General features: G+C 53.2%; 4 protein-coding genes and 1 long non-coding RNA gene across 10 annotated transcripts; 1 reads left to right on the forward strand and 4 right to left on the reverse strand.

The window, feature by feature from the left end:
• The first annotated feature begins 6992 nt into the window (after positions 1-6992).
• On the forward strand, positions 6993-17612 carry SLC29A4 (solute carrier family 29 member 4). 3 transcript variants are annotated; one of them, XM_082064786.1, is made up of 11 exons: positions 9514-9604; positions 11641-11810; positions 12466-12597; positions 12701-12814; positions 12895-13023; positions 13617-13691; positions 14063-14328; positions 14415-14550; positions 14785-14972; positions 15245-15485; positions 15561-17612. In XM_082064786.1, exons 1-11 carry the CDS (start codon positions 9576-9578, stop codon positions 15701-15703), a joined length of 1623 nt encoding a protein of 540 aa, XP_081920912.1. In that variant the 5' UTR covers positions 9514-9575; the 3' UTR covers positions 15704-17612. The 3 variants fall into 3 exon arrangements, with proteins under 3 accessions (XP_081920913.1, XP_081920912.1, XP_081920911.1); XM_082064785.1 differs by having other exon boundaries at positions 14785-15485; positions 15561-15697; XM_082064787.1 differs by lacking the exons at positions 9514-9604; positions 11641-11810 and adding an exon at positions 6993-7016 and having other exon boundaries at positions 14785-15485; positions 15561-15697.
• On the reverse strand, positions 17551-73183 carry TNRC18 (trinucleotide repeat containing 18). Of its 4 annotated transcripts, none has more exons than XM_082064782.1 (28): positions 72929-73183; positions 56324-56449; positions 54095-55897; positions 50834-50936; positions 50237-50442; positions 49888-50034; positions 49244-49428; positions 47629-48052; positions 46196-47143; positions 45391-45563; positions 44539-44675; positions 43941-44069; positions 41913-42087; positions 40499-40862; positions 37572-37850; positions 30601-30840; positions 27947-28389; positions 26984-27148; positions 26019-26160; positions 25444-25561; positions 25104-25179; positions 24709-24817; positions 23648-23764; positions 23201-23365; positions 21593-22887; positions 21029-21265; positions 20483-20557; positions 17551-19931 (listed from the first exon to the last, which is right to left on the reverse strand). In XM_082064782.1, the coding sequence occupies exons 1-28, from the start codon at positions 73128-73130 to the stop codon at positions 19725-19727; spliced, it is 8790 nt and encodes a 2929-aa protein (XP_081920908.1). In that variant the 5' UTR covers positions 73131-73183; the 3' UTR covers positions 17551-19724. The 4 variants fall into 4 exon arrangements, with proteins under 4 accessions (XP_081920908.1, XP_081920907.1, XP_081920909.1 ...); XM_082064781.1 differs by having other exon boundaries at positions 40499-40865; XM_082064783.1 differs by lacking the exon at positions 43941-44069 and having other exon boundaries at positions 40499-40865.
• Positions 73184-73234: 51 nt separating this feature from the next.
• Positions 73235-75355, reverse strand: LOC309445757. The gene is made up of 3 exons (XR_014185333.1): positions 75072-75355; positions 74634-74859; positions 73235-73333 (listed from the first exon to the last, which is right to left on the reverse strand). It is a non-coding gene; the product is annotated as an uncharacterized lncRNA (long non-coding RNA).
• A 26666-nt stretch (positions 75356-102021) lies between these two features.
• Positions 102022-126717, reverse strand: FBXL18 (F-box and leucine rich repeat protein 18; the record flags this gene model as incomplete). The annotated part of the gene is given in 6 exon segments (XM_082064626.1): positions 102022-107917; positions 119504-119722; positions 122534-124074; positions 124979-125179; positions 126411-126657; positions 126659-126717. Coding segments are annotated over 6 exon segments (2424 nt in total). The 3' UTR covers positions 102022-107760.
• Positions 126718-131181: 4464 nt separating this feature from the next.
• Positions 131182-135833, reverse strand: ACTB (actin beta). Its single transcript, XM_082064837.1, has 6 exons — positions 135695-135833; positions 134336-134464; positions 133791-134030; positions 132820-133258; positions 132313-132494; positions 131182-131949 (listed from the first exon to the last, which is right to left on the reverse strand). Exons 2-6 carry the CDS (start codon positions 134456-134458, stop codon positions 131806-131808), a joined length of 1128 nt encoding a protein of 375 aa, XP_081920963.1. The 5' UTR covers positions 134459-134464; positions 135695-135833; the 3' UTR covers positions 131182-131805.
• Between the last annotated feature and the right edge of the window lie 666 nt (positions 135834-136499).

A 136499-nucleotide genomic window follows, 5' to 3' on the forward strand; every position in this document is an offset into this window, starting at 1 on the left:
ATATCTCAGAAGCCCCTTAATATAGGGACAACTGTCTCCACAGAGGAAACGTGCATCTGACCTGCGTGTGAGTAAAAAAGGAGGAATGAACTGAGGAGCCACCAGCTCGGTGAGCAGGTCAGCATGGAGCCCTGAGAAGCTGATCTGCAGAGCACTCGTTACAGCCCATGCTGGGCTTTCTTGGCTCGAATAATGGCATTAGCACCAAGGCAACATGCAGTAAGACAGTAGAAGTTCTTCCCTTGTGGGTCACTGAGCTATTCAGTGTATCGCTTGTGTGCGCAGATGCTCTGCTGCTCTTTGCAGAGCAACGGGAGTCTGTCCAAAGCATTGGTGGGAATTAATCACTGCAGAGGTTTGGGAAGTTTTCTTTGTGCTCTGTCTCTCCCGGTTAACAGTTGCCTTGATTTTTAACCGGCTAACATCTAGGAGCAAGGCAGAGTGTCTTCCCCACATGTGCAGAGCAGGCCTTTGTTTTTCTGGAATCTGCTGCACCATGAAAGGCTTGCAATGAAGAAAGCATCGCTCTGACTGTAAATAAATCCTCTCCAATTCCAGCTGCACAACCAAAGGAATTCAGCAGATTCCTATTTTTCTAACCATACCACGCCTTCATTTTAACACACTTCAAACTAGCAAATCTCATCTTACACTGCCTTGAGAATAACGGAGAAGAAGTTTCTACTCTGGCTTGCAAATAGCTGCGGTTGCGCTCGTTACACGTCTCGGTGCTGTGGCTTTGACCCCCGGCTGCAGCGATCCGTAGCCGGACTTCGCTGCGCTGCCCTTGCATGTGTCCAACTCATTTCTCTGGAGCGGTGAGTTGTTCCCGAGCCTGTACTTCTGGGTTTCGTTGGGGCATCGGCTCAACCCTTTCTCTCCTTGGATCTATTTGCTCTTGCATTTGCTTCCTCACTGGGACAAAACTTGCATCCCGCCGTGCTCACTGTTTGATATCTTGTCTCGATAAGTGGAAAAATCTGTCTAACATTCCACCTCACCAAGTGTCCGGCTCTCACTGCTAGCCCGTTGCTCTTTGTAATTTTATAACTGCCTAAGAAATTAAATCTGTGTTGTGATAAGTATCCTGTGTCTTCTTTCCTTCTGTTTGCTGCATGGAGATGGGGCTGGGTAAGATGAGGGTGACGTGAGGTGTGTTCTGTGCTCTGTGCCCCAAACCAGAACACTGGCAGTGATGGTCCTCGCTGTGCTTTGTAACCTCTCTAAAGACACCGTCAGCTTGGGGTTTGCAGGGATGGATGGGGAAAGGACAAGCCGAGTTCCTCCTGGCGCATTTTGCTTGCAAATGTAATCTTCCCTCTTGTTCCTCCTGAAAGCTCTTCTCAAGGGACTCACGCTTGTGTGTTTCTCCTGCTCCTCAGTTGAGCTCAGATAACTTCCTTTCCTGTCTCTTTTATGGGTTGCACCTGAGGCAGAGCTTCCAAACCCCGCGCTCACTGTCGCTCCAAGCTTGTTCCTTCTCACCCTCAAGCCCAGGAGGAAGATCTGGAGTGAGCCCATGTGGAGGGGCGCGAGGAGGCATCTGCTCTGTGTGCATCCTTCCTTTTGCAAAGCCACAGAAACCACTCTGATCGGGGTGGACGAGAGGAGAAAAAGCCTTTCTGCTCTCACTAGCAGCGATGGAGCATGTGATGAGTCTCCTTGTCCTCCTGCATGACCATCCCATTGCAAGGCCTCGGATGTGAAGCTAAAGGCGTCTCCTCTCCTGTTGTAGCTCTGGAGGACAATGTTGTCCTGCTGCTGCCGTTCATGCGCCTCCATTTGCTCCAGGCGAGATCAGCTGTGTTAGCTCAGCTGAGCGTTTCTAAACTGTTCGTTCAGCTGCTGGTGACGTTTCCCACCTTCTGCCTGGAGCAAAGAGCTGAGAGAAGCTGCTGGTGGATTCGGTAAGTGGCAACAACTTCCAGCTGCGGTGGTGATGCCAACATCGCACATGGCCCTGATAGTTGTGGCCATCCAGACCCACCGATGTTCTGGGAGGTCTGACTGCCCCTCTGCTCCTGCCCTAGGAGAGCAAAGCAGAATATCCTCCAGGAAGTGTGGGGAGAGGCTGAGGGAGCTGGGCTTGTTTAGTCTGGACAAGAGGAGGCTTAGAGGTGAGCTCAGCACTCTCTAGAACTACCCGAAGGGCAGTTCTAGCCAGGTGGGGATTGGGCTCTTCTCCCAGGCATCAGCAATAGGACAAGGGGCCATGGGCTTCAACTCTGCCAGGGGAAACTGAGGCTGGAGATTAGAAAGAAATTCTTTACAGAGAGAGTGGTCAGGCATTGGAATGGCTGCCCAGGGAGGTGCTGGACTCACTGGCCCTGGAGGTTTTTAAACTGAGATTGGACATGGCACTTAGTGCCATGATCTAGTAAACGGACTGGAGTTGGACCAAGGGCTGGACTCGATGATCTCTGAGGTCTTTTCCAACCCAGTCGATTCTGTGATTCTGATTCTGTGAAAATAGCAAATAACGGGTGAAACCCACGAACTAGGCAGCTGGGGTTGTGTTTGGATGGGCAGTCTCGTTTCTGCTGTTTCTGAGTCTGGCCCGTTAAGCCGGTGTTTGCGCTCCCCAAGCGTTGAGGCAAAGCTCCTGGGAAGGCGAAGGGCTCTTGGCTGCTGCGTGTGCCACAAGCCTCGTGTGTGGGGAAGTGCTGGGAGGCTGGAGAAGTGCTGGGCTGGGGGTGGTTTTAGCTGTGTCTTTAAGCTGGGGGGATTCCTGCCTCTGTACCACTACACTACCGTGTTCTCCTGAGCAAACTGTATTGCAGCTTTTGAAATCTGGCCTGCAAATGGAGTCTTGGTAGGAAAGGGCAAAGGTCTGGGCTTCACCTGACCCCACCGCCTCTGCTGTTGCTGGATTGTGGATCTGGTCTGGTTTGTAGGTAAATACGTTGGGTCTCTGCTCCAGGAGCCTCAGGGGGTCCCCCAGCCCTTCAGCCCCCCCATACTTGCTCTGTACGGGCAACAAGCACAGTGAAACCACAGAGAGCTGCTCTTCTCACCCTAAAACAATTTTGGAAAATGAAAGCAGGGAGGCAGAGCCGGGAGCCGTTATCTCGCTCCTTTTTAAGGTGTCAGATAGGAAACAGCCTTTCATCTCTCCCAGGGCGAGAAGCAATTTGCATTTCAAGAGGTCAGGACGGAGCTACTTCCTTTTGCCATCTGAAACGAGTTAATACAGTCTGTTTGCAAACAAAACAATGCGGGCATGGAAAGGTGGCCTCGCAGGCTCAGATGAACTGACTGCTCCTGTCACCCCTCATTTCCCTGGTTGCTGCTGGAGGATGCTGAATCGAGGCGGTACCAGCACCACAAGAGATGCAACCAGCACAAAACTGGCTGGGATAAGGGGGACGGAGGGAATTGGGGGGTGGGCTTAGCACTCGCTGCCGTGCCCCAGCTTGGCTCCTGAAATAACTCAATAACCATCTCCCCGCTGCTGCCAGCTCCCGCGCCCGCCCAGGAGCATCAGCCCAGCCCCGCGAATCCAATTCTGCTTAATAAAAAGCCTCTGGCTTGGCCGGGGTTCGCCGGCTGCTCGCTTTGTTTTCTCAGCTGCCGCCTCTGCCCTCCCCGAGCTCACCGCTGCCGCTTATTTATATTGGAGTTTGCATTAGCAGATGCACTCTGGGATATTCAATTACCTATAAAGAGCTGTAGCCACGCAAACCTTTGCTGGAGCAATCAAGGGGTTGGGTTTTGTTTGGTTCTGGGTCCTGTTTGTGTGTTGTTTTTTTTGTTTGTTTTTTAACTTGCTTTTAGGAGATGTAGGGGCGGGTAAAGTGGTGACATTGAGTAAAAAAGAAGTGGAGTAAAAAGGGTAATAAAGAAAAAAATAACCCTGTTTATGAAATGGCTGGGTAGAAAAAATGATCTCCGGGAAGAAAGCGGCTCCCAGGGCTATTTTTAGCTCTTCTGTTTCTTCTCCTCATCCCCCCTGTTCCCCGGCGCAGACTGTGGGTTTGCTGCGCGCCAGCCCTGCTGCTCTCCCTCACCTCCCGAGTGCCAGATGACGCTTTTCATTTATTTTATTGTATTTTTGCATCTTATTTATAGCATGGAGGCAGGGGAGGGAGCGGGAGAGGCTGTGCGGGCATCGCCCTCGGACCCGGCTGGGAAACCTCCCCCTGCCCCAGGCATCCCTCCCTACCCCCATCCTCCCATCTCATTCCATCCCATCCCTCCTGGATGGTGCTGCTGCCCCAGGACCATCTCCCACCAGCCCCTGCTCCGAGCAAACATCCACGTGGACTCCCATCTTTATGCTTTTATGGAAGAAATACATAATTCTTTTATTATTCAATTAGGAATTTAACACGCAATCAGGTGATCGCTTTAAGAGGATTTCCTATAAGGCAGGATTTGAATAACTGGGCTACGAGTAATATATTCCCTTAACTGGTTTATTCCTTTATCAGATTTTTTTTTCCCCCTAAGCACTTTAATGCATTTACTTTCCCATTGTCAACACTTTTCTCTGCGCTCTTCCTCCCTTCCCAAGCTTATGCAAATCCCCCGTAAGGCGTTTAACGCGCCGTGTGTGTCAATAGCGCTGAAATCCTGGCGACAGCATTAGGCTCCGTGCATGCCCCGACTGATTAAGAGGGGCGGTGGGGCCAGCCTGGCCCCCCAGGTCCCCTTTCAGCCCTCGCCATGGGGCTGGGGAAGGGGAGCTGCATTTTTCTAGAGAAAAGGCTGGAGCTGAAAGTGGCTCTTTTCTTTCTGCAGGGTGAAACGTGAATGGGGAGCGGGGGGCCTACCTGTCTGCCGCTGTTTGCTGCCTTGTCAGTCAGCTTTGGGGGTGCTGGGGGGTGCGTGGAGGTGATAAACTGGTGGGGGGAAGTGTCTGTGGGTGGAATGTGAGCAGAGAAGGAAGCAGAGAGTGGCAAAATAACCCACGAGCCAGTATCAGCATCACTTTGCTTGCACACATCCCTTGCCCACATGCGCAGGGTGCATCACCCCTGGGTGCTCACTCATCCCCCGGAGCCCTGTGGGGACAGCTTTGTGCATCACCCCTGGGTGCTCACTCATCCCCCGGAGCCCTGTGGGAACAGCTTTGTGCATCACCCCTGGGTGCTCACCCGTCCCCTGGAGCCCTGTGGGAACAGCTTTGTGCATCACCCCTGGGTGCTCACCCGTCCCCTGGAGCCCTGTGGGAACAGCTTTGTGCGTCACTGGTAGGAAGAGCAAATTGTGCCACCGAGGGCTCAGCCGGTGGCTCTGCCCATTGTCACGGTGCTGGGCGATCCTGCCCGTGCATGCAGGTTTGCTTTCCGAGGAGGCAGCACCTTGCTGTCCTCTGCGGCTTGTTTTGGGGGGGCTTTAACAGCCTTTGTGGCCACAGGGTCTGTTGTACCCGCTGGGTAAGGGAGAAGCCTGGGGCATTGGCTCTGGGGGATGCAGGTACCCTGCTCGCCTTGGTGGAGTGTTCACTCTGGAACCTACAGACGACCATGTGGACACTGGAAAAATGAGCGTGGGGAGGAGGGCAGGATGTGGTAGCATGAGGGGAACTAGTAAAGGGTTGTGTTGCCTGTAACTCATGGTTTTCCCATCACAAGAGGGACTCAGGCTTCATGGCCCTTTCTGAGCTCAGTATGGGGTGGGGGGGATAAAAAAATAAGGGTGGCTGTCACCATTTTCTCATTCTAGACAAAAATCTCTCAACCTGGGTCTTTAAATATCCTGGTGAGTGGGAACAAGCTGAACCAGCCCTTGTTTCCTCTGTGCCCACCGCTGATTGTCTCCTTTTTTATCCTACCCTGCCTGTGAGTGCAGCAATTATGCAAAGTTGCAATCAAGGAGCTGAATTAGCAGCTCATCTTGGATTAATTAGTGATGGATGCAAATCTATTCCAACAAAGAAGGAGGGGGTGAAGAATGCAAAGGCTGTGGGTATCCTCTCTGGGTTTCTCCAGCTCTCCCAGGCTGGTTTAGCTGATTCGGGGGTGGGAGAGATGCACAGAGTCACCCTTGCGGGAAAATTGGGTCATCCATGTGGAAGAAGTTGGTCCTTGGCGTCAGGATGAGAGCTGGGCACCCCAAAGCTGATGTCCTCATCCCTACCTCAGCCCCTGCATCTCCCCAGAGCCCTTAAACCCAGTTAATCCCTGTGGCCTCCAGTGCTGAGCTCCTGCCAGCACCGGGGGCTTCTGTTCGCCTGCAATAGGATTGTGACAAACCACTTGCATAGACCGAATTCCCCAGCTACTCCCTGTTTCTTGCAGGCCCCGATAATCCCCCAAGTGTGACTCCAGCCAAGCAACAACCTCCCTGTTTAATCCCCATGGTCTCTATGCAAAGCCAGCGTTTCAGAGGATGCTCCTGGTGCCGGCACGGGATGTTTGGGCAGCATTGTGAGCAGACTCTGGGGAAGGATGTGAAGGCTGCGATGCTGTTTAAAGGAGTTTTCCAAGAGAGAATTGCAGGCTTGGGAACAGCTTCCCCTTCCCGTGTAGTATAGAGGTGGATGCACAGTGCTCCCAGGCGCACTGAGCACCAGGGTTGGGGGGACCCAGGCGTTTCATCCCATTGCTGGGTCCCCAAAGCTCGGTGATGCCAGGCACAGCATCACCCACTGCAGCTGGTGCGCAGGGGACTGGTATTGGGCACAGAAAGCACAGGGAGCTCTGGCAGGGTGAGCACGGTTTGGTTAAGGAGCTGAGTTGTGCTGCTCCTTAACCAAGGGACAGCTCGTGGCTCTGCCCACTGGGATGGGGACAGCAGGGACAGTCTCTTCCTGGGGTCCCCAAGGGTTTAAAACTGTGGTTTTTTGGCAGTGTGGTGGGATACAAACACCTGAAAAGTCTCTCCTTCCTCTCACCTCTGCAACAGCAATGATTGGAAAAACGTGACTCCACTGGAAGGGCGAGAACAAACCCACGATACGGGAGATTTCTGGACACCATCCTAATCCGACATCTCCGAGCTAAATGAATCAGCAGCGTCTTATTCCAGCCGGCGGGATTAATCAGTGCTCGACCAGGCTCCGGGAAAGTGAGGTAAGGCTCTGAGCAGCGCGGAGCCGTGGCGACGCAGCCGCGGGTGTTAGCTGGCTCAGGGAGCCGAGCAAATCCCCCCTTGTAATCCAGCAAACGCTGCCGGGATGCACCCGCTTGTGCCGGGAGCTGTGGGACGGCAGGAAAAGGGGAGAAGGCAAAAATACCTCCAAAAAGCTGTGGTTTGGGCGAGGGATGCTCTGTGGTCCATGGTGTTGGATGTGAGGGTGCAGGGAGAGAGCCAGGGATGGGGCTGTGCGTGCGGGATGTCCCTCCTGCCGTGGGGACCGGGGTATCTGGACCAGCTTCACCCCATCGCACCCAGAGCATTGTGCCTGGCAGGTTTTCCTGGCTGGTAAAGTGGGTCAAGCAGAAACCCAAGGAGCATCCGAGCTCAACAACCGTGAGCCAGCTGCATCAAAGCTGAATTATTCAGGGCTGGCTTAAAAAATTGAAGAGCCCAGCAAGATTCAGGGAGAGCCCAGCTCATGGAACTTCCCCCATGTCCCTGTTGGGCAGAGGCCGCTCAGCCTGCCCATGCTTGGGGGCACCTAAACCCCATCGCCAACACGTGGGTCTGGCTCTTTGGGAGGATGGATGGTGTTTCCTACATTTGGCATGGGGGAAGCCCTGGGAGAAGTTGACCCTGACGGATTAATCTCCCCGTGGTCAGCTATAGCCTCCCCAAACCGTAGCAGTGTCCTCTGGTACCCCAGCATGGGCCCCTTGCACCAATAGCAGAAATAGCTGAAAGGGACCCCTTTGTCCCCCAAAATTGGGATCAAGAGATCATGTGATTTTTAAACAGGATGGTAAAAGTCAGCAGCTTTGCTACGAGGTGTTTGGTCGCAGCTCAAGGAGCACCAAGTGCGCTTGGGAGCTGAGATGCCCCCCTGAGCTCGGTGACTTTTTTACAGGACACCCCCCCGGCTCTGTAGCCGGGACTTCGAGATGGGGAGAACCGGCTCCTGAGGAGAATCCCTGCAGAAGGCGGTGAGTAACGCTGCCTGGCAAGTGCCAAGACAGCGGAGCCTGGGAAAAGGCAAGCGCATGTGTGCTTCAGCTCATCCTGCTGCTTTATAAAACACTTGCAGTGTCTGGGTGCCAACCCGGGGATTCCTGCCACAGCCACCCTATTTTCTTAAATTTCCAAGGTACCTGGAAAGGGGTGATGGGGTCTGGTGTAGGGTGAGGGGACGTACCCCAGGAGGAGTGCGGTGTTCTGTGATTTCACGCAGCACCTTGTTGTAAACCTGGCCAAAAAATCCCCCCCTTGCACTAGTGCACTGAGCTTTGTGGGTGCTCAGCTAAGGGGGAGCGGGGAGCTGAGCCCCTGGCTCTGGGCAGAGCTCAGCGCAGCAGTCTGCTTTGCTCCGAGCCAAATTCTGGCTATTTCAGCCAAGGAGAAAAGATGGAAATTTCCACCTGGCCTGTTTTCCTGCCTGCAATGAATTTGTGGGAGCCCCTGTGCTCAACCCGGCAGAAGGGCGGCTGAGGGGGGGCACAGCCGTTTTTGTCTCTGATTTCCTCTGGTGTGAGCAGCAGCAGCAGCGCATCCCCCAGCCCCGCACGCTGATTTATCCAAGGCAGCATTTATTGACTGCAAGGAGATTGTAATTCCCAGCCTGGCGCGCTGCAGCCGGGGTGGTACCTCTCCCCTTCCCCCGCCATCGCCATCCTCCCACCCCCGGGGGGAAAAGCCCAGAAAGGCTGGTCCCCCAGGGCTGTCACCTGGCTTGGTGGGGGGGGGGGGGCACCTGCTGTGTGTCTCCTGTTCATGCTTTGATGCTCCTGTGAGAAAACCTGACAGTGTCAGCTCCCTGTTATATCTCCTGCAGCCTTGGCCAGCTCACCCAGCTTGGGAGGTGCCTGGAGCACCCTCCTTGGGGACAAACATCCCCTCCCAGGACAGATGTCCCCACTGCCCCATGCTGTTGGTTCTCTTCCTTTTCTGCTTCCAACCCCTGGTTATGTTGGGGAGCAGAGAATCCCTCCATTTGCTTCTCTGGGGGGATTGCTGCATTCTGTTAGCTGGAGCTGTCATCCATCCTTCTGTCCATCCATCTATTCTTCTGTCTGTCCATCCATGGGACAGCTCATGCTGACCCCATTGGCCTCGTTTGCAGGATGGGCAGGACCCTGTCCCTGCAAAGCTCATGTCCCCAGTGACATTCCCAGGGATTTCATCTTAATTAATATCTCTTTGCAATTAGCTCCAGGCCTTTGAAACCCCTCCTAGGCGGTGCCTATAGGCAGCACCTATAGACAGGGCTCTACATGTGCTCTGTTCATTGGAAAAACCTTCCCTGCGGCCCCCGGGGGAGGCTCGGGGAGCCCCATCTCCCGGTGCGCACCCCCGGGAGGGGGCGGAGGAGGAGTGAAGGGAGGCGGGAGGACGCGGGGGGGCGGGCGGCAGCGCCGGGGCCGCCTCTGCTCGTCGCTCGCAGCCGCCGCACTCGCTCCGGCCTCCCCCCGGCTCCGTGTCCCCCCGCTCCCCGGCGGACGCTCCGCCATGGCGGGGCCGGGGCCCGGCGGGCGCTGAGCGGGGCGGGCGCAGCGCGGATGCCGCAGAACGGCCGCGGCGGAGCCAGGTAAGAGCCGCCGCCGACCTGTTGGGCACGGCCGGGACCGCGGGGGGCGAGGTGGCTCCCGCGACCCCCCCACTGCCCTCCCCGGCTCCCCAGCGTCCTCCCCCGGGCGCGGCCGGGCTGGGTTTCCTCCTCCCTCCCTCCTGCAAGATGCTTCTCCTTCACCCCCAGGACCGGGGTTATTAAATTGCCCGTTGTTTATTGCAACTTCGCTGCTCGCAAGATGTCGGGGGACCCTTTTGCCAGAGCAAAAATCGTTTCTTCGCGCTGAGCGGGGGGGTCTGCGGTGCGCGGGGGTCACTCGGCACTGGGGTGCAGAGGGGATGGGGTCCCCTGCTCTGCCCAGCCCTGCGGGTGCCCTGTCCCCAGGTGAGACCTCCCAGCCCTGGCCATGATGGAGGACACCCCCCCCCCCCCCCCCCAGTTTCCACCCTGTGGCCACAGGGACAGCAAGGCCTGAGTCCCCTCCCGCATAGACAGGTGTAAATCCAAAGGGAGGGGAAAAATCTGATTTACTGTGGCTCAGGGATGCGCGGAGCAGGCGAGACGGCTGGGTGCTGGAGCACTGGTCCAGCACCGGAGCCGTGCAGAACATCTCGCTCTGCTCCCAGCTCCACAGCATCAAGAAGTTTGGGCCACAGCAGGTACGGGGTGTTTCCAGACAGCATGTTCTCCAACTGGGATCTCTGCTGGGGAAAAAAACCTGCAACAGGCTTTCCCAGCATCCTGAGAGATGCTTCTCACTGGGTTTTATTGCCTGGAGTAGCATCAGGCACAGGAGGATGCTCGGTGGAGGGGATCACAGCCAGCTCCTCCATGACTGATGGGGTGGAGCGGTGTCTGCAGCCAAAACGTGTTCCGCTGGGTTGTTTTGCCTGATCTGGGATGAGGGGTCGTGGTGTGGGACCCCAGCCTGGTCCTGTCCAGGCCTCTGCACAACCTCGGTGCTGTGGCAGCGCTGCTCAGTGCCCCCGGTCCCTGCAGCGAGCAGATACGTTTTAGGCTCTAGGGTTGTGTTTGCAGGGGCCACGGGCACCACATTTGCCCCCCACCCAGGGGTCCCCCAGCATCCCACCCATCCTGGCAGCCAGGGAGATGCTGGGAAACCTCTCTGCTCCTACAAATGCTACATCTGGCAGGGAGACCAGAGAAATCACTGTAATTGATTTTTCTTCCCTTGGCTGCCTCCACCTGCTGCCTTGGAGGTGATTTCCCCCCCCAGGCCGGTTGGGTGGTGGGCACAGGGGCAGGCTGGCATCTAGCGACTGGTGCCGGTAATACTGAGTGACCCCTCCCCATGGCCCTAGGGGGTTAAACCATGTTTTGGGTGGCTCTGGTAGGGTCACTGGAGGATGCCAGGTGTTTTGGGAGCTCAGTTTGGGATGCATTTGGTGTGGAACCTCTTGGCTGCGCTGCTGGGGTCTCTCTGGCAGCTCTTTGAGCATCTCCCTGCTGTGCCATGGCCCCTTGGAGAAGCAGATCCAAAATGTTTGCCTTAAAAGCTGGGTAGCATCCCATCCTCTCCCAAAAAGGCTGCAGGAGTGTGTCTGCACAGGCCGGTGGTTTTGTCCCAGCTCCAGGCAGCAGGGATGCTGAAAAAAGGGCATAAACCAGAGTAAGTGTGTGCTGCCTATGGAGAGCAAGGGCTTCCCGAGGCAGATGGGATCTTCCCCAGCAGCTGTCCTCCATCAGTGGTTTTTACCCATTAATTTCTCTAATTGCTTTTGGAAAGCGCGATGGCATTTGGCATTGGAAGCATCGCGGTGAGGTGTTGAGCGGGGCTGGGGTCAGTGCTGTGCCATGGGGGAGGTTTCCACAGACCCCCTGATCACCATTCACCACCCCAAACTCCTGCCCAGTGTGTCAGGGGATCCCACTCTGCTCCAGGAAAACGTCTTTCCAGGTGGAAACACAGGAGCTGCAGTGGTGTGGTGGGGTGACTAAGGCTCAGGGCCAACCACATGCCATCCATCCCTTGCAGACGCCTGGCATCACCCCCAGGGGACAATCCCCAGGGGTGTCACCGCTCTCCCTCCCAGGCCGACCACGATGGGCTCAGTGGGAGCCGAGCGCTTCAAGGAGCTGAGCCCGGCGGGGACGCCGGAGGGGAACGTGGTGATGAGCTTCAGCTTCGACAGCTACCAGCTGGAGGAGGACGAGCTGCAGCGGGGCAGCCAGGCCAAGGGCGTCCTCACCTTCATGGAGCCGGGTGAGAGCAGACGCCACCCCAGCCACAGCCAGGACCTGCGTTCCTGCTGCTTTCCCACCCATTTAGGAGCTTCCTGGGATGGGTTTAATAGCCACAAATGGCCTGAAATGCCATTAAAATGCCTAATGCCTTTTTTTTTAGAGCTGTTCGTACCCACGTGAGGTGCACAGCATCCCATGGCAGCAGGCTCTGCAGCTTGGAAAGGAGCTGAGGGTTCATGCCCTGCTCTCCTGCCCAGCTCACCCCAATCCTGCAGCTTCACCATGCAGGGCTCAGGGATACTCCCAGGATTTCCCCCAGCCCTGTTCTGCATCCTGGGGCATTCTTGTCCCTCTCCAGCCCCTCCTGTGCCTTGGCTTTGCTGGTTACTTGCACTGCTTGGCTTTCAGGTTGTTTGGCTGCTGTCAAAACTCATCAGCACCCGAATCCCGTGTGTTTTCCTGCTTCCTGCATCTTGTTGAAATGGTTTTATGTAGGGAAGGAGTTTCTTGGTGGTGGGGCTATTTATCTGTGAGAGCTGTGGGGTGTTGGTGACCCCCTTCATTTGCCATGAAGGATGTGGGACCACCACGCATCGCCTCACAGCTGGGGTCTGCTGCGGGGCCCATGCGCCACTGTCATGACTTTTTCCATTTTCTTTCCCCTTTTGGGGCAGTTTCTGAGGATCCTGAGCCCCAGGATCGCTACCATGGGATTTACTTCGCCATGCTGCTGGCCGGGGTGGGATTTCTTCTGCCGTACAACAGCTTTATCACCGACGTGGACTATCTGCACCACAAATACCCAGGTAGGTCTCCAGCAGCTGCAGCACCTCCCAGCCACCCCAAACCTGGAGAGACCTTGGCCACGCTTCCAGGGGAGCCGATCCCCCATCACCTGCCTCTCCGCAGGGACCTCCATTGTCTTTGACATGAGCCTCACCTACATCCTGGTGGCCTTGGTGGCCGTCATCCTCAACAACGCGCTGGTGGAGCTGCTGAGCTTGCACACCCGGATCTCCGTGGGTGAGTGGGGGTCCCCACGCCCATTGACAGTGCTGGCCCCACGCTGGGCCCCCCTCCCCACCTCCACCTCCCACCCGCAGGTTATCTCTTCGCCCTGGGGCCTCTGCTCTTCGTCAGCATCTGCGATGTCTGGCTGGAGCTCTTCACCCGCAGGCAAGCCTACGCCATCAACCTGGTGGCTGTTGGGGTGGTGGCCTTCGGCTGCACAGGTATGTGGGATGGTGGCTACGCTGGGACAAGCACAACCCTCAGATAGGGGCGGGAAAACAGCCCCATCCCCAGGAGCTGCAGTCTCTTGGGTCAACCTCCTCTTCCCACCACTATATAAGATGAGGTTCTTGGGGACATGGGTTAGCACCAGCGTTGGATTAATGGTTGAACTCCACGATCTTGAGGGTGTCTTCCAACCAAAATGATTTAATGATTTTATAAACTGACCCTCATGTCCCTGCTCCATGCCCTCCACCTCCATCCAGGCATCGTGGGATTGACCAGGGCCACCAGCACCAAACTGTGCATTGATCCCTAACACCACCGATCTGGGCCACCATGATGGCTTTGCTGTCTGGGCCACCATGGTGGCTTCCCAGACCCCTGCACTGGTGGGAACAGCCATGGTGGGGCATCCAGGGAGGGCAAAAAGCCCCCCAGCTTTTGGGGCAAGAAGGCTTTGGGCACTGCGTTGGCTGTTCGGGAAGGGTGCAGCTCCAGGGTGGGTCCACACCAGGGTTTATTCCCCCCGCCCGGCATTTCGGCTGCAGCAATAATCCCTCCTTCTCCCCTTGGCGCGTCTCTCCTGAAGTGCAGCAATCCAGCTTCTACGGCTACACGGGGCTGCTGCCCAAGCGCTACACACAGGGCGTGATGACGGGCGAGAGTAAGTACCTGCATCTGCATCCACGTTCATCTGTGTGGGACCCCCGGGGGACCCTCCTCTAGTGTCACCCATGGCCCTGGTGAGTCACACCCAGGGCCCTGCTGTCTTGGTAGATCAGGGACACCCCCAGGTGCTGCCCAGCAAACCAGCGTGTTTAATGGTTTGTAAATCACTTGTGAGACCTAGCGGGACACATCAAGCTGGGGGTGGGGGTGTCTGCCAGGAGCTGGCTCCGCTGCCCCCCCCAAAAAAATCCCTGTTTGTAGCTACTCCACAGCTGGAGGCATCACCATATGGTGGGGGGCTGCTGGGGGTCCCCAGGCCATGGGGCTCAGCAGGACCCGGTGCCAACAGCTCTCTTGCGCCACCAGGCACCGCTGGGGTCATCATCTCCCTCAGCCGCATCTTCACCAAGCTGCTGCTGTCAGACGAGAAGGAGAACACGGTCATCTTCTTCTTCATCTCCATCAGCATGGAGCTGACGTGCTTCATCCTCCACCTCCTGGTGAAGCGCACCCGCTTCGTCCGCTACCACACCGCCTGCTCCCGCAAGGGGGACCCCGAGACCCGGGGGGCCGGTGACCGCGGGACGGGTTACCGCGTCCACCACGATGTCACTGCCGAGGATGTCCACTTTGTAAGCCAGGGGTGGGTTTCCTTGTTGCCTCCTGGGGTCTCTCTCCCCACTGGAGCTCAGTGCTGGTGTCCCCGCTGCTCCACCAGGAGAACCGGTCCCGGGGACAGCCCGGCTCCCCGCGGGGCAGCCCAGGCCCCGAAGCCGAGCTGGCTGGCAGTGGCACCTACATGCGCTTCGATGTCCCTCGGCCCAAAATCAAGAGGAGCTGGCCCAGCTTCAGAGGTGCGTGGTGGGCTCAGGGAAGGGGGTGGGGTGAGGCAATTTTGCAGCATTTTATGGGGCAAAGGGAGCAATTGGTGACCTGGGGCTTTGAGGAAGGGTCATTCCCTTCTCAACACACCTAAAACGTGGGGCAGTCACATCTTTGGAAGCCACCCTTGGGGTGCAGGCAAGACTTTGGGGCTCTGCAAGGGTGGGCTCTGGTTTTGGCTAAACCATGCTGCCTGTCCCCACCAGACATGCTGCTCCACCGCTACGTCGTGTCCCGGCTCATCTGGGCCTACATGCTCTCCATCGCCATGACCTACTTCATCACGCTGTGCCTCTTTCCCGGCCTGGAGTCGGAGATCCACAACTGCACACTGGGGGAATGGCTCCCCATCCTCATCATGGCCATCTTCAACCTCTCTGACTTTGTCGGCAAGGTAGGAGGGAGGCCAAGGGGTAACGTGTCCCCTCCACCCCTGCCTCCTGGTTTTGTGTCCTCTTTCAAAGCCACTTGGCTTTGCAAAGGGTCATCTCCACCCCATGGGTATCTAACCAGCGTGAGGTTGCTCACTGGCATGGCCAAACCTGAGCTCCTGCAGCAGATGGTCTTTCCGCCATCTCGTCTTCTGCTTTCTGCCGCATTTTGGGCACTGTGTTCCCCTCCCCAGCCTCCTCACTTCTCCAGCACAGTCTCTGCCCCTCGCTGCAGATCCTGGCTGCCCTGCCCTACGACTGGAGGGGGACCCACCTTCTCATCTACTCCTGCCTCCGCGTGGTCTTCATCCCCCTCTTCATCATGTGCGTCTACCCCAACGGGAAGCCCACCTTCGGCCACCCTGCCTGGCCCTGCATCTTCTCCCTCCTCATGGGCATCACCAACGGCTACTTCGGCAGTGTCCCCATGATCCTGGCCGCCGGCAAAGTGAGCCCCGAGCAGCGGGAGCTGGCAGGTAGGACCAAGCCCTCTCATGGACCCAAACGTGGGGTGGCCAGAGCACCCTAACGCCCCTTGTCCCTTCCCGCAGGGAACACCATGACTGTGTCCTACATGACGGGCTTAACGCTGGGCTCGGCCGTGGCGTATTTTGCCTACAGCCTCACCAGTACGTCCCACAGTACCTGTTTCTACACAGAGATCTCCAACGGCTCCTTTACGTCGGGGTACTGAGTCCCGGGGCGGGGTGATGGGGACAAGATGGGACCTGCTTCCCACCATGGTCCCCATCACCCCACTTGGCCCATGTCCCTCCTTGGGGGCGGGGGCCTGGAGCCAGGAAGCTGCCCCAGGATGGATAAGGACTGGTATCCCAATGGCTGGGACATTCCCAAACAGCCTGTACTGCCTAGCCAGGGCCACTTCTTGGGGTGACATTCCTCCCCGCCCCAGGGACAGACCCTTTGCCCTTGGGGGGCTTGCCCATCAGTGATGTGCAGCTCTCCAGTGGAGGCAAGGGACAGGTCTTCTGTTTGAGTCAAGCCATTGCCAGGAGGAAGAAAATACTGCCAAACCCCAAAGGGAATGGGAGCAGCGCTGGGGAGGAGGGTGAGGAAGAGCTGGTGAGGAAGAGGAGGAGCAAGAGCCAAAGGAAATGCTCCTTCAGACTCTGGTGGCTTTCAGAAGGTGGGTCTTGGCTTTCACTGATGGTGCTGCAGGATTGAAATCATGTGGCCTCCCCAAACATGCCGATTGCTGTGTAAAATACCCAATTCACTTCGGCTAGTTGGAAAAGGTTGGTTTTGTGGGTTTTTTATTTTCGGTTGTGTCTTTGCTTTGCCCGTCCCCAGCTGTGAGAGGGGCAGGGTCTTACTTCTCCCACCCCGCGCTGTGGGTCTGCCCCATAGCAACAGGGCAGAGGCCACTGCTGAGCTGCAGGATTTCTTGCAAGGGACTTAAAAGTACTTTACATGTGGACTTTTGAGGACTTAAAAGGGGCACGTAAGAAAGATGGGGACAGACTTTTTTTGCAGGGCCTGTTGCAATAGGACAAGGGGTGATCGTTTTAAAATAAAAGAGGGGAGATTCAGGCTAAACAGCAGGAAGAGATTTTTTACAATGGTGGTGAGAGCCTGGCCCATGTTGGCCAGAGAGGTGGTGGATGAACCATCCCTGGAGACATCCCAGGCCAGGTTACGGGGCTCTGAGCAACCTGAGCTGGTGAAGATGTCCCTGCTTATGGCAGGGGGGGCACTGGATGCCTGTGAAGGTCCCTTGAACCCAAACTACTCTATGATTCTGTGATTCTAAATGAAGGTGATGCCAGATTCAGTGTCTTTGCCCGATCGTGAGCTGTGCCACAGGCTGGGCTGGCGAACACCGGGCGCTGCCTGCCCCGTGGGGCTCGGGGTGCCTCTTGTGCTGCTCCCCTTCTCCAGGGTCCCCTCTGTCACCTGGGGCAGCCGGACTTGCCCCCGGGTCACACCAGACCCCTGCCAGCCTGCTGCCAAAACAAGACCTGCGCTGGATGAACGGACTGAGCAGAGCAGCATCTCCAGACGGTGCCACCACCAAAGGCTGCTGCTTTTCTTTACTTCTGGGACCGGTGGCACCCCGCTGTGCCAGGAGTCTGCGACCGTCCCCTCCCAAGGATGTGAAGCCCAATGGCAGGATGCAGGAGCTCCAGGCTCAGCACCCCCACCAGCGCCGCAGATCTCACCCAGCCAAGCCCCAGCCTGGGTGAGGCGCAGCTCATAGCAAAATGAGCAAATCCAGCGTTTCAAGCCCCAAAATGTCACCCTGGGAGGGGTACAAGAGTCGCTGTGACTGTGGCTGCAGGGGAAGAACTCACAGCTCCTGCCCCACGTGAGTGGACAGTCCCCTGCTCCAGGGTCCCAGCCTGTCCCTTGGTGCCACCTCGCAGGGGGACAGACAGACGGACGCTTCCCAGAGAGTGATACAGCGCCTGGGTCGGGTCTTTTCCCGAACACGAGGTGGGCGCTGAGCCAAAAACTGGTCATTGCCACCGAGGGGAGCAGAACCTCGCAGTCAGGACAAGCGAGACAAAGAAAGATGCATCGTTGAGTTGAGCTTTTTTTTTTTTTTTCAATTAATTTTCTTTTTTTTTTTTATGAAAAAAGATCACACGGAGTTCTCCAACAAACAGAATGCCAAAAAAATTGTCTTAAACAAAACAGAAACAAAACAAAACAAACAAAAAAAAAAGACAAAAACCTGGCTCTCCTTTCCTCTCGATTGTCTGAAATATCCTTGTGTTCCATAGAAGGCAGTGGGTTTTAAGTGCTTTCTATTTAACATTAGCATAAAATCTCTCTCTCGCGCGCTCTCTCTCGCTCTTTAAAATATGCTCACACAATTTGCTTCTAGACGTACAGTACACTTTGAGCGTGGGGGGTGTGCCTGTTCCCAGATCATTTACAATCACAATCCAACAGGAAATAAAAAATAATATTCTAAACGTCAGACTGTGTTAATTTCTGTCTGTTTTTTTTTTTCTTTTTTTTTTTTATAATTTCATAATTTTTTTTTCACAGTTTTAAAAAGTTTATATTTATATATATATATTTATATTTATATTTATAATTAAAAAGTTGAATCCATTTAAAGACTTATAATACAGGAGGGCTAAAGAGTCTTTTGGTACATTAAAACTGTACAGGCTAGAACCGTCACTGTCCGAGGCGGCGGTGGCCCGCGGTGGAGATGGTACGAGCTCAGCACCATGTGGTTCATTTAAAGGACGAGTGGATAACTTCATGAGGGAGGGAAATTCTCCCCCAAGCCCCGTCCTCCAGCCCCTTCTAAGCAGCCGGTACCAGGGCGGATAGTTCCCAATCTGTCCTTGTCACAAGTGTGTCCCCACCGGAGCCCGGGCCGAGCTCTGTCCCAGCGATCTGTAGTGCGAGTCGGTAGCTGTGACGATCAGTGCGTCTCTTGGAGGTTGTTTTTTTTCATTTATTTTTTATTTTAAGTGCAAGGATGGTGCATTGCTGCGTGGTTCTCCTCCGGTGTCCCCTCCAGCCCGCTGTACCCCTGGTGGTGACGCCACGGCTCCGGCGTGGGCCCGGGGAGCGAGACGGTGGGTCAGCGCCGCAGGGGGATGGGGAGGCGATGGTGGCGGCTCTCCGGGAGCCACGGGGAGGCTGGACGGCTGGATGGAGCACGCTGGACGCTCCCCTCCCCAAGGGGGCAGCGGGGCTCTCGCTGTGGCAACGCCACCGGCAGGCATGGCCGCGCTTCACACTCTGTCCCTGGTTCCTTCAGACGAGGGGCAAGGGCGTCCCAGCAGCTCCGCACCTCTGCTCAGGGATGGAGGGTAAAGCTGGGCAAGGGATGGCAAAATCCAACGGGCTGTGGTCTCCTCTGCTCCAAGCACCCAGCAGCAGCTTTTCCCAGTCACTTCCTTCCCCTCTTCACTGCACGCTCCAAGATGAGCTCTTTGCCACCTTGCTCCCCCCAGCACCTTTGCAGGGCAGAGGGATGGGGAAGGTGGGTTCAGACTGTTTGTTAGAGGCAGTGGGAAGGCAGCATTCCAGACTGGATGTTGGCTTGTCTTTCACCCGGCTCCTCCCAGCACAGACGGCCTCTTCTGCCACCTTGGTGCTGGGGTCATCTCTGCCCCTCCATGCTCCACCGCCCAGCCAGGGGCCTCCAGGGAAAAGGAACCGCAAAAAGGCGCTGAGAGGATCGAGACGAGACGCTGAGAGAGACTCATCTCCTTTCTCTTTCACCCTGTCCTTCCTAAAGGGTCATGCGAAACTAAGCAGGAAAGGGAATATAAGGACGGAGAGGAGCGTATGCAGAAGGCTAGCGGGTGTCCCTCCACGTACAGGCGGCTTCCGAGTTACTGATGGGGACAAATGACACAAAAGGGATCCCTCCTGCCGGGGGGGGTCCCGCTGGTGAAATGATCACGAGACCCATGTGCTTTCCTGGACCAAAAGGAGGAAGGGAGAAGTTGATCAAGTGTCACCTTACTTAAAGCCACTTCCAGAGGAGCCTTGGGGTTCAAGCAGCAGCAGCACCACCACTCAACGGCGTCTTCAAGTCCTGTAGCTGCTTCCCCAACCCCTTCTTCAGCTCTCTCCCTCCTCCTCATGTCTCTCGCTCTCTCCTGTCTGTAGTGTGACACAGAAGTCATGAGCATTGAAAGAAACAATCATGTCGTCTGAACAGGCACGTCCTCAGGTTTGTCCCGTCCCTTCCCAGGGGGTGGCATGTGTCCCCTGGGCAGTCAGCAGATGACAGGGACCCCGTCGGTGTTGAAGATCATGCCCGTAGTGGGCTCGTAGGTCCCTGCAAGGTAGTAGAGGTCCTCACTGTCTTGGTATTTCTTCGTCTTTAGCATCTGCTCATATTGATCCAGACCAACGACAAGACACTTATGTGAGATGGTCTGGACATCGTTTTCATCCACATGAGAGGACTGGTAGAGGGCTCGCTGCGTTACAGAACAGGAGGAGGGAGATGGAAAGAGAAGGAGCAATTAGATCTCACAGCATTTACAGCATCAGCTTCAATATACAGGAAAAACATCTACCGCAACTGGCCAGGGCTTGTGCTCACACTCGAGCAGAACTCCCCACTCATCCCCACCACCAGCCCCAGGGAGGGACACTGCGAATCTGCGTGGACACAGCGTGGACAGAGCGCTAAACCTGAGACCTTGTGCCTGCTCAGCTCTTGCTGATGGGAACGCCACAGCCACCGAACACAAGGGCAGGGGAATATGGCAGCTGAGAGTCCGTCATCCTCACATCAAGGATGCAAATGCAAAGATGGGTGCTGGATACCGGCCTCTCTGTTCCTCCCAACACCCAGCACCTGTCGCTACTCCCACCCTCACGAAAAATACCCATCCAAAGTCCTGGGCACTGCAGACTCAGCAGCTGAGGCAAAATACAAGAGCCAGAGAAGCTCAGGGGGCATTTCCCCAGCAGCATTTGTTATGGTGTCCCCAGCATCCCCGCCCAGCCCTCCAACCTCACCAACCTCCATAAAGTCCTTCCTCTGGCTGGATGCCTGCAAAGCTGTGGACAGACTCCTGCCCGATTTCTGATCCCAGCGCTGTGCCCAAGCGGAAAAGAGAAAACAGAAATGAAAAGCAGGTGAAACAGTTGTTTTTCCATGCTATCCCTTCCACACGTGCCTTTACAACTTCAGCTGCTGTCCAGTCATTGGTAATAAACACTAAGGCCCTACTGTAACCCACACTGCACATGTGTGCAAAATTCAGTGTTTCTGAGCACCAGGCCAATTATTCTTACATTGTAAAAAGACTTGATCTGGCTCTTGACTCTGTTTTTGGGCCACCACAGAAGTCTTTATTTCCTAATGCGATAAAACCCACCCTTCCCCTGCTCAAGGGGTTGTCCACCAGGCTTGTCCACACCACAGGCAGCCCCCACAACATGAAATGATGGGGCCACCCCCATTATGGTACCAGGAAGAAACCAGGCCATAGGTGTTATCCTCATCCTTGGAAACAAAAGGGAGCAAGCAGCTTTGCAACCCTCTCGGCAAAGGAGACCAGCCTACCTTGCCTTCGTTGAGTTTCTTCCCAGGGTTGGTTTCTTCTGGGTGATAAAACCATTTGACTCGGACCACCATGTTGTTTCCCCATGACTCCCACATGCTCTGGATCCGGCCAATGTAGGGCAGGTTGGGGCGGCCGGCTGAGAGGAAAACTGCGCAGTCTCCGATGCGGATGATCTCCTTGCCCCGGACGATGGCCTTGTAGAAGAGCTTCCTGGCCTTCCCTTTCATCCCTCGTCTCTGCCAAGAGAAGATCACCCAGGTGAGCAGCCAGAGATCACCCAGGTTTTCCCCACCCACCATTCGCCCTGTCCCACACCCCACCCTTCGGGGTCAGCAGAGCCACAGCATCCACAGGTGTTCCCAGAGGACCTGGGGCAGAGGGACACGCCATGCGGGATGGCTCCCCCAGACCTCTCCTAGCAAACTGGAGACCTTGGCTGGGGTCGCACGCCACGCCAGCAGAGTTTCACCACCCCAGGAGAAGGGAAAGGACACGGGTCAGGGGCACCACAAAGCAAACATCAGCGCCAAGCACTACGGAGCAGTGGGAGAGGCCCTGTTTACCTGTGTGGGTTTCCCAAACCACTTCCACAGCTGCCGTGCAGGAAGGAAAGCGGCGATTTTGGGCCTGTTCTCCACCGACGGCAGCCGCTGGCGCTTGGCCAGCTCCTTGGTGGTGGGCAGGTGGATGCCCTCGCGTTTTTTGGGCCTGCTCTTGTTGCCACTCTGCTGTGGCGCCGGCTGTTGCACCGGCTGCTGCGCCGGCTGTTTCTGGCTCTGAGGGTGGGAGGACGCACGGGATTTCCCTGCCTGCTTGGTTTGCTTGGGTGGGAGGGTTTGCTGCACCGAGGAACTTGGCTGGGCCTCAGCTACTTCGTCATCAGAGCTACAGGAGGAGTCTTCATCTGTAGTGGAGGAGGAAGAAGAGCTGGAGCTCGATGAAGAAGAGGTCGATGAGGCCGAGGAAGAGGAAGAAGAGGAGGATGAAGAGGAGCTGCTGCTAGAAGAGGAAGAGGAGGAGGAGTTGGAGGAAGAGAGAGGGGTGGATGCTCTCGAGCTGGCTGAGCTGCTGTCCTGGGCTTCCCCTCGGTTCTTCTCAGCCTCCTCTTCTCCCTCTGACTCTGAGCTGCTGTCACTGCTGTTGCTCTCAGACTCATCAACGGCTGCTGGAGCTGCTGCCTTTTCCTCCTGGTCCTTTGAAGCCGTGAGGGTCTCCGTGGAGCCATCAAACTTTCCTCCAAAGCTGGCAGGGGAAGGGTCTCCCTCAGCTGCTTTGACTCGGGAAGACTTCTGCTTCCCTTCTGCACCCACTGCAGGGGAATAGCCCAGCCCCAAGAGACTCTTGCTGTCTCGGCGACTGGCCAGGTTCGAGTCCTCCAGCATCCTCATCGCCTCCTTCATCTTCTTTGTCTTTGGAGACATCACGCCCTCATGGTCCAGCTTGATCAGGATTTCATTGTCATGCTTCCTCTGAGCCTTGACCATGGTGCCAAACTCCTGCGTCTCTTCTGTGGGACGCCCTTTCTTGGCCTTGCCTTTTGATGCCGAAGCATCGCTGGAGCCAAAGGCCGCCAGTGTTCCCGGGAGATCGCTGTAGGGTTCTGTGCCAAGGATGCTGCTGAACACAGCAGGCTGGTAAGCGGGTTGCGGGGGGCTATGCAGCTTAGCGGAGATCTTCATTTTGCTGGCTTTTGACCGCTTTTCCTCTGTGGGGGCAGGAGAGCCTCCAGTCGGCAGCGGTTGCGATTTTCGTGACCCCTTCATGCTTGGCTTGCCCAAGCAGGCTGGCTTCTCTGGGACTGAAGAGGTTACAGGTGAAGATTCAACCTGATCCTTCTCTTCGGGCAAAGCAGCCTCTTCTGCAGAGGGAAGAAACACAAAGGCATGACGGTATCCATCCAGACAGGCTTCATTAGCTCAGATACAACCAGACACCAGTGCTGACTGGTTTCTGGCCAGGGGTGGGTTGTTTCTGACTGCTCAGGCAGCTGAGCCAACCTCCTGCAAACTGTAACCACAGCAGTGTGAGCTGATGCATGGATGCTCTGCATCAAGCAGTGCATCCCTTCCCCTCCAAATCTTGCCCCAGGCAACAGCTCTAACTCGGGGAGAGCAGTAGGGAACTGTGCAAGGACCCTCCCAGCTCCAGATCTGGCAGTGGTGACAACCTACCAGCTTTCGCTTTGACACTTGGCTTTCTCCCTCGGCCTTTGCCTTTTGACACGGGCTCCTCTGACCCCAGCGCAGCTCCCTCTTTCCCTTCTCCAGTGTCTTTGCTGGATTTACGGCTACGGCGCTTGGTGCTGGGCACCAAAAGGGCCGGGGAAGGTTCAGCACCTGGAACAGGTCAAAGAGATTGTCAAATGCAGTCAAATAAAACACATAAAACAGAGATGCGATCCAGGGAATGTATCCCTACCATTTCTGCAACAGGGACTGGGCCTTTTTCCATATGGGTTACATCCCACCCCAGCCTTCACGTCCATAACTGATGGTGCAATCTTTTGTGACTGAAAGCCTGTGAACTCATCCCCAAATCTCAGAAGCAGGTGGCAAGAAACTCCCTACATTTCTTTTTGGGAAGTGTCATGCAAAAAACAAAGGAACAGCAAAACTCACACTGGATCTTGTAGTCAGGTGGGAGAAGCCGAATGTGAGACAGCGGGATACGTCCCGTGTCCCCATCATCAAACTCTACTGTGATGAGATCAGCATCTTCCTCCAGATCCAGGGCTCCTGTGGGTTGGGGGAGCAGGAGATGGGATCAGGGACAGAGATCAGAGCACAAACCCCTTGTCAGGGAAGTGGGGATGTGGGGGAGGACAGGGATCCCGCACCAGCTCCAAATCATCCTGTCCCCACCTTTCCCAGGTTGCACACGGACAGCACAGAAGGCTCACTCTGCAGCACAAAGTCCCTGATAACACCAAACCAGCTCAGCCAGCATAAAATTTCCCAGTCACCAGCCCTGATCCAGAACGTAACAACCACTCCAGTTTGACTTCCCACCTCTCTCTCCTATTTCCCTATATTCTTGTAGTAATTCACTTGCCTGTTTTCACCGCAGGATCCTTAGGGGTTTTTTTGACATGCATTTTGTAACTACTCTCAGCAATCACAATTTGCTGCTTTTCAATTTCTCTCCAAGAGAAGCAAGATGTGTTCCCACCCTCCCTTCTTGCACTAACATCACTGGTCTGTAACTCTTCCCTTTAGTGTAATTCTTCCCTTATACACCTGTTGTGCAAACAAGAGCCCAAAAGCAATGCCGGCGATGGCAGAATTATCCAGAGCTCTTTAATGGGCTTTCTAATGGGGCCAGATGGGGGTGTATCTGAGGCAAAGCTGTGACTGTGGAGGTGACTTAGAAACCTCCACAACCTCAGAAATCTTTGGTGCCTGGAGTTAATTCTGCCTTTTTGAAGCGTGTTGAATTTCCCTGATATTTTAAGCTCCTAAATTGCTCAGAACATCTCCTACAAGAGTTCTGGACCAACAGGATGTTACTAAACCAGCATCATGACTGAGTTGGGCATGACCTGGAGAAGGTCAGAGGCTCTGACCTCCAGGACACCCACAGCAGACCTCAGGGCTTCCCCAGACAAGCCTGAAATCCCTCGGGACATGTAGGACTGAGATAATCCCTGGTTCACAGCACGGAGCAGCCAGGATGGACTCACCTCGGACAACTGTCCCTGGGTAGAGGCAGCGGTACTGCTGGCTCCAGTAGGCTGCAATCCGTGTGCCCTCGGGCAGGAACCGCACTGAAGGTGGTTTCACGTCGATGATCTGCTCAAGGCAAGAGGAAGGCAATTATTGATGTTCCTGGTACCAGCACAGACCAGCCATCCACACCTGGTGTGGAGCAAAGCAGCTCTACAAAAGGCGAGGGACAGTTTCCCTGCTGGCACTTAGGCCCAGTGCCCACTGTCAGTGGGGGAGCTCAGCTGTGGGGCAGTGACCCACACCAAGGGGAGCTCTGCACAGACTGGCCACCAAGGCAGGAGCAGGACATCCCTGCAGCCCCAGATCAGGGCTCAGGCACCAAGCACAGGCACCCGTTGGCCTCACATACCGCTTCCTGCAAGAGCTGCTCCAGGCAGTAAATGTGGGGACGGTTTCCCCTCTCGCCTTCCACCACCACACGGTATCTGAAACACAAAGGCCTGGTCAGACACAGCACATGGAAGGTATCATCCCAATCAGCTAGCACCTCCCTCTGAGCCCTACTACCAGTTTATTCGAGAGCATTTCATGAGAGATAATTGGATTTTCTTCAGTGTTGATAAACCAGAGTGAACATCCTTCCCTCCCTGCCAGATTCTGTCAGACTCTATCCAGCCAGCCCTACATAACCCCAAACCAATCCCTGCACCAGCGACGTCCCCGTTCACCCGCAGAGCCCCTCAACTCACATGTCTGGTGAATGCACTGTCTTGACATGCCCGGCATAGAGCAGCTTGTCATCCATGGGGATGAGGACACGCAAACCGTCTTTCAGCTCATCCTTGTCAATGATGCAGGAGCGGGGAGCTGTGAGGTGTCGGAGCAGGATGGGGATTAGAGAGCACCATACATGAAAAAGCAACCGCAACGGGGGAATGAAACCTCACATTCCCAGCATCGCCCTCACCCAGGAAAAGGCCAGTAAGCCTCCTGCAGAAAGGGCACTCTCTGGCTAGCTCCTGCCAGAGGGAAATTTTGCTCTCTTGGTAATAATAAAAAGTCCCCCCTCTTGGTAATAATAATATACCAGTAAAATAGGGCAGCTCAGAGACTGGGCTTCAGCTAGAAGGCACAGTGGGCCACGCTGATAAGGCTTGTTTTTGGCAAGCCAAATTAACTAGAAAAGTGGTATCTCCACCCCAAGGACTCATGGCTTAGGATGAGTAATGTGTGAAAGCAGCACAGTCCTCGCTCTGAGCAGCCCTGGGAAACCTGCCCAGCTCCCCCACCTGTACAATTAGCGCCCGGCCGCTCCTGCCCTCACCTGGGGTGGCCGGTCGCTCGACCAGCATGCTCAGTGGGATGTTCTCATCCTCTGAGAAGCTGCTGTCTTGGTTGGGTTCGAAATCCTCCTCTGCTGCCATGCTCTCCATGAGCTTGCTGACGGCTCCTCCCTTCCCGCGGTTCTGCAGGGGAACAAGCAGCACGTCAGCCGGATGACAACAGGCGACAGTCTGAGCCCATCTCACCTTCCCCCAGCAACAAATAACCTGATATTGGGACAAACTTATATCCATCCTCAGCAACACTAATCACACAGAGAGTTAAGTGGGTGGACCCAAGTTGAAAAAAACCCTTTGTGTTTCTGGGTTTATCCCCAGCCATCCTTGAGAGCTGATCAAAAGCTACTTCACACATCGTAGACACATCTCACGCCCGGAGGTCGGGAGAGATGCTGTGGAGCAGACAGCTGTGGCTTTGCTCTGCAGTCACCATCTCTGTGCACAGTGTCCCTGAGACTCTGCCTGCACTGAACAGACAGTAAGCACTGCTCTCAAAACCCCACAATCCATTTTTTTGCTGTTACACTCGCACCACAAGCATTACACTCAGAAATCACGCGAGATAACACAGAAATATGTGTTATGAGAGAAGACAGGCTACAGCAACGGAGCGGAAACCAGCGGGGACCTGCTCACCCTGTGCTGAGCAGGGCAACTCCATCACCATTTCCTTGCTCCTTGCTATTCCTCCACCCCGTGGCAGCCTCAGAGAAAATCCTGCTCATCAATTTGAGGTATGAAATCAAATGAACACCAGATGGTAGCAGCAGGTACTAGCTGACACTTTTCCTCGGATTTTAGGCTACTTAAACCACAATTTTGCCTGTAACATGCCCAGCAAAACCTGCATGTCTGTTTTCTCCCCCTCACACTGCAACAGCCCAGGAAAAGAGCAGAGATCTGCCAGCAACCCTCCAGTTCCCCCAGACTAGAAGCAGCCTCTCACCTCTTTTTTCACATCCTTGGCTTTCACTTTAGCTTTGCTCTTCTTGGTGGAGCCCAGGGCATTTGCCAGGCTGACACGAACATCAGATGGGGAGCTAGGGATGCCAGGAGGAGACATGGACGAGGAGGAGGAGCAGCAGGGTGTTTCTTTACCCTTCTTCCGCTGCTAAAAATAAAAATAAAACACTCTCATCAGTGAACAGAGAACTGGTAAAGAGCTGGGAAAGGTGGAGAAGAGCAGGCTGTGCACAGGTAGGATGACATTCAGACAGCAGTGAGTTCACTGACCGTACCACATCCTACATCTCCCAGCTCTGCCTTCAGACTTCACACATTTTGGGAAGAGGTTTTCATTACACTGGAGAGCAATTCCTGCCCATCAAATCTTCCCGCACAGAGCTCCAAGCAGATCCCAGCTGGCCTCCTGTCACAACTAACTTGTCCAACTCTCCCCACAATCAGTGTTCCTCCAGAACATTGCCATGAACTGAACCAGAGCCGGAGGGAGGTGAGCTTTCGGCCAAGATGAATGAAGAGATTGCTGCCACCAGCAGCCAGGGGCAGCCCTCAGAGGACACCACGTAAAAGGTGAACAGCCTTAAAGGCCAGTGTGGGGGCCACAGCTCAGCAAGTAGATAAGGTTGTGCAGAGAGTGGGAGAGAGATTTCACAGATGTTTTAATGCGGGATGTCCACTCTGGCCAACCCGAGCAGGATGGATGTGGGACATGGAGGGTGACACAAGTAAGCTGCCCTGTTCAAAAACAACGGACTTTTACTCCCTGTGATTCAGATTCAAGCCTGACAGCTCCTCCAGGTGTACATAGGGCTGGTGGGGGTGACAAGTGACAGCCCAACAGCCCTGGGGCAACCGCTGAGACAGGACTTAACTCCCCTCTGCCCTAGCAGAGTGAATCGCCCTTCCCTCGCCCTCACCTCTCAAGGGTCCCACACCAATTCCTCACCTTGCTTAGCTCCTTCCTCTCCTTCCCCTTGCTGCCCTCCTTTTTGGGGCTCATGGGAGCCCCCTTGCCACAGCGCCCAGGCTTGGAGACAGGAGTGGAGCTGGCAGGCGCTGCGGGGCTCAGCATGGCCGAGGACATGGTGGCATCATGGAGGAAGATCCGCTCGCTCCGGCGCCGGTTCCACAGGTCATCATCGCTGGCCTCCAGCCCAAACTCAAAGCTCAAGTCCTTGGGGGATTTGAATTTTTTCAGCTTGCGGCCTTTCTCAGACCCAAGCTTGGCCTTGTCAGCGCTCCCAGATCCGGAGTCGAGGCTGCTGGGGGTCTGGCTTGGTGGGATGCTGCTTGCCTCCAGTGGCCCCTTCTTCCCCCGCAGCAGCCCTGACGGAGACTTCTTCCTGATCTTGATCTCGCTCTCCGAGTCGGTGTATTCAAACTCCGTCCCTAGGTGCAAAGGATTTAAATATCAGTCAAAGCCACATCCCACTGGAAGCCTCTGGGCTCTGCGGAAGATGCCGTGTCAGCTCAACAGAGCCCTTGGTGCTCCCCTTTCCAATCCTCACCAAATCAGAGTCCACCCATTCAGGCAGTATTGGTCCATGTGTTCCCTGCCTCCCTTTTCTCCCTTCTCCCACAACCAAAACCCTGCAGGGAAGCTCCTAAGACAAAAAAAATCATCTAACATCTCTACAAAAAGGAGTGCCTCAGCTGAAGCAAAGCACGAACCCCACACACTGAGGCTTCCTCCCCTCCTGGTGGGACTCCTCTCCAGTATCACCTTCATTTCAGAAGAACAATCTCTTTAATGAGTTGAATAAACCCAGTTTGCAAGCTTATTTTTCCCATTGGCCATTGGACACCACAGATCTTCTTATTGGCTCAGGTAATCGCCTTGAAGTCAAGAGGTAAATGATCTTTTGTCTGCGGCAAATGGAAATCCCCTCACATTGGCCTCTGCTCAGCATCATGGGCACAGCAGTACCCAGAGACCTGAAATATTGTAGTACTGCCAAGATGTTCCACACCTTCAGTGTGTTCCCCAGAACCAGATAAAGGAGAGCAAGATCATACATTTCCAGGGGCAGAAGGGAAACTGAGGCAGCACCTAAACACCAAGCAACATAGGCAGGAGGGCAGGCAAAGCACTGTGGCTGCACAGTCAGAGGGACACAAACAGCAGGAAGAAACTTGCCCAAGGTCATGCAGTAAAGTCTGTGTTGCAACAAGAGACTCAGCTCAGATTTTCTAAATCCATTTATTTCCCAGGGCATTGGACCTCATAGGATGGCCCAGCACATCTGAAAATGTGTAGAAACAGCAGCAGAACCTGGTTCTCCCTCTCCAAAAAAGAGCTTTAGCCAAAGGTCTCTCTTGTATCCCACTCCAACCTGCTGTAGATCTGTCCCCTCTGCATTCTCATTTGCGTGACTCTTGCCTTCAGACCAACAAGGTCTGAAATCAGGCCTCGCTTGACAGAATCTCTTCTCAAACCCAACAGTGATGGCCCCTGCTTGCAGAAGACCCTTGAGAAAGGACATAAAGGACCAGACGTTCACGTGGGTAAATGAAAACGTACAAGGCACAAGCATGGAGAGCATCATCTCTTAGTCTTCCTCTCCCAAATATACTCACTTTCCTGGGTAAATTCAGTTTGACCCAAACCTCTTTCCCTGAGACAGCCCCAGCAAAGAGCAAGCCTGTCAAAACCAAAGCTGGCAAGGCTCAAAATGAAAAGCCCACTGGAAATTACAACACCCCTTCTCCTCTCTTACTGCCGCATGAGACGATTTCTACATGCTTCCAGTTTCAAGGAGGGCAGGTTACAGGATGATGTAAATCCTTAACAGAGGCTGTCAGAACAAGTCAGCAAAGCCAAATATAGCATGGAAACCGTGCTAAAACAAGCTGGGCTCCCAATGAAGACATCATTTTCCATTCTGAAGCATGCTATAAATTCCATTATCGCTTAATAAATATTAATAGAGAATTTATAAATGGAGCCCATATAGAGCTGTCTGACCAGGAACGATGTCACCAACGGGCACTTGTGCATCAGGGCATGGGGAGGGGAAGAAATGAAACTGCCCATTATGTGTAACACACTGAAACTGAGTCAGAGACAGGGACAGAAACACAGGGTTTGGCACTGCAAACACACAAGCAGAGGAAGGAATGCTTGTTTCAAGTCTTGCTGGTTGGTTTCTGTGAGGAAGCTGATGGGATGGATTGACTGAAGGGGTTTTTCTTCTGCTCAGGTGTCTCTGCTTCTCTTGGGTATCCAAGATCAGCTGCATCTAGCACATTCCTTCCCTAAAATGTAACAGCACTTCGCCTCCAGCGCTCTAAGGGGGACAGTGTCCCTTTGCAGCACGACTGTTCAGGATTCACCAGGTAGGGAAAGAGGAAACTCTTGAGGAAGCCACAGGCCAGCTGCCCATAGGGAACCCACGTCTGCAGCTGCTAAACCTGCCATACCCATAACTGGTTCTTCTTGCCAGGTGATTCTTCCCACTTTCAGCATCAGGACTGAGCAGACAAAAGCACAGAAAGGCCGAGACAGCGTCTGGGGAACAACCTGCTCTCTGGCAGCACGGCGGGGACCCTCTGAACCTTCCACCTTGCTCCCACGGCATCAGCCCTCACCACGCAACTCACCCATCAGGCTCTGCCGCTCCTCCTTCTTCTTCGCCTTCTGCTTGGCCTCCAGCTGGATGATGGAGAGCGGAGGGGGAACGATGGGGCTGGGCATCGCACTGGCGGCAAACCTCGCTAGAAGGCCCAGGCCGCTCTCATCAAGGGCAGGCGACGAAAGCCTGTCGGTGTTGTCCATCCCGTAGTCCTCTGCTTCTTCCTCTTCCTCTTCATCTTCCTCCTCTTCCTCCTCTGAGCTAGAATCTAGCACGCAGAAAAAAAGAGAACCCGTTACAAATCTCAGGGAGTTGTGCATCAGCCACATTTCCACCCCGAACTGTACATTCTCCTGCTGCTCCGTGCTCACCTAAGTAGCACTGAGCCACCCCAGGGCTGAGCCAGAAGATGTTGGCCAGGGACACACTTGTGTCTTTGCAGCCACATGAGTAGTATCACCCTGTCTACCACCACCCTTGAAGGACACAGCAAAACAGAGGACGGCAAAAAGGACCCACATTCAAGGCGAGGGAGGGAGGGAAGAGCAGGGTGTTGGCAGAGATTTGAACAAGATGCCACGCACCCCTTCCCTGCAGCTTTCAGGAGGAATTAGAAGCTTAATTCCTTTGAAAATCCCAACCTCGGAGCTGCGGGATTCCCCCTCCCGCCCACCACCTCGTCCTCCGTAACAAAATGCATCAGTATCATCAGAATCAAGAGATCAGCATGGAAGGGGAATACCAGAGATCAGCCTGCGCCCTGGCGGGAGGCGAGGAGGACACAGAGAGGAGACGGGGCAGGAGGCAAAAATGCAAAGGGGGGAGAGAAAGAGTAATTCGAAAGCAATGGATTTAGAATGCATCAGGGGGGAAAGGTAGGTAGTGTTGGAGACGAGGAGGAGTGTTTCAACGCTCTGCCTCAAAACTCTCTGTGCCTCTCATATCCCTCTCTACAGCTCAGCCTAGGGAAGCCCAGCCCAAAATCTAATTCTGGCCAAGAAATCACCTCGCTGACACCCGCAGAGAGCAGGAGGCTGGGGTTTTCCTTTACAATGTGTATATACAGCAGGTATTCTGGGGGAAGATGCTCTGAGAGTGGCACATCTCCCTCCCTACGGCACTTCCCAAGGGTCTGTCATGACTCAAAGGCAATTAATTCTAACAGCATCTCATCCGGTTAGTGCTGGTGAGCGAGAGTCACTGCACATATAACACACACATACATATACACACACATATATGAGCACAGAGAAATATATATATATGTATCTAACTGCAAAAAGTGGGTCTGGGAAAGTTATTTCATTTCTCTTGAAATTGAAGGCTTAAGGAGGATCATCAGGTTCTCCCGGTCGCTGGAAAATCTCGGCGGTGAGCGAGAGCCCGGCTGTCCCCGCCAGCCGCTGTCCCCGCGCCGGAAAGCCAGCCAGATGAGAAACCAGATCCCTTCAAAATGAGCTGGAACGAACAGGAAAATCCCTTTCTTTTCATGTATGCCCTCTGGGAGAGATAAAAATGTCCTCAACACTTGGTTATTCAAAAAAGCCCAAAAAACAATCACACAAGTGCTCTTTTCCCACTTTGGATTCTTCTTCCGTGACATTAGAAATAACAGGAGTATCAGAAAATAGTGTTCTCATCCTTGTGTTTTAGCAACAAAAGTAATAGCCGGCAATTGCGTTTTATTTTTTAACAAGATCTTTTCTCTGTAGTTTACAGCAGAGAATAGCAGAACACTGATTTTTAACTGCATAAAAATCCCTTCCCCATTTCAGTGGCTCAGGCTGGTTCCTCGTGATATAAAAATGCTACTAAACCTACAGTCCCACAGCAACTACCAAGAAACCAACAGCCCTGCTTATTCCTTGCATAAAAATCACACGCATAAAAAGAAATCCACAATAAATTGTGATCGGATTCCTTCCCGTACCAGAAAAGGGGGCACAACTGCTGTTTTTCTACCAAAAAGAAAACAAATCCAGATGAACCCGGCTATTGTGAGAGGCGGAAACCACCTGCCCGAAAAGCAGCAAAACTGTGAGTTGAGTGACACGCAATGAAATATCGAGACCGCTCCACGCATCCCATTTGACTCTGAAATTCAGTAATGCTCAGGAAAAAAAGATTTAAAAATCAATTTGTACAACCCCCTCACGCCAGCCCTAGAGGAACCGCTGAGCAGCCAGCGAGGAAAAGAGGCAAAAAGGGGGAAAGATTGCAGGACAATTCCCCCGTGATCTGTCCCATGCGAGTTCTCCACAGCTCCTCTCCATCAGTACTTCAAAGACTCGGCACTTTCGAGGGCACACGGGTGCTGCGGCATTTCAAACGCACCAAGGTAAAACAGCTTTAAGAGCCACGATGAAAGCGGCTGTTGCTCAAGCTACAGAAAACATACGCTATAATAACGTACCTGGCAGTTATTCTAACCTCTTTCAAATATACGGTGTCACGCTACAGAAAGGCAACAGAAGACAGGCTCTTGTCAGCATTTTTACCCCAACACCTATATTTTTATCTGCATGAGACACAATTTTCAGCCTGAAAATAAACCCGTTCTAACACATTCACAGCACAGATCTCTCCGCCGCCGCCTCTTGCTAACTCTGCGTGCACAGCACAATCCCCGCTCCTCTTCCTCCTGATCTTCCAAGGGACAAAAACCAACACATGAAACAAAAAGAACGCATTAGAGACTCTGCTCTAGACCCACGTTTCTAAACTAAGTCTCCAAATATACGGTCCCGGTGCCCTGTGCCCACCTGCACAGCTTCTTGGAGATACTCCCGATGTATTTAATGTGAAGCAGGGGTTTTACTCCCACTCTACCCAAACTACGTTTGGGTTTAAAACGAAGCATGCACAGAGGCTTTTACACAATTGAAGCCTCAATTTTTATATTTTTCTCCTGAAAAGGTGGTTTCTGGTTAACAATGGGGAAAAAGACATTTCAAAAAATCATTTTTTAGCATTCAACGGTAATTCTTTTAACACTGAGCAAGGCTAGGGGGAAAAATACTCAAAAATATCCTTTCTAACTGACATTTTTAAGCGCATGTATATGTGTGTATAAACCCACACACGCAGCCACACGTGTACATACAACTCTACATCCAAAACAAACAATCAATTCATATTTAAATGCTACTGATGCCAGATAAGCTGGAGCCAAAGAAGTCATCTTTTTTTTTCTACAATTTTTACCTGCATTAAATTAACAACCAAACCGAATTAAAAATACTAAATTTTCTCATTGCTTTTAACAGCTAAGCTGCCGTGGTATTTTACTGTAGGAGAGCAGTAAATGAAGATCTGTTAATGATGAACAGAAGTGGGTTAAGCAGTTTGGTTTCTTAAAGACTGATGTAGCAAGATGGGTTGAGGGGGGTGAGGAGAGGAAAGGTTTGGGAAGGAGGGAGTGAAAACACACACTTAAAAGAGTCATTTCACATTGTAAACAAAGTAGCATGATTTTCTCATAACACCAAGCAGGCCTACATAGCATACAAAGCAGGCTAAGTACAGGCAGACTTTAGACAGCTCCTGGGTCATTGACATCTCATTTCTGTGATCTGTCCAAATTCTGGAGGTTACTGCGTTTTGAATGTCCAATTTAAGACTGTACCTTTATTTTTTCAGACAAACAAGCCAATTCTTATCACTGGAAGATTTTTTTCTCCCCCCGTATGCGCTGTGCTGCTGACTCCAGAAGTACTTATAAAAAATTAAAGATATTACAACTATCACATGGGAATGACTGTGTAGGGAAGTGGTTACCCCTTACTGCTGTGGTTTTTCTTGTTCTTTTTGGTTTTTTTATTGGGATAAAATCATCCTCCAAGTCAAGGAAAGGATTGCGGAGAAGAAGGTACTGATTTCTTAAGGAAAACAGAGCACGGAGGAGGAGGAAGCGTGGGTCTTCGTTCTTGGAAAGCTCAAGGTATTACCTATCCAGATGTTTTTCCAAAGTCCCATGTGGCTTTAGCCCACGTTAGCAGTTTCCTCTGGATGAAAAACCACAAGCTTTGCCCGTCATCAGAATGGCAACGTGGTTTAGTCTGCAAGTGTGTCCCTACCTCTTTGGTCTCAAACCTGGTGAAAATAGGTCTTCCTGCAGCTACTCCCACCTCCAACATGGATATTGGGAGGGCCATGGTGACACCTGACACTAGGACAGTCTGCATCGTGGCACAGGAACCTTTAAGGACAGTGGCTTCTCCTCCTGGACCCATCTGCAAACCTTTTTCTTGCCAAAAGCAGCTCTGCAAATAGTGAAGCATTTCTGGAGTCCTCAAACACACACACATATGAGCGAACCTTCCATGCGAGACTCTTCGTGGACAGAGCAAAGCCAAAAGCGGACAGCGATCATCTTCAAAATTAAAATAACCAAGAGAATGCAAAGAGCTACGTGTCATTAATCACGGAGGCAACACCAAAACATCTGAGGCTGACAGATGACATAAAGAAAAGTGATTTTTGCCTACCTACATAACAATGGTCAAGGTTCAGGTTCATGGCTAGTGACCCTCGCTGAGAAGTGTCTGCCCTACAACCAGCCAACCACTTTGCTTCTTTAGTGCAGCGTGAGAGCAAATGCAAGAGACCGACACAGACATTCAAAGCATCATGGATAGGGGCAGGGGTGAAAGGGTTGGTCAAGCAGCTGCAAGGAGAAAGCGAGCACTTCTAGAAAAGCTGAGGTTATTAATCGGTTTAGTATCAGGGAAAGCCATTAGAAACCCTATTACCCAAATATCCCTTCGAGTAATGCTTCGGAGAGAGAACAACCGAAAAAAAAAAACAAACCAACGAAAAAAAATCATTTGCAGAAAAAAGCAAAACTGTAGCCAATCATCCCTCCCCGCCGCCCCCTCCGTGCCCACCTCCCACCCCAGGAGGTTTTGCATCTTTGGTTTCCCCACCGTTAAATAACACCCCAGAGGGATTTACAATGCATTTCCCCATTTGTTTCAGACTCCCCAACCTCCTCCCATACCCATTTCCCCTCCCTAGACTTTATCCCACAAAATTGGGATTTATTATTTTTTTTAAAGCAGACAGGTGACTTGAAAAATAGACAAAGCCAATTAGGGACAAGTTACCTATCTGCTTACCTGGAGCAAAACCAAAAAGCAAACTCAAAAAGCCCTCAAGAATTTGGCACCTAAAAGGGATTGATATCCTCAAAATTTCCAACAGCAGCAAAATAAACAAGGAAAAGATGCGGGAAGGAACGGGGAAGGGAAGAACGGAAGTTAACGCAGACTCTTCATGGAAATGTGGCAATCTCACCCTTTCAGAAAATCCACAATTCTTAGAAGTTTTTTGGTTCTCTAAAGAAAAAATATGTCTTCTTTTTAAAATATATTTTTCTCTTTCAGGTTTTCTCTGAAATGCAATGGTGGGTCCAGCCCAGAGCCATATCAAACCAAATCAGCATTCTGTGCCTTTCTGCTGTGTTTGGTAATTTTGAGTTTAAATTCTCAATCTTTGGAGGTTGGGTGGGGAGGGAAGAAAAAACAAACAGGTGCATGGAGGAAATTAACATCAAAACACTAAGAAAAATAACAAAACAAAAGCGAAACTATCCAGCCCCGTTTTCAGTTAACAGCCGTATGAGCAGTGTGAAACACTAAGAGGCTTTTGCTGCGCCACATTCAGATCTGCCGTGTAACTTAGATGATAACAACTGGGGATGCTCTTGCTTAGCATTCAGTCCAGACGAGCTACTTTCTTTTGGGAGCTGAGGGCTCATTAAAATGACCTTTCCCCATGATTATTATTTAATGAGTGCGCTCTAAAACAGAAACCCCTTGTGTCTCTGGAGGAAAAGTCTCAAGTAATCTCTTTTCCCACTCAAGTACTAATGACGGGCCGACAAAAAACAAGAGCTGCAAGAGAAAAATTGGGGCGAGGGAGGGAAACGGCGGAGAATTTAATGCAGTAATTGCCACATCCTTGAACACCGTAGGTTACGTCTGGGCATGTGAAAAAAATTACCACCTAAAAAGAGATGTAAAAACTCGCCGTATACATTTTTAAAAGTGAAAAAGAAAACTTTGCGGCTGTTAAATAACGGGGACTTTGCACCCAGCAGCTTCTTACAGCAGCAACAAGGAGCAAGCACCTCCACCTTTTATCTGTCAACAGAGGAAACAAACTGAAAACGGAAAACACAAAACTGTGTGAACAAAATCAAAATGAAATTAAAAGGTGTGGGGAGGGAAAAGCCTAGGCTTTATGTGGACAAAGGCAGCAGGGATATTTGAATAATAGAGAGTACCCCAGACTAGGTTAATTCCAGTTCTACTCATGGGGAGTGGGAGCAGGAGGGGGATGCAGAGCAGGATGAAGTGAAGCGGCAACCTAATCGCCTGATAAGAGACACAGCAAGAGAGACAAGGTACACAGGTTTAGTTAAAAATGAACTCAATATGTTTAATAAAGCTTGGTATACCAAATCGCAGTACAAACATCAAGTCACACGGCCACACAACAGTATCCCGGTATTAAAAAAAAAGAATGGAAAAAGAAAAAAAAAACAAGGGAAAGTAATTTAAAAAGAAAGAAGAAAAAAAAAGCTCCTTCCAAACCTCAATAAGGCACATGCCAAAATAAAGTAGTAAGAAATAAAATAATAATGATAATAATAATATAATGATGGTGGTGGCAGCAAGGAAGGAAGTGAGGGAAAAACTGAAGGAAGGAAGGGAACAGGAAAGCAGGGAGAGGTGGACACTAAAACCCAGTTGATATAAAAGCTCTAAAAGAGCCAGACAGTAATAATATCACAATGATACAGGTACAAAAAAGGATAAAAAATAAACGTCAGACTGATAAAAGCAGGCTACGCTGCCAAGAACAAAGATGGCCGCCCTGGCTCCGACCATCAAAATGGCTGACCCCCTCGCTTGCCCTCGCCCCCCGGCCCGCCCGCCCCCACACAGCCATGGCGGAGGGGTGCGTTTGGGGTTGCGTTTGCTATAAACTAGTAACCTTGATCGAACGAGTCCTCCGAGGAGTCGCTGAAGGAAGATCCTGCCTCAGCCTCCCGCAGCAGCAGGCAGAAGGGCTGCTTTCGGCCCGCCGCCGCCTTCGGCTTCAGCGGCCGCCCGGCCGCCGCGCTGCGGGGAGCCGCCTTGGGGCCGCCGGCCGCCCGGCCGCCCTTCCTGGCCGCGCTGTAGAAACCGGGTGGCCGCGGCTTGGGGGCTGACGGGGGCTGTGCCGGCCACTCGTCCCTCAGGGATCCCTCCTCCTCCTCCTCCGAGTCCGTATCTACGGTCAAAGCAGGAGGGAAGAGCGTTACATCGGAGAACGGGGGTTTGGGTTTTTTTTGGGTGGGTGTTTTTGGAGCGTGCTTCCATGCGTTTCTTTGTGAAGAGGCTGCAAAGCACGAGGGTGAAGTGGCTGCAGGAGGGGCTGCGTGCTGCCACGTCCCCCACCGCCAGCTCCTTCCATCACCACAAGTCTCGGGCTCAGCAAGTAGGAGCCAAATAAACACAGAAACATGTATTTCCTTCTTTCGGTTGGAAATAGATACTTCTCCACCTAGGCCAAATGACTCCTGTCCTCCCTTAAGGTAAGATCCGAGGAGTATTTTTAGCTCAGGAACAGAAAACTGAGGTAGACATTTCCATTATGAAGATCTCCACCAAAGGTGCAGCGATGCCAGGGACCAGGCCATCGACATGAATTACAGTTGTCTTCAACACTCTGACCTAAATCTCCTTTTCTACACGAACCAGCTCTCCCAGAGGATTTTCAACATGGGCAGCAGGAGCAAGACCAGCTGCCGAGCACGCAACACATCTCATTCCAAATGTCTAACTCCAAATGTGCCACCCCAGACACTCTGCAGCGTGCAATATAAAGTACGCTGAAATGGAGCAGGGACCAAGCCGCTCTCGGTCTGCGAACTCCGGCTTTACAAAGCTGCCAAGCCCCGCAGGAGGTGAGAAGTTAACCAGTGGTCCCCTGATGAGTGGAACAAGAAGTATACAGTACCCCTGGACGCAATAAAAAGGGGTACGAATTGCCACCTCCTGGCTCGTGAACACACCATCAGTGTTATGAACACACATCCACAGTGTTACGGACATTGCAGTGGGGACCATTCCAGCCTGTGAGCAGCAACAGATGCTCTGCAGTGCCAGCCCAGCTCGGGCATTTCCCTCTATCCTCCATTGCACTGGTTGTGGAGAGGAAGGAACGAGGGGTGGACGTTTACGAGGTCCAAAACACAGACACGCAAATGATGTTGGGCATCTGACTTCTGTTAAAATTGGTGGGAATAGGATGCTCATCTTGCCTTTTGGATCTAAGCCTAAGGTTTTCAGGACTCCAGCTAGAAAATCATGAGGTTACGAGGCAGAAGGACTTGGCAGCAGTCCCGCTTCTCCTCCTCCACAAGAGCAGCCCACCAGTCATGGGAGGTGCTGCCATATGCTCAACCTGCCTCCCCAAATCCATCACGCTTGAGTGACCAAACAACAGGCTAAAGCCCCTTCCTTGAATCTGCACACAGCTGAAAAACAACACACCAAAGCTGAGCCATTTCAGCATCAGTTCCTCAGGGACAACAATCCTGCATAGATTCATGTTGAGAAGGGGCACATTTCTACACCAGGAGACTCGCTGGAGAGGAGGGGTCAGACAGAAGCTTTCTTACATCTAGCAGGGAGGTTTTCTCCATGAAACCACAGTACCAAGTGCCAGGGCGCTGCAAAAGCTCCCTCTGCCACAAGCCAAGGCTTTTAGCTCCAGCAACAGCCTCTCCCCTCCTCTCCCCATTAGCTCCAGCGCTCCCAGTTCAGGAGCCACGTGTCTGTCCCTGGGAACGAAGCACATTCAAGAGCAGAACCGCTGGGTGCTGTGTACAGCACGACCAGCCGCAGGCTGTGTTCAAGTCCAGTGGACACAATGGCTCCTATTTCACCACGTAAATGGCTAATTTCATGCCAAACATTTGTTCAGGTGGAAAAACCACTACCTCATCATCTTTCCCATTAGTGAAATTTCTAAACCGGTGCTGCACCGAGAGATACATTTGTTATGCATACAAACAGCCCATAAGGGTTTTAACATGGGACTGAAATAGCTGCAAGCGAAGGAAAAGATGCGTACGCAAGTGAGCTAAGACAATTACACAACCAGTCCTCAGACCATAAACTCTAACTCCCTCACGTGCTCTCTGCCCCATTGTCTGCCCAAAACACTGAAGACTCTTCTACCTCTTACACTATCTGCAATTCAGACTTTTCCTTCTGCAACAGGGGTCCCTACCTCTGCTCGGTTGCAGGATCCTTTGCCCCGGGTGCACTTTGGGTTCAGAAACGGCAATCAGAACACGAGATGCCAGAGTGCAGATGAACACTGATGAGACAGATGGGAAGGCTGAGCACAGTCAGCCAGGAACTAAGCCATAACACTGAAGGGAAGGAAGATGCTTACAACACCAGTGCCCGCTGGCAGGTTTTGCCTTCTCCAACTGACTCCCATTGCAAAATACTAAAGGCAACCCCATCCAACTCAACAAGGACTTCAGAAGTCAACTGTTAAGCTCCTCCTGGAGCAGAGGCTATGGCTACTCATCTGACAGGTAGAAGGAGAGTGTCTGCTCCCAGCAAAAGCAAGAACGCGGGTCAACTTCTTTTTTAAAGCATTTTTCCCCGTTGACGATCAGTGTCACACTGGCCACAAAGAAACACACTGCTATCGGCTACCTCTTGGATGGCACATTGGGTGGACAACTCACGCTCACCCCAAAGACACAGCAGCACTGACAGGCCAGGGAGGAGGTCGCCTTCCACTCAGGAGCAAACCCAGACCCATCTCCAAGGCCCCTTCCAAGAGGCCAGAAATCCCCACCACAAACCCCACAACAGATTACACTCTAAGAAAAAAATAAATGAGGGGTTACTTACTATAGGAGTAGCTGCTAATTTCAGATACTGGTGGTGAATGGGAAACCTTGAGCTGATTTTTGACTTTTAACCCCACCTCCATCTTCTTCATTTTGGCAGTCACTTTGTTTTTACCTTCCTTGGTGGTTTTCAGTGACAGGCCCAGGTTCTTGGCCAGGCTCTTCTTCTCCTCCTTGCTCGGCAGAGCCTCGTGGGGTGGGAGGTACCTGCTCCCACCTCCACCAGTTTTCGGTTTTCCCCCTGAGCTGTCGGCAAACTTGAAGGGGGATTTGAGTTTGTCTTGTCTGGTGAGCGACAGGGCCTTGTCAAGCTTGCTGGCCAGCTGCTCCTGATCCGATGGTACCTTCTTCTTCTTGAGCTTTAACTGCTGAGGTGAAAGGAAGAGACACAGGTGAATACAGGGCAGGTACCATGGCAGACCTGAGGGATTTTACTAGCGCTCATAACTGTCTCTTACGCACACTAGTTAATAAAGCCTCAAAAAAATGGTCTTAAGGCCCTGCTGTCATAACCCACCATTATGCTAGAAAGGAAGAAGACATCAGCAAACAGAACAGCTTTACCTTTACCGAGCACTACAAAAATCCCAAGTTTAACTTAGAAAAATTGTATTTTCTTCCAAAAAAAAATACATTCTTAGAGCAACATGTTTTGGAGTTCCTTTTTCTCAGCACCTTCTGGTTTTTAGGATATGTTAGGGTTAGTTTTACAAGCTTTTCGCTAAATGGCAAGGATTAAAAATCTTCTTTACCCAAAAGCCCAGCCAAATAAATTTGGATTTCCACATAATCAACGAGCTCCAGATGCTGGGATGCCAAAAAGACCCAAATACCTCTTAGTAAGAGCATCAGCACCACTGCATTACAGCCAGGGCTGTTACACCCTTTTCAGTATTTCCTTGCTTCTTGAAAAAGTAAATCTACTTTACATGTGCTACAGCTAGATAACAGCAACTGTAACTCAGCACTTTGCCTGAATGCATTTTGGATTTCATCTGCAACTTAAAGCTCCAGTAAATATCTCATTGCCTGGGCAGGAGCAGAAGAAAACCCTGCATTTAAATTAGCAACGTTGCGTTCCCTTTCCTCCCTCGCTTCGGGAAGTCCGTTCCCCTCTGTTATCTCAACAGGCAAAGGGGTAAGACAAGCACTGCTCTGGGTTCAGGGCTGGTGAAACACCATAATGCTCTGCCTGGCTTGAAGGCACTTGCCTCTCTGCTGCCTACCAAAGAGGTCCAACCTCCCGAAACCAACGTTAGCCTTTGCAAACACCGCTCTACACAGTCCTCTCATGAAGAGTTTCTAAACCCAACTCTAAGATCAGGAGGAGTTACCCAGTGCAAGCCAACACCAGCAAAGCAAGAAAAAGATCTGTTTTTGGCCCGTGGCTCCTTGGTCCCCATGAGGGCACTGACCTCGTTTGAGAAGCTGGGAGCCGCATCATGCTCTTCCCAGCTCTGGTTCCTTCCTTTCATCTTGCCACTGCCGCTCTCCACATCCTCGTCCTCCTCCGGGAGGGCCCCTTTGTGCCTCTTCTTCATGCCCTCGCCAGTCTCAGAGTCTTCGGAGAGTAGCAAGGACTTGCTTAGTCTGCAAGCCAAGCACAGGATGGGTCAAGGTGATGGGGTTTTCCTCCCTGTGATCCCCACCAAGCTCAAAAGTGAGGTTAAATGCCTCCTAGGACAGCAGGGATCCTCACTGGGAGCCAAGTCCACTATGAAGTGACAGCAGTTTGGACAAGGTTTTCCACCAAACAGGAGAGCCAAGGAGCCCTTCTTGCACACTTTTGGCCACCAGTACAGATGAAGTTGCCTAAAATCAGAGACCTGCCAGGTGGTCTCTGAAAGGAAGGAAATGGTGTCTTCAGTAACAGCCACCAAAAAGTGCCTGATGTGGTACAGAGCAGCAGAGGGAAGGAGAAACAGCTGAGCTGGCCTTGGAGGTCTTCTCCCACCTCTACTGTGATGGACTCTGTAGGTGCTGAGAGACTCTCCAGGCCCAGGGAGGTGCTCATGAGATATGAGCATTCATCAGGAACTGCCACGCAGGGTGACACAGAGGGACAAAGGCACTGCAGGGGCTGGCTTGCTCAAAGGATGGACAATCTGCTTTACAAGCCTGGCCCCTCTGCGAGAGGCATTTGTGATTTGCATCTTCAGTCTCGCTTTGGGATTTGGGGGGCAAAGGAGAAGGCAAATAAATAATTTCAAGGAAAAAAAAAAAAAGTAGGTGAGACTATGAGCACATCTTTCACTGCTCCCCAACTGCCTCCGGTAACTGCCTGACGATGATGAGTCAACACCTCAAGACCTCTACCAAGCCTCCACTAGAATCTCTCATACGCCGCCTCCTTCACACTATGCCTGCTGGCCCAGGTGATGCCACCATCACAAAGCCACGGACACGGGCAATCTCCTCAGTTTCCAGGCATCTCCCCTCCCTTCTGTCCTCTCTGCTGACCTCCACAGACACTAATCCAACACCTCAGGCCCTGGACGTTGCCTCAGGGCGTTGCCTCCATCTCCCCCGGCACACTGAGCGTTCCTGCGATGCGGGGACACGCACACGCAACGCGCTCACGCACGCACACATGCACGACTCCAGCCACCTCTGGATGCCTCCGGGCTGTCCAGCCATCCAAACACAAAGAGCCAAAACACAGAGCCACCGAGAGGACAGGTTTTCAGAAGCACGTGGTCAGTGGGAGCTGGACACCTGAAGCTAATTTGGAGTGTTCAAAGGATATTTGTAAAAATTCACAGTACGCAGGGAGGCAGCTCAGAGGTGCCTTCCCATTGGAGGGACTTGGCCATCTCTGGAGGGTTAGATGCGCAATGGTGGTGAGATCCAGGCGTCCAAAAAAGAGCAGCTGGATTTGCAAATGAGAAGAAAGCAGGAGACAGAATGATCCAGACCCTTGAAAGACAAAGGTCAGGCGAAACCAACTCCCACTGATTAAGGGATCAGCAGATGAAGACAGCAGAAAAACAGCAGAAAGGCCCTATAAAGCAGACAACCTGGAATAAGTCTGTCCTTCCAGCTTTTGACATCAGCATCCCTCCAAGTAGCTCTACAGCACCCGCTTCCACCGTCCGCTCTCCTGAAAGCACACGAGGACACACTCCCCGACACCAAGAGCTCACCTACGGCTCCCTGCTGCTCCGTGTCACCTCAGTGCCGCTCGGCTCAGCCTGTCCTACCCCTGCCCAACGCCACCGACACGTGTTCTACCAGCGGGGAGGGAGGAGGCTGGCACGGTATTCCCACCGCAAGGACACGCTCATGTTAAACGCATACGCTTCCACAACACCTCTGCTGCCAGAGCCCGGCCTGCCAACACAACACCACGGCGAGCCCCCGCTGCATCCGAGATTGTCTCCCCAAGAAAGACCCTGGTGCGGTGACCCTGCCATTTTCCCGTCTTCCCCAAATTCCAGCCTTACTTTCCACTCTTGCTGTCACTCTTCCCTCTCTCCTTAACGGGTGACAGAGCGCTTGATCCAAGTTTCCTCTTCCTGGGCCTTCCAGGGCCTCTTCTCGCCAAGCTTCTACTTTTCTCGTCATGCTTTTCCCTTTAAAAAAACCACACGCTTCACTGTTAACCAAGGCAACAAAAAGCAAAGGAAAAAAAAAAAGGCAAAAGCAAATGTTGCAACCAAAAAGCAAAACAAACAGGGGAAAAAAAAAAAAAAGTAAATAAATCCAAAAAAAAAAAAAAAGAAGAAAAAGTGAAAAAAAATTAAAAGAAAGCAAGCAAGAATGGGAGCCAACCCAGAACCTTCGCCTGTCACCAAACTGCTAAACTGAGCTGCTGAAGCCAAGGTTGTCTCTAACACGGTCTCCCAGCTGCATTCACCAGTGACCAGGCTGCCGTGTCACATAGCCTAGGAGTGTGTTGTGCAAAGCTCTGGCGGGCCACACCAGGAGGAGAGGAGGAGAGACAGGGAGGGATGGAGGGCTGCTTCCTCTCCCGGACCGAGAGGCAGTGAAAGTGCCCAGCTGGAAGAAGTAAAAAGACCGAGTGAGCAGCCTGTGACTTACTCGGAGTCCCTGCGGCGCTGCAGCTTCACCAGCTCCCGCTGCTTCTCCTTGTAGCGCCGCTGCAGCTCCGCCAGCCTCATCCTGTAGTCCAGCTCCATCGCATCCATGTTCTCGATGGCTGATTTGATGGAGTACATCTAGAGTGGGGAGGCAAGAGAGGGATGAGAAGGTAAAGACATGTCCAAGCCCCCACTAGACTGGGGTGCTGCACACTGGGGTGCTCTTGCAATGGCCAAAATCTGCAGCCTGGCAGGGAAGCCCTCCAGAGCACCCTCACCCACAGCAAACACAGCCCTGGAGCAGCACCTGAGCAAAACCAGCCACGTCAAGATGTTCTGTGGCTTACGCACAGGATGGTATCAGCTCTGAGGGAGAGCAACCCTGGGAAAGAACCTGTAGGATTAAATACACCAGTGGAGTCTCTTTTCCCCTATTTAAAAAGACAGATAAAAATACTCCCTGTCTCAGAACGCATACTTGCAGGGTACAAAATAATCTGTCTGTCTCTCCCATGGGGAAGAGTCAGCAAAGAAAAAAATCAGGAAAAACCCTCCTGCCACTATCTTTATTTATCCCCCCCTGCCAAAGCAGCAACGTTCAAGTTCCTGCTGGCTTTGTATTACAAATGGCACTTCTGGCGCTGCCGAGGGTCCTGCTGAGATCAATGATGTTGATTCACAAACAAGAGAGGAACCTAAATCGCACCACAAACTATGAAGGGAAGCACCGGCTTGTTTTGTGGAACACAGAAGTGCAGCACAAGCTGGGCAGCAAACTGCAGCTGGAATATCAAGCTGTGGCAAGTGGCTGCGCTGTGGCTTTTCAGGCTCAGCCACACTTGGAGCTACTTACGGGTTCATCTTTCTTCTGCATCCAGCTGTACTTTTTGTTGGGATTCAGCTCTCGAGGCAGCCGGATGGTTTTCAGACTTTCCATAAAGGGGGTGGAAAGTACTTCCATGAGCATGTGGGTGCTGGCAGCCAGCAAACTCTCCAGTGTTGGCCGGACAGGGAAACTCTCTGGACCTGGGGAAGGACAGAAAAAAAAGCTATAGAAGTTCACCTTCCAAGGCTGCTCCTCCAGCAGGCACAAGGAGAAGCTGATGTCCCTTCCTGGACCATGGCAGCTCAAGGAGCCTCTGAGCCACCCTGGCCCCCACTTGAGGTCTCCTGTTTGTACCCGGCCATGGTGCAACTGGCAGTTCCCATCACGTCTCACCTCAGGAAGTTACTAGAAGGTGAGATCTTTTCAGGACCTGCCAAGCTCTTGGAAAGCATCATCTGAAGCTACTGGGGCCTCTTGTGCCAAACCCCGACAGACTGCAGACTCGGTGCCTGCCAGACGGGTGTTACCCTGGCAGCTCTCGGCAAGTGGGGCTCCCTTTCCGTTGTACATACCGCAAACTGTCTAGACATGGCGAGGGCCTTTGGAAGGGGAGAGCAGTACAAAAGCCACACGTAGCTCCAGCCTACTGCGACAAAAACCCTGCTCCAACCCCATCCAAAGTACCAACCGCTCCCGCAACTCAGGGCAACACTCTCCTTTCTGCCTGGTTGAGGCTGTAAGAGATCCTACCTCTGCTTCTCTGCCCGCACAGAGAGCACGCACAGACACCCAACCTGGCCCAAGGTGGCCAGACTGCACACACACAACTTACTTTGCATTTCTTGCTTCCTTTTCTCCAGCTCCATCTCTGCGATTTCACTCAGCAAAGTGATCCCTTGCAGGAAGGAGTGCTCCAAGGCCTGGTCAGGTAACACCTCCACCTTCATCTGCGATGGGGTGACACTAGCCGTGGCCAACAAGGAACAAGCCTGAGGCATTTCTGTGGCAGCCACCAAAGCGTTCATCCCAGCCAGCGGGTCGCCCGGTTTGATGTCCAGAGCTGGGATTTGGCAAGAGATTGCCTCTTCAGTGTACGAAGGGATGTCTGGCCCCTGCTCCCCCTCCTCGGGGGGCAGGTTGGGAAACTCCCTCCCCCGGGCCACATCAGCGCTCTGCAGATCCACGCCTACAGAGGCCTCCTCCCGCTGGGGCGTCAAGTCCATCTCAGGCGGCTCGTTCTCCGCGTGCACGAGTGAACCATCGTAGTCCATGTGCACGGGGCAGGTTTCTGCTCCACTCCCGGTCTCTGCCTGAGCCTCTGTTTCTGCAGGGCAGGGCACAACCTGGTATGGAGGTGGGCAGCTCTGGAGGTCTTCCTGGTCCTGCTCCATATCACCCAGGGTTTCACCTTGATGCAACAGGAGATTGCAATTGTCCACGTTCTGCACTGGGACGGCTGTGGAGGCGGCGATGTTGAGAGTCCCCATGTCCTGCTCACAGATGCCTTCTTGGCTTTCCTCCATTTGCACCTCTGATTTCACCCTCTCTTCCAAGGACTCCTCTTCTGCTGCTGCTTGGATGGGCTCAAGCATTTTGGACGGAGACAGGTGGATGGGCTTAACCTCTGGGGAAAGCTCCATGTGCTCAGAGCCTTCAGCAGGCAGCGGGACGTCAGGAGCCAGGCCATCCGCGTCGGATGCTGCGGTGGGCTGGAGGAGGTAGGGATAGTGTCTTCCAAAGGAGGGAGGCAGGGACTGGAATGGATATCCTGGGGGAATCTCTGCAAGATATCAGAAGAGACAAGCTGTGTAATGGCTGGGTCTCCAAAGCACCTTTTCTTCTGCTTCCATCATCTCTCGTCTCTTCCTATTCTCAAGCAGTGGCTGCTTTGGGCATCTCTCTCCTACCCAAGTTGCCACCAGGCACCAGGACCCCAGAGGCCCCTTCTGTACCTTTTCAGCACTCCTGGGTGACTGGAGAAAGATCTACCTCCTCCAACCTTCTCTCACTGAGACTTCAGCCCTGGAGGAACCAACCCAGGCTTGACCCAAGGGAAGATGACAGCCCCACAGCCCCAGGTGCTCCTGCAACCCAGACATGGATCCAAGTCACCCACACCACTCCTGGTCCTCACCTCCCCCCTGCCTTTTAGAGGAGCTACGTGGTTTTCTCTAGGGGAATGGGGTGGAAGCAGGAAAGAGCCGAGGAGAAAAAGGGAGGCAGGTACAAACACAACGGGACTCTGCCAAAGCAGGGCTCTCTTACCTGGGAACAAGGCCTGATAGGGACCGGCAGCCTCTTTTTCCAGCTCCAGGTCTTTCTTCTCCACGGTCTCGGGTGCCTCTTCCTTTGGAGGGATGGCAGGGGCAGGGGGTGGAGAGGCGGGGGGCGGGCTGGAAGGATGGGAGCTGGGGGTGGCGGGGTAGGAGTAGGCTGGTTGCGAAGGTGGCTCCTCCATCTTTTGGATCACCTCAGCTTTGAGCACAGACACGGGTGAGGCCCTGGGAGAGAGGGGAGGTGGACTCACAGCCTTGCTGTAGGATGTGGAGGCGCTGGGAGACAGCACAGGCGGTTTGCGATGCACCAGTCCCGGGGCAGAGGAGGAAAGGCCTGATTTGGCACTGTCCAGGCTCCGTTTTGTCACCTTCTCTTCCATATCCGCACGCTGTTCGTTCGCCTTCAACCTCTCCTGCGACAAGAACAGAGAAAAACTCAGTACAACGTCTCTACCAAACAAGAGCAAACACGATCTTATCAAACACCAACTGGAATAAAACACACGATCTGCACTGCAACACCATTTTAAGGCCAATCTGATGGAGGGTGACACTGATCTGCAACAGCTTTCTTTACAAATTCCCAGCTCCAGGAGTCATGTGAAGCGTGTCCCAGCTTTCATTTGCAACTAAAGCAAATCATTTCTATTTCTAAGCCTCCAGCCAAGCAAACACACATGTAAAATGAAGGTCGAAAACCAGATGACCACTAGAAAAATTAAATGGGTGTAAAACAACCAAATGAAAGCTTCCGATTTCCAAAATTATTTGGTGAAATGGAGTTGGCTGCAGGACTCGGTGCGATTGCTGCCAGTACTGCAGCCGCTTCTCTAAGCTGCTCAGGAGGTTTGTTTGGAAGTGAGCAGGGTTGAAACCGCTCAACTGAACAGAGACATCCCTAGGGAAGGAATCGAAGTCCCGCTGCTGCTGGGCAGCTCTGACAGCACTGCTCAGCAGCTCTTCACCAAACCCCTGCAAAACCCACCCCAACTGTGCAGAACGCACTGAATGCCTTGTATCCCAGGGACCAGCGCAGGATGACAGAATCACAGAATCAAGTTTGGTTGGAAAAGACCCTCAAGATCATCAAGTCCAACCATTAACCCACCCCGGCACTGCCCCATGTCCCTGAGAAGCTCATCTCTGTGTCTGTTCAACCCCTCCAGGGACGGTGACTCCAGCACTGCCCTGGGCAGCCTGTTCCAATGCCCAACAGCCCTTTGGGGAAGAAATTGTTCCCAAGATCCAACCTCAACCTCCCCTGGCACAACTTGAGGCTGTTTCCTCTGGTCCTGGCGCTTGTTCCTGGGGAGCAGAGCCCGACCCCCCCGGCTCCAAGCTCCTTTCAGGCAGTTCAGAGATCAGAAGGTCTCCCCTCAGCTCCTGTTCTCCAGCTGAACCCCCCAGGTCCCTCAGCCGCTCCCATCACACTTGTGCTCCAGCCCCTCACCAGCTCCGTTCCCTTCTCTCAACTCTCTCCTGATCGCTCAATGCATCTATAGCCTTGACACACACTTGCAACACCAGCACAGCTGCTTTTCCCTTCCGGACACCCCAACTTCAGGCTCATCTCACAGCCAAACAAAAAGCTCTTGCAAACGTACCACGAGCTGGGCGCTCCTCTGCAGCTCCATGGCGTGGGCCGCTTGCTGCTGCAGGATGTAGAGCTCGTGCTGCCGCAGCAGCTGCTGATGGGAGAGGAGCTGGAGCTGGTGAGCGTGCTGGAGGGAGCTCCTGGTTGGGGGGTACATGGCGGGCCACAGCGGGGGTGCCCGGTCCATCAGCTCCGCTGGAGAACGAGCAGAGATGCAGTCAGGGAGGCAGGAGGATGGGGATGGCTAAAGGATTTAGGATGGCTCAGGGTAAGTGTCTCTACCCCAGTCCCAGGGTGTGGGGGACACGAAACATCAAGTTATGCAGAAATGCAGCGGAGAAAGTGTGCTGTCTTCTCCTCAGCAGCTCCACTGCCACCACCCCGTGGGTCCTGGGACCACCTGCCTCACTTTGCTCTCTGGATACCCTTGGTTTGACCGTCCCTGGCTGAGCCCACATGTATGTTCTTGAACCAAGGACCCAAACGCTACATGGTCCTGCAGGGCATGAGGAGCCAGTGCTGATTACACATTTCCATCTCCAAAACAAACCTAACATAGGTCAGCTCACACCTAGCCTAGAGTTCTATCCAGCCCCCTCCAAAGCCTGTGTCCTCCCCAGCTGGTACCGTGGTCCTCAGGGCTCACATCCTTACCGAAGTGTGGCAAGTGCTCGCTGGGGATCACAACAAGCTGCCCTGACTGTGGGTCTCTGGCAAACTGGTAGGCGGAAGGGAGAGCTCCCCCCATGGCAGGGGGAAAGCCTGGGGTCATGCCCTGGTGCAGGGAAGGGTGACCAAGTCCTGGAAGAAGAAACACCACAGTCACAACTCAGGGGATGCAGGCAGCTCCCACCCACGCGAGAAGTCCTCTTTGCTCCAAAATACCTCCTTTCCTTTCCCCTTTGATCAGACAGCAGCCTCACCGGGCACTTAGCAACACTCTCCCCGCATTGCATCGCTGTCAACACCACGCGGACACATCGCTCCCTTGCAGGGCACTCACCGTAGGGATGGCCGGCCAGCCACATGGAGGGGCTGCCCGTCCTGGGCAGCCAGGGGTGGGCTGCCAAGTGCGAAGCTGGGTCTGCAGACCAGCGCCCGGAGCCCGCCAAGGCTGGGCCTCCCGTCACCATGAGGTTGGAGTTCAAACCGTTTGTGGCGCAGCCGGACGGGTGTATCCGGGCAAAATCTGCCAGCTCCTTGCTCTCTCTGGTTGTGGGGGAGGCAAGAGAGAGAGAGAAGGTCCAAGTGTTACTGCGTGGCTGGAGGAGCCCAGGGGTATGGACCAGTCTGCAGAACAAGTGTATTTGCCATGATGGAGGTGGTTAACATCACATCCAGAATAAAACATCCCATCTCTCCATCCTTTTGGAGCAGCCACAGATTTGCAGCCATCCATCAGAATTGCTCTGCTGTGAACTCAGGATGTGCCCATCAACCCATGGTACCCAACTCAGCGCTCCTCACTGCACCAGCAAGGCTGGTGCCAGCCAGCAGCTACACTGGGTTGGATGTGACCCTGTCCCTCCTCCAGACAGGCTGTCCCCAAGCATGGCCTGAGGCACCGCAGCAAGAGATCCCATCCCCCTCCGACCCTCACCTGAGCAGCTTCTCCTGATCCCGCTCCAAGCGCCCGGCCAGGAGGTGGCTGTCCCGGTGGCGGCTCCTCTCGTCCCCACAGTCATCCTCTGAGCGTCCATGCCCTAAGGACAACCCAGTACCATCAAACATGAGAAACAGTCTGGGGAAAGCTGTCCTGTCTCCTCTGGGCACGGAGAGGCAATACCCTGGGAGCCAGAACATCCAAATGCCACTGTCCCCAAGACTGTATCAGGTTCAAGCCCTAAATGACAAGACAAGGTAAATATATTCTAAGGCAGCTCCTGGTAGCACCCAGGTACATGTGGCTTGAGGTCTCCAAGCCATCAAAGGACCCACTCGCCAGGTCAGGCCGGTCTCCCAGGACAGGGCAGTCACCAGCTTGGCAGCAGAAGGACCAACAGGACCATTTTTGCTGAAGGACAGTGCCAGATTTCCCATCTCAGAAGGAGACAAGGCTCAACTAAATCCCTGCATCAAACCACACAGTCCTGCTTAGCACATCTTGCAGGAGGGGGATTTTATCTCTGCACCTTCTACAGCACCTTCTGCTCTTGTAAACCAGTCTGAGAGCACTGGGTATGCTCTGCAGCCCTGTCCTTCTGCAACAGGCAGAACCAACACTACAGATCCCCACAAAACCAGCGTGCTCCGCTTTGTAACTCAACCTGTGAGCGGGAATCCACATCCCCTCCCCAAGCCATGCAGCAAGAAAGGGTCTGCTGAGGCAGGGGCACATATGGCAGATGAGGGCAAGAGTCCAAAAAGGGGGGCTGGATGTTTGGCTCAAGAAATGGTTCTTCCAGAATCAGAACAGCTCTTGCAAATGCAGCTTGGCATGGTAGCAGACACAGCAGTCTGCGAGAGGCTGGGAAGCACCTGCAATACCTGGTCCTGGCAGGGCCAACAAGGTGCTGCTGTTTGCTCCCGTGAAGGTGCTTATATATCTCGCATATGCCTTTTTCCCACAGTTCCCTGTTGCCCCCCTGCACGTTATGCTTTGGCGGCATGATCCGCTCCTGAATCCCAGCCCTGCTTGCAGCGAGCAGCTGGCCAGCCTAACGGGGTCAGGAGGAAGGTGTTTGCTGCCCCCCCAGCTCTCGGTGCACCCTGTCAGCACGTCCCCTGCCCGGGCGATGCTCTGCACCCCGCAGGGCTCAGCACGGCCTCGCACGGCTGCACCCCAGCTCCCAACAGCCCTTTCCAGGGTCCTCGCTCTCCCGTCTGGATAAAGTTCGGCACAGGGGAAAGCATCTCAGAACATCAAGTCTATTCTGCTGACAGGCAGTCTTTTCAAGGAGGGTTCCATTGTGTATTTCCACAAACCTGGACAGCCCATGGGTTTTTTTCGCTGTCAAGTCTCCAATTCCCTCAGCCTTTACTGTCAGAAGGAATCCAGGAATGAGACAACATCTCTCCTGACTCCTCTCCCCAGGGGTCCTTCCATGGGCTTCAGGCAGAAAGCAAAGATGCTTTAAAACCTGGCACACACCTCTCCCTCCCGAGGGACTTCCCAGGGTCACCACATTTCCCTCGCAGGCTGCCAGGACACTTCATGGGGTGGCTGTCCCCAACCAGTCCCTCCTCAACTCGATAAACGATGCTCTGTGGAGCCTCCAAGGCTCACGAATCCACCCGGAGCCCCAGCATCCCTCCTTGCCTCTCCACCAGCATCTCCACTTGCACACAAATACCCTTCCACCTCCTAGTCCAGTTTTTCCCCTCTTGGAGCCCCTGTTCCTATTTATTTTCCCCAATCCATGCCAAATTGCCTCTTCAGTGGCAGTAATATGGAGCAAGACCTTGGTTAACTTGCAGTCTCCTTCCCCTCCTTGGTACAAACCGAGCTGACCCCTCCTCCCCACCAGCCTTTTATTAGAAACATACTATTTTGTTATTTTACCTCCACTCCTCCCTCTCCCATCTACATTACTTGTGCTCCATTATTGATAGACACATTTATCGTCTTTTTCTCATCCCCCATCCAAACACACGCACTTTCTGGGTCTTCTAATTCCCGCCTCGTCCCCACCCCGCCGGCAGGACGGTCCCTTTTCTGTACAGACCGATGATTGTCCGGACAGTGAATGATCATTTTGTCTATATATACGAACATGACGCACGGACCGCATAGAAAAATTCAATCAGTTATGCACAGAGGAAAAGGCTTAGGCCCGTTTCCTTGACAACCAATGCCAGGCACTAAATACTTGCATTTTACTTGCCAAATACTACAGATTAGCCAACTAAAGCCTGCTTTCTCCTTCTTAAAAGGTCTAAACATTCAAGCACTGTCCACTCAGCGCAAGCAAGCTAATGTTATTAGACTAGTATCTCCTGGCACACAAAGGGAGGGGGGCAGCATTTGGGGGGGGACAGGAGGAGAAAAGCCGTCTTGTTTTCTGTCTGAAAGCCAACTGCATCACTTAGCAACGACCCCGGAGGCCTGCCAGAATTCAACCCTTGTTTGCAGCCTTTTAGTTCAGCTCAGTATATTACATTTAACGCAAGCTGGGAGGGTCTGCGACGACTGAACGGCTGAACAAACAGCTCCCTGTGCTGCCCACGAGGTTCCTCGGTCGGCTCCTGCCTGGCCGTGGGGAGGGCAACGGGAGGCGATGGGAACGGGGAGACAGGCTGCTGGCCGGGAGAAAGCGCCTCTCGCCACCGAGGTGCAGGAGAAGGCAGGAAAATGTGGAAAGTGAAGGTTAAAAATGGAAATCAAACCTCACCAGGCACTCGCTGTGGCATCGCTCCTCGGCACGCCAGAGCAGAGCACTTGCCACACCAGGCAGCCCTCGAGTGTCATGGTGCTAACCAAGCCAGGCCAGAGCACCAAAACACCCGCCTGAGTCATCCCCCTCCTGCCAGCACCACGGCTTAAAACAAAACCATGAGACTAAAACACCAGCACAAAGATGGATTAAGGGGTTTCTCTGTCACTCCCTTTGCTAACGGGGATCGAACAGGTGGAGAAGGGTTGTGCTCAGAGGTGGACAGAGGGGATGGGATGGGATGGGATGGGATGGGATGGGATGGGATGGGATGGGATGGGATGGGATGGGATGGGATGGGATGGGATGGGGGAAAGGGGAGTCCTGCTCCCCGCTGTGCTCTACAACGTGCCCTCGGCTGGGCACAGGAGGCACAGAGAGTCGAGGATGCCCAACGCAGCTCCTGCCACACCTCCTGCACTGGGCAGCTGCTCCCCCCAGGGAACAGATCCAACTGGGAAGCCCCAGGACAGCTCTGAGGAACCCACCTTTGATGCTGCTGAGGGACAGCGAGCGATCCCGGTCAGCCAAGCTGGGCCCCAGTTTGCTGCTGCTGCTGCTGCTGTTGTCTTTCTGTCGGGCCACGGCCACGGCAATGCCGACGGGCAAGTGCCTCACCTCCACCTCGCCCTGGGAGCCAATGCTCTCACGGCCAAAGGATTTGGCACTCTCAGGTCTCTCGGGGTCCCTCTTCAGCTGCTTCGCCGGCTGCTGCGACAGCAGCTGCTGCACTTTGGAGGCACCCAGCTGCGAAGAGTCCAACTTCATGTTGCCCAAGCCACCAAAGGGGCTCTTCTTGCCGCAGCTCTGCCGGGACGAGGTCTCCTTGGCAAAGCTGCCGCTGTACTTGATGAGGCTCTGCATGGCCGAGCCTTCACCGTGGGATGCGGGGTGGAGGACGTCGGCAGCGCCACGTGAACCCACCACCGAGGAGCGTGGCAAGCCGCTGGGGTCCAGGTAGACCTTCTTGGCTTCCTCCTCCACCCGGGTGACGTGGTTGTGCTGCGCGGCCAGCACTGCCATCTGTGTGGTGGCGAAGTTGCCCATCTCAAAGGGCTTCCACTTCTGCTCAGGCGGTTTTAACTGACCGTGGTCCAGGTGTTGCCGAGAGGAGTCCAAAGTGCCATAGACCTTCACCGCTTCTTTGGAGCTGGATCGCTGGAAGCGGTCCCGCTCGCAGGAGCGATGCTCTGCCTCCGGACTGGGCTTCAGCAAGTCCTTGGAGGCCAGGAACTCCCTGCTCTCCGGGGAGCCCAGCCCCGGCCTGTTGAGGAAGGGTTCTGATGTGACCTGTCTCTTCAGCGCCATGGAGTTCGCCCTGATCACCGAGCCCTTCTCCCTCAGAGCCTCCATCCTTTTGGCATCGCTGTGGCAAGAAAAGTCCTGGGACAAGAGCGTGCGGGAGGCGTCCGCGAGGCATCGCTCCGTGGGCGACTGCAGCACCCCCACCTTGCTGAGGTCCTTGTCCTTCGCCTTGTTGTCACGGGCCTGCGAGGCGATTTGGATGGGCCCGCTCCTCTCGTCGTAGGCTTCAACCGAAGGCACAAAGGTGGGGGCGATGACTTTGTGCTCCCTCCCCAGCTCCTTGGCCGGCGGGAAGATGGTGTACATGCTGGAATGGACGGGCTGCGGAGGGAATGTTGTGGCCGGCGTCATCTTCCCCGGCTGCGAGGGGTGCGGGGACGGGCAGCTGCAGGAGACGTGCAAAGTGCCCACGGAGGGCAGGAGGGGCTCCCCACGCTTCAGCCGCTCGGCGTGGGCGTGCGCAGAAGGCCTCATGTTCTCGTCGTGCCGAGCGGGATCCTTGGCACAGCGGTCCTGCTCGGCACCCAGGACCTTCAGCATGGGGTCCCCACCACCGTTACAGTTGCTGAGTGAAGAGCTCTGCAGTGGGTTCTTGGACTTGGGTTCCCCGTTGCCCGCACCCCGATTTGGCAAGTGCTCAGCCAGGAACGGGGAGAGACGCTCGCCAACCTTCACCGCCTTCTCCACCACGCTCACTTTCCGTTCGCTGTCGGGTTTGGTGTCCTGCGTGAGGTCCACGACGCTGCGGGGCCGCGGCTCCTCCTTCGGCTTGCCCTCCTTCTTGGCAAAGGGCAGGGAGAGATCGCTCCGACATGCCCTTTCCTTCCCACCGGGGTCTTTCAGGCTTTCTTTCGAGCTCTTGTGCAGCTGCCCAAGGTCCTTCTCCCGCAGCAAAGTGCTCGACGTGTGGTTGCCCGCAGTCCTCGAGAGGGGAGGCTGCGGGTGCAAAGCGGACTGGCCCGCGTGGCCGGCCAGGTAGAACCCATCTGCAGAGCAAAAGCAAACAAAATTACCACGGGCCTCCAAACCTTTAAGTCCTACACAGAGACAGAAGAGACATGGCAAACCAGGAGGGAACAGGTTTCAAGGATGCTGAGACATGGCCAGGAAGGACCAGGGCGGAGGAGACCAGGCAGGTACCTCCCCGTGGCCCAGGTGGGACGGGGACAGCCCTGTCACCGATGCACAGAGCCTTGCAATGTGGCAGCATGTGAGGGCTTCAAGGAGGCACCTGGCTGGGTTCCCTACAGCGCAACCCTATCCAAAACCCTCCTGCTAAGGCCAGGAAGCATCTTGGGATGATAACCCCAGGGGGTTCCTGCTCTTCACCTCAACATCCCAGCATCCAGCAGCCGAGCAAGCCCAAAGGACAGGGAGAGCACCCAGGGGTGACAGAGGGGACCCAGACTCACCTTTCTGCGACTCGAAGAGGCTGTGCTGACCCAGCTGGGCCAGGAGAGGACTGCCGGCGCTGGGGGGCTCGAGGTGGCTCAGGGGAATGTACGACGGGTAGAGCCCGTTAGGCAGATGGGAGAAGCCTGCAGCGAACGAGAAACAGAAGAGAGAAACACGTTTCAGCGCAAGCGGCACATCGCCTTGGAACGAGCCCCGCAGGAGCACAGACTGTTGTGGCTGTCGGTCCCTCGCGCGCCAGCATCAGTGGCTGCGAGGACGTGTGCGACAACGCACGGTGGGCAGGGACAGCCCGAGGTGGGCAGCACGGCCTGGGGACCCCGTTTCGGGCACTGACCCCCGGGTCACCCCCTTGCGCCGCTGAGGGGCTCTAACTCTGCAGCCGGTGGGTTGCAAACGCAGCGTGCTGCTTTCTGAGCAAAGCCTTAAATCTGCAGGCAAAACGGCTCAGCCTCCCGCCCGATAAGCTGCTTTATCACAAGTACAGTGACCTGTGGGTGAGGGCACTTATCAAGCAGTGATAAGACCCTGTTCCCAGTGCAGTTTTGCCAGCACAACCCATCCCCGCTGCAGCTGCCCAGCACCGGGTTTGGGCTTTGGGGAAAGCACAAGAGCATCCTCACACAAAACAGCTCATACAAAGCACAGTTTCATGTACCCCAAACCAGCATTTTATCCCGGAGGAAGGCAAAACTGCAGAAAACCTGCCACCCATCCACGAGCTGATATGAAAGCAGCGTGTCCCCAGGGCCCTGCTACTAGCGGACTGAATTACATTCAGGACAATGGGGCCTCCTCCAAGAGTGGGCCCCCCAGCAACGTCCTCATGCAAATAATCACCAGCAGCACTTCATGAGAGAATACAATCACCATAACAGCGGTAATAACACAAGCTCTTAGCTACAGGCAGCAATTCCGCTGCAACACTGCCACCAAACGGCACCCGAGGAATACTGCAAACCCCAACGCTCTGCAAGAACCAGCTTCCCAGTTGGTGCCATCATTTAAAAAACTATTAAAAGCCCTCAGGAGAGTCTGAAGGAGCCAGTCAAGCCCTCCGCAACCCCCCTCCCTTCCCCTTAAGAATCAGCTTCCCCAGAATTCAACAATCCCACTGAAAGCAACCAGGCAACAAGTTTGTCAAGAGTCCAGCATCCGACTGGATCAAAACAACATCGCACCAAAACCCAAGAGGAGGGAGAGAAGTTCAGTCCCCGAAGCTGCACGTGGAGCACCATCTGTGAGAGCTAGTCAATATTTCACATTATTTAGACAGCCGGGATCTCTTTCGCATACATGTTTGCATCCCGGCACATGTTCCTCACCAACGCGGTGCTCCACACAGTTCCTGGCCCAGATCCATCGCCCGGCAGCTCCCAGCAGCATCACCCGCACCCACCAACCCCCCAGCGGTGGGACCCGGAGGGGCTTCCTCTGCCCATGAACTTCAACACCAAGCCCAGTCCCAGCAGCTAAAACTTGCCACTTAATCTTGTGCAGGGTGCTGTGAAAGCACCGAGTCTGCACACACATTCACATCTCTCCTTGGTAACCCCAAAACCTTGATGTTGAGGCATTTCCAAACACATTTTCTTATTCCAGGGCTGGAGAGCACCGGGTGGCACCCAGGGGCGCAGACGCCGGGTCAGCTGTGAACAGCTCCACTCCACAGCGTGTTTTCCTTGGCGGTGCCACCTCCACCGCTCCGGCACACGGCTGGGCTGGCGAGGAGCCAGCGCCTGGAGCAGCAGCGACACATTTCCGAGGAAACACCGGTCCCATCTGGCAGAGCACATGGCTGCAGCACGGCAAACCCCGGGAGCGCCCTGTGCCACACCAACCCCGGCGGTCCCGGCCCCTTTTCCCAGCCAGACCTCAATCCCGGCTGTGAGAGCACAGACACAGAGATCGCGGCGAGACTCATCCCGCGCTGCAGACGCTGCCATGCGCAGGTGCCCATGGCACGTCCACACCTGCAGAGCTCCAGGAAGGGGACATGATCCAGCCCTGTCAACCAGCACAGGGGCCTGCTGCTGGTACCCAAAGAGGCATTTTGGTACCAGTTACATCCCTGGTCCTACTGGGGCAGGTCCCAGCCTGTGGCATCTTATCCCACCCGGGGATAAGACAGAGTCAGCCCCGGCCCCAAGTGCACTGAGGCTTCCTCCACAATCAGCGTTATCCTGCCCCACTGCCAAGACCTCAGCTGCAGGAGGAGTGGGAAGCTTGGCTGAAAGAACGAGGGGACAAGGAACTGTTGGGTGACAGTGACCAAAGGGCAAATGAAATCCCCCTCAGCTGTCACAGAGGTTTTCTAGCCACTGTGCTGAAGCAGGGAGCAAAGCAGTAACAAGCAACTTCATGTGCAGTCCGAGCTGCAGACGGGCTCATGTGGACACGTTGGGGACCCTGCAGGGCAGTGTCACCGCCCCAGCTGGGAAGCAGCAGCAGAACTGAGCTGATGCCACCAGCCAAGCCCCAAAGCCACCTTGCACCAGGTGGCTCTTCCCAGTGTCTCCCATGAGCCCCAGCAGCACCGCTGCTCCTGGGAGAGGTGTAATCCCAGCACAGGGCTCAAAGCACATCCCAAAGCTCTGCAGGTGGGGAAAATGAGGCATGGGCAGGTGCAAAGATTTGCCTGCATCACCCAGCTGACCAGCAGCAAAAGCAGAGAGCCACCCAAAGCCCAGCCTCTGGTTTACCAGAGACATTGTTTTCCTTTCCTAAATGCCCAGAGGGAGAAGCTGCCCAGGCTGTATTTACCCAGCCCGTTCCCTGCCAAGAGCCAGAGCCGAAGCAGGGAGCAGGATCCGAGCCACAGCCTTCCTGGGGACGAACCCAATGCAAATCCAATCTCGAGGCGCTGCCAGAGCATCCCTTCCTCCGTACAGCCCTCCAGCAGCAACGCTGACCGGCTGGTGTAAGACTCGCACCCAGCCTGAAGCCTGCTGCCCCGCTTCCCCGGGCAGGACCTGGAGGTGAAGCTGCTCCTCCGTGCGCTAAAGCAGCTGCATTTGCAGGAGGCAGCCGTGAGCAAGTCGCTCCCTCCTTGGATCTCTGTGCCAGAAAGCGATGCCAAGGGGAGAAACTCTACCGCAGTGAGTAACGCACAGCTCACCCCAACCATGGGCTTCTGCCAGGGAGAAGGGAGGGGAAAGGGGGAAACCACAACCATCTCCATCTGCCCGGGGCCAGAGTGTTTGCTGAACCAGTGCAAGATCCTTTACGCCCAGGGACACGCCAACAGGTCTGGGCAGGCTCAGCCACGCTCCTCCTGCTCGCCCTGGGGCAGAATGGCACCCGGCACATGCAGGGAGGTGCCAGGCAGCACTGCCAGCCCCAAACCGGCTGTGCCCCCTTCCCTGCCATGCCAAATGTGTGTGCCCATCAGCACAGCCCCTGGAAAGGCATCACTAACATGAATCTCTTGTGGGTGCCCAGAGTGGGCTCACACGATCCAAAGCAGCCCGGCTCAGAGGGTAAAAGGGTTTAAGAGGCACACAGATTGTCCCTTGAGCCACCTTAACCCTGCAAGAAGGTGACAGACAGCAACCAAAACGCAGTCCCTGTTCGTCTCCCCCTGCGATGCTCCAGTGGATGGGCATGGAGCTGGGACACACACCGTCCCCTCCTTCCCAGCTCCACACTGAGCTGGTAAAACATCCCTGCTTCGCACGACTGAGACATAAATCACTAAGAGCAGTTATGAGAGGAACTTTGCGGGTGCAGATGTGTCAGCCCAGTTCAAAACGTTTTCTTCATCTTCGCTTAGCTCTCCAAAACGGCACAGGGGGAAGAGGTACGGCCTGGTGACTCACCACCGAAAGGGGATGTGACTGATGGGGAGATGAGATACCGGCGACCACACAAACCGCACACCAAACGTCTGGAGGACCGAGGTCACACCGGGGGAAGCGGGAGGGAAACGGGCCCCACGCGCTCAGCCCACTTGGGGTTTGCCCAAAGCTCCGCGGCAGGAGGGAGCCACCAAAAAAAACAACAACCCCAGGCTGAGGTGACCGAGGCAGGCAGGCGGACATGCCCAGAGCACAGCGGCTGCTGGTCACCCCAGGTTTTGAACCTGCAAGTTCTCTCCATCTCTGACCCGCTGGTCTGAAATTCAGCTCCAGCTGCAGAAGGATTTTTTCACAGCAAGGGTGGTAAAACACCAGAACAAGTTGCCCACAAAGGTGGTGGATGAACCATCCCTGGAGACAGCCCAGGCCAGGCTGGACGGGGCTCTGAGCAACCTGAGCTGGTGAAGATGTCCCTGCTCATGGCAGGGGGGGCACTGGGGGAGCTAGCTGGGAAGGTCCCTTCAAGCCAAACAGTTCTGTGATTCTATGGTAAGTTTGCCAAGCCTGGGTACTAAAAAAGCTGGGCAGGACCAGGACACGCTGGAGCTGAACGCATCTCCCCCATGGATACGGCTTCAGCTGACAATCCAGGCTACATGCCTGACGCCACAGGTGTGTGCCAGCACCAGGAAAGCGGCTCCATCCCAAAGCTGAGCCCCAGGCAGGGCCGTCCTTGCCCAAGACACCACAGCCCCATCAGCAGAAGGCCAGCGGCCTCCAGCATCCTGGGAGAGGTGAAGTAACTCTCCCCCATTGGCCCCGTCTGCCCGTTATGGGTTTCTGCCACTTGTGAAATATTTCCAACCGCCAGCATCTCCTCCCATCCTCCCCGAGCCGTGATGGACGGACACAGTGCCAGGAAGCAGGCTGGCACCACGCGGGCTGTGCGAGAGGCTGTGGTCACAGACGGCTCTGAGCCAAAAATCCCTGTGCTCCCTCGGGTCCAGGCCCTGAAGGCCTGGGAGACACAGCAGCGAGGCTTTGGGTTTGTTTCCACGGGATGTTTTCAACTCCAGGCACCTAAGGCAGATTCGCAGCCCCGCTGCAGCTGGGTCTGGCACGGAGCGGGAGCTGCAGCCGCCCTTGGCTGCGAGCACAGTCACCTCTCCCCCAGTCCGGCTCACAAGCACCTCGCAGGCAGCCAACTGGGACACCAGTCCATGCCGCAAACGGCTGGATAAACACTTACAACCTCATGAGTCCCCTTTCCCCGGCAGAGAGGGAGGAGAACGGGGAGAAGTCCAAGCACAGCGAGTACCCGCCGGCTGCCAGGCCTCCCACCGCCGTCCCAGCACCGCCTGCCCCGCTCAGCATCACCGCTGCATCCCTCGGCCCTCCCTGCAGAAGCAGCAGCTTCCCAGGGGACACTCTTTTAGGGCCCCCCACTTCCAGCAGACACGTCTCCATCTCCGCCCCACGACCTGGGGACACGCAGCACAACGAGGCACAGCCGCAGCTACTCCTCATCCACACATTTATGGCTGCAAACAGCTGAGGGCCAGGAGTGCTGACAGCATAAATCTTTGCCGCCTCCTCCCCTGTCTGCCAGGGCGGCTCTAGTGACACCCGAGGCACTGGAGCTGCCTTGACTCTGTGCCACGCACGAGACGGCAGTGATTCGAGCCCCCGAACACGCCGGGATGAAACCAAAGCCCCTGGATCAGACGTGCTGGTGCTGCGGTCGTGGCCGGTCCCTGTCCCCGCAGCCCCAAGCCACTGCTGTCATCACAACCCACCGCCCTGCACCCCAAAACCCAACCCTGACATATTTACACCCCGTGCCACAGGGCTGGCAGATGCTTCAAAGCCTTAATTTACAGCCTCGATTCTCCACATCCCCTGAAAGCGTTCAATCTCATCCCCCGGATCCGCAGCAGCCAGATCAATCTAACTCCCTGTTTAATCTTCTAAGGGCCCCGGCGAGCTCAGAAGCAGCATCCTCCGGCGGGGGGTCTGCGCTCCCGGCCTCTGCCGGCTCCAACGCCACTGCACCGCTTCCCTTCAGCTGCAAAAATCACCACCTTAAAAGCCAAGGCGAGTTCCACCCCCAGCTCAGCACAGCTCTCTATTGTTTCTTTTAATTTTATTTTATTCCACGTGGGACTCTGTGTCCAGGCCGCTTTATTTTTAAGTGCCTCTTGCTCAATATTTACTATTGCTTGCAGCTGCGTCAGCACAGGAACACCGCGCTCTCCCGCCGGCTTTCCGAGGAGCCCTCCCGCAGCCATTATCCCGTGCCGTGATTTTATTGCCGCGATGAATCACCGTGCTGCCGGGCGCACCGAAGGGCAGGGTGTGTGCACAGGGCAAGGCAGGAGGGGGGGTTCCCTGTCTTTGTGGAAATAAATATCATCAGGCTGGGCCCTACCACTCACCTCCTCCTCACCCGGGAGCTGGAACAGCCCCAACGTCCTGGAGATGGCAGAGGTGGAGAAAACGGGAAGAAGCGGCTGCAAGGGCTCAAGGGATCGGTGCTCGCGCCCCGGTGTCCTGCAGATTCAGTTTGCACCGTGCAACAAAGTGAACGCAATCCAAGGTACATCAGCCCTTCAGGGCTTGGGGCTGCAGGAGGAGGACACTGATGAGGTGCCCTGAAGATCCCCTGCGAGGTCACCCACCTTCCTGGCAGTGTCTTCATGGGGGGCAGCGAGAAGCCACCCAGGTGGGGACACGAATCCCTCTGGCAAAGTGGCTTTTCGTCCCGCTGGAGCGGCCAGGATGGAAACCATCCCACATGGACCCATGACACGATGCACAGCCTGAAACACACGGTTGGGGAAGCACCAACCTGGTCCCACGTTAATCCTGACGCACAAACACCCAAACCTGTGTCACTGCTCCTGGGTCACTGTCGGCTGCTACAGCTGAAGCTTCTCCTCTGTGTCCCCAGCCTGAAATCCCCACCAGGGCAGACGTCTCTCCTTTCCACTGGCGTAATTAAACCTGACACCCCAACGGGGGGGTCCACCAAAACCTCCAGGCTCTCACTATGCGGCTGCACGGCTTTCCTCAAATAGCAAGGAGCAACTTGGTGGGCTCTTCAGCTCCACATTTACTAAGATGTTGTAGGGAAATTAGAAAATAATTTTAACTCTTCAACTGATTAACAGAATCCCCAGGAACACAGAACCTGGCTGCTACATCATAGTCTTGCCTTCGTCTCCTGATTTTCTAAGACAGCATTAATAAAACGTCTTTGCTCTGGACCGTCTTCCGTGATGGTGAAGACCCTCCTGCCACTGGTGGCTGGCACAGGGGCCCGAGCTGATTCTGTTCCCGGCACTGGGTGCACACTTGCCTTGCAGGTGATTCCCCTCCTTCCTGAGCACAAAAATTTAACCCACCCCATTAAAAACCAAAATTAAATCACCCAAACTCAGTGCAGAAGACACGATGCAAACACACAAGCCCCCGCTCCCCAAGCCCTACCCCTGCAATTAACCCAGCAACACCCACACATGCCCCATACCTTCGTTAGGAAGGAGCTCGTTACCCTTCTCTGCCCGAGCCAGGAGAGCTACAGGTGCTCGGCGAGGGAAGGTTATTGCGGGATGGTGCGGGTCCCCACATCGCCTGCACCGAGTTCCTGCCAGCAGCAATTAAATCAGCCTTCAAAGAGAGAGCCCAGCTTTCCCAGCGCCATCAGCCGTGCCCTGGAGGGAACACGCTCTATTTTCAGCCACAATGACTTAAGACCAGGTCACCAGCAGGTTAAATGGGACTGTGCAGCATTATCTCCCTGCCGGCCCATTGAGAAATTAAACACCGCTGTGTGATGGGCAGCAGCCAGCCCCGCGGACGCAGCTGGGGCACCCACGGAAAGGTAAATGTCACCATGTCACCTGCATCGCCTCGGCTTCCCATGGCCGGCCGTGGCTGCATGGGCCACCATGGCATCACCCCTGGGTTTGTCCCATCCTGTCCCCCTCTGTCCAGCACAGTGAAGAGTCACAGCCAGGACGGTCCCCACCATGTCACCTCTGCAGTGGGGACCGTGCCACGGCTCTGCAGCCACAGGGATGCTCTGCAGAGCACTGGGATGGAACCTGCTGCCATGGGACACCGAAGGGCACCCAAAGGGACCAAGCCCAGGGGTGCTGGAAGGAGCCTCAACACCCCACATTCTGCCAGCCTGCGGCTGCTCATCTCGCCCCTTCCTCCAGAAGTCAGGTGGCCCAACTGCCAAGACCCCAAGCTGGGGACTGCCCCAAGCCACAGGTTTCATCAGGGCCACCGGAGAGGTGGCATCACCCCACAGCAGCTCAAGCTGCTTTGCTGGGAGGGCCACCACCAAAATCCATCCCACCACCCCACCACTAACATCTGGTGGGGAGGCAGCAGCTGGACGTGGGTTTGTTTTGCTTCCCAGGCCCCTGCCAGGCGCAGTTGGCACAAGCCAGGATGACTCAAAGCCCTGGGACGCGAAGGCTCCATCGCTGCTTATTTTAAACCTCCTCGTTTGCAAAGCAGCTGTTGTCATTCAGCGCCTCTTGGGACACCTTGCAGAGGTGGCACCGCAAGGGGAAACTGAGACACAAAGAGGTACAGCACCCTGATCAGAGCTGAACGCCACAATGCCAACACGGGGATGCTCAGCAAGCAGCAAGCAACACACAACACGGGGATCTGGGCAGCACGAGGGCTCCAAGAAATACAGAGGGCTGGAGCGAGAGCATCACTGAGTCCCATTGGCTCCGGCTTCACGTCCCGCGCTTGGCCAGGACAGGACGAGTGTGCGGTGACACCAGAGGTGCCCGCCTGACCTGCTCTGTGTGCCAACACATCCCCCTCCCGGTCCCCAGCACCGACCTCAACAGCATCTGCAGGGACCGAAACCACCGCGGGAAACACTCAGCAACGGGCTGCAGACATCTGGGGGTGGAAGAACGAGATGCACAGACAGACCACAATCCTATAAGCCTCTTTTGCTTAGGAAACCAGGCTCAAAAAGCTCAGCTTCTCTCCCTTGACCCCACATTCAGCCCTTTTTCCTTCCTCCTCCTGAACATCAGCCCACGCCACCTTTTCTGCACCGAAAAAGCACCAAACCGTGAAGCGAAGGGGTCTCTGCGGCTGGCAAACACCCACCACCACACACCTCCCCACCACCGATAACAGAGATAAACACAGAGGCAAACATTACGGCGGTGCGGTTTAATTCCCGACGAATTATGCAAATCCGTATTCAAATTGAAGCACAGCCCTTGAGCTCCTGACAAATTGCCAACCTGGCCCCGATGTCACAAGGCAGGGACAGCCAGCGCTCCACAGGGTGAAGCACTAGATGGATGCCCTCTATATGTATGTGTACACGCACATATGAATCTGTACATCTCAGCTGGGGAGACCAAGAAGCACCTGTAAGAATGATCTGAGAGTGACTTTTGCATTTCTCCTTCCTCCCACTGCGTTTGGCCTGGCCAGGGACGGCCACCGAGCTCTCGGGTCCTCCACAAGATGGAAGCAGTTTGGGTTGAAGGTGAGATTTGAAGCAGGAACGAAAACAGAATTCACCACAGCTGGGGCTGGGAAGGAGGGAAGGCAGAGATGGGCAGGGGGGAAAAAGCTTAAAATGCTTGTGCCGATATGAACAGCCAGCCCTGAAGCTGAGGAAAAGAAAACGTGTCCACAAAATAGTCACAGAGAGGTCTCATCTGATGAAAGTAGGAATTTCCGATCCCACACAAACCCCCAACACCCATTAAAAGCAGCAGAAGAATCGCTGCTTTGTGTCGCTAATCTCATTAGGGAGAAAGTCCCGCTGCAGCACGGGGAATGCACGGGGAAACCCCGGCACGCTGCACACGCCGGGGGGGAAGATGTCCCGGGATTGCGCCGGCACCCCAGGAACCTGCCTGCACCCCCTTTCCTCGCCTGCCCAGACCTTTATTATCCGCTGGGCTTGAGTGTGACACGGTTTAGTGTTAGATTTAGGTTATGGTTGGACTCGATGATCTTAAGGCTCTCATCCAACCAAAATGCCTCTGTGACTCTATGACACGGCATACGGGATGCCCCCCCACCCAGCAGATGGGGACACAAGCCACCAGAATTCCGCACCCCACACAGCGGTGTCACGGGGGCTATTTCCCTCGCACACCGCAACACGCTGCCTGCGAGCAGCCCAGAGCCGAACCCCTTCAAACCCCTTCCTCCCCAGCACGCTGGCCACTTCAATTATTATTTGTATCTTTTTTAAATTAAAAGCAATTAAACCAAATGTATTAAAAGCGTATTCAAGCCACAGGGAATTCTGCTGAGAAGGGATCGGGGGCAGCAAGGGAAGCAGGGGCGATATATCTAACCACCAAGCATAAAAAGGGATCATTGCTCGCGGTAACGCCGCACGGTAAGATGGATGGCGGCAGAAACAAGAGCAACCTTTGCAGAAGTTGCCGGGGATACAGACGCACAGAGACTGTGCCGAGTGCCTTAAAATCTCCATTATTCCCCTAAAAAAGCATGTTTTCTCCCAAATATAGCATGTTGCTCCTTCCCTTGCTCTGAACCCACCATGTTCAGCTTGCTTGCCTGCATCCAGCTCCCTCAAAATGGCTCTTTGGCCACTGCTACACTGGCGATAAAATTTATACCCAAGGTCACTTTCAATCCTTGTGCCACGACTTCGAGTCTTGCTGGATTTAAACGAAAAACAGCCTCGGATATACCGAGCCCTCCCTTTCCCCCTCCTTTCTGCCCATCGCCTTCCTGATTTAGAGACACCCAAACTCTCAACTCCCTTTCGCTTCCCATAACCATCAGCGGCAACAGCTGGAGAGGAAAACCAGAGCATGTTGTGCACCAGCAGTTGATCCTGGTGGCGTAAGGACAGAGCCCAACCGACACCGCCGCGGTGCCACCAAACGGTCCCGGCCGCCCCGTCCTCTCCAGAGCCAACTGGGATGGGTGTAAAGGGTTTGTTAAAGAGCTGCAGAGAAGCGACCGATAAGCAAAGCAAATAAATAGCAGGGAGAGGCGGTGTTTTTCCCCGGGCGCTGGGTGCGTCACGCAGCCCACGGACATCCAGCTGTGCCATCCCGGAGCGCAGCCAGACAGAAATGTGGGGCTGGGAGGAAACACGGGGAGGAGGAAACCCCCAAATCCTCATGGCCAGGGAGAGGCAGCACCCCCCGAGGGCACTCCCCTCCCAGATTTTGCTTTTTAAAGAGCATCCCCAGCTGGAAAAGCCAGCGAGGGGCTTCAGGAGCTGGATGCAGCGATGTTCCCTCTCTCCGGCCCCACAGCCAGGGAGCTCGGGGCTGCCCTCTGCTCCCCTTTTTCCCCAACCCTGCCTGCATTTTCGGGTCAGTTCGGTGCCCACCGTGCTCTCCGTTCCGGCAGCGAGGCAGAACAAAGCACGTCCTTGTCCTCGGCACCTCGAGCAGGCGACGCCGGATCGCGTTACCTAACCCAGACCAACATCTCCCAGTCCCGGCGCGGCAGCTTTCGTGTCAGCACATGCCAGGCTGGCCCCGATTCCCCGCACCGCCTCCCGCCCCAAGCTTTAACTGAACCAGTTCAGTACACGCTGAAAACACACGGAGCCTTGTTTCGACTCGCCGGGCGCTCGCCCCAGCCGAAGGAGATGATCCGACACCCTCCCGCCGGTCGCAGCCTCGGCCGCGCCGCAAGGCGCTCACCTGGAAGGCTGCCGGAACGACGTTAATTCCCCTTAACAATGTTCATTTCCATATTCATCACAAGATGGTGAAATGACAAGACTGGGGCGGGGGGGGGGAGGGAAGGGGTATTTACTATATAATTATAAACTAATTTCAGCTTTACCCTGGGTTATCCTAGGAAGGAGATCTAAAATTTCCCTTACGAAAGCCGTGCTCTACCAACCACGTCGGCAGCGGGATTAATTCCCAGCAATTTCCATTTCTCCAACAGCTGCTGTGCTGGGAAAGAGCAGGAGCCTGTCCCCAACACCGGGGACCTGCCCGGTGTCCCATGCCACCCCCAGCTAGGATTTCTAGCACCGGCACATCCTCCAGATCAAATTTTCACTGGCACACCATCAGTTGGGGTTGGGACAGGTTGTTGTGCAACCCCACCGAGGAGGCTCGGTGCTGGGTGGGGGGCACGGTTTGCACGGGGTGGGAGAAAGGTTGCTAAAAACAGGCTAAAAAAGCACATTTTTACCAGCACTGTGTATCAGAGGCAGAGCCAGGCTCGTGCCTGTTCAGCTGGGGAAGGTATTTGAAACCCTAACACCTCCTCCGAGCAAGTCTGTATCACCATGTTGGCCTCGGCTCTCACCCATGGTCCAAGCCCAGTGTCCCAACCGCCAGCCACTTGCAATGGGAACTTCAACAGGGGCAAAGGACAGGTTGGACAGTCCTTCCCACCTCTCCTGAAGGACGGCGATGCCCCCCACACCCCATTCAACCACTGGGTTCTCGGGGGAAGCACCATGACACCGGGGAAACGCATCCCCAGCACCTCAGGAGCGCACGGTGGGAGACTCCCAGAAACACAGAAGCCCCTTTTTTTGCCTCATTTCATCCCCAGTGCAGAAGAGAAGAGACCGTTCCTGCCTTGCTCGCAGCCTACAAATTGGCCGCAGGCCCGAGGGAGCTGCAGGGGCATCACTTAATGGCCAAACGCTTCCTCCACCCCCCAGGATGCCGGGTATAAACGGGAGAGCGCGACGGGTCCGAGCACAACATCCCCGCGAGCATCACCTCCCCAGCCCTGCCGGGGCGAGCACGCTCACTGCTTCGCCTCAAAACACGTATTTAAAAGCATCTAATTTCACCAGGGCCCCAAAGGGAGGAGAAACATCTCCCCAGGCAGGTCTCCGGCCGGTCCACATTCCTCCCGGTGTTCCCTGCCAAGCCCCTGCCCCACGCAGCCCCCCGCGCTCAGCCCCTCGCACCACCCCCTGGGCGGGCAGGGAGGGGGAAACCGCGATTTCAAGGGCCATTAAACACCGATGGTATTTTCCTTGCAGCATCAAAACGTGACCAAAAAGAGCCACATCGAACCGCAGCCAAAATCCCATTGCTGGTCCGGGAACCCGCCCCCTCTCCTCCCCAGCTATGGGGAAGAGATGGGCGCAGCTCGGCCCGGCACCACATCGGTGCTGTCTCGGCGTCTCCTATCCGCAATCTCAGCGCGGATGCAGTTTAGATGAGCAAATTGTGCTTCTGCTGGCACCGCGGACGGCAAGGCCTCCTCCGCAAAATCTGCCCGCTCAGCAGAAGCACAATTTTGCCATTATAAGGATGGCTGCAGTGGGATTTTGCTGGCACAGCAAAGCTATCCTGGAGGGAAGGATTTTTTTTCTCCTTTTTGTTTTTTTTCCTACGCTCCTACCTGGCCCAGCTGCCTGGAAAAACTTCTCCCTGGGCACAGCAGGGCTGGAAGCAGGGATGGTTTCCAATCCACCTTAAATCCCTGCATTTGAATGCACATGCTAATGTGGAAGTATGAAAGCAGGCGAACCAAAATCTCTCCCCTCCGCCCCTGACTGCTTTCCTTTCAGTCACCGCTCCTGAGCTGGATTTAAGACAAAGTCAGCTCTGCTCATACAGATATGCCCCTTTTCCCACGCACTGGGAAGTGTTTCTGAAGCGTATTTTAATGGAAGAGAACGAGCATCCTTTTGTACAAACACAGATCTGTTTCCAGTAGCTCCCCCATACACCCAATAAATGATATCTCAGTACATGGCAAAAAGCAGATTTTTATTATTATTATTACTATTAAACTTATTTTTTGCTCCCAGACAGCCCCGCTGCCTGCCAGGGACACGGTCCCCCAGCAGCCCTCAGCAATTGAATCCGACGGAGCCTTTTCCACCTCCCCCAAAACACAGCAGCCGCCAAGAACAACGCGCCCGCCGCGGAACGGAGCCGAGACCGGGATGCTCGCTTGGACCCGAAAACGGCGGGGTAGGAAAGGAGCAAAAGCAATAAACTCCCTATGTTTTGAGGCGCGGGCTGCAGAGCAGAGCAAGCTACCGCTTCAACGGGCTCGGCCTCCCGACTCCATCGACTGAGCCTCATTTTATGCAAGATCTTCCCGGCAAGCTCAGCCGCAGCCAGGGATGAAATTCCATTGCGAACAGTCACCGTCCTCCCCCGGCAGGACCCATGGGGAGCACCCCCTGCTTCCCCCGGCCTCCTGGGGGACGGGGACACAGCGATGCCCAAGGGGGGGACAGCAGCTCCAGCTCACTCCTCCCTCCCTGCGCTTCCAACAAAGGGGCTTCTGTCCCCGTCCCCCTCCCCGCACGGCAGCGGCCGAAACGCCGCCACGGAACAGAAACCCCCCAGGGAAGAGCCGAGGGTCCGGGGGTCACTGGACGCAGCCCAAGCGCCCATATTTTGGCGCCGGCGCAGAGCCCAGACGGCCGTAACGAGCAGAGGGTACGGGGAAAAATAAGAAGTCGGTGCCGGCGATAACTGGATTCTCAAATATGGCCAAGCGCGCTATTTTTACAGGGGCGTATTTATTTTAGGAAGACGCTGGGACAGATTCAACAGTCTCTTTCTTCAGCTTGGCGGTATTTAAAGATCGGTTTGAACTGGCTCTATTTAAAGGCTTCGCCTCCTGCCCACTTTTCTTAACCCCTTGCACAAGCCTTTGCTTCCCACCCCTCCTAAAAACAAAACAAGCTAAAAACCAAAACACAACAACAAAAATCCACCCCACACACCTACATCAACACTGCAAACGCAAAGCTACAAAGGGCTCCCCCGTAGCAGGAAGCAATCATCATTTCAAACGATACTGTTAAAGCCATAAAAAGAAAAATATCCCTGCCTATCCCACCGCTGTGGTGTAATGGAAGTTTCGATTGTTAATTGTACGTATCTTTTTAATGTAGTTTAGCCTGGTCGTGAATTGCCACGCCAACGGCAATCTCACCGAGCGAGCTTTGCGAGAGATCATCGCGCCGAGGGCACCGGGAGGCGCGGGCTTCACAAAAAAGAGAATAAAAATTAAAAATGCATTAAAAAATATATTAAAAAAATACTGGAAAAAATCGCAAAACACATTCCCTCTGCGAGGGGCCCCAAACCCAACGCTCGGTCCCAGCCCCAAAGGTCGCGGCGCAGTGGGACGGAGCGAAGCTTTGTCCGTTTGTCCGGAGCTCGGCGCCTCCCTCCAGGGCCGCCTGGATTTCAGAAGCACCAGAAAAGGAAACTTTGGGAGGGGAAAAAAGCACACACACACATACACCAAAAAAAAAAAATCACCCAATTAAAAAAAAAATAACAACAAAAAAGAAACAACAACCCACACTCGGTTTGGCTTGAGATTGTCCAGGCAAATTTTTGCAGAGATTCTATTCTGCTTCAGCAGGAGGGAGAAAAAATACCCAGGACAAAAAAGGAAGACAAAAGGGAAGGAAAAAAGGTGTTTGCCCATGTGCTTTGGCTTCACAGCCGTTCGGTTTACACCTCTGCTCTTAGCACCTGGGAAATTGGCACTGCCACCTAGTCTAAAACTAATAAATCTTGCTTTTTTTCCCCCCCTCGATTCGGGCTGCTTCCTTCTCTGCAGATGTTGGCAATCAGGTTTGCAAATTTCAAAGCCATTCATCCCGGGCGGCTGGGAGAAAAGCAGGTTTATTATTGCAAAACCTGTCACCCTCCCAACGCCTAAAGTAAACTCCGAGTCACCTCTCCACGCCCAGGGGAAAGAAAGGGGAAAAAAAGAAGGAAAAATAATAATAATAATAATAGTGCCAGAGAGAGGGAAATCAAACGGTCAGAAATCCTTCGTGTCCTCCCAGGGCAAGATCCACAGAACAGCGGGCAGGAGGGTCCGGACCCCGCGTTATCCCACCCTGCCGGGCGCCGAGAAAAGGACCTCGGAAAGGGGGGGAAAATACAAATCTCTGCCCCCAAAATGAAGTCATTTAAGCAAATAAATAAAAAACTGAGTGTGGGAAAAAAAAATAAATAAGCCACCTATGTTTCTGTGTCTGCCTTTTTTGTTTTTAAATGGAGAAGCAGCCGTAGCGTTGCCCGGGAATGGAGCACGATGAGAAGGGGGAAAAAAATACAAGGAGGGAGCAGCCCCTGCGTGGAAGTTTTGTTTGCAGGTTTAAAAAATAATAATAACCAAGAAAAACAACAAAACCACCGAGACCCGCCGTGCTGCCCAGGACTGGGCTGGGGCTGCACCGCCCGCTGCCGAGGGAAATACCCAAAATTGGCCCGTTTTGCCCCTTTTTCCAGCCCGAGGATGTTTTTTTTGCCTGGCTCAAAGCCGGGCAGCCCCTTCCCCTCCGCACCCCGACCCGCAGCTCCCCGAAAACCGCATCGGTTCCCGGATTCATTCCACAAACACCCGCAGCCGCCTCGGCGGGGATTTTCCTCGGTGCCAACAAAACCACGCACTGGGGAGAATTTTTATCACCTAGAACCGATTTTTCCCCCAATTCCCCTATTTGCTTTTTCCACCTTTTTTTTTTTTTTTTTTTTAAATCTCTCCATTCCTTTTTTTTTTCCTCCATTTGTCTATTTTCTTCTTTCTAATCCCCTATTTTTTTCCACATTCCCCTATTTTTTCGCCACTTTCCCTCCCCGCCCCGACCCGAATCAAAGCCACGATAGGCAGAAAACCCTTGGGGAAAACACGCGAAAAAGCTCCAAGCGTACATATATATATATATATATATATATATATTTGCACATAAAGCCCCGCTGGCTGCCGGCCCCGCGGTCCGCGGAAGGGAAGGAAGGGGGGATCGCCGTTTTGGGGTGGGGGGGGTCCACGGAGCCTTACCCGGGTGGGAGTGGAGGCTGATGCCCGATGCGAGGAACTTGCCGGGCTGGAGGGCGGCGGGAAGCCCGGCGGCCATGGGCCCGGCGGCGGGGGCCAGGCGGCCGGTGGCTCCCAAGCGGTGACTCTCCATGGCCAGCCCGGAGAGCAGCGGAGGGGGCCCGTGTACCGAGCGGGGGGGCCCAAAATCTCGGCCATCCATCATCCACTCGCCGGCTTCAAGGAATCTCCCCGGATCGCTGTCGGTGCCCGCCACCGCCTTCCCCCCCCCCCCACCCGCCCACCCCCCACCCCCCCTTCCTCCTCCTCCTCCCCCAAAAAAATCAGATGGTTTTCAAAAATAAGGCGTCCAAGCGTCCCATGGCGCGGTGCAGGGAACCAGCCCCGGCGCGGCGGGCTCGGCGCTGCCTGTAAGAAAGAAAAAGGGAGGAGGGGTACGGTGAGACAATCTGCGCCGACCCCCCCAATAATAAACACATAAATACCCCCCAAAAAACCCACCCGATCGGGGCGGGGGAGAGAAGGGGAGGGGTGGGAAAAGAAAAAAAAATAATCCAAGGAAAATCTGTCGCAAAGGGCGGGAAAAAAAAAAGGAGTATTTTTAAATATATATATATTTTAAAATAGTGTTAAATTTGTCACCCCCAAAGCCAAAGAGGGGCCGCCGCAGTAGCCGCAAACCCGGCTCCGGTGGGACTGACGCGGCGGGGAAGCGGCACCGCAGTTCTCCCCGGAACGCAGGAAAACACACACGAAAAAAAAAAAAAATTTAAAAAAAAGAAAAAAAAAAGGAAAAATGGGTTTTATTTTCCTTTTTTTTATTTTTTTTTCTTGTTTTTTAATTTTTTTCTTTCTTTCTCTGTGGAGCTGCTTCTCCCCGCCGAAAGCCGCCCCGGAGCGGGCGGCAGCGCCCGGCGGGACCGGGACTCCGGCGGCGGCATCGCTCCCCCAGCCCCGTTTCTCGCCTTTTTTCCCCCCATTCCTACGGCTCCAAACCACCGCCTGGCTTTGGTGGGTTTTTTTTTCCTCCCGTTTTTCCCAGCGCCGCTCCCGCTCGGGAAAACAAAACGCGTCTTATTATTTCCCGACAGAGTTAAAAAATAATACATAGATATAAATATATTCGTACTTGCAGGCTGATGAAACGATCGCCCCCGCCCGCCGGGGTTTGTACCGGGATAGCGAGAAATAATAAACACTGCGGGGAATAAGGGGGGTTTTTTTCTCTCCCCCCACCGATCCCCCCCCCGCTTCCAGCGCTCCCGGAGCCCCGGGAGCCGCCGCTCCGCTCCGCCCCGGCCCCGCCGCCCTTCCCGGCTCCGCGGCGGCCGCTGCCAGCGCGGGGGAGGGGGGTGCTGCCGGGCCAAGAGATGATTAACAAGAAACGAAAAGGAGGGGGAAAAGCGTAAAATAATAGGAAAAAAAAAATTTTAAAAAGCAAAGGCGGTGGGGTTTTGTTTTAATTTATTTAGGTGAAGTTTAAGATTTAAATTAAACGCCTGCGTGGCTGAGCGGGGAGAATCTCACCCCGCGGCTGCGGGAGCGCCAGGATCGCGGCTCGTAACTAGTAAAATAAAGGGGGGGAAAACAGCTAAAAAGGGCAAAAAGCGCCCCGGGATGGGGGGGGTGAGGTGGGGGGGACACACGGAGCGGGACGAGTTGGGGACGCGACGCCCCCGGCGCTCCGGGGGAAGGGGCCGGGTCCTACCTCGGCGCGGTCAGGCCGCCGGGTCGCGGGGCATGGCGGTGCGGGGCTGGGGCGGGGGGTGCCGGCTCGCCGCCCTGCCCGCCGCCCGGCTCCGCGGTTCCGCTCCGCTCCTCACGGGTAAGGCGGGAGAGACGAGGCGGCCGCGCCATGGAGCGGCGGGGCCCCGCCGAGCTGCAGCATCGCCGCCTCCACCCCCCCGGCCGGCCCCGCGCGCGGCTCCGCGGCGCTTAAAAAAAAAAAAAAAAAAAGGGAAAAAAATTAAAAAATAAAAAAAAGGGAACGCGAGCGGGAGGAAAAAAAAAAAAAAAAAAGAACTGGGGGAGGGGAAAAAAAAAACGGCGGCGCCGGGGCCATGAAACACGCATTGTTCTCGGCGCGACCGGGGCGGGCCCACCGCTCGCCCGTGCCGCCCCATTGGTCAGCCGGCCTGCCACTCACCGGCGGGGTAAACAGGCGGCGGTTTCCAGGCTCCCCGCTCCACTCCCTCCCTCACGGTGGGCGCTCCCGCCGCCGTTTCCAGGCCCCCCCGCCCGCTCTCCCGCTCGGAGCAGGCGGCGGTTGAGCGGCCGCGGCGCCGGGATGCGCTGGGGGGAAGCGGCCGCGGGTCCCCCCCCCCCCGCGCTCTGAGAGGGGGGAATCCGCCCCACGACCCCCTACCCTTTATTATCTGTGGGAGTGAAATCCTCCCCCCCGCCCCGGGCAGGCTGAGGGACGGGACGGCCCCCCCGGGAAACGCTGAGGGGGAAGCGCCGCCGGGCCCTCTCCCACGGCCCCGCCGGGGACAAAGCGGCCTTTGAGGAGCGGGGGGAGGGTCCCTGTCCCTGCCCGCGAGTCCCGCCCCTCTAAAAAATTTAAAAATAGGGTGAAAAGGAAGGCCGGGGGAGGAGACACCCCCTTGTGATTTCACCAGAACTCCGGTGTTCTCTTTCTCTTTCCAGCTGGGCGCGAGAATCGGGCGGGCGCACCCGCGCTGCCCGCGGGGGGGGACGCGGTTCCCCCTCCAGCGCTGCCCGCCCGCCCTTGGCTTCTTCCCCGCCGTCCGGCACAACTTTTACTTTTTTAAAATGTATTTTTCAGTTTTACACTCAACCCTGCGCAGCGCCGAGTGCCCTCTTGGGGGGGGGCGGGGAGCACGGGCTGCCAGAGACACACCCCCCCCCCCCAATTCACCGCCCCACTTCTTTATTTAATTAAAAAAAGGGCTTTTATAACGAGAAAAAGGGGGAGGGGAACATCTAATTTAATCCCAGTATAAATTAAAAAGTAATAATAAAGCTGCCCCCCCCCCCCCCGGGCAGGAGAGTTTCGAGGCGCCCGCCGGGGCAGCGGCCAGAAAATGGGGGAAACTGCCCCAAAAGGGGAGGCTGGAGCTCGGGGCGGGGGGGAGGAAACGTCCCGACCCCCCCGTACATACACCCCCCATCCCCCCCCCATCCGCCACTTTCCTGCTGATTTTTAACCATTTTGAGAAAAGCGGCGCCGCGTTCCTCGGAAAGCTCCCACGGTCCGAAAGGCGCTGTGTTCAACGCGAATATATATATATATATATTTATTTATTTATGTATTTGTATGTGTTTTTATTTATATCTAAGAGCAAAACCCGGCTGCGTCAGCGGCGAGGGCTCAAACCCCGCTGCTTCCAAGGGGAGGTTGTTTTTTTATGTTTTTTCTGTCTCCTTTAGTAAACCAAAAAAAAAAAAAAAGGGGGGGGCGGGGGGGGGGAGAGATATTAATGGCTTAATCGCTTTTATGTGGCTTTAAAAGCATATTTTATAAATGTTTAATGCCTTCACGCCCGGACCTCCCCGCCGCCGTTCCCGGGCCGGGGGGTTGGCATGTCATAAATCAGGGAAATGCTAATAAAAAACCTCGGGCGTGGCGGGGGGGGTTCGCTCCCTGTCCCCCCCCCCCCTGCAGCTCCAGCCCTTCTTCCTCCTCCTCCTTCTCCTCCTCCTCCTCCTCCCCCGGCCGGGAGCCATCTTGTACAGCAGCTCCGGGCTGGGGCAGCGCTGCTGCAAAACACCGAGCCTCCCCCCTCCTCAAGAAAAAAGCCCCCCAATATATCTCTCTCTATATATACATTTTTATTATTATTATAATTTTTCCCTCCGAGGCGCGGTGCTGCGGCTGCCCTGGGGACAGGCACCATTTTCCCACCATTTTCCATATTAATACACTCCCCCTTTTTCTTTTCCCCGAGCGGGGGGACCCCCCTCGCCGCACCGCAGTGGGGGAAGGGGGGGGGACCGGGCTGGAGCCGCGAAGCTCCCGGGGAATTTAGGGGGTGGCGGTCGCTCTTATATCTTCCCCGCGAAGCTTTACCGAAAATATTTAAAATACCGATTTTTATTTGAAAAAATATTGCGGGGGGTGTCCCAGGAGCAGCCGCCGTGTGTGTCCCCCCCCCTCCCGGTGCCGCTGCCCCGGGCTCCCCGCAGGTTCCCACGGTGCCGCCCGCCCCCGGGCCGCCCCCCGCCCGCCCTGCGCGCCCGCTCCGTCTGCCTCTCTCTTCCTTTCCCTTTATTTTTCTTTATTTTCTCTCTTTTTCTCCCGTTTTCTTCTTTTTCCCTCATTTTCCTTTTTCAAATTTGTTTATATTTTCTTTACCCACCTTTTTTTTTCCCTCCCGGTGGAGCCGTGCGGAGCTCGCAGCCCCCAGCCCCACACCGGGCATTTCCCCCCCCGGGGATACAGGTAGGAGAGAGGGGGGTACCGGGATGGGGGGGGGACACCTAATTGGAGACACAGGATGTAAAGCAAATAGATTCCCCCCCCCCCCAAATTCATCTTCCCCTTTTGGGGGGCTGCCGAGGTTTTGGGGTGGGGGGGGGACTGTGGGGACCCCCCCATATCCCCCCCCCCCCCCGCAGGGATCTCCATCCCCAGCAGTGGGGGGGCTGCTCATCCCTGTCGCCCGGCATTTTTAATGTGCTTACTCCACGTTTTCAGGGTGTTTTTGGAGCTATATTTAAAGCGTGCAGTCAGTGGCTGGATTTAGAAAATCAGGCATAAATCACATTAAAACGCGGACGGCGACGATCCCAACGCGGCAGTGAAGCTTTGCCCTGATTTCATATCCCACCCCCCCATATCTTAAAAGCAGAACCGAGTCTGACAGCGGGGTCTCGTCCCCCCAAATAAAACCTTTTGGGGGCAGAGGTGGGATTTGAAGGCAAGGGGGGTCCCTGCTGTGATTTATTCCCATGAAACCTGGGGGATTTATTTATCGATGGGGGAGCTGGTTAATTCAAAAGCCCGGGGTCCACCCCCCCGACCCCAGCCCCCTTTGCCTGCAAGGAAAGAGCTGCTGGGGTGGGGGGTCCCGATGAGGAGATCCCCAGGAAACAGCTTGGGAACCGAGTGAAGAATTCCTGATTAATGACCAGAGCAGCTCGGGATTTTGTTTTTCTCCATAAATCCTGGCTGATTAGAAACGCTGCGCTCAGCCTGGCTGTGCGCTTTGCATGGGGCGGGGGGGAGCCCCCAAAATCCCACCCCCCGGGGCTGTACCCAACACCTGCAGCGTGCTCGGACCATCCCGGCTCCACTGACCCATTGCCCCACCGGCGTGGGAGAAGGGCTGGGGGGGACACTGAGACACGGGTGCTGTGTGTGTGTGTCCCCCCCCAATAACAGCAGCTCCCATCCCGCGGCTCTGGGGTTTGTAAAGCCAAACGTCTCCCAAACCACAGTCTGCTTTTCAAGTCCAAATAAAGCCTGCTGTTATTTTTTCCCTTGTGCGTATGCACAAAACCTCTCTGCTTCCCTGCTCTGCCACCCCCACACTCGCTTGCTCCCCCCTGAAACCCCAAGCTGGGACCCCCCCGCTGTCAGGACCTGCCCTGTGTTGTGTGCCCCGTGCTTCTCACGGGGCTTTTGTCACAGCCAGACCGGATCTTTGATACATCAGGGCAGGGGTTTTTTCCTATTTTACCCAATAATAAGCTTTTTTAATCCAAGATCAGGAAAAAAAAATTAGGCAGGGGAGGAAGGCTGACATGCCCAACCATTGAGAGGTATGAGAGGAGCGTGAATCCCAAAGCTGTAATTACTGCCCGCATTTTTCGGCTGCGGACCAGCTGCTAAATTGGTCGTAAGGTGCGGAAACGTCAGTTGCACCTTTCAGCGGAAAAAAAAAGGTGGTTTGGTGGAGAAATGTGCGTGGGAAACCTCCCCAAATCTACAGTCCCCCTGTTGCACCCCGGTATTACATGTCCTGCATTTGTTGAGTTTAAAACATTCCCATGTCCAAACAGGGATGCTGAGCTCCAAATGACAAGATTTTCCACATCAACAGAGTGAATTGGGGATTTTTCCCTTGATCTGTCAGTTAAATCAAAAATACCCTCCTGGATGCAGGACGCGAGTGAACAAGAGGCAGCAGCATGTGCTATTTTGAGGTTTGATATAAAATAGATACCCTTGGCTGAATTCGGCGTTTCTCTGTAGCCTGGCCCACAGGAGCTGCAGGTACTTTCGTATGCATACAAAACATTTTAAAATGGAAAATATTCACAGCTGCTCTCGCCGTTTTGACAGGGGGGAAGGAATCGCGGGGCATGTTAAGGAGATATTAAAAGCTGCGGTTTGAAGCTCCTAAAGCATTTACTCAGCGGGAGACCCAGAGAAAGAAGTTTAGAAGTTAACTGCATACTTGCGTGCCTTTGCTCTGTCCTTTTTAAAATTCACCTCTCCTATCTGCTTCTAATTTAAACAAGCAGAGCCCTCCAGGAACTGGAAAATCCAGATTTGCAGCATCTCCCAGGGAAAGACGATGTCTTAACGCGCCCCCCCCCAGCACGAGGGTCCTGCTCAAGGTTAAATCCACCAGTGCAGCTGCGTTTGCACCGAGTTAATCTCCCTCCAAATAAAAGATGTGGAAAATGCCGGTGAAAATGGCCTTGATGTTGCCGCTGGTCCCCGGCTCAGTCCCATCCCTCTTCCAGAGCCAGGCAGGGATCCCACCATTAAGTGCTCGTCCCCTGCCCCACTCTGGCTTCCCCACCCGAAAACCAGGTAAACCCATCCACCTCCCCAGGGGACATTATTGTGGCTTCAAATTAACCCACAAATGTATTTTCAGATCTCTTTGTGAAAGGCACCAGAAGCTCTAGGTATGACTAGAATAGATCTTTCGCCTTTTAACAGCTGTTAATTGCCATTAAAACCCAACATCCACAGCGTTATTGGAACAGCGTCTGAATTTCCACGTTGCAAAGCCGGGCTTTGCGCTCAGTCTCGGTTTCCTGCAGGTGCCAGCCTGTCACGACGAGGTGCGATCGCTAAATCCTGCCTCGGTGGTAGTTCTCTTGCATGCTGGGACCCATTTTTGGGTCCCCTGATGCCAGGCTTTTTCCTTCGCCCTCCCCACTGTGCTGCAGGTTGTTGCACTGCATGTGCTGTCATTGCAAGTAACTCAACCCCCCCTGAACTTGCTAGCAGAAAAGAAGACAGGATGCAAAACCTGTTCCCAAAAATACCCTGAAGAAGCAAGCAGCAACCTGCCTGCGAGGAAACGGGTCCTGAGGGCTGAATCCAGCCTGCAGCTGCCAGCGAAAGCACGTGCTGGGTGTCACAGGGATGGGAATAGCCCGGTGTGACGAACACGGAGTAAATCAAAGTCATTAACGGTCAGGGCCTGCCAGCCCCGGCCTCCCCGCAGCCACCAGGCTGGAGGCTCCTGTCCTGCTCCCTTTGGGGTCCCCATCCCCAGCATCCCCCTCCATCACCTCGCAGCCCGGGATCCGGGACCACCGTACGGAGAAGGTGAGCGCCAGGCAGGGGTGAGACCCTCGGGAAAAGGTTGCGGGAGGAGTTTTCCCCGCGCCCAGGAAGCCGCTGGCTCCTCACATCCCCCGTGGGTGTTTGATGCACCCACCAAACCATCCCACCTGCCTGGGGTCGCTGCCGCAGCCTACGCCGGGTACCAAACCGCTGATGCGGAAGCACGCGGGATGGATTCAGTGGGGTAAAACGGGATGAAACATCCGCGGTTCCAAGCCCTCGAGCATCTTGTTAGACCCCAGTGTTTCCTCTCACCCCGAGCACTAGCCCAAGGAGGGGGTGTCGCCCCCAGCACTGTCCCCTCGCTTTTCCCATCACCTCAACCCAGCCCCAAGCGGAGCCGGGGGGGAAGGAGCAGCTGGACAAGACGAGCCCTTTCTGCTCCACAAAGCTCATCAGCCAGCAGCGCTGGGCTTATAATTATTATTTCCTTAAAGACAAGCCGAGCGGCTATAGACAAAAAAAAGCCCCCTCTTGTCGGAGTTGGAATTTGATGTCCTAACGACTGTTTTTGTACCGTGCCTGTTAGAGGAAAGAGCTCGGCAGGAGGGGGAAAGAGACATTTAATTATAGAGCTGCATTGTGATTTTGCACACATAGCTGGCTGTTGTAATCAGGTTACAAGTGTATCTGATTTTCTTCCCTCCCCTCCCTCTTCCTCCTCTTTCTTTTCTTTCCTTGTCTTTCCCCCCCCACACACTCCTTTTTCCTTTCGGTGGTCCAAATTAGTTGCTTATGTTTGGGTGTTGCAGAGACAAGCTGTTATTTGGCTTTGCCCAAGATCTCGATCAAGGGGAGAATGTTTCTGAAGAGCCTCGGCAGCTCTTTGACAGAGAAAGCTGCTGGTTCCCAGCTCCGGAGAAACCCCCTGGTCGTGTGGAGCATCCGCATCCCACCATCCCGGGGGTCCCCTCCACCTCCCCAATAAGAGGGGACGCACTCATATATCTGCCCCTTCCATGGTCCCCACCACATTCCTGCAGATCCAGGATTCCCTCAATAAATGGAAGCTTTTCAAGAAGAGGAGGAGCCCTATTTACCTCCACTGGGGTGGGAGGAGGAAAATAAGAAGAGGAGAAAAGAGTGTTTTTAAAAGCAACTTTGTATCTTTCTATCCGAGGCAACTGATGCTCTTGGATTGGGGACTGTTGTTGGGTTCATTTAGGAATCTATTGTTGTCTATGTGAATTCTTTTTTACATTTCAAATAACAGGATTATTTCCACAGGGGGTAATATCCTGTAATTTGAACACAATAATGGGAATAAATTACTTACTTAGAACTAATAACGACAGCCTGATTCCAATATATATAGGAACTGTAACAGCTTTGGTTAGTTAAAGTGTAATTGTGTCGACGGATGACATTTTCTTTCAAAGGAATCTGAATGACTTTTAATTAAATTTGCTGGGGGTGGGGAAGAGAAGGAGAGATACGCTGGGAGATCTTGGCTGCTGGGGCTGCTGGTGGGTCCCGGCCATGGCACCCAAACCAGGAATCACCCCAAACCAAGCATCACCCCAAACCGGGCATCACCCCAAACCGGGCATCACCCCATGGTTGCAGAACGTCCCCAAGCACGTACAGGGGAGAAAGAAACCATCACCAAAACCCACAGTCACATAGAGTCATTTTGGTTGTAAAAGACCCTCAAGATCATCGAGTCCAACCGTTCCCCCACCCCTGGCACTGCCCCATGTCCCTGAGAAGCTCATCTCTGTCTGTTCACCCCTCCAGGGATGGTGACTCCAGCACTGCCCTGGGCAGCCTGTTCCAATGCCCCACAGCCCTTTGGGGAAGAAATTGTTCCCCAGATCCAACCTCAACCTCCCCTGGCGCAACTTGAGGCCGTTTCCTCTGCTCCTGGTGCTTGTTCCTGGGGAGCAGAGCCCGACCCCCCCTGGCTCCAAGCTCCTTTCAGGCAGTTCAGAGATCAGAAGGTCTCCCCTCAGCTCCTGTTCTCCAGCTGAACCCCCCAGGTCCCTCAGCTTCTCCCATCACACTTGTGCTCCAGCCCCTCACCAGCTCCGTTCCCTTCTCTCAACACTCTCCAGCACTTTGGTTGTAGAGCGAGAAGCAGGGACAGCTTCCCTCATCCCAGTTTGCCCAGTTTAGCACCCCCAGGGTGCCACATGGCCACTGTTCAGACAGGACCACGCTGCTCCAGCCACCACTGGGCCACCCTTGGCCACGAGCATGGATGCTGCGTTTTGGCCATCGCCATGGGGATGCTGCGCTGAGAACACCCCAGGCCCCAGGGCACCCACCCTGTCCCCAGTGTCACCTCTGCAGGAAGGGATGTGGGATGGAGAGAGGGAGGGGACAGAGGGATGGAGGGATGGAAGGATGAAGAACCCCAGCCCATTTCCCCAGCTTTGCACCTTTCCCCACCACTGGCTCCACTGTCAACCACTTCTCAGGTTTATTTTTGAACCAGAAGCACGCGAGGTTCCCTTTGGAAGCCAAAAAAAAAGCAGCATCTTTCAGCGGCGGCGCACACAGAAAGCCAAGTTCCTGCCCCGAAATATCTGCACGAGGAGCGCCGTGCCGCTGCCAGCCGCTCCAGCCTCCTCCAGGACTCATTTTCCTCTGTTTATCTTGAAAATATTTCTGCGCTGAGATCCCACCCCGCGCGGCGGAGCCCTGCGAGGCCGCCTCCAGCCTGACACACGGCCTCTTGTTTATCCACAGCGAGTTTTACAAATAGCTTATTAAGCCCAGAGGTCTGTTTGCCGGGGGAAAACCTCGCGGAGCAGCTCCTGCAGCCCCCCAGCCCCTTGGACGCGCAGCGAGTGGCTGCAGACGTCAGCATCTGCCAGGTTTTGGAGTCGCTCACGGGCACAGCGTGGGGACACCTGGCACTGCTGGCTCTGGTTCAGGTGATCCCGCAGTGGCAGCTGTGGGGGAGCTTGTTTTTTCTTGCAAGACCCCCCCCGCCAAGCAAAGGCTGCTGGTTTTGGGGGGTCTGCAGGGGTTTGGGTTGTGGGGAGGACACCCTCCAGGGCTCGCTGGATTAGTTGTGGTTTGGGAGTTGCTGGAAACGTGCCTGAACGTGCGAGAGATGAGGACAGTGGGACACAGCATACAGCGGTCCTGGTGGGACAGTGCCTCAGTTTCCCCACCTGGCCCCAGGGCTCCCAGGATGGAGCTGGAGGGTTTCAGCCCAGAGAACACAGCATCAGGGGGCTCGAGCCCAACCATGGACACCCCCCTGGCCACAGGGTCCAGCCAACCCGTCCCTGCTGCCACCTCTGTCCTCAGCAAGAGGGACAGGAGCCTGGCTGTGACCCCTCCCTGTCCCCACTGCCCAGTGCTGCCCTCAGCACCGACCTTGTGGTCCCCCCGAGCATCCCCTCCCCGAGACCCCCAGAAAGCACCTCTCTGGGAGCACCCACCCCCGCAAACCCCGTAACACAGAAACATTCATAACCTGGCCGATGGGATTAAATTACCTGCCCCTGGAAAAATAAAGGAAGCATTCAGCCATTTCTTTTAAAATGTTTTTTCTCCTGCCAAGGCCAGACGCGGCGGTGACGGTCGCGCACAGAGGCACAGAAACACGAGCCCTCGCCTCTCCCTGCGAGGGTGACCCCAATCCGCCCCACGTCCCCCCCTTCTCGCACCCTTTCGCACCCCCCAGAGCACACGCTTTGCTCGCCCGTCACGAGCTCCCTTATCTTTTAATAAAACCTTTAAGAGCAGAAGTCAGGCAATGCCGGCACAAAGGCAGCCAAAACCTCCTCCCGGGACATTAATCATTTTCTTTGACATGTTTTGCTAATTAGCCAAAGCGTTTGCCTCAACGGGGGAGAAATTGAGGGCTGGGAAAAAGAAAGAAAGAAAGAAAAAGAAATAAAAAAAAGAAATAAAAATTGAAAGGGGAGAGGTGGAAAGGGAGGAAGAAGTGAGGGAAGAAGGAGCTGACGTTGCTCCTGTGCCATCCGGCATCCCTGAGCATCACCTCGCTGGGAGAAAATGCGTCCCCATCCCCGTCCCCACGTTATCAGGACACGACAACCTGTGATACACGGTTTACCTGCCCCATCCCACCCCATATTACCCCGGTTATTGCATATTGCAGCAGTATTGGGTTATTTGAAACACACTGTTTGGAGGTTTGACTCACTGCTTTATCTTTTACACGGCTGTTAATCCTCGGGACACATGTTTCCTATCAACTGGGGATATTTAACTTACAATAAGTGTCTTATTAAATAGCAGCGAGTGGCTCCGTGCAGACTGCTCCCCCCAAAACCCCGAAGGTGAATGGGGCATCCCAGCTTGGGCACCGTTTTTGGGTGCACGATGTGTTATACCCAGTGAGGAGAGAAATATAAGTGGGTGAAGGTTTCTCTGCAGGGGGAATTTAGCCTGTAAATCGGATCTTTGAGCCCCTGAGCAGCCGATGCTCCCACACACGGGGAAAATCCCTTGCAATTTGAAAACTAGAATATTATTTTTAAGGTTTTTCTAGCAATGCCGGGGTGCCCGGTGACTGCAGGGACAAGCTCATCCCAGGCAGCACCAGCTGCTGCCCTGGGAGTCCAATGCAGTTTTCATAGGATCTGGTGGTTTTGGGTGAATAGGGGACATAGAGTAACCCACAGTGAAATCACTCCAATGCACCACATTGATATAAAAAATCTCAAGGAGAAACCGTTGGCTGCTCACAGCTCCCTCCAGCCCGGCAAGGCAAAATATTGGCTCCCATCCCATCGCTGAACATCAGCTCTGCGTCCAAACCGCCTCGGGAAGAAAACCGCACGGCACAATCCCCTTTTCTCCACAAAAACAAGCATAACAACAACTAAACCGGGTGATACGGTCCCCCCACCTGTGGGTGTCCCCATCGATGGGTACGGAGGGAGCGAGAGCAGCATCCCGGAACCAAGTCAGTTCTTTGGGTAGCGTTAAAACAATAAATCACTGCTCTCCGCTCCTCTTCAGCACGAGCTTCTCATTGCTGCGGGATGACACACACCACCCCCTCCAAAACAACGCTCTTTATTATTATTCTGTTTCTAATTTGGGGTTGGAAATAATGTTCCATCCCAGCTTTCAAACTAAATCATATATTTCCCCCAAAAAAAAGTCTGCTTTCCAGAGAGCAGCAGCAGGGTCAGTGATTTGTGAGAGGGGTGAAGGCGTGAAATGTCAGGCGGCAAAGCTCGCGGTGCTGAACGCCGAGGAGCATCCTGCTCCATGCTCATTTCCAATAATAAAAACAGGTCGGTTAAACACAGAGCTGCCCCGAGCTCCCTCTGCAACCATCCGGGGCTGGAACGGGCTGGTCCCCCGGGGAGGGCACCGCGATCCATCCCTGAAGGGTGGTGGGAGAAAGAGGGAAAACTTTGGGAAGCAGCGCAGTATTGGGAACTCAAAGCATAAATCAGCATAATTCACCATCTGAGTGGTTTAGCCCAAACTTAACCAGTGCATCCTGCTTGCTGCTTACAAGGCAGCAAGGAGCTGAACTGAGGTCCCGCTTCGCCATGTCCTGCACAACTTTGGGGACACCCAGAAACATCCGGGGTGACTTATACCCTGTCCCTGACACCCCAGGTTTGGTGCAAACTTTGCCGGGTGGCTTTGAGGTGGCACCGAGCGGCCGGTGGCACCGGCAGACGTGCCGAAACCAGCATGTGAGGAGCTGGCACGGGGCGGTGGAAACCCTCCAAGCTTCCTCCGCTGTTGTATAAGAGCCACTCAAAAATAATAATCCCCAAAAAATTCAACCCTGGAAGCGCAGCCTGGGAAGCGGCCGCCGGATTGAGGTTTGCACAGAGCACGGGGGGAAAATGCCTGCAGGTGAGGCAAGACTCCGCGGGAAGGTCAGGCTCCCAGATGTTTTCATACCAAAGATCTTTAAAAAAATCATAAAATAAAATAAAAAGCAGCAGAGCGAGTCACGGAGGCAGAAACACCCGCCATGCCCAGCGGCCGCTGCAAAACACGTGTTTTTTCCGTGAGTCACCGGTGGAAAGAGCAGCTCAAGCGTCCCCCGGGTGGGCTCGGCCGGGGATGCTGCGTCTACAGCCCCTTGTACATTCATTGCTTTATTTTTACCAGGCTGCCAGTAAAATTGCTTTGGGGGTCACGCTGGGATGGATTCAATGGAAAGCCCCAAGTGTTGAGGGCCCCCGGGCTCAGGGCTGCATCCTGGTGGTGTTCGGAGATGGGGAGCAGGGTTCAGAGATGGGGAGCAGGGTTCAGAGATGGGGAGCGGGGTTCAGAGATGGGGAGGAGGGTTCAGAGATGGGGAGCAGGGTTCATTCTGTACCAGTGGTGCAGGGTTTTCCTGACCCCCCCCCTTTTCCCAGCCACCAACATTCCACATGGAGACGCACCACATGCCCTCACCGTGGCCTCAGGGCTGCTCTGCCGCTGTCCCCAAAACCCTCCAGGACCACGGGAGGCAACGACAGGGGGAGAAATAAAACTAAATAAAGAAACAGCGAAGGAGCAACCCAAGCCCAACCAGTTTGATTTATCCGTGGCGGGAAGGAGGCGAGCGCGTTGAAAGGCAGCGCGGGAATTCCCGCGGATCGTAAATCCCATGGGGAGCGGATCAAGCTGATGCGCTTCCATGTGCCGGGGAAGCGGGAGGTTACAGGAAGGGTAAAGCTTAGGGAATCTGGGGTGGGGCTATTTTTTGGTTTATACAATGCAGGGATGAAGGGGAGGTAACATCACAGCCCCCAGCGGCAGCACCCAGGGCCAGGGGAGGGATGGAGCCCTGTCCTTTCACTGTCACCGCGAATCACCGCAATACTGGCTGCGTTGTGGGTACAGAAACGGCACGTACTTGTTGCTGGCTGGGTTTCCTGGCAGCCCCAGCCAGGATTTGGCCATGCAGGAATTTGGAAGCTGCCTTAAATCCAGCAAGAAATGAGAAAAGGCTGAGAAGTGACTTTTCTGAGCTGAGTTCAGCTGCAAAGCTCGGCTCAGCGGCAGCTCGGAGCGGGGCAGGGGCTGCAGCCGCCTTCTCCCGACAAACCGGGTAAGGGAGGAGGTTGGAGATGCAGCTGATGGGCATCACGTCCTCCTCCATGGGGACAGCAGGGAGGGCTCCCCAGCCCCCCTGGATACCCCACCACCTCCCTCCTTCCTCTCCCCAAAAAGCCCTGTTGCACCTCAGCATCCAACTCTCCATCGCACCCTGAGGCAGCCCCGACAATCAATAACACTGATATGAAACCCCATAAATCCTCCTCACCTTTGCCCTGGGGCTGCCGGCGGCTGCTCCGGCCCCGCAGATGTGCTGGCTCAGCTGCAGACCCACAACAGGCTTCACCTTGACCTTGAGCCTGACAGGCTGGCGATGGCATCGCTGGGAAGACCCGCGGTCAGAGGCCGCGCTTGCTGCTTGTTTTGGGGGTATTGAGGAGGAAGGGAGTGGAAAAAAAAGAAGCAGAAGGTGTTGAACACTGTAAAAATCAGCAGAAAAAACTACAAATAAATCAAAAGCCACCCCAGAGCCCCCTCTGGGTGCTCGGGAACATGTTTCCCTACCTGCAGAGCTTTGCATGGGCAGCGTCCTCACCCAGGGTCAGTGCTGGGGCTGTCTCAGCCATTGAGATCCCAGCTCTGGCTCTTCATGCCCCAAAATTCACTTCTAGGGACCCCCCTGCTGCCTCCTGGTTCATCATATTCATGAGAAATTCAGAGTTTTGTGGGAAAAACAGGCCCAGTGAAGAGGGGTGACCTGTACCCACTCCCCACCCTGAGCAAGGATGCTCCCGCCTGCAATATCCAAGCTGCAGTTTTGGCTGCAAATCAAAGCAGCCCCACCAGCTTCAAGCTGGAAATCGGTGTAAACCACCACCATTCCCAACCTACCCCAGTTTCCCAGCCACATCTCGGCTTCCCCAGTGACATCCCCGCGTGGAAAGTGTTCTGGTGATGGATTGTACCCATCCCGCATCCCCGACGGAGGCTGCGGGGTCCAAGTTACCCCTTGTCCTGGAGAACTGAGGAGGAGCAGCAAAGCGCTTCCCACCACTGCAAGTTTGTATCTCGCTTAGGAGAATATTTTTAATTAATATTACCATTAGCCCATGCACTTGCCGCATAAACAAGACCTCTCCGTGATTGTTTAAATGGCCTGAAATCACGCACCTTAATTAAGGCATCCGTTGGGGTAAATAACCGGCCTTGTTCTGCCAGAGGGAAGGAGAAGCCCAGGGCGAGGAGGCGGGTTTGCTGCAGGAATGAATATCCTCTGAATACACCCCCAAAAACCATCATCTTTGTGTTTCCCATCGCGCTCCTCATGCAGGGACGGGGACTGACACAGGGGACTCTGCGTCGTGTCCCCTGCAAGTCCCTAAATTCACCTTAAAGGGACTTTTCTGCCTTTTCATTTCGGGTACAGGCTCAAGCAACATCCTCCCCAATAACACCTGGGACACCACAGACGTTATTCACCATCCAGCCGGGTTTTAAGCATTAATCTTTTAACTCCAGAACTGGAGTTTGCAGGGGGAAAAATGAGTCTGAAGGGAACAGGATCCCAGCGACAGCACTCACTGAATTTCAGGCATCTCAGCTGAGCATCCTTTTGGGGAGCAAAGGGCTTGTCCGAATTGGGCCACGGCTCACGCTGCCCCCTCCTGCTGAAGAAGCCCTTGAGCATCGTGAAAGGGGCTCAGCTTTTCGGTGGAAAGCGGCTTTCTCGGCAAAACCTCAAAAAACAAGCTTTCTGGAAAAAAAAACCAGATGTTTTGGGATGACAAGGGGATGGTCATCAGGGATTCAGAGCTGGCTTTGCCCCCCTACCAGCAGCTTATCCCCCCAAAAGAGACGTTTTTGCTAATTGTTAATAATCCATTACAAAGGGGGAAGGAAAAAGAAATCCCTTCATTCTCTAACTTGAGCACAGACAAAAAAATGTCGTTAAACTAAACCAAACAAACGAATCAGGAGGCAAAGAGAGAAGGGAAAAAAAATCACATTAGCCCGAATCATAAATCCCGGAGAGGGGTATTTACAGGCTGAATTGCCAAGTGCATTGAAACTGCAGAGAATCCGAAAAGCAGATAGCCATAAAGGCAGACAACGGCCCTGAAAAAATGCTTTGATTAGGATCTGGGCAGCATTCAGCCCAGATGTTCATTTGTCAATGAAAGAGGGATGGGGGGGAGGTGAGAAAGGCTTTAAATTAATCTTTACAACTAGAAAGGAGCTTGTAATACGCACCATATGGGGAGAAACGTCCTTCGAAGCCCCTCGCCTTCCCCCAGCCCCGCGTGTTTGGAGCCTGGGACCCCCCGGCCGCCGCGTTTGTCCCCCCCCCAGCCCCACCACCGTTTCATCCCCCTATTTTCTCCAAGCACCAAACACCCTGTGAACCCAAACTGCTCAGCTCACCCCCCCGGCTTCCACATGTGCTTTTTTTTACCGTGAACAAAACAAACTGCAATTCCTCTTACAACACCAGCTCTCTTTTATTATTCCCCCCCGACTCAGATACCTGCTCCCCCCTCCCTCCCATATCCACATGTGGTTTCTTTTTAACCCTTTTGAGATTGCGGCAAAAGCCGGAGTGGGGGGGGGCGGAGAGGAGGGACGAGGCTGTTTATTAAATGCCAACCATTCAAATTAATTCCCCTAATGGACTCGCCGACATCATGGTGTGCATTTAAATGAATGCTTTGTCATATTTCAGAGCCAACCTGCAGCTCTCTGCGGAGCAAACCTGCTGGAAAGCCGGGCTGGGAACGGCAGCAATGACAGGGACAAACCTATGAAGAAATAAATAAGAATTAAATACACATCCCAAAAGGAACATGAGGGAGCTCAGGAAGCCCTTGGAAATTTGCAGGTGGGGTGCAAGCGGGAGCCTGGCCAGGGGAAAAGGGGTTTGCAATGGTCATGGGAGCTTCTTGTCTGTATAGGAGGAGGAAAAACCCTCTTGCTGCTGGGGCAGGAGGGACGAGAGAGAGACCCCTCACCCAGGTCAGAGACCCTCTGCCCAGGTCATAGAATCATGGAATCATTTTGGTTGGAAAAGACCATCAAGATCATTGAGTCCACCCGTTCCCCCACCCCCGGCACTGCCCCATGTCCCTGAGAACCTCATGTCCGTCTGTTCAACCCCTCCAGGGATGGTGACTCCAGCACTGCCCTGGGCAGCCTGTTCCAATGCCCCACAGCCCTTTGGGGAAGAAACTGTTCCCCAGATCCAACCTCAACCTCCCCTGGCGCAACTTGAGGCCATTTCCTCTTATCCTGTTGCTTGTTCCTTGGGGGAAGAGACCAAGCCCCTCAACACTCCAACCTCCTTTCAGCCAGTTCAGGAAGCGAGAAGGTCTCCCCTCAGTCTGCATCCCCCAGTCCTGGGGGTCCCGGTTCCCCCCCCAGCCTGTCCAGGGAGGGGAAACCACAGGGATAAGATGGAGCAAGAGCAAACCAGCCCCATGATGCACCCAGGGACCCGAGGGTGGAGCTGGGACATGGCTTCCCCGGGTGTCCGTCCGTCTATCCATCCGCTATGGCATCGGCACGGCAACCCCCGCTACAAACACAGGCTGCAAACACGTTAACAATCGTCCTCATAGCAGCCCTTTCATTTTCTTTTGATATGAAAATAAACCTGCGCTGTTTCCAGAAGGTTCTCATTTAGGGAAACATCTGGAGTCAGCACTTCTCCCACAAAGGGCAGCGAAGGGCTCAGAGGATCCTTGTTCTTGTACCAAGGAGGAAGAGGAGGAGGAAGGAGCCGATTTGCCCAGTCCCTTGGGGAAGGGACACGGCAAGTTCCTGTCTGCTACCTGACTGTGAGCAAGGGATTGTCCCCCAGCACCTCAACCAGGAGAACAGCCCCTCCAGGTCCCAAAAGCCATGGGGGTCAAGAAGGTCTTGGTGATGCCCAAAGTCTCCCCAGCATCAAGGGGACCCCCAGGTTTGGCTGCTGGGAAGGACCGTGAGGACCCGAGGGGACAGGAGGAGCAGGGATGCTGCCAGTGCCCCGGGCTGTGGGTGAGGGGGGACAAGGGCTTACAGAGGGGCAGCACACGTGGGGACACAGGCTGGTGTCACAGCACAGCCAAGGGACATCATCTCTTTTCTTCCAGGTACTCCCAGGGCAGGAGCATCCCCCTGGCCAGCAACACCTGGGGTGCAAGTGGAGCCCTTTCTGTCACCCTGGGGGCTCATGGGTGGTGACAGGTCCTGTCTCATCCTGTCCCTCCCTGGCAGGTCCCCAGAAGCTGGCAGGACACTCAGGGCCAACACTGGGTACCGGAGCGGGACTGTGCCACAAGACCACCCTGATCAAACACCTCCACACCACGGCCCCCACCACCTGCTCCGGGCAAAGCCCCAAAACAGCCACAGGAGAGGGGCAGCACCCCCCAGCACCCATCTCCCTAGGGAGGGGGTCCCAGGGGGGCCTCAGTGCTCCCAGGAAAACCAAAGAGCTGAAAAATGTGCATTTGAGGGAGAAAACACTCAAACTAGGAGTGGGAGTAGGGATGGGGTGCGGGGGGGGGGAGAGTTGTTTATCTAGAGCTGATTTTGATTTTCGTCTTTCAAATATCAGCAGGATGCTGAGCCTCGCCTCATTATGCAAATAGAAGCAATTAGAGCTCACCCAGGCTCTGCCCACGTGATGGGTTTATGGCACTCGCAGAAATCCTTCCTGATACATGAGAGGAATAACAACAGCTCCAGCGCCGTCACGGCCGGGAACCTGGGATGGTTTGGTAAGGGGACCCCCAGAGCCAGGACAACCCCCCCATCGCTGCCCCCGGGGCCTTCCAAAGCCTTTGGTGAGTAGCTTTCCCATGGAGACACCAACTTGACTGGCAGCAAGTCCTCACCGGCTCTTGGGATGGGAGAGAAGGACAGACGGACAGGGAAAGCATCACTGGGGGCACAGGGCAAGCACTGCGCTGCGGGACGGGTGTCTGAGCGGATGCGCTTTGCTGAACACCAGCGGAAAGGGGCAAATAAAAAACCAACCAACACCACACTAAATTCTCTGAACGGGGCTTAAAAAGCAAAGCAACCCCCCCCAGGCCCAGCAGCAGCGCCGGTCCCACCTCGGTGCAGCAGGGGCGCGGGGATGGGAGGTTCGGCGGTGGCGCTGGTCCCATCCAGCACTTCGCCTCCCCAGGGACACGCACCGACCTGCAGGGACCAGACACGGAGTGTAAATCAGCTGCAACTCCCATAAATCCATCATCTTCCTCCTGATTTACATCAGGGTAGCCAGGAGGATTTATTCCAGTACCTGCCTCGAGTTTCCCACCCCCAGAGGAGCATGTAAAAAAAAAAAAGGGAGACAAGCTCTTTAAATATTGATCTTTCTCCTAAATCTTTTTTTTTCTTCTTCTTCTTCTTTTGGATGCAAATGGAGATTGATGAGCCCGGGCTGAGGCTCCTCACCTCTGAGGGCGATTTCTATCTGAGCTCCCAAGCACCTGGTTCAAGCCCGGGGGTCGTTGCTGCAGAGGGGGCTGAGAGACACCATCACAGACCATCTCACACTGTTACCACATTTAATCTCACGAGCATCCCACGGGAACCCCCCAGCCTGCATCCCTGTCCTGACTCCATCCTTGACCCTATCCCCACACTGGCTTCTCCATGTAAAATGTAAACACTTTTTACACTGAGGGTGCTGAGAGCCTGGCCCAGGTACCCAGAGAGGTGGTGGATGAACCATCCTGGAGACATCCCAGGCCAGGCTGGACGGGGCTCTGAGCAACCTGAGCTGGTGAAGATGTCCCTGCTCATGGCAGGGGGGGCACTGGGGGAGCTGGGAAGGTCCCTTCACCCAAACTGTTCTACAATTCTCCACACACTGGAAAGATTCAGCAGCATCGTACGTGATACCAGACACAGAGATGAGGTTTTTAGGGACGTGGTTTAGTGCCAGTGTTAATGGTTGGACTCGATCTTGAGGGTCTTTTCCAACCAAAATGATTCCATGATTCAATGACTTTGCGCAGATCTTGGCCACACCATGGGGCAGCAGGACGGCTCCAACACAGCCAAAAAAGATGGGCCAGGTCCTAATAACCCCAGGGCTCCGCACACGGACTCCTCAGCCCCACACCGGTGGGTCCACGGAGAAGCCGAGGAAGGGCACGGGGCAGGAGGCAGGGAAAGGGCTGAGTCAGCAACAGGAGAGTCGCCCCCACCAGCCCACTTGGCAGGCAAAGGTTGGGAAGGAGCTTTTCTCCCGTAACAGGGCCCGAGCAAATAATTCATAGCGGATAAATAATTCACCAGGAGTTTAGCCTTCCTCTGGCAGCGGATTGTCTGCGAGCTGGTAGCAATTATCCTGTAGTTATTTGCGATCCTGAATTTTCGGTTGAATTATTCAGACGAGTCGTTGTTGGGTTGAGGAAAAGCCCGGGGAAAGGAGGCGATACCTGAAACGACAGGAAAAATCATCGTCAGGATGAGTCCGCGGCTCGGGAAGACACGGTGTTGTGATTATTTAGCATTTGCAGTGCAAGAAATACCCAGAGCAACAGGCCCCAGAGGCGATGCAGAGGAGAGCGGCACCGCATCAGTGGATTTCCACCATCCAGCTCCTCTTCCAGCCAAGAGCCTCTAGATATCCCCGGGTTTTCTGGTTCTTACCAGCAAATTCATCTGCTGGGAGACTCACAGATAGCGGATGCTGAAGGAAAGTCAGGGCGAGCAGAATAAATTCACATTTCTGTTTGGATGAACATCTCCAAAATTGCTCTAATGAGGTGTCTCCAGCAGCAGGACTGGTCAGGGGCTCTTCCACAGCCACACAAGCCCCATGGTGGGGACACCCACACGTGTCTTAACTCACCCGGAGCCACCAGCCCCAGGGCTTGGTCCTGCTGTCCTGCAGACACACACAGAGCGGGGTTTGGGGAAAAAAAGTCTATATATAATAATTTCAAGGGGGAAAAAAAAGACATTTTCTTGAGCAATGAAACAAGCAGAAGCTTCCTGAGGAAGCACCAGCTTCTGGCCCTTGCCCAGGCAGCTCCGTCTACTCTTCGTTCCCAGAAGAAGATCCTGATGAAGGAGAAGACTCAAACCACGCCAGGCAGCCCGGCATCTGTCCCGAGACACGGACACGGGCGCGCAGCTGGGACCGGGGCTGGAATCGCCTCTCCTCAGCAAGAAACTGCAATAACTCAGGCCGGCGCGAGCTGTGGGACCCCAAATCTCCCAACTGCAGAGAAAAGCTCAGCAGGTGACCCCTGCGAACACCCAGGTGTACTGAAGAGTATAATAATAGCGAAAACAAACTCACAGTTGAGTTTTTTTAAGCCCATCTCATGATTTTAAGGGTTTCACTCACATTCTTCTCCCAGGCATCAGCAATAGGACAAGGGGGCATGGGCTTCAACTCTGCCAGGGGAAATTTAGGCTGGAGATTAGAAAGCAATTCTGTGCAGAGAGAGTGGTCAGGCATTGGAATGGCTGCCCAGGGAGGTGGTGGACTCGCCGTCCCTGGAGGTTTTTAAACTGAGATTGGACATGGCACTTAGTGCCATGATCTAGTCAATGGACTGGAGTTGGACCAAGGGTTGGACTGGATGATCTCTGAGGTCTTTTCCAACCCAGTCCATTCTGTGATTCTGTGATTTACTTACTGGCTTCAAGCAGCCCAGCACCGTGGGGCGGGTGGTGACGGTCCCAGCAGCGTGACCGAAGGTCCTTGTCCCTTCCTGCAGTGCGGAGCAGCTTTGGCAGAGCTGGTGGCCGCTCTCCTGCCTCCCCAGGGCCACTCCAGGCAGCGCAGCAGCTCACGGGGACCAGAGCACACACCTCTCGCAGTGCACTCGGTGTCCCAGTCCCTGCTGCCATTGTCCCCGCTCACGGAACAAAGCGTCCCCCCGAGCCAGGAGCTTCAGCAAATTCCCATCCTCCATCCACCAAGGCTTTGCAAGACTCCTGAATTAACAAACCTCTCTCTCCATAAGCCAACTGCTACAGGCTCCGGATCAATGAAAGAGGTAAAAAAAAAAGAGGAAAAGAGAAAGAAATTTGCATGACTGTTCCCTGATGGACATTTCATTACACAAAAGGAACACATCTCCGGTCGGGCTGAGATCCTCAGCAATAGCAAGTATTTCTTGTGTTTTCTCTTGAATTGCATTTAAAATTAATATTAAAAAAGAAAAGAAAGAAAGAAGCGATCACCCAGGGAGGTGTTAACTGGGAGGATGGTCCCCTGGAGAGGTGTGTGGGCAAGAAGGAGGTTCCAGAGCAATGGAAACCTATATCTGGGGTGCCAGAGCCCACCCAAAGGAGGACGAAGGCCACGGGAGGGTTTTCCCCCTGCCCAGAAGGGACTTGCTCATGGACATCCCTGCACGGCCCCGAGGAGGAGGATGGGGCACAGTGAGACCCCCCGGATTGGGGGAGAAGTACAAACAAACCAAAAGAGCCTTTGTACAAAACCCAGATCCTTCCACCCCAGCTGACGTGCAAGGATAGGAAAGGGAAGCGGGGGAGAAACGCAGCAGCTGGGATTGTGGAGAACAACGTGGGGAGAAAGAAGAAAGAGCGAGGAAGATGATCGCGGTTGAGTCGCCCGCGGTTGTCAGCCCGTTTTGGGGGGAGGGTGGCGGGAAGGTTAGTGATCAGCCAGATCTGAAACCAGACCAAACTATTTCCACATGCCAATAAAACCCTGAGCGCGAAGGGTTTTGCAGGGCTCTGGGGCCCCCGCGCTATCTCTAAAACAAACCAGAAGAGCTGGGAAGCTCAGCCGGGCAGGAGCTGGCACGTGGAAGGCAGCGCAGTCATGGAACCTGATCTCTCCTTCCTCATCATCCTCCTCCTCCTCGCCTGTCGCAGCTCATCCTTCCTGGCATTGCTCCGTCTGCACCAAAGGGCATGTGGAAAAGCAACTGGGCAGTGTGGGATTTGCTTAGTGGGGCCAGTGATGCTCGTGCAGGGGTCTCACCTCACACATGGGTCTGAGAGCTCAGAACCTCAAACGCATCTCACTTGTGTCTTCAGCGGACTCCAGCACACGGGGTCAGGGGATCAGAGGCTGAAATCATCCCCACCACCACGAAAGCAGCCCCCTTCACAGCAGCCCCAGCCCTCCCCATGCTGAGATGGGACGTTCTCAAGTCACAGCAGAAGGGGACCCGCTCCCACTCGTGTCCCACCACGCGGTGACCTTGGCTGAGCCCACGGCTGTGTCACAGCAGCTGTAAAGCCCGGTGCAATCGCCCAGACCTCGCCAGCGAGGGAAGCAGCTGCCGCCCTGAGCCGCTGTAAATCACCGCCCCGAAAAGCGCGGCACCCACCGCCCGCTCCCCGGCTGTAAATCTGCAGCAGCAGGAACCGGAGCCGCTTATCTGGAGAGGCCACATCAGCGCCCCAGCCCCGCTCAGCCTTGGCGCTGGCCATGTGCACCCCCAGCACGCTCCCGCTCCTCCCGGGGACAGGATGAGGATGCCTGGTTAATACCAACCACAGCACTCGCAGCCTTATCGTAGAATCGTAGAATGATTTTGGTTGGAAGAGACTCTCAGGATCATCCAGTCCAACCATTAACCCACCCCTGGCACTGCCCCATGTCCCTGAGAACCTCATCTGCATCTGTTCAACCCCTCCAGGGATGGTGACTCCTTGGTAAAGGACATGTGCAGAAGATCCGACCACCTCCAGCCCAGAATGTCAAAGGAGGTGGCCCAAGTAACTGCAGGATTCCGATAGATGGCATTAGCAAGATGTCACAGCACAGGAGAAGGGGAAACATTGTCCCCATCACCAGGAAAGGGGAGAGCAACTCAAAGAAAGACCACCAGGCCAATGTCAGTAGTAAACTGAGGCTCTAAAACCCATCTAGAGAGATGCTGCGTAAAGCAAAAATATACACGAGACCAATATTTTGTCACTGATACCTAAAGAGAGTAGGATGATATTGGATTTCCCCAGCATCACTGGACTTTCTTGAGAAAGGAAGATCAGTCCTGGCACAAAAAGAAACGTCTGTGGCAGCGGTTCTGGGAGGAACCGCGTGGCCCTGCGGAGCAGCGCGATGGAGCGGAGGTGGCCAGGAGGTGGCCACCAGCAGGTGACACACTCAGCAAGGACAAACTCTGAGTATAAGGCGGCAGCCTGTATAGGAAGTAGTGAGGCAGGGATGGACCCAGGTGTGTTGTGGCATCAGGAGCTGAACGAGAGCCAACGATGGGTGAAAAAGCAAATGCGATTTTAAATTTGAAAAGTGCCAGGAATACAAGCGCCATTAGAGCAGACACGGGGGGAACTTCATCTGAAAGGCAAATATTTCAAGGAGAGTTAAGTTTGGAGTGGGGCAAAAGACCTAATCCAGCTGAAGGTCAGCAGCGACCTGAGGGGAATGGCACAAACCAGCGTCACTTAAAGAGGGTGGGAATTCGAGAGCTGCTCCGACCACCAGAGTAAGGAGATGCTGGCACAACTCTGCATAGGAACAGCAGGCGTGAAACACCCAGCTGCTCAAAGCGGAGCAGGATCCGCTCCCCTGACATGGTCACCAACAATAACAGGAGATGACAGTCAAACTGGAGCCTTAACCCTGCTATAAATGAAGAGAGACACATGCTGATTAAAACAACTGGGCGGCTGGTTAAACCTGACTGCAATAGGCTGCTCACACATTTGTGGACCAGCCGAGCCGTGTTCCTGCAGAGCTTGTAGGGCAGGGGGAGGATTAGGCTGGAAATGGGAACATTCCTCAAAATCACACACTCTGATCCCGACAGAGTCGGTCACCCTCTCCATGGCGAATGAGCCTGCAAAAGTCAACAGGACAAGGAAGAAAATATAGGGATTCAGAGTTTGAAGGTACCACAGAAAAGCAGGTCCTAGGCGTGGAGAAACACTACCCTGAGTTTTAAAATAATAAAACCTGGTGCAACATCAGAGCTTCTGCAGGAGGCTGGATGAGCCCTGGCCTCTCCCACTGCTCTTCGTGGTCCTCACGTCTCACCCTGATGAGCTTAGTGATGTGCTGCACCCAACACCTGCAAACCATGGAAGAGCTGGCAGGCTGGACACACAAAATCACCACATTGGGACTATCAAACCATCATGAACGTGGTTTGTGGAGCTCAATTGGGCTCACGTCCCTTCAGCTGTACCAAGGGTTCCTGAGAAGAAAGCTCCCATCCCAGAAGGGACCTCAGGAAGCCCCCCAGCTCCATCCACACCACGGCAGGATCTGATGCACCCCAGGTTTTGCCGGCTGGGAAGCGCCGGTACGAAAGCCGCGCTGAGCAGAGCCGTCCTGCACGGTCACTGCCCCCCTCGGGGAATGGAAACCACAGCAGGGTTTACAACAGCATTAAACTCAGCGTTCCCAGCACCCCTGGTTGTGCAGGACCTGCTCAGAAGGGTTATCCCAGCCTGAAGGGCAGATCTACCAGAAACGCATCCAAACAGAAGCAGCCGCGGGGCTGTTTGCACACCTTCTGCCAAGAAATGTGGCCTCCAGCACGAGAGGGGCGAGGACTTGTTTCTTCCTCTCTCCTTTCTTTTTCCTAGTAAATTAAAAATAATAATAACGGTAGTAAAACCCCCTTGGCTTTATCCTCCCCCACCAGAGCAGATTCAATTAGCAGCTTCCCTGAGTGGCAGAGGTGTGATTCACTCCCAGAATGGGATGCGTTAAGATGTAGGGCAGTTTCCATTTGCCCCTCAACCAAACTCCTCAGCCATTCCCACCGCTGCAGATCAGATAAACTTTCCAGGTTTGCTTCCTCATTAACAGGTTTGGGAGTCACACCCCGTGATTTGATAAAAGAAACCATGAAGATACGTTGACCTGGGGGAACTTACACCAGGTCCCTTTCTTCACGCAAAGTGGATGCCATCGCCCACCCATGGGATGCTCTCCAAGTCCAAGCATCCCCCAAAACCGTGTTGGTACCCACTAGCTGGGCACAAGCTGCTGCGTAACCCGAGCTGGCAGCTGCTGCTGGTGATGACAAAAGCACCCCAAAATACCCCAGCGAAGGAAATTCTCATGATACTGGTGGGCAGCTGAAACCCTAAAAGATGCCAAAACAAGTCCCAGGTATCAAAAAGGCGATTCCTCAACATGGGACGTGGCTGCAACCCCACAGCATTCAAAGCACTCAGCTGGTTGGAATTACAGCCACCCCATCCCAGCACCGTGCCCCACACCAGGGGCAGCTATCAGCCCCCAATGAGGACCCAAAACCAGCTGTTCCCTTTCCACCCCTGTATCATTTTCCCGATGCTCTCGGACGGGTTTTCGCACCATTTCCCAGAGCCGGGCTCCCATCGAGGGCTGCTGTGTCCGCACAGAGGCCGGGGAGCAGAGGCGAGATGCTCCACGTCCTCCGCATCCGCGATTTCTGTTTGATTCCCTTTTAAAGGGGCTGTAACGCAGCGCGTATTTATACTTCAAAACAGCTTGTTTGTGTAATTGCCAAAAAAAATTAAAAAAAAAAAGACACAAAACAACCCTGCTACAATGACTAATTAGCTCACTCCTGCCTCGTACCCTGTAAACAAATGTATTTGTAACCAATTTGCAAGCACTTTGCATAAGGGGCCCAGAACACTCGTGCCTGTTTGATGCATTTTGACATTAATTTGATAATAGCGGCTTAACAAGGAATCCAGGCTCCCAAGCTATAAATATGCTGCTTTTCCACTTCCTTTTATCTGCACAGTGAAATAATGTTGTTTTTCCCCCTGCTGCAATAACCACCATCCAACCCTTTCATGAATGCCCTTTATGTCCTTTAGCATTTTCAAGGCTTTATTTTTTTTTTCCTTCTTCTCCCGGAGAAAGTAAAAGGCTGTTATTAGTTGTATTTTTAATTCCTGTTCATCGGGAAGGAGAAGAGAGGACAGCGATGGTAGTCTGATAATGCAGCTTCCACTTGTTTGTTCAGAAATACTTCTCCATCCATCCGTGCTTCGTAGGAGATATAAAGCTTATCCTGCTCTTCTCCACTCACTGTGGCTCTCCCGCTCCACACACCAGAAAGAAAATTAAAGCATGGTGAACTGGGAATGAGACACCGGAGTCCACACTGATGCCAGCCAGAAAGCCACCACAGCCCCAAAGGGTGGCCCCGCTCCAAACCTCTGCTTGATGGGACAGTCCCCACCGGTGCGAGAACCAACGCGTGTCCCACGGGGACAACACAAAAAGGGCTGGATTATGGGGACTGAGTGGGGCTACAGCTTGTCCATGCCCTGAAAAGACCGTTTGTCCTCTTCTCTGGTCCCTCCCAAGTGCTCCAGCCCTGTGGTGACCCAGGAGACGGCAGGAAAGGAGAGAGAAAACTCCCAAGGCAAGCCAGAAGCCTTTCCAATTCTATTTTTTCTCCCCTTTAAACACATCTCGGATTGCCATGATCTGGTTTGAGGCTCTTGCCCAGCCTCCTCCTTCCCCACAGCAAGCAGAACCACCTCTGGCCCTGCTCCCCAACTCCCACTCCCACAGATCAACGCTCTATTTGCCCAAGTCACGTCCCTCCTTGCCCACAGATAAGCTGGCACGGGGTTCAAGACCAGTATCAAATGGGAACTGGGCTGCTCCACTGGGGCCTTCCCCGGGTTTCCTCCCACCAACACATCCTATCGACCACGGCCCTTCCAGCCGCTTCCCCCCTACGTCCTCCTCTGGGATCGCTGATGCCGAAACCCCACAGCAAGTCCCAGAGATAAGTTGGAGGCTTAGCAGAGTCCAAAAGCACATTCTTTCCTCAGCCTCCTCCCTCCTTATCGCTCTCCTCCCTCCCCCAAAAACACGTTGAGATAAAAGTTATTGGAACAATAAAATCTATAACTTAAACACAAGTGCAAGAGGGATGGAGGGAGCGTCTCCACTCCATGCCCCGCTAAGCAGACCGGCCAGAACAGAAAAAAAGAGTCCACGATCTCCTGTGGAATGAAACCCAGTGTGGGACCTTGGATCGCTGCGGGGAGAGAATGCAGCCCACACGCCTTGCTGCAGCCCCACTGCAAGTCCTGCACGGGCTCACCTTTTAAAAATGGATCCCACGTCAATTTTGAGCAATTTCCTAGCACTTCACTTACCTGGGCTGAGCTGATTTAAGCCTGTGGGTACACAAGCTGCACCACTTTCCACCCAGCTGTTCCTGAAGCCCGAGCTCCTCCTGCATCTCCATCCTGCACCCTAGAAACAGCAACAAAAGAGGCAGCTCAGTGGCACATACATTTTCTTTAGCATTGACCAGCCTTTCCACGCACACAAGCCCAGGGGCACGCGGAGGGTCCCCCATCGCTCCCCTCCACCCCTTTGATATTTGGTTGTAGCTTGGGGTTTCCCAGCATGCTGGACCTTCTGCAGGTCACGTTGGTTCACTTACCCGGGATAATGGTTGTTTCATCGTGCAGCAACGTGGTTCAGCAGTTGAGCGCTCAGAGATCCACGGAGGAAAAGCGTTTCCTAAACACAAAGTAGCTCCTTTACCGCACACGGCCACAAGCACCAAGGTGCACAGGGCAGCACCCACAGACCTCAGACCTGGGGAGACAGGGCTGTAAATCCCATTAGCACACACACGCGGCTTAAAATACAACACCAAGGGGTGTCTCCTAGGAGGATGGCTTTGGTTTTAAAGGGAAATAAGAGGCAGGAGGTGACAAGAGACCTGGTTCAACATCAGTTTCACTCTTTATTTGAAATGTTACATGCCACCAGCGTACATGAAAGTTGCACATTCAGAATTCTTCTCACTACTAGAACAAAGGGCCAGACGCAAACACACAAGTGTCAACCGAGTGCAGAGATGGAGGAGCCCAAACCGAGGAGCCTGTCGGTATTTGTGACCAGGCTGCGCCACGTCCTGATGGCATTTCGGGCGGCAGAGGTGAACCCACAGTTTTGGGGGACACCTCCCTTTGCCATCCCCAGGGCCTTGGTTGTGACCTGGGTCTTCTCCCGCAGGGCAGCACCGTTCTCTTTCAACAAGTGAAATAAGCAGCTTTGGTAACGTCTCTACCAGAACCAAGGGGTTTTGGAGACCGACTGCCTATTCAATGCTTTTCTGAATTCCCCTTTCTATCAATGCCAGCAGATCTTACAACGAGAAACAATTTCCACCCGCTGTTTATAGGGAGAGACGACAGAAATAGGGACTCTTACACTGACATTTTATTTTCAAAGAAAGTTTTGATAGAAAAACATTTTCCCCAGCAGCCTTGGGCAGGGAGCTGCAGCTTCCACTTCAAAGGACAAACTTCAAAAACAAATCCAGTGTCCTAATGGTTTTGTGCTACATTACTTAATTGTCATACAGCTAATTAGCAATGCCTGATTTCACATTCTCTGTACATAGATGAAGTTCACAAAAGAAGGGGCTACTTAAAACAATAAATAAAACAAGGCACCAGGCAGCCAGACTCCGACAGCATTAACATAAAACGTTACACTTTACCATTTAAAAAACTGAAATAAAAACCCCATCGTGATTAAACCTATATTGATCTGTCTCCCTTCAGATCTCAGAGCTTTGAATCTCCGCAAGGAAGGGGGGAGAACGCAACGCGGGAAGCGGGGGCTTAGCGTGCGCATCTGGGTGTTTCAGCAGCGTACAGCAGAGATCTTTAAAATTCTAATTATTTCCCTATCACCAAGTAAGATCGGGATCAATAGATGGTACCAACCGACCCCTTTCCTCGAGTGTCAGGGGGAAATTAAAAAAAAAGAAAGGGGAGGGCAGAGTGAGAGCGTCAGAGGTCAATGCCACAAAACAATAGATATTGATGTCTCCATTCATTTCAAACAGCGGAAAGGTCAATGCCTCCCTTGCTTCGTGTTTTATGGCTGAAATCCTGCTGCTAACAGCAACAATGTTAGTAGTCAGACCTCATCCATCCTTTTTTATTATTATGATTATTTCTAACCAGGTTAGCCATTTTGAAAATTTGACGAAAGCTGGGAAGCAGCAGTGGGGGGAGCAGGGCAGGAGGAGAAGAGGGGAAGCTGCCCTGGAAATTAATGGAAGGGACGGTTTCCATTAGTTTTCGAGCCTGCCTGCCCCCCAACCTGTGCTCCGGTTTGTCCCTCGCTGCCCCGTAAAAAATGAAAAGGGCCTGAGGCAACATCCCTGCACTATTAATCATTATTCCTCGTACAACATCCCAATTGGTTTCTATGGAAATGACTCTCCTGTTGGAGCACCCCGGCTGCCCGCGCATCTCAGCAGAGGCAGGAGAGCCGCAATGGAAGATTCGCCTCTGCAACACCCAGCACGGCTCCTGCAGCCAGGGGACAGGAGCCGGACACCCTCTGGGGGGACCCAATGGCCCTTAAGCAGATGAATGAACTCCAAAATGGAAAAGCCCCCCATTTCTGTGGCCATGGGGGGATACCCCATCCTAAAAAAAAACAAAAAGAGGCTGCTGAGAGAAAGCACCCAGCACCTTAGAACATGCAGGCTCATTCCTGTACGTCGCCTCTGGAGATCAGCAGGGTGAAGGGACAGAAGGGACGGATCCTGCGCTGCTCCCCAAGAGCCTCCTGTGCTTGGGCAGAGGAGGAGGAGGCCACGCGAGTTCCAGCGAGCAGGGTCAGGCTGCACCAGCCCTGCTGTCTCCTCCCAAGGAGCAGCACCTCATGTTGGGGGGAGAAGATTCTGCACCCCTGTACGGTCCCTCGCGCAAGGCGGGTGCGTCCTTCTCCCCTTTCACACCTGGGGAAACTGAGGCCAAGTCTCACAGTGCGTGTCTGGCTTCCAGTTCGAGGTGCACATCGCACTCCTGCCCTGCCTCCTTTCACTCCCATCTCTTCTCCTCCTGACGAGCCGTCTCTCTGACAGACAAGCAACCACAATCCATCTCCTGAAGGGAAAGGCTGCTGCCACACAACCCCCTTTCCAAACTGAGCACTGGATACGCTGCCATTTTCTAAAGAGACCATGAAATCGGCTTTGCAAAACAGCTGAGGATGCAATCCTTAAACCTACAGTCCTTCTAAGAAACCTACGGAAGCGCTGAATGACTTAGCACCACCAAATCCCGCACGTCAAAACCACTGTCACTCTTCAGGTCTAGACCCTCTGAACCAAACGCCCTGTTGCTAAACAAGACTTCGGACATCAGCAGGGCTGCAGGCTTCAGATTTTACGCACTAATAGCACTTGTCCCAGGATATCCTTCTCCCAAAGAAGCATGGTGGTCAAAGCAAAGATTCTTGGTGCTGGCCCAAGCAAAGATTGCTTCTCTAGTCCCCAAAGAAGGTCTGATTTGGAGCACGGAAAAACTTGCTGGCAGGGACTGGGAATCCTGCAGAGGCAGCCCCCGTGAGAAGGGCACCTTCTGTAATTGAATTCATTTATTTTAGGCTGTGGACAGTGGCATCAGCAGGCTCTGAGATCACCTCCTGCTCACAGACAGCAGGAGGGAGATTTCTGGAGAGATGGGGACAGAGACCAGAGAAAAGGAGGGGGAATTCCATATTAAATAAAAGCTTGGAACAAAACGCCCATCTCTCTGTTCTCCTCTCCTCCTCTAACGCTGCACGCCGGAGTCTCAGAGCCGAGTGGGCTCCGAGTCCCATATATTGCTCTGCGCAGAACATATGGTGCTATGTTTAATAGCCCGGCTCTGCCAATTGGGGACTATTAGGGTGGGTTCTTTTCCCAGTGTAAATGTTGCAGAATATAAATTGTAATTAACACCGATGCCAAAATAGCACTTAGAGAAAATAAGCACATTATTAACATCTGGTGAATCCTGCCTGGAGTGCAGAAGCAGCGGAAATTCTTGCTCACCATAAGAGGATTTGTAGTAGAGATACCGAGCATTGGCTCAGAGTTGGGGACTGGAAGGAATTTTTAGCTTTTTATCACTATTTGTGGCTCTGTCTTTACTACCTGTGGGTGACCTTTCCTAGCCCCGATTATAACTGGTAGCCTTCACATCAGGATGCCTGACCCGCTTGCGTGAATACAGATGTCTAAACATTATACTCCAGGCAAGGGAATAATGACATTATAAAACATGCCTGATTGTCTGCCCCGATCTTGCAAGACACGAGGCAGATGGGTATCACTTTGCCAAGCTAAAGGTCTAAGGACAGCGTGTTTCATCAGGTTACTCTAACCCCCAGGAGCAAAGGGTTAATACCACCATTAAGCTACAGGTGTTTTCTGGATGTCACTGTCCCCCCAAGCCAGTTTTTCCAGCAGGACATGAACAGCTGAGCTGGTCGTTCAGCCAAACTCTTCCCGGTGCCACAGTGCGTATGCAGAGGGGAAATCCCTGCTGAGGGCAGGAATGGCCTTGCTCCTGCAGCACTACCAAATTTTGGGATCTCTCCACAGGGCAAAACAGGTCCCCTGAAGTATCTGAGGGCTGGCTCCCTACCCTCAGCCTTCCCTCTATCCTGCCCTGAGGCTACAGGCACAAGGAGGAGAAAGCAGCCTTGCAAACACTCACTATTTATTCTAGGAAAGAAACGCAGACAAGAACCAGGCAGAGCTGCAGTGGCCTGAGCTGGACAAAGCAGTGGCTCGCGTTCCTGCCAAAAAGTACATCTGATTTGCTGAAGTGAGGGAGAAGGGAGAGAAGAAAGCTGTTGGAGAGGGAGAGAGGGATTCAAACAGACGAGCGGTGTGACAAGAGGTACAAAGAACGGCCTCGCTGGGAGAGCGGGAGAGAAAACAGTGGCAGGATGCCAAGGAGAGGGCACCAGCTCCTGGCACTCACCCGCACAGTGTCGAACCTGAGGCAGAGTCTCGAATACTTCAGGAGCGCTGGTGGCTCAGGTACAGCCGTTCCCAGAGGAGCACGAGCCGGGGTCACCACCCTGTTACCAGCCACAATCCAGACACTGCTGCTGGCACCCAGTGCTGAGCTGGGAAGGGAGAGAAACTCAGGGCAGGCAGCAAACGCGTGCAGGGGTTAGTTTTAGCAATGCGTAGACTCGTGCTGGTAGAAGGTTAACGTTAACCTGCTCGTTAACACCGTAACCTACCTGAGCATAGAGGTTACCACAGTTTGGCTCAAGACTTACACCAGCAAGACAGATTTCCAGGCAGGTTCACACCTGACTGATGGGGAAGCAATGAGGGAAGCATCCTCCAAAGCTGTGAGGTCTGTTTTGCTCCAAAATCTGTCCCATCAGACCAGGTCTCCTGTGAACCACTGGCCACAGAACAGCGTTTGGGAGACGGCATCAAGCATAGAAAACGCTGACAAGGAGATGGGGACATCATCTTTGGATGGCACTTGGTCTCCCTGGAAAAGTGCTGCTCAAAACATTAGGGAGTGTTTAAGAGGTTACAGTGGAGAAGTTCGACAGCAGCCGTTCATAGATGTTCTGCAGAAGACAGACCCCGTGCACTACCACAAAATACTCCAGCAGAAGGGAAATCTGACTGCCACCCAGAAATGTCGCTCCAGGAATTCATAACTCGACTTTTGGTACAGCTGTCTGATGCTTTCAAAAGTGCTCAGTAAATAAGGCAATATGAAAGTGATCCGGACCACTACTGATGCCTGAGGAAGTTCTGTGGAGCAGAGAAGCTGACTGAAATCACACTGTGAAAATACTTTATAACATCTCTAAAATTAGCATGAGCTCAAGGCATGGGATCTAAGGACAGAACTGGAACACTACATCCCCATCTACACTGCAAGACAGACGGTGTTTAAATCAGATCTGAGCCTCAACTTATTCACCGTAGGTACCATCTACCCTAAGACAAAGATTTAGAAAAGAGCTGAGAACCTCTTCCACCAGACCAACCGCTGGAAACAGCATCAGCAAGAACATACCATGGTTGAGGCGTTAATGACCTTAATTTGTTATTTAAAAATTTGTTAAAAAGAGTCCTTGTAGTACTTCTCAATCAAAAAAACCCTTTAAATACCTGTGATTGCACGTGTGTGACTACAAATGCGTATTTGTAACATAAAAAAATATGTGATGCACACATTTTTTCGCTTCATAGCTGGCGTTCTACTTTGCCAAAAATAGACTGAAGCAAAGAATGATTTCCACCAATATCACAAAGCACACTGCCAAAGTACACAAGGGCCCTTAGGAAACACACCAGGCGACACAGGGGAAAGAGCATCATTAATTCAGTTTCTCTTACCTTTAAGGTCAGTAAAATAACAAAGCAATTCATATTAACCGCAAGGAAATACTCATCAAATTCCAGAAGCCTTTGAGACAGGATTTTCAGATGCAAGCAATATCCAATAGATGTTTCCCCACTGCAAAGGACCAGCGCTTTTTTTTTATTATTTTGCAATTGCACCTATTTAAAGTGATTGTACAGCATCCAGTGAGGCGGCCAGGAGCTGAAGATGGGGAATCCAGGCCAACAAGAAGCTATTTCGTGTGTTCACGCTGACTGTCCTTTCCACGCTGTGACAGTCACCACCACAAGTTGGGAGGTTCCTCAGCCACTCTGCTTTTAAACAAGGTAATTTCATCCAAGTGCCGCATGGGGACATCTCTGATGACCTCTGTCAAGTCCTCGTGAAGCAGAGGGAAGATGACAACGTTTAATGCAGGGCGGTCCGCCTGGAAACTAAATCAGACACAGGTTATTAGTCGAGGAGAAACAGGAATTCTCCAGCGAGGGAGAAGGGGGTTGTACGGATACAGATCATGGAATGCTGGGGCAAGGAAAGGTTGTTCAGGGGAGGCGGGAGGGGCAGCTGGATCTCAAGGTCTCCCACTGTGTGTCAGCGAGGAGAGCAGCCAGGTTTGCACCCTTTTTCAGCAAATCGGCTAAGCTGACACAAGCCCAAATTGGAGCTAAAATGGGGAGGGAGGAAGACATTTAATATAAATAAATAAATAAATCGCAACACACAGGTATTCTCAGAGGACCAGAGATCCTACGAGCTTTGCCCAACTTGGGCAAGGTGCTCGGAGATAACAATTTAAAAACCACCTACAAACCAGCAGCAAGTTGCAGAGCCATTAAGGAAATCAGGCCAGAGCAGCACCAGGCGTTCCCTTGGGGCTGAGCCTGGGATTAGCACTCCAGGCTGGGCTGTTCTGCATGCAGAGTCTACACTCCGCAATTAGAGCACAAGCAAGTTCATAAAGCTCAGATCCGCAGATAAGCATCTAAGTGTGCACGAGCGCACGCACACACGCACTGCTGCCTCCTTTTCAATTCAGGTTGCAGAAAACCTGTCTTGGCACCGCAGGAATTTGCCCCAACAGAAACAAACACAAGTATCCCCATTTGCCACTTGAATGTTGGATTCTGGTTTCTGAATCTACAGCCTCAGTCTTGTGGTCCCCTTAGAGAAATCTGTGTTCTCCTCCTGTTCTCCCCGTTCTTCTTACCAACATCAAATCACCACGCGTCCCAGACCTTGCAAGCAAGAGGCTTGATACAACATGAGAGAGGAGCAGTGGGGTTGTAACTACAGAGCAGAGAACATCGGAAGTTAAAACCATTTATACAATGGGAAAAGAGCCGTATAAAGAGTCCAAGCCCTCATCAGCAAGTACTCTACATGATAGCAACCTGGTGAGTAAGAGAACATGGGGGAAGAGAAATAGCATTACTCAGTGTAGCGTAACAAGAGTTCAGGCTTTTATAGCTGGGAGGTAAAGGGAAGTTATGCTATAGCTTAAGAGTTACACCCTGAAGATTAAAAGACTTGTGACTACTAGCCCCATGCCACCAAGACGCTTCCTCTGAAGCGTGTGACAAGGGCCAGTTCATTATCGCTCGAAAGGAGGGAGACCTGAACTGGCGGCATCGGCCGAACCAAGTTGTGCTGGGTCAAAAGAGGAGTTCGCTGCTCAAACTTCTCTTACACGGATGCGCGTCTGGAAAATTCCCGGCTCTTCTCTAGCTCTGAAACAGCCAGTTTTCTGTCAAACAGAGAGGGAACAGCTGGGGATTCAGCTGCTGGAAACACACATGAAAATCTCAGGTAGCAATAGAACCAGCTCAAGAAAAGGCCAGCGAGACTGGCGTTTCCCGGGAGGCAGAAAGGATGTGCCCATCCACGAAAGATTTGGAGTAGAGCTGCCAAAAACACAGCAGAAAAACTCCCATTCCAAGGCTAGTTGCTCAGTCCTGGTGGGTTAAATTAATTTGCCTGAACCTCAGTAGCTGCAGGAATAAGGATTTCCAGCAACAAAACTATCCGGGGCAATTTTCTGTCTGCCTGCATCACAGACCTGCCCTTCACGCCTCGTGCCTCAGGGCTGGCAGAACACGACACGGCTCCTCACCCACAGTGGGTCTGGGGGCTCGTGTAGGAGCAAAGCAGCTTCTTACTTCCACAGCGCTGCCGACGAGACATCGACCCGCAAATAACTGCTGATCTGGGAGGCAGCTGGTAAAGTCTGCAGTGAAATCACATAAAATACAGCAAATGTCTCTTTGATAGTCCCTCCTCTGCCTCAGCGCTTCATGTTTCTTATCCAATACCACAGTCCTGCAGAGAAAATCATGTTAATAGACCAAGTTTACTGAAGTTCAGCTAGAAAGAAACAGCCATCTCCCCAAGGCACAGAAACCTCTGCTTCTTTCTCTGTGTATAGACTCTCCCAAATTAGATCTGCGTGCTGCCTTCTCACCATATACAAAATTGGAGTTTATAAGCAGCCTTTACGTGTAGCTATAAAAATGAGAACTTGGGCAAGTTGACATGACAATCTGCCACCAAGACAACTGAAGAAAACCCAAGGCAGTAAGTGCACCTTCCAAAGAGGCTGGATTGATATGAGAGGTTTGAACTTGTTCTTAAAAAGAAAAAAAAGCAAGCTTTGTAATTTTTCTCCCCCCCTCAACAGGAAACTGTATGTTACTGCAAACCTTGTAAATTCCAGACCCCAGCAAGTTGACGCCGGAGAATTCTTTCCATGTACAATTTGTGTGATTTAAGAAAAAAAAAAAAATCAAATGCACATGGTTCACTATTATTCTCAGCTAAATGTGCGTGCAAAGCCTCTCCTTTAACTGCCTGTTAAAAAACACCCTGATTTTAACGAGCAGCTGTCATAATGTTAAACCGGGATTAGCAGTTCCCAAAAGCAGCCTCCCTTTGCAATCCACGCTCCTTTAGTCCTTCCCCGGAAGGCAATTCCTTTCTTCATACACCTGCCCAGGTGGGCTAGAAGCACTTAGAGCACCAGTTCGAAAGGCCCCAGGCACGGGGAGGAGATAACAAGAAGGGGAAGAGACTGAGTTAATGAGTTGCAGAATAGCTCCTGTAATCTTCTTGACGGTTCTTTCCTCATTCCACACCTGGATGGCCTTCAAACTCGATCCACCTCTGCATGCGCATGGCTTGTAAAATTAAAACCCGAAGGACAGAGAAGGATGTCGACCTGGGGAGACAAAAGAGCTGCAGTTCCAGACATGAAACCCTGGGTTTTTTTTCCAAGGGAAAGAAGCCAAGGATATGCTTGCTTGCTCGCTTCTCTCCTACAAAACCTCCAGACTAAACTCATCACAATTAATTAAATGAAAGCAAATTTTCTAGGCAGCTGAGTAGAAGCCCCTTCAAAACAGATCCTTTAATCAGAAACAACCAGTGGGATAACAAAGAAAATAACCCCCCACACACATATTTTCCAGCATAGCCTCTGGTTCAGCAGACTCAACACCAAACCAACAACCACCCAGCAGGAACTTTTACAAGATCTCTGAGTGTCCTCGTTTGGATGGGGACACATAATGGGCCTGGCTTCAGCAGTGAGCTGGAATCATCCATGGAGCTAGGAAACGGATGGAGAAGCACAACCCCCGTCACAAATTCCTCCTGGCATCGGCAGAGGTATACCCTCACCCCACAGTTAGATCTTCAACAGGTTGCATGTGGCTGAAAGGGTTAATAGCGCTTTGTTATTTGCCTCCAAAATTATCCCAGAACAGGTGTGAACTGGCCACAGTAAGGTTATTTTCAAGTGAACAGCTTGGTAAATAGCCTAACACTACAGTCTCAATTACTTCCAACCAGCGTGGCAGGATCCAATATGTAGGTCAGGGACAAAGTCAAAAAGAAAGAGAAAAAAATCTAAAGCAAGGCTGCACTTTGATCAGATTTCCTCGATTTTAGCAAGACAAAAGAGTCACTCCCTGGAATGCAGTTATCTCCTGGCAAACACTCTCAGTGTGTGTTTTCAGACATGCCTCTCTAGGGAGGCCAGTGAGTCCCCAGGACTCCACCTGCTGATGGAGCTAAAGGGCCCCCAAAGCTGAAGGAAAATCTCACCAGCCACCCTGAACAGTGGATGATGCCCCAACATAGCTCTCCATACCACAGATCCCAAAAAACAACAGCTCTGCTGCATTAGTGCTGCTCAAACTTACCTCCTCGTACTTGTAAGGGAAAGGATAAGACAGTATTTGGGACTGAGGAATGTCTTTCCCCTTGAGATCTCCAGAGAAACCCAAGAAAAGCCCTACACCAAATTCAGACCTTGCAGCACATCCCACTTCACAAATGCTGGCAAGCAGGAACAAGGGCACACAAGGTGGTATAATTAAGCCTTGGCAACAAAAGCAGCACATACCAGATAAAATGAGGAAATACGGCGTATGAGGAGTGGATCACGGCCAGGTTTTTTAAGTCCACAAACTGAGATGAGCGTATGGGAAAAGGTCTAAAGAAAGGAAACCAGAAGCTTGACTTGGGGGACCAGAGCACAGGGGGACAGAGCAGATGTGGACTCCAGTTTGCACAACTCTCACAAATCCAAACCAGTCTCTGCTATAGTCAAACACCTTCTCCTTCCTCCATTTAGACTGGCCCAACAGGCTGTAGAGATGCTTCTGGAGAGGAGCAAGTTTCCCAAAGCCAGATCATTCAGACTGACTCACTTTTTGCCATGTACACAGCTCTTTTACCCACATGCACAAAAATTCTGTTAATCCTCCACCAGGCACAGCATAAGTTTTGTTTTCACTGGCAAACTTGTTCACATCTGAAAGTTCAACTGTGGCACCTCTCTTGAAAGCTTCAGCCAGCGTACCTGCGCCAGGCTGGAAACTCCCATCCCTGGAGCATGAGGAATGGAGGAAATGCCAGGGCAAGCTGGAGCAGCTGACAAGTGGCATGACCCAACAAACACACACACACACATTTTTCTCATCTTTTCAGGAAGGCCAGACATGCACTTAGAATGTGTTCCACTGGCCATGCCCTGAACTCAGTAGCAGGGAATTGCAAAAGCTCCCCCTGCTTAGAGTGATGGCCAAGAGCATCAAATGAAGCTTCTCCAGAGCATCCTCCAGCAATGTCAAGGAAACTGTGGGTGGGATTCCCCCAGCCCCTTCCCATGTGAGCAGGGGGGACTCTTGCCCCACACTCATCCGCCAAAAGCCTCTCAAGGGGGTTCAGAGCCTGCACACAGTGACTCTAGAGCAGACCTGTTCCCCGGTGCCATTCTCACCTCCAATCCTGCCAGAGCACCAGCGCTGAGCAGACTTCACCTTCTGATCCCAGAGACAGACTTCAGAAGTTCCTGAGGAAAGCTGCTGTGATTTCTCAGGTTGCTCTTAACTCCACAAAATGAGATATTTCCTCCATGAAGTGTTTTATTTACGGGTGTCTTCTATCCCCTCATGTCTACACAGACAAACTGGTGTTCTCTCAAGGCCTGCGATTCCCTTCACCTTAAGTCCTCTCACTACAGCCTGCAGCCCAAGAGGAAGGAACGTGGATAGGACTCAAAGCCATTCGCACACAACACTGCCAACTCTCCCATTACCTTCAATGCAGCATCCTCTGCCACTGCATCATGTCACGGGGAAGGAACAGTACACATCAGACTCATCCTGGCAGAGGAAAATTATGTCTCTGTACTGTGTTTTCTCTCTGTAAGGCACGAATGACACTCCACTGCTGCTCCTCTCAGCTGAGGTTTATATCAGACACGCCTGTAGACTGAGGTTCTTACATTATTTTGCCAGTTGAACTCTGCATCAGTCAAATGTGACCGGACAATTAGAGGGGGAGGGAATAAGAACCCAAAGAGCGATGCCAGAGCGCCCAGGACACGTCCTAGGGGAGTGCTCTGCCAGAGCAGGCTGCAAGTTATTTCCTAATCTCTTCCACAAATTAAAAAGCTTCTGCAATAACTGCTCAATTAGATTTATTTTACTATGGAAATGCTTTAAAGCTGCAGTTAATGCTTCCGTTCAGCCTTTTACACCCTCATGAAGAGAAAGCACGACAGTACTATTCCAATATTGTTTCTCAGCCAAGAGGGAGAGCAGGACACTCCTTGAAACCCATTTCATGCATAAACCAATCTACCCGCTACGGAAGGTTTCAGGACTGAATTCCCCGCAAAACACATGAACCAGCAGTTAGAACAAACCATTTGGGTCAACCACAGGAATGCATTTCAGAAGGGAGTATGTTAGTACCCCCACAAGAAGATACATTTTTATGCCAAATTTGGGATGGTCCCGCAAGCTTGTAAAGTATTTGCACCCACCCATAAACAGCATCCCTGGTAGAAGCAAAGGTGTCCGGGCCACACCTCAAGCAGACGCAGCCCTTGCTGAGCCCGCCAAGGAATTCTTGGGTAACGCAAGCTGACAAGGATGCAGTTTGTTATTCAGTCTGTGACAGAATGATTCAGGGGTTTCTAAGAGCAGGAAATGAAGCAGACAATGAAAGCTGGAGCAGGATGCTAATGATTCACTACACCAGCCTAGCGATACATTAAGTCTTCTGCAATCAGACCCAGGGCCTGAGCCCACAACAGCTCAGGCTGTTGGAGGGGGATCGACAGCTACCGCGCTGGCTCTGGGCTCCAGGAAAGCCACGGGAGTCCTGAGAGGGGCTTTTTCAAGGTCAGAAGGAAGAGAAGATGGTGAAAGGATGCAAAACTAGCTTGAAAATCTCCAATAAGCCCTAGGTGGTAATAGCAGCTTTTTGCAGTGTCAATACAACGGCAGCAGGTGGGCAGCGCAGGAGGGAGGCTGGAGGACTCTGCTGAGTTCAAAGATGATCTGGCAGTCGCTTACTGCCCTAAAAACCCCCTCCCAGCCAACCTAACAGTAAAAAGCATCACCCCAAAGGGGTTTTCTGAGGCTAAGCACACAATGAGAAACCAGGCAAGAGGAATCCTGCAGGGATATCCAGGGCAATAGCAACAAGAGAGGGGGGAATGCTTCACTCTGAGGCGAGCAAAAATTCATTTGTGATAGTTCAGTCCTGTGCTAAATGCCAGGAGAGGGGCTGGCTCACTCAGCACTTTCCAAATACTCAGTTTCACCCCCCCCTGCTGCCACCTGGAAGCCCTGTTTCTGCAACTGAGTCCCAGGAGGGAGCTTCGTCCCTTTAGCAAGTATCGTGGCTCAACCACAGAGCACCACTGGAACCAGCAGTTTAAGAAAAGGTAAGATCCAGCCAAAAGCTTCATGTTAAAAAAGGACAATGACAAGCAGGGGAAAATTTAGATAAAGCTCCAGAAACTGGAATAGTGAGATCTAATTCAGACTGAAATAGCTATTCCTGGAAAGTGGCAAGAGTCCTACCGTGAAAGTCACTTCAAACCAAGCGGTGCTCATACCTGACACAGGCAGAAGGCAGTGTTCCTCTTTCTCTGGGTCTTGGATGCCCAGAACTGCCCTAAAACAATAAAATCCTTTGCACTTTCCAGCACTGGTTAAACCTCAGAGTCCTACGCTCACTTTGCAAAGTCATTTGCTGGGGACAGGTAACCGGTGTGGCTACGGGAATGGGGCAGAGAGCTTGAGCGAGGACTGACGACCTCCCAGCTCTGGGGGATGCTGCAGCAGGACCCAGCCAGCCCCAGCCCTCTGCACGTCCTCCCAAGAGCTGTGAGACCCCCGAGATGACAGCCCAGCTCCCCAAAACACACTTCAGCTGCACCACGATCTTTCCCCTCCCAACCGCACTCTCTACCACAGCTTAACTTGGATTTTATTTCTGTAAATCACAACTCACCTCCTCTATGCCTTGACACTTTCCCTCTGTGTATGAAGAATCGCCAATGACACTGCACTCTCAGAATTTTTTTTGTTTTGCTTTGAGGTTTGGGGTTTTTTTGTTGGTGTTTTGTTGTTGGTGGTTTGGTTTGTTTTTTTACCATTGCCTTCTTGATCTTTACTGAGGTATTTTTTCAAGGGCTTTTCACAGGCTTGTATTGTCTGATGGTGCAGAGTCCTTGGAATCATTACAATAATAGCTTAAGTGTTTAGCTAGCTCCTAAAACCGACAAAATTCTAAAGGAACACACTGGAAAATAAAATCTGTCCTTGAGGCCAAGGGGATATTTGCCAAAGCATTTCCTATCCCTTATTCCAGCCTGTTTTCTCCCGGGAAGCTTCACCAGGAAAGCAACTCCTTCTGCACATTTGCGAAGTGCCCGCTAACCACGTATGGAGCTGTGCAATCCTGAAGTCATCCAAATTCCTTGCCCGCAAGACTTCTGGGGCAGAGAAATACAGGCATACAAATACGATTATTTAGCATTCAACACGGCAGTAAGAAGATGGACAACCTTCCATAGGTCACAGCTCCATCTACTGACTACTTCACAAAATAACAGTGTGGAAATCCTTTGAGAAAGCCACTGGAAGTAAAAAACCCCTGTGCCCCTTCCCGGCCTTTGGACACAGGGCTCTTTGCAGGCATTTAGAAAGAATCACAGCAACCCAACCCAAAAGGGAGAAGAAAAATTCCATTTTGTACAAAGCAGCCTCTTTGCCCAGCAACAGGTCTGGGGTCAGACTTGAAACTACAACCATCAGTCCACTAACCGTGGTATTTTAGTGTTTCTGGAATAACCACCGCAGTGGTTTTAAGAGAGGAGTTATTTAAATGAAAACAACAGATGCTTGGAACTAAGCACTTTGGCAAAGTCAGGGTGCAAGCGTAAAAGGAAAACATCGTGTTTGTTAGATCCGCTGCTATCTGGAGTTTGGCAGCAGCTGAACACCATGTGACAGGAAAAAAAAATACGTCGTTTTACGGAGAAACTGAGACCAGACCACTGTCACATGAAATCTGAGGAAGATCAGGGAAGCCACTCAAGCTACATCTCCTGCCCTAACCACTGTGTCCTCCTTATGTGCACAGAGTATCTCCCCGAACCATAAAGGAGATTACCCCTCCCATACACACAGAAGGAAAAACAAAGAATAAAGAAAAACACTGCAATGATTTATCTGCCCAGAGGGAAACAGTCTTTTCTAAACTCAGAGGAGATCTTGCCCTTGCAAGCCTCTTGTTTGCTGATGAGGGCTCCAGACGAGTGCTGTTCTGCTCACCGTGTTTCCTTGCCAAGGAGGCAGAACTGAATCAAAGGCTTTTAACGACTTAAATACGTAAACTAAATTGTCCCAAATAGCAGCAAACTTCAACCAGAAAACTGCCCGCAGGAAAGCTGGACACCACAGGGGCTGGTTTATAGCTGTCACAAGACTGACATAAATAAGAACAACTCACTTTTTGAGCCAGTAAAACAGAAACACATAATACTATCCTTATTTTACAGTCAAAGGGAAGAGTTTGACAATCAGTTCAGGCTTTAAGCCACCGGTGTGATGCAGGAGATTTAATACCCAGTTCCCATCACCACACCCTGTATAAACACCATCCGTTCAGCAGCTCAAACCAGCGTGTCCTCCCCAGATCAGTCCCAGTGTCTCCCGTGATCCGAACCCTCCCGTACACCCACAACTGAAAAAGGATTACACTGCACTTGGTCCCATTTCCAAACCCTCCCAACTCAACCACCTGCAGCAAACTACTGGTGCATGCCCAGCCCTCAGCCTTTCCAGTTCCCACTTGCATTTCTACGCTTTTTAGAGGCATTGGAAGAATGGGAGTCGCTTTGGCTCCATCTCGCTGCTCAAAACCAGCCGTCACTCAGCTGCTCTGAGCGTCAACAAAATCATCACTATAGCCCTAAACCAGAAACTCTAACCCTGAACGGGACCGAGGAATACCGATCAATTCCCCCAGCTCAAGAGAGGAAACAAAGAATGGCTCACAGCTCTGCCTGCCCTGCTCTCGCATCCTCCTCCTCGCCACCCACGCACACGCATCTGCACCCGTTCCAAACAGATAACAACAACAAAAAGGATAAATCACCGTATTTCATTCTGGCACAAGGATCTATATCTTCCAACTTGCTGCCCAATGGGCTCTTCCAATTTAAACCTTGGATTAAAGAGACACTAGCAGCACATTCTTAGAAGAAGCTGTGCTGTGTGAATTAGAGCCCTATCCACAGGTTTGGGCAATGAAGCAGCTCACACACGGATTTTACTGCACGTCTCTTTGCCCTTGGAGTAGCAGACAAAATGCAGTCAAGAGAAAGTCAATTCCAGACCCCATCTGAAGGCACAATTGTTCAAGGATGAGAATGGGATCGTTGGAAAAATCACGTGGTTAAAGACTCACTGACGCCTTGTGGAAGACTCCAGGCTTTGCTTACACATCATTTTCTGTATTTTGTTCCTTCCGTTTTATTACTAGAGACAGTTGCACAAGAACGGGATCTTTGTTGCTTAGGAGAGCATCTGCTCCCAGTGCTTATCCTCCTCCTGAAGTCATAATCCTACGTGACATCAAAATAGTTTCCAGAGCCACCAATTACAATGTCATAGAGGATTATGACTTCAGGTATAGAACATGCAGTTGGAGAGATGCTCTCTTCAAAAAAAACAAACAAAAAACAAAGCCTTCAGAAACCCTGTTCCATACAAACATCTCTATTAATAAAATACAAAAGAAGAAAAATAGTATGACAGCCAGAACCTGTTGCTAAATATAAAAATAGATTTTAACATTTCCACAAGGCATCAGCTGCTCTTCAGAAAGATCCCAGGGTTTAAATTATTAAGAGGTACAGAATGTGATAAGAATCCAACCACGACAGAGAAGAAGAAGGAGAAAAGACTGCAGAACAGTGTATTTCTGCTCAGTAAGCGGACAGTAAAATCTTGGCCAGTGCTGCAGCGGCTTCTCAGAGACAAAATGAAAAATGGGAACAGCGGATCCTTGGTTCTTCCTAAGGATCTCCAAAGCACAAGTGAAATCCATCAATAAATGTTTTTACAGATATGAAGCCCTGTGAAAAACAAACTGAAAGAATCCTTGTCACATCACAAGGAATTTACTCAGATGTTTCCAACAATCGCTATCCCAGAAGGACACAGAGCCTTTTAGAGGCTGTAACAAACCGTCTCGTGTGCAGTTTGGTAGTAGCTAATTTAGTTGTAGGCTCTTCTGGATCTGATCCGCGGAAACAAGCCAAGTGTAATAAGTCAGCTTAAAGCCGGAGAAAGGCTGGGGGGAGGAGCACCCTTTAGGATGCAGTATAATAATGCCGTGTGATTTGAAATTTTTATTAGAGCTTAACAGGGTAAAGCAACAGTAGGTGACAAAGCAAACAGACTGAAGGCGGAGAAAAAGCCTTATAGGAAGGAAAAAAAAATAATAATGGCAAGTCTGTTGCACGGGAAATATTTTGTAAGATGACTGCCACTATTAGGAGATTTCAAAATGCCAAGCGTAATTAAAAGCTCGCTTTTCAAATGCAGTTCACGGCTCACACACAAACGTTTCCCACCACGTGAGCCTCAGAACACTGCAAGGGGCCACGCAAAATGCATTTAAGACCTGCCAAACATGCAAAGGCAGTTGGTACCAATTCTCTCCCATACACCCCCTGAAGAAAACCCCTTCACAACAACCCTTTAAAGGCTTTGAATTGCACTGCCAGGGGATTATCAGTAAGTGACATTTACAAGTGATTAGAGGACGGAGAATTATCTTAGTCACTTGTGGGAAAGGAGGAAAGCTTCAAGGTCAAATCTCTCGGTACTTAAAATGTCGGCAGATGTTTTGTTTACACAAAAAGTGTCATTTGATTTATGACAGAGCTTTACATCCAGGACTCCAACACAGCCAACGGAACTGCAGAGAACATGGGTGGGAAGGGAATCAAAAATTCATATAATACCTTCAAATATTTCACTGATTCACTCATTAAAATAAGAGGCTAGTTCACGTGCCAAGCGGTTACACAGTACTTATTAGCTTCTTGGAACAAGTGCTCCAAGCCATATAAACCTTGGCAAGCAAGGAAATGGAGATAAATCTTCACCAGCTCCAAAAATTCCACATCAACCCCTTTCCGCACTCACCTCCGGACAATAGATTGCTGGAGATTTTTGCAAACGGTAAGAGATTCGCCCATAAACATGTGGCACATGATGACCTCAAGGCAGTTGGCCATGAATGACATCACTGCGTCAGACTGCAGAGTCCCGCTCCGGGAGACGATGCAAAGCCGCTGGAGAGAGGAGCAGTGACTCAGTGCCTGGAAGAACTGGGCGCCCGCACAGAAGTACGGCTGTTCCAGCCTGCAAGAATAAACAAAAAACAAGTCAACGGGCAATTCGTGCTTGGGCCGCGTTCAGACAAGAGGGAAGACGGCACATGGAGTCGCGCTTCTACACAGCACAACCTTCTACCTGCTCATCCCAGCAGGATGGCACAACAAACGCGACACGGCACGCTCAGACTTCTGGCTCGCTTGTTACTCTTGAACGATGCGTGCTGAAGGATAAGGACACAAATAGGAAGAAAGGCCCTAAACTGCAGAATTCCAGCGCCCACAGGGAGTAACTTTGGTTTTCAAGTTTTACACAAAGCACATTGGTCAAGATGGGTCTTAGATGTGACCAGCACATCCATCCTGGTCTTACAACAACTACAGTTCAGATTTTGCTACCTGACGTTCACTAGGCCGTTGCTGTAGAGTTAGGGAATTACTGCTCCAGTGCACCACACACAGATCAAACTGGTCATCCTCAGTCTACTGCCTAGAGAGAAGCAGGCGTGAAATATTCACAATGCACACGTGATGATGCAGAAGTTGGGTCTCTGAGCCAACAGAGTGACCACAACCAGCCTTCCCCGGTCAGAGGATGGCAAAGGATCAAAGCTACTGCTCTCCCATGGGAAGAAAAACTATCATCAATCCAACTTTCATCTTAAACACCCAGCCCAGAGAAAAGAGACAGGATCCTCTATCGTGGCTGTCCGCAATCTCATGTCACAGCCCAGAGCAGGACAACAAAATGATGTGGTGAAGCCACACCTGACCAACAAGGGTCCACATTTTAACTAACAGCACAACTGGATGACTCCCTCACAGAAACCAGAACCTGCTCGGAGCCAGTGTCACCAGGAGAGGACGTCCGCATAGTGCGGATTTACTACAGGGCCCCAGAGCACGTGGGAACCCCAGTCATTGGGTCAGCGAGGCCAAGAGCTCCACGAAGGTTAATCCCGTGAGGTGATAACAAGCTGTCGGTCCAAACCTGATCTGGATAATCTCTGTGGAAGCTTTTGTAGTACACGGGGGTATCTCAGCAACTTAATCCTGTTAATTGATAAATTCTGTTTGAGAGTCTCAGCCTGAAACTTCTGGTCAGCTAACATTGCCTGAAGAGATCTTAACAGCCCACGAGTGCTTTGGGTAACAGCTTAAAATTAATATTAAGGAAACAGGAAGACTCTCCAATTTTTCAACAGCATTATTGGTCCATTGTAAATTTAGGACAAGAAGCATAGAGTCTCCTGCAACCTCTCAGCAGGTTTCTAGGTTAATCTCTGTGATTCAACAGCCATACTTGCAATACTGGCTTTCACTCGCTAGATGACAATGTTGCTTTGGAATATCCCCTGAAACTGAAGTTTCTCAGTATGGAAAATGGGGAGGGGAAAAAAAAAAAAGGGTAAAAGCAGCAGGGAATTAGTCAAACGAAAAGGAAACCACATTATCAGGAGGAAGTGCTAAACATTAAAATCCTTTTAAACCTACATAAAACCTTAGACTTTACTTAAGAAAGAACAATGACAGCTTACATGGAAATGCCTGGCTGTTACAAAGAGACACCCTTGTTCGTCCTTTATTCAAGCTCTGTGCTGCCTCCCATCTTTATCACTCTTGGCCTCCATTTCAAAGTCTCTGGAAACTACAGGGCTTAGACTGATGGAATCAACACTTCACATCCAAACCTCCTTCCCCAGATCTTAGTTCTTCCATGGTATTTAGTCTCCTAAAGGTTAAAGATATATTCACATGACCCAAGCCATTAAGCAACTGAATGTCCAAAAGCTGCCATTGCTTGGATGAGAGACCCACAGGCTCCTTGCCTGTTAGAAATGGGCAGTGGTGGAAAATGAAAACCCTCCTGAAGTATTTTAGCCACCCTGGCTCCCTTCACTATTGCAACGGACCAGGAACGTGCGTACAGACACCAGTCTCAGACGATGAGCAATAATTTGAGTCACACTATAACTGTCTTGGTGATCACAGGAATGACTTTGCTGTTACTACCGTCAGGCATTTTAGAACCATTTTGTGAACACAGGATGACAACGGGACTGACATATTTAGCAGTTTCACCAACAGAAGCTGATTTAGGGAAAATAAAAAAGCATCTTTCTAATGTAATAACATTTGTGTTCATATAGACTAGTGCAAAGAAATTATCATGGTTCGTGCCCTTTGCTTTCATAAGGATAATTGGGCTACTGTGAAGCTCCACTGTGCACCCTTCAGCATCAGATCCTTGGTAGGATCCTTTAAATCCTATGAGGAGAGGAACACCAACAGGACAAACTTTAAATTTGGAATGTTTTCAATGTATCACCAAGAAAAGAAAAATAAATTTAAAAAAAATAAAGAAGCAAGATTTTAATACAAATCAAAGGTAGAAGAAAAATCTTCATTGGGAAACCTAAGAACTCTACATTATCTAGACACTGTAAGAGTCTCTTCCGTCCTGGAAATTTAAGAGACATAGGTGTACACAAAGCCAAGAAGTCAGCAAAGGCATGTAGTATTTAAGCTAGCCCCGACAGGCTACTAGCTCCCAAATATGCAGCATCTACTCTTCCTTATCTAAAAGGAAGGTAGTTGCAGCATTGACACTTTTTGCTCTTAGAACACTGGTTCAAGGGCACATCCTGAGCCCTCAAGGACAGCACGCGATGCCTTCCCATTCTCCACAAGTCAGGAAGGAAAATACCCAGTTTTCAAGCCATTGCAGCTGCTTTTGACCAGAACAGAAACACAGTTTTAGCACAAATCACAACAAACCATGAACTACATTTCTGGAGATGCCCAAACAAATTGGAGAAGTTCAACAGCAGCCCCTCACCTGAGATCTCTCAAACACTTGCAGTGCTTCAGCATGTCCATGAGAGCTGACATATAGACCACTTTCCCCATCATGCCCAGGTTGGCCAACGAAAGAGTCCGCAAATGCTGGCACTGCAATCCAATGTTAACAAGCCCAGAGCCAGTAAGAATACTGGGCAGTTGTGCTAAGGTGAGGCTCTGTAAGTAAGTCAACTGGCTAATGGCAGCCACCTCTGAGTCCCCCACACTTTGTGCCCGGACACAAGGAGGCAACGAGTTCCGAATCGCTGGCTCGTTGCGGGGCATGGCAGAGGAAAAACTGGACCCGATTATTTCCAAGGTTTCCAAAAATCGGAGGCTTCCCATCAGAGCCCAGAAAACTGAAGACTCGATCTTCTGATTTGCCTGGTCCGCTAAGTTCCTTGGATATGCCTGTATCCCAATCCGAACTTTCCTTCCAAATGTTTGGGGTACGAAATTAGATGCTGTGGGAGGCTTTTCCACGTTTGCAGCAACATCGGTGATGGAGCAAACTGGTAGTGCTAACGAGAGCAGGTGCTTTAACCTGGACAGAAGCTGGCACAAGTGATTCCCTATGCTTTCTGAGCTGTGATGGTGAGCTGCAGAGAGGTTGAGGTGTCTCAGATTGCAGCAGGACACTACCAGGCTTTCCAGAATGCTGCTGTCAATGTCATCTTCTGCTTTCCGAAACAAGGACTCCGGAGCCAGGCAGTGAACGCAGCCACTGAGATTCAAACTGGTCAAGCTTTTAAGATCCTTCCCACCGTTAATAACCCTCTGGATCAGGTGACCACCAGATAAGGTGCATCTGCTAAAGCTGAAGTAGAAGGGGTTGTTGAACTTCAAGTGTTGCAGGAGCCCAGAGCCATTAATCCAGGCTTTGGGTAATTGTAAAGCATCCAGACGTACATTTCGAGCCATAGAGTCCAGGAGGTTTTTAGTGGCTCCTGTCTCTGCAAAGCTACCGGGGGCAGAAATAAGGAAGGCGTGAAGGTTCTCAGGTGTCCGATCACTCAGCACCGCCAAGTACAGCCTCACCACCTCCTGGTTAACGTAGCCAGGAGCCAGCCTGGCATAGAAGACGCGGAGGTTCTGGTAATGGGGCACATTGCTCTCACCTACCATTAGCTGCCCAGAGAGCATAAAACCTTCTCGTGAGCGATCAAGGATCTCAAAATAAAGCAGCAGTTTCTCAAGGCTAGTGCAGCAGGGAACGACACCATATGACGGCGTGTAAAGGGTTTGTTTCAATTCCGAGACGCGGCTAAGAGTGGCTTTACACTCACTGCTTAGCTGACTGGCGTCGAAACCCGGATTGACGTCGATCGCCAGGGAGCGCAGGTGCTGGAGCGTGGACAGCATCTTTGAGAGACGGAGAGAGGTGACGTGGCACCCACACAAGTTCAGTTTGACCAGGTTCTTGCATCGTGTTACGTGATCGATAGTGGAGCTGGGCAGCCAGTAACACCCAGCCATGTTCAGCTGGTAAATCTCTTTTCCGATATCCCTCATCAGTTGCTTCACTTTGTCTTTGTTTACCTGTACTCAAATAAAACCACATTCAATGAGATATACGGCAATGGTGTGCATTGACTCAGTTTCCCATCAGACGATGGGGATAACAGTGGTTTGCGCTTAGATTATGTGGCTTGTCCAAAGGCTGCAGCATGCTAGCACAGTCAAAGAATGATTATACTGCTGGTAGCTGGCTCTGTCTGCCATGCTTCAGGCTCTTAATCTTAAACTTCCTTTAGCTTCTCAGCCTGCGCAGCTCTGCGTTACGGACCATGAGGCTAAATCTGTTCAGCGACTGATAGCGGAAGGGAGAAGCATCTCCATTTCCTAACAGCAAAGCGATTTCAGCAGAACCAGCTATCTGTGGAAACTCAAATTGAAAGAAGAACATTTCCATTCTCCTTCCTCCAGTTTCCTCTTTCGGAAATGAGTAAGAGAGGCTTCCCCTTGCCTGCACTCGGTGATACAGTTCTCATAAAACGTATCATCCTTCATTCCCAAGCTTTATTTTTGTTATTACACATATGCAATTTCTGGCTTAGCTGACTGCATGCCTGACAGCAATATGTGCAAGATTGTGGGGTTTTTTTGCAAAACAACATGAAAAATGTATTTTGAGGAAATGATAACTATATACAACCACAGCTACGAATGGAAAGTCACATTTACTTTCATTTTAGCTTCCAGAAACACAGAGAAGATAGTTATATAATATACTGTCAATAAAAACTAAGGGAGCACAGAGCTGTTCTAACAAAGCATTCTGGAAAACAAATGCTTTTATAAAACAGTTTATTGTTTATTTGATTTCAGAGTTCAAGAGCAGTTCATTTACGCAGACACATGGCAAAGCTCTACCTCCTGGCATTTTTTTCAGAAGTCAGATTTGTCTTCACAGCTAACAGAAGAAGCAAGCGACTCTCCCCACCTTATAGTCTTTCTGAAGTAAAACTGTATGGGTTAGACTCTTGTCAAGGCAAAGCATCGCGAGTTTCCTGCAGGTTCTCCTGACGTTCAGGACAAGGTCTGTGCAAGGGACGTAGCTGAGGATGTGCAAAAGGATCTCATCTGAGAACTCCATCAAGTTGACACCATTACTTTCCTCCTCACTCTCCCCACTTACGACATCCTGGGGGGGAGAAGAAAGAAAGAAAAAGAAAAAAGAAAAAATAAAAGCTACCAGCTCAGAAACTTCAGCAAAGTTTGTGAGTAAACAGATACCCTGATACTCATAAGGATTCATAAAGTGAGACAGAACAGAAACCCTTGAATCTTTAAGTACTTCTATCTGCACGAAGACACCAAAAGCTTTCCTTTAGGTGACAATATGGAGGCAAAGCCACAGAACCTTCACTCACTTTTTTTGCTGTTGGCTGAGGAAAAAAACAGGCTTACATTCATTTTCACTTTGGCCACTTACTTTGCAATTGGAAAGTCACTGTCCCTGATTATTTCTAAGTATAATGCAGCATCTACATCATTCCTCTAAGTGCGTGCCATCTATTTCAACAACCTTAAGTTATATAACTATATATATATACACAAACAGAACTGCAGCTCAGCAGCACATCACCCATCGCTCTTCTGCAACACGCTTACACCGTAACCATATAGAATCATAGAATGTCCTGAATAGGAACGGACCCACAGGATCTTTGAGTCCAACCCGTGTCCCTGCAAGGGACACGATTGATGGTTGGGCTCCAAAGGGGACACGAGAGCCCATTGCTCCTCCGCCCCAAGCCACCTTCCTTCGACACTGAGGGGACAAGGGACACCTGAACTCATGGGGACCGCCTGACAAGGCACCGGGGCGCATGACGCCTTGTGTGGCGCAAGGACTGGACGCAGCCCCCAACCCACCGTGGTGACGGCGGTTTCAGGGGTCGGGTGGGAATTTAGCACCATCTTTAATAAAGCTCAAATCGGCATCAATGCCACGGCGCCCACTGAAGCGAAGGGGGAAGCTGGTCCCACCTTGCGGGCTCTGCAAACACCCCCAGAGGCACCTCAGGAGGGCGATTTCAGCGCCCACACGCAGCTCCGTTAGACGGCAGCAGAACCGCCTGCGGAACGGGCCCCGGGGCCTCTCGACGCCACCGGGCGGCCCAGGCCGAGCCCCGCGGGAAAAGTGGCCACCGGCACCTCCCGGCCCCGCCGCCGCCATTCCACCCCCTCACTGCCCCCGGAGCCGGCTCCGGCCCCTCCCGCCCCGCTTCCATCCCTGAGAGGAGCCCGGCTGCCCCCAGCCCAGGAGACAGCGGCGGATGGCGAGCCCCGCCACAGCCCCGGTGAACGGCCCTCCGAGGGGCCGGAGCGGGGAGCGGAGGGGGGAAAGAGCCCCCCCCACCCCGGCTCACCTCTCCACAGCGGAACATGGCGGCGGCCGCGCGGTCCCGCCGCCACCGCCGCCACCTCCCCCGGGTACCGCTCAAACCGGCCGCGTCCCGGCCTGGCTCCTCGCCGGCCCGGCCGCCGCACGGTCCTTCCGGCGCTGCCATGACCCGGCTTCCGCGGCTCGCCACACCCCCGCCGCCTCTTCGGCCGCCCCGCGCCGCCATCTTGAGCGTGGCCCTGCGTGCGGCGGGAGGCGGGGCGGGGAGGCGCCAGCCGCGGTTCGGCGCCATCTTGAGAGCGGCGCCGCCATGACGGGAGTGGCGGGGCCATGTTGAGCCGCCCTCCTCACTTGTGCTGTCCCCTCACAGTTTAACCTTCTCTCAGGGTGAAACGGAGAAATAAACTTAACAGCAGAGTCAATTATACTGTTAAGCGGCATTCCTTATTTTATCAGCGCTGGGGGACACTGGGGATCATCCTCCATAAGTGCTCCAAAGACTGGATGCTCTTGCGTTGCTTATATTCACATAATAATTACATATGCATTACAATTTTTGAAAATTTTGACGTACATCTATACTAAGAAATAATTGTTTAGTTTTGATTACCTGTTTTGCTTCTCAGCCTGTGAGAAGGCTCTGGAGATGAAGAGGAAAATGCCTCTTAGCCCTTAAATGAGGGAGAGCCTCAGTGAGACACTCTCTACCTGCTTTGTTTGTCATATGTTTCACTTAAATAGAAGGTAATGACAAATTAAATCCGGAGGCCCTTCAGTCAAGACCGACTCGTTTGACATCTGGGAAAAACACCAACCTGCCGTATTTGCAGTCATCAAGGAAAGCAGAGAGCAGGGTGGAGGAGACCTGCATTTCTGATGCAAATGGTAAATAAAATCATCAGTAGGACCCATAAGCAGAGTAGAAGCCCTGCCCAGAGAGCCAGGAATTAGGAGTAGCCACAGATTCCTTCCAGCCCTGGGGTTGGCACGGACCAGACAGCAGTTGACAACCCAGAATAAGAGCTGGGGGAGAAGCTATAGGTATAAGAAGCTCGTGAGGATAAACAACGCTCACAGCAGTTTGTAAGAGAAGCTGCACTTGGGCTCATGATCCACCAGCTAAATGAGCAATGTGGTGGTGTAGATAAGACACAGAGGTTGAATACAACGCGGCAGCAGGACATCAGATAGGAGGTAAAGGAGGAAGGAGACAAACAGCTACACCGAACTCTGGTATTTTTTGTGATGGTCACCTGGAGGTGGCCAGATGGTGAGAGGAGAAACCCTCCCTGCCGTGCCTTGTGTCAGGAACGCTCTTCTCAGTGTGGGCACCTGGGAGCTTTCTGTGAAGGTGGGTTCAGTTCAGGGCTGGGCCATATCAGAGCAGACTTTGACCATTGACTAATACACAGTTTTCTTAGCCCAAAGAAGGCAGGTGCATACTATGCTCTCACAGTCCAGGAGGGCAAACAAACAATGCTAGTATCAAGATATTTTGCTCTGTAGTCAAAATGTCTTAGCTTTTCAAGGCCAGACTGACCCATGGACTTTTTTTCCCCCCCTGGAAAGTCTTGGGTCATTTCTCTCCTCTGATTCTTTTTAAGACTGATACAATCTGGACATCTCATATATTTTGTCAGCATGACTAAAGCATGGCTGGACTACAGTGGCCAGAGCACTTGGTAAGCTTGGGTGAAGTGCTAACTCCACTGCTGTCACTGATTTTCAATACCTGATATGGTTTAATACCATCAGGCCTGCTAAAGTAGATTACAGATAGGTATAACACAAGTCAGGGCAGGCTCCAACTCAGCAATCCCTCTGCAAAGACCAAAGGCCAGGACTCCTCCTGCCCCAAGCGCAGCCGATACCCACAGTCCCATCCCTGAAGCGATACCTCGGAAAAGCCCATTTTTGGAAGCTGATGTTTTGTGCCCTAGGAGGGGACTTATGCGAGGAGACCAGTTGTGTTTGAATGCTCTGGGGTTTCCTGGGACTTTTGCAGGCAGCCAGCTGGCACCCCCTGAAGCAGCACATGCTCGCTAATGAGAGAATGGGACATCTCACCCAGCTGGGACCGTTTCTGGTCAACACTCGCAGACACAGCTAAGAGACAGTGAGGCCCTTCAGGGCTAAATCCCGAGAGCTGCAACCATCTCCTTTGCCAAGGACATCACTAATTCTTGGTGGTGGCTTGATTCTATAAGCGGCTCAGCGAGGTGACTTTCCAGGTCACCAGCTAATTGCAGGTGAAGTGACTGTCTCCAGCAGGAGCGAAAGTTGGGAGCTCTGGGGAAGAAAGAGAGTAAAACGTGTTTGTTCAGCTACTTTTAGCTGAGCCAGCTTGCCGCAGGCAGCTCAAGGGAGGTGAGAAAGGGCTGGTGGTTTGCAAAGATCCATGGCCGAGTCCCGCCGTCTCTGTAGCCTGAGAAATCCTGATACGTCACCGTCGCTGAGCCAGACAGGGAGACACGCTCAGCCTGGCCATGGCTGGCTGTTTTAAACCTCCTGATCCCCCAAAAATCCTTGGCTACTTGCGTGCTGGAGAGGAGGAGGGGATGGTAGCCAGGACACTGCTTATTCCCTACACATCTTCTTCGAGTCTTGGCCATTGCTGGTGGCTTCAAGAGCCAGGAGATGGCTAAACCAACTCCTCCACCACCTTTCCTGTGACAGGTCCCTCAGCGTTTCCCCATCTCTGTGAAACAGCAAGGGGCAAACCAAACCCTCTGAAATGCGATGACAGGCAAAACTGCAGTTAAAACAAAATTCCCCCTCTTCCAGCGCCTGGTGTTCCTGAGAGGAAACCACCGCGGGCTCCCCCCTGCTCGCAGGAGTCGGGAGCAGTGAGTAATGCTCACAGGCTTCCCTGCCCGGCACCACATTCTTTTCTCCAGCATGTAATGGCCCAGAGGAGGAATAAACCCAGCCTTGCTGGAGCAGCCTGCAGAATAGCTGTGCACGCCGCAGCCTCGTGCCGGAGAGGCATCAGGATGGGTCTTGAAAAGCTCGGCCTCATTTTATTGAGGGGGCTGGTTGCCTGGAACAGCAAGTGAAATAGGAAGAAAGGAGAAAAAAAAAAACCAACAGACCTGCAAAGTGTTAACTAATAGAAAGCTTTACCTGCTGCACTCTGAAAATCAGCCCATGGGCTCTGCCCCAGCCCTTCACTTGCCCCGTCCCTGTGCCAACACCTTTGCCCGCCTGAGCTGCTCTCAGCATTTGGCTGCTCTGTAGTTTCTCCCTCACCGCCACCATCATCTTTCCTGTCCTTTGTGTCTCAACACATTTTTCCGCAGTGATCAGTGGCAGTTTCAGGGAGGGCTGACAGCAGGAAAGCAGACTCACAGACTGACACCCCATTTCCCTGTTGCCATCATCTCTTCTTCCTTCCTGGCCTTTTTCCTGCCCTGCTCCTACCAGGTCCTGCCCCAGGAGCTGCCTTTGCCTCCTCCTCACCCATTGCCCCAAGACCCCAGGTTATAAGCCCAGCTCCAACCTGTTTCACCTCCCCTGTTGCAAACTTGTGCTTCCAGCAACTCATCTACCCAGCCCAGTGTCTGCACCTACAGCCCTACCAGGCTCCTACTGCACGGAGGAGGGAGACAGGGGAGACAAAGGGCAGAAACCGGCAGGTCTACCCTGAATCCAGCATGATGCTGGAGCAGGATCAGGCCAGGCAAAGGATTAAAGAGCCAATGGAGCCTGTTCCCTGCCTTTCATCTGCTGTGAACATGACACAATCACAGCCATTAGCTCTTCAAAGACAGGGCCTTGGGAAGCCAGCGTGTCTCTGAGCCAGGCTCCAAGGCCTGGTCTGCCCAAGCTGCTGATGTGCAGCATCACCTGGTTTTGCTCTCCCCGGTCCCTGACCTGGTAGCCTTGGTCTGCTCCATCTCCTTTGTTCCACAGCAGTGACTCCAGCTCCTGGGACTCACGGGCCCTGCTGTGCCCAACAAGGTCTCAGCACCCAGCATGGCTTCATGAGAGTTCCCACTGTGGCTTCTTCTGGAGGATTTGATCCATCAAAGCTGATGCTTCACAGAAGGTTCAGAAGCCTGAGATGGGGAGGGAGCCAAGAAGCTGCAGCAAACCTCCTTCCTGGCAGGTATCTGCACAGCCCACAGCAACTCCTGGAGCTGTGGGTGTCACTCCCTGTGCAAGCGCTTCCTCCTCTCCCCACACCCTTTTCCCAGCCCTGCCCAACCATGTGTAACAGCCCAGAGGCTCTGCTCTCCAGAGGCATTTTCCACTTCACAGGAGACTTTCTCTTGCTTTCTCCAGAACACTGCTCCACCCAGCAAGCAGCTGGCAGAAAGGATGAGTCTCCCAGCCTGAACTCAGGCCAAACCAGAAGCAGGACAGACCAGCTCAGGCACCTGGTGCAGAGAAGAGGGGACACTGCCCCACAGGCCACAAAGAGCTGCAGACCAAAGCCAGCTGCTTCAGAAATTCACAGCTCCACCACCCCGCTTGCTTTCCTCAGGCCAAAGCTTGCATAGCATGAAGACACAAGGCAGCATTTCAGAAGGTGCAGCTGGATCCCCACCAAGCTCAAGCTCCTCCAGCAGCAGCCTGGCAGTATCTGGAGCTCCACAGCCCAGGGCAGCCTCAGAGACCTGCAGGTTTGGCAGGCTCAGCTCTTCCCCACTGTATCACCACAAACCATCCAGCCCGCACAACAGCATCCACCCCCAGTCAGATAAAGGACCTGCAGAGCCTGGAAAGGCTAGATCAGGGCATGTAGTTAACTGTTAAAGTAGCACATTAGAAAGAAAATGAACAACCAACACCAGTCAAGCCTCTATGGTGTGCACTTTTATTTGAACTGGTCTTAAGTCAGTGTACAGGTAGCCCCTCCCTCCCGCACATACTGGCACCGCTTCTCCTAGACCCTGCGGGGGACTGTAAAGCCTTCATTCACATCTATCACTGGGGAACACAGCCCGCTGCTTGCTTGACAAATTGAAGAGAAAAAGGATCAAGTGTGTTTTGTTTTTAAGGCGGAAAGATACAAAAAGACACTTGTTGGGTTACATAATTTACAGACAAGCAATTATAACCTAACACCAGTAACTGGCATCGGCTTCTTCCGAGCTGGGCTGCTGCCTTCACAGAGGCAAGTAACTTCCTGTAACAATGCGTTATAACAATATTTGGAATGACTATTAAAAAAAGAAACAAATGTACAATCAAAGTCCTCAGATGCATTGTAGAACTTTGGGGGCGTTCGCTCCAACATGTTTCATTTTAAGACTGCTGCTGACACCTTCACCGTTCCAGTTTTTTAATCCTGAGTCAAGCGCCAAAAAAAAGAAAGAAACAAAACAAATAAAGCCATGCCAATCTCGTCTTGTTTTATGCGCAATTTATGGGTTTCATTTCATCACAAGGGTGTGGGTGTTGGTTAACAGTCCGGTTTAGAAGCATTTGCGGTGGACAATGGAGGGTCCGGATTCATCGTACTCCTGCTTGCTGATCCACATCTGCTGGAAGGTGGACAGGGAGGCCAGGATGGAGCCTCCAATCCAGACAGAGTACTTGCGCTCAGGCGGGGCAATGATCTGCAGGGAAGATGAAGAATCAGTCAGATGCAATGTCACACTGTGCTCACTGCCCACACATGGCCCTGCAGGACAGAGCTGCCCAATTCCCTTATCTGGCCTTGGCCAAGATACCATTATGTCTAAAGTGGCTTAAGACACAGCCTCACGCCCCCTCCTCCCCCCTGCAGACAGTATTTAGGCTAATCCCATTATTCATATGGTTGAGTGGATGCCATCTCAGCCAGAGCAAGGCCATTAAGGCTGTAGACACAACTATATGGTTTTTATCTTCTCTAGCAGGAGTTCAGCTTACTCCCCTCCACCCAACTCCACATTTCAGCACAAACAGGAGTGCCAAAAGCTTCCCCAACTCCATCTCACCTTGATTTTCATTGTGCTGGGTGCCAGGGCTGTGATCTCCTTCTGCATCCTGTCAGCAATGCCGGGGTACATTGTGGTACCACCAGACAGCACTGTGTTGGCATACAGGTCCTTACGGATATCCACATCGCACTTCATGATGGAGTTGAAGGTAGTTTCATGGATACCAACAGATTCCATACCTGTGAGGAAGAAGGAGTCTCAAGTCAGCAAAGGCTCAGACACAACCAAGGAAGCCTGAGGAGCTACTATGGGTGACCAAGAGACCAGAAGCCCCTTCGGTGGGACACTACAAGGCCACAGCTCTGACAGGCTCAACATGATGTTCTACTGTCCCAAGTCCCCCATACAAACAGCTTTAGGCTGTGTGGAAAGTGACACTAACTGGTGGAACAAGACATGCTTTGTTGTAGACCAGTAATAATACAGTGACTGGCTGCCATGGTCTCTATCTCACCCTTTACAGACATTGAGGGGCACAGGATATTCTAACAGAGTTGGACTTACCCAAGAAGGATGGCTGGAAGAGGGCCTCGGGGCACCTGAACCTCTCATTGCCAATGGTGATGACCTGGCCATCAGGGAGTTCATAGCTCTTCTCCAGAGAAGAGCTAGAGGCAGCTGTGGCCATCTCCTGCTCAAAATCCAGGGCAACATAGCACAGCTTCTCCTTGATGTCACGCACAATTTCTCTCTCGGCTGTGGTGGTGAAGCTGTAGCCTCTCTCTGTCAGGATCTTCATGAGGTAGTCCGTCAGGTCACGGCCAGCCAGATCCAGACGAAGGATGGCATGGGGGAGGGCGTAGCCTTCATAGATGGGCACAGTGTGGGTAACACCATCACCAGAGTCCATCACAATACCAGTGGTACGACCAGAGGCATACAGGGACAGCACAGCCTGGATGGCTACATACATGGCTGGGGTGTTGAAGGTCTCAAACATGATCTAGGGAGAGAAAAAAAGGGGTTTAGTCAACAGCAGAAACCAGGGTTCTCACTAGAGGCCTACACCAAGTACATGCAAATGTGGTTTTACTTCTGTCCCTAGATAAGGAACTTCTCTCCACTCCCCATCAAAGTCCATGCTTATCTTGCTTGGTCTCCACCCACACTTGCCAGGTCAGAGCCTGAGCAGGGACACCGCCACCACCATCCCATCCACATGTCACAGCAAGGAACAAAACAAATGCCAATTAAACTACAGTACAGTCACTCAAGGCTGGTCAATAGATTAGTGTGTCTAGTCAGAAACAGCAGTTAGACAAGTTGCTAGTTCAGTCTCAAGAGAAAGCCAGCTTAGAAGAGCAAACAAAACCTGTCAAGGTCCAGTAAAGAGGAGACTCAGGTCAGGAAAGGAAAACCCTGTAAAGATGGCAAAATGGGAGAAGAGTGGTGAAGGAGGAGAGAGGACAACATGGAAAAGGAGAGCTGGCCTGCAGCAATATCTGCTGTAGCTTCAAGCTCCAGTTTTTACACACCTGTGTCATCTTCTCTCTGTTGGCTTTGGGGTTCAGGGGAGCCTCTGTGAGCAGCACAGGGTGCTCCTCAGGGGCTACTCTCAGCTCGTTGTAGAAGGTGTGGTGCCAGATCTTCTCCATGTCATCCCAATTGGTGACAATACCGTGTTCAATGGGGTACTTCAGGGTCAGGATACCTCTTTTGCTCTGGGCTTCATCACCGACATAGCTGTCCTTCTGGCCCATACCAACCATCACACCCTGCAGAACAAAGAATAAACAGTAAGTACAGCTGAAGGGCAATCCCCATGGGGCAGAAAACCTGATTTTCCCCAAGCTGGGTCTCCAATGACTGCCACACTATATCAAAAAGGCATTCAGCCAAGTGCTCCAACACACACTGGCCAGACGCTCTGCAGGAGGCTGTACCCCCCCACCAGTTTTGTTGCCATGCAGAAGCCTCTTGTGTTATAAAGCCAAATAAAATGGCTTATTGAAACTCAATGCCTCCAGGGTAACCATTTCCACTGACAACTCCCCTCTTTTGTCTGGTATCAGCCACGTACCTGATGTCTGGGGCGACCCACGATGGACGGGAAGACAGCACGGGGGGCATCGTCCCCGGCGAAACCGGCCTTGCACATACCGGAACCATTGTCAACAACGAGCGCAGCAATATCATCATCCATGGCTGGCTGCGAGAGAGGAGGGCAGAGAAGCGGACGTGAGCATCGCCAGCCACACACCGGCTGGTGAGCAGCGGCGGTGCCGCCGGGGCCTTTCCCCACCCACTTCCTTCCTGCCGCCGCCGCTCCGCTTCGCCCGCCGCCCGCTAGAGGGTGCGAGGCCGCCCGGGCTGGGGCGCCGCGCGGCTTTGGGACAAAGGAAGAAGTCCCCGCGCCCTCTCGCTTTATTACCATAAAAGGCAATGGCTGGAGCGCGCCGCGCCTCGCGGCCTCGCCCGCCGCCAGCGCTCGGGGGGACGGCAGCGGCCACGCCCCAGCGCCCCCCGCCCCGCGGGTCACACACGGGCTGGCCCCGGGCGGCCGGAGCCGCCTCCTGCACCCACAGCAGGAGCCACCTCGCCCAGCCCGCCAGCCAAGCGTCCCCGGGGTTCTGCCCCATCCACGGGTGGGATTAACGCCAGGGTTTTATGCAATTGCCGCCCGCCCTGAGCTCGGCGCCGGCGCCCCCGACAGCGCCGGTTTAATCCGCTGGCAAAGCGCGGGTTGGGGGAGCGGCGGCAGCTGCCGGCACATGTGCCAGCGCCGCACGGGGCAGGCTGGGAAGTGTAGTCCCTGCCCGCGCACACGGGGGCTGCTCCCCTGCCCCCCCCGCCCCTTGCATGCAGCTTTTCTTCCGATGCAACAACCTCGCCCTCCGCAGGGGGTGCCGCCCCCCTTGCTCCGCAAGAAAAAGCCACCGGGGCCGCTTGTATGTGCCCAGGAGGAGAGCCGTGTCCCTTCCCATCGGGAGACAACGCCCCCAGGCCCAGCTGCGCCGCGGGCCCCCCAAGCCTCCCCAGCGACGGCTGGGGGAGGGAGAAAGCGCGGAGCAGACAAAGCCCCGCGCCCCACTGCCCGCCCCCGGGACACAAAGCCGAGCCGAGCTCCCCCCGGCCCCACGCACGGCTGCCAGCAATCCTCTTAGGAGGCGGATTAGCCCCACAGGCAGCAGAGGGAGGACCCCCCCGCAACCAGCACCCCCAAATCATCATTAAAAAAAAAAAAAATCATTATTAAAGCGCGGTCTTTTTCTACACCTTTCAAAATACTGCAGCGCACGGCGAGTCGGGCTCCCCCACCACCCCCCCAAGCAAACAAAAGGCTCTCCAGCAGCCCGCACGCCGTCTTCTAATAAGCTTGATTAACCAAACATTAATAATATCAACGACTTAACAATGGATCCCCCCCGGTTCCGCTCACCTTCGGGGAGTTGCACAGTCGGAGCCGGGGCGGGCGGCGCGAGGCGGCGGCGGGAGCGGGGCGCGCGCGCACAGGAAGCAGGCAGAGCTCACAGCGGCTCCCGCCCGCCGCCCGCCCCGCCTTTTATGGGGCCGCCGCCGCCGCCGCCTCGCCATAAAAGGAAACTTTCGGAGCGCGACGCTCTGATTGGCCCCCGCTGCGGCCTCCCCGCCTCGTGCCGTCCCGCCTCTCCTCCCCGGCGAGCGCGCGCCCGAGCGCGCCGCCCCGCCCGGCGCGCGCGGCGGCGCCCCCCGCCCTGCGAGGAAAGAAAATATATAGTGGGGGGGATAAAGCAAATCGGGGATGTGCGGGGGGTGTTACGGGTGCAACACAACCTTAAATTTCACCTTGGGGAATGGGGCCTGTTGCCCCCGTGCTCGATCCCCCCGGGAGTCGCGGTGGTCGCGCCGCCCCCGTGCAGAGTGTGTCTCCCCCCCCCACTGCAGGGGAACCCCCGCAACGCTCACACAAAGCCCCGGAGCTTGGGGCTGGACACGGCCCGTTCACCCCCAGGCTGTACTGGAGCTGGGCGGGCAGCTGCAGCCCCCCAGGAGGGGAAGGGACCACCCGTGTGGGCAACGTGCTGCAGGACCCCACTCGGGGGGGCGACTCCTGCCTGTTCCTGCCTGCAGTGCTGTCTGTCACCTTGTGCATGGGGGGACCTGTCACCTGCACCCCCGGGCATTTTGCAAACACCAGTAACCCCCAGTGAGTCCCAGCCCGGGGCGGGATGCGGGGCCAAGTTCACTGCTGATGTCAGCAGGCG

This window comes from Streptopelia decaocto (genome assembly GCF_964273445.1).
Source record: "Streptopelia decaocto genome assembly, chromosome: 13".
NCBI lineage: Eukaryota > Metazoa > Chordata > Aves > Columbiformes > Columbidae > Streptopelia > Streptopelia decaocto.

Excerpts from the sequence above, each read along its gene's own strand:
- ACTB (XM_082064837.1), bottom strand. The coding sequence starts at position 134,458 with ATGGATGATGATATTGCTGCGCTCGTTGTTGACAATGGTTCCGGTATG. Across the intron at positions 132,495-132,819 it reads CTTCCAGCCATCCTTCTTGG|GTATGGAATCTGTTGGTATC; the intron begins GTAAGTCCAACT and ends TCTTCCTCACAG. Across the intron at positions 131,950-132,312 it reads CCAGCACAATGAAAATCAAG|ATCATTGCCCCGCCTGAGCG; the intron begins GTGAGATGGAGT and ends TCTTCCCTGCAG.
- TNRC18 (XM_082064781.1), bottom strand. The coding sequence starts at position 73,130 with ATGATGGATGGCCGAGATTTTGGGCCCCCCCGCTCGGTACACGGGCCC. Across the intron at positions 44,676-45,390 it reads TGCAGAAGAAAGATGAACCC|ATGTACTCCATCAAATCAGC; the intron begins GTAAGTAGCTCC and ends TCCCCACTCTAG. Across the intron at positions 21,266-21,592 it reads GGTTTGGGAAACCCACACAG|AGACGAGGGATGAAAGGGAA; the intron begins GTAAACAGGGCC and ends TTCTCTTGGCAG.
- SLC29A4 (XM_082064785.1), top strand. The coding sequence starts at position 9,576 with ATGCCGCAGAACGGCCGCGGCGGAGCCAG. Across the intron at positions 9,605-11,640 it reads AACGGCCGCGGCGGAGCCAG|GCCGACCACGATGGGCTCAG; the intron begins GTAAGAGCCGCC and ends TCTCCCTCCCAG. Across the intron at positions 11,811-12,465 it reads CCTCACCTTCATGGAGCCGG|TTTCTGAGGATCCTGAGCCC; the intron begins GTGAGAGCAGAC and ends CTTTTGGGGCAG.